Source organism: Ambystoma mexicanum, chromosome 5q (assembly GCF_040938575.1).
Source record: "Ambystoma mexicanum isolate Mex_15411 chromosome 5q, UKY_AmexF1_1, whole genome shotgun sequence".
NCBI lineage: Eukaryota > Metazoa > Chordata > Amphibia > Caudata > Ambystomatidae > Ambystoma > Ambystoma mexicanum.
Genome location: NC_090933.1, coordinates 1,037,786,441 through 1,037,930,619, shown reverse-complemented (window position 1 = coordinate 1,037,930,619; position 144,179 = coordinate 1,037,786,441). Strand labels below are relative to the sequence as shown.

Sequence of the window (144,179 nt, the reverse complement as noted above, 5' to 3'; positions counted from 1 at the left end):
AGTCCTACCCCACAAACGCTCCAATGGGATGGGGAGAACATTCCCAGTTTTAGCAGCACAAAAATGGAATAACCTCCCACTACGGCTCAGACTTGAGCCCAACTATGTAATTTTTAGAAAATAATCTGAAAACACTCCTTTTTAATGGAGTGGAGGACTTTTTAGGCTAGCAAGCTGCTTATTTAGGTAGGGTTTAATTGGCCCGTATTACATATTTGTACTGATTGTGTTCTTGTTTTGCACCCTGATGCCTGCAGGCTTTCGGGGCAGTATAAACCTATAAAGAAATATACAGGCTTGGACATAAGCCATGTTCTTGGAGCGAATGGAGAGACGATATTGCCTTTGGAGCAGGCAGCAGGCCAGTTTGTCAGAGGATGTGCCTGGGGCCTGCCAATTCTGCTCAGCAACTCTGCACTTGCGTTTCAGAGCGGCCAAGTCAGAGTCATACCAAGAGTTGCACTTAAAGGCAGGCTTCATGCAGGTCCTCATGAATGAGGCAAGAATGTCCAGTGTGTTGGAGATGGAGAGATGGAGGTTAGCAATTAATGCGTCAGAATGAGAGTCAAAAGCAAGGGTGGGAGGAGGAATGAAGGTGATGGAAAGAACAAGTTACTTACCAACTGGTAACGTTCTTTCGATTGGATGTTCCTCCAACGTATTCCTCATCTTAGATGTATTCCATCCAGCGTTGCTGCTCTTCGGAAAAAAAAAATATTTCGGCAGAGGGCACCGTGCGTCGATGTCGTCGAGTCGATGGTCCCTCGAAGGCCTCCGTCAAGGGTGACGTCATCGGGTATATAAGTAGCACGCGCGGCACCCGTTGGCCTCAGTTCTGTTTTTCCCCTTTTTATCTTTGATCTTGTACTGTGTAGATTGTGCTGGCAGACCGGTATCAGCCTTGCGGGATTTGAGATGGCAATAACCCGGAAAAATCTACATAGGGGTAGGCTGGGAGGGCGATGAGGAATACGTTGGAGGAACATCCAATCGAAAGAATATTACCAGTTGGTAAGTAACTTGTTCTTCTAGTGGATTGTGTCCTCCAAAGTATTCCTCATCTTAGATTGACTCCCAAAGCAGTATTTTGTATAATTTCTCTGGAGGAGGGGTCAGATTTTTTCAATGCCCTTAGATGGCAGAATAAAGCACTGCTTTCCCAAAAGTCAGTTCCTTAGACTGGGAAGCATCCAGGCTATAGAATTTCGAAAAGGTGTGTAGTGAAGACCAAGTTTCTGCTTCACAAATGGACCTTATTGGAACACCTCTTTGAAGGGCTGCCGAGGAGGTGATGCCTCTGGTGGAATGAGCCCTTAACCACTGGTGGGTCTTATTGTGCTAGTCTGTAGCATTCTGAAATGCAAAGCACGATCCAGCGTGAAATTGTCTGTTTTGTCACCGATTGACCCACTTTCCTTCCTGTGTAACCTATAAACAGCTGGTTGTCCACCCTAAGCTTTTACATCTCTAGACCTTCTAGACTTAAAGCTGTTTTTGGATCCAACCTGTGTAATCTTTCCTTCTCCTTAGAAGGATGGGGTGGAGGATACAATGCGGGTAAAAATGTTCTGACTTAAATAAAAATCAGATATTGCTTTCGGTAAAAATGATGATTTAACTCTCAACACAACTCTGTCCTTATGGAACACATTATAGGGTGGCCCAGAAGACAGTGCCTGCAATTCGCTCACTCTTCTTGCAGATGTTAAAGCAACTAAGAAGGCAGTTTTCCATGTTAGTAATCTTAATGGACACGTGTGCATAGGCTCAAAAGGAGCACATATTAAGAATTTTAAGACTAAATTGAGATCTCAAATCGGTACTTGAAATGGGTGAGGAGGAAACACATTAGTGAGTCGTTTTAAGAATTGTATTATCAAAGGAATTTTGAAGTAGGAGCATTCATCCGATGAGCGCTTGAAAATGGAAAGCAATGCAAGGTAACCTTTTATTGTTCCAATATGCAGACCTCTATGTGCTAGGGTCAGAAGGAAAGATAGTACTTCCGGAATAGAACATAGAAAAGGATCAACATTCTTTTCTCTGCACCAGTTGCAAAACCTTTTCCAATGGCAACGGTATAGAGACTTTGTTGCTGGCCTTCTTGCCGAAAGCAACACCTGCATAACATCATCTGGAAGGTTCCAATCCCTGTATGTCAGCCTTTCAGATACCAAGCATGAAGGTTGAGCGTTTTGACCTCTGGATGGAGAACCTGACCCTCCATTTGAGAGAGAAGGTTCTCTCCCTGAGGAAGACGTACTGGAGGACAGATCGGCATGTCTAGAAGGTCCGGGTACCACGTTCCCCTGGCCCAATCCGGGGCAATTAGGACCATGCAGCTCCCGAAGTGTCTCAGCCTCCTGATGACCTGAGGAATGACGGGAATCGGAGGGAATGCATACAATAGTGGGAAATTCCACTCCACCACGAACGCGTCCCTCAAGGCTCCTCTCGGGGGAAATTCCCTTGAGCAATACCTTTCGCATTTTCGGTTGATACCGGTTGCAAATAGGTCTACTTGAGGGGCTCCCTAAAGGGTGAAGATCTCTTGAATGACTTCCTGAGCCAGTTCCCATTCGTGGGACACTGTGCTCTGCCTGCTCAGACCATCTGCCGTTATATTCTCTTCCCTGGCTAGATGAATTGCTGTTAAAGAGATTCCCTCCTGAATTGCCCAATACCAGAGCTGCATTGCCTCTCTGCACAGAGGTAGTGACCCCACACCTCTTTTGTTTAGGTAATGCATGGCCACTGTGTTGTCCATCATTATCAGGACATTCTTTCCCCTGACAGATGGCAGGAAGGCCTTCAGCGCTAAAAGGTTGATGTGTAGTTTGGACTCCGATGGAGACCAACGACCGTTCATTGTCAAATCGTTGGCATGAGCTCCCCAACCCATGAGTCAGGTGTCCGTCACTACTGTGATCTCCGGCCACAGTTGCCAAAAAGGTTCTCCTTTTAGGATGTTCTCTGTACAGGTCCACCATAGAAGATCTTGTTGGACCTTGTTCGGAATCTGAAGAAGATCCGTCATTTGACCTGAGAATTGAGACCACTGAGTCTTTAGAGCCCATTGAAGGGATCTCATCCTCAAGCGTGCCTCTGGCACCAGGAAGATGCAGGATGCCATGAGGCCGAGCAACCTTAAAAAGTCGTAAGCCTGGAGATTTTGGGCATTTTGGAATTTGGAAACCATATGAAGAATGTCTTGAGCCCTCGACTTGGGAGGCGAGCTCTTTTCCAAGGATGTGTCTAATACAGCTCCTATGTACTGAAGCTGTTGGGAAGGTGTCATTTGCGACTTCTTGAAATTGAGGGAGAAGCCTAGTCTGTGGAGATAGTGGCAGGTGACTTTCAGATAATCCAGTGCTTGCTCGGCAGAACGTGCCCTGATCAACCAATCGTCCAGGTAGGGGTAGACATGAATCCCCCCTCTCCTGAGGTGCGCTGTCACCACTACCATTAACTTGGTGAAGACCCTCGGGGTGGAGGTCAATCCGAATGGCAGGATTCGAAACTGATAGTGTGAGTCGCCAACTATGAACCTCAGGTATTTTCTGTGCTTGAGATGAATCGGCACATGAAAATAAACATCCTGGAGGTCCAATGACACCAAACAGTCCTGAATTTGAAGGGCCTGAAGGATCTGAGAAAGGGTAACCATCTTGAACTTGTCCTTCCTGAGGAACTTGTTCAAGTTTCTTAAGTACAAAATGGGTCTCAGTCCTCCGTCTTTTTTGGGGATAAAAAAATACGGGGAGTACCATCACTTGTTCCTCTCCGCTGCAGGTACTGGTTCTATAGCACCTTTCTCCAGTAGGGCTACAACTTCCTGCTGTAGGAGCAGGTTCGAAGACTTCAACGGGTGTCTCCCTGGTGGATTGCTTTGAGGTTGCATTAGGAAAGAAAGGCAGTAGCCTTGGGCTATTATTTCTAGAGCGCAAACATCTGAAGTAATGGCTCGCCATTCTTGCAGATGCTGTGACAGCCTGCCTCCTACAGGTGTTTTGTGATGCAAGTCCTCAAAGTGGTTTTGTGGCGGTTGTTGCAGCCACTGATGGCAGAGAGGCTGCAGCTGGAGCTGGCTTTGCACGTTTTACTCGCCCTCCGCGAGTGGCCTTTTTCTGGCCCCTTTGACTGGCCATTCCTCTCGCCTTTCCATATGAGGAGTAGTAACGATAGGATCGTCCCCTCCATGATTGTCCTTGCAGACGAAAAGGCTGAGGTTGCATAATAGCAGCTCCTAAAGATTTGGCAGCTGCTTTTGAGGTCTGCAACATCTCAAGGCTCTCGTCAGCCTTGTTGCCAAAAAGGTGAGACCCGTCAAAACCCAACTTCCGTAACCACGCAAATCTGCGCATTACCGTGCTAGTGCTCATGGACCTGCTTACACTATCCGCAGTGTCCAATCCAGATTGAAGGGATTCCTGCATGGCTTCCTTTCCATCTCCAACGATGGCTAGGAACCCTTCCCTTTCTTCCCCTTCTGGTATGTGCTCGGCCGCCATTGCGAGGCACTCCCACAGAGTGTATGAAAATGTTGCCAAGGCACATGTGGAGTTGGCCGATTTTAAAGCCATACTCCCCGCTAAAAATACCTTCCATGCCCAGCCATCCACACGCTGATCGTCCCTGTCTGGAGGGATAGAAAGGTACGCAAGTTTGTTAGAATGACCAGACCAGACTCTCGGGAGTTGGATGTTTTGACAGATAGCCAGGGTCGCTACTGGCCGGGTGGTATTTTGTAGGTGAGGGATTTATTTACCGGAAGAATAGAATCCGGAGTTTCCCAATTCTTGGCCACCCTATTTTGCAAAGCTACATGAAAGGGTAGTACTGGGTCTTCGGTGGGACCATGTTCCAATATATCTGTTAAATCATCCTGGATGAATTGGGCTGGTGGTCTAGCCCATCCCAAGTAATCTACTAACTTCATCATTAATTGACGGTATGATGGACTGGCATGCTCTCCTGGTTCTGGTCTGCCAAAGTCATTCTCAGGAGATGTGTCAATGCCACTTGCATTGTGTAAAGATTCCACCAAATACCTCATTCTGCTTTCTTCTGAGATCAAGCATTCTGGGGCATTTGGGGTGCCATATTCTAGCCCAAAAGGTACATTTTCCTCATCAGATCTCTCCTGTTCCTCAAAAATTGAGGTCAGGGACTTGAAAAACTCCTTCCTGGGGAGAGGCTTGAAACCCTTCTCTGGGAGAGGAGGAAGAGGTGTATTACAGGGCTCTGAGGATATTACAGGTTTTGTAACCTTATCCTTCTCTTTTTCTGGCTTTCCTGGCTTGGCTGGAGCCTTTGGCGCTGAGGGCTTTGGCGTTGACATCGATATGGGGCGTCGACGACGACATAGTGGTCGTCGACAGGGTCTGCTTCGAGGACGTCGAGGTAGTCTTCAAAGATTTTCCCTTTGAGGTGTGATGGGTCTCGGACGGCGTTGGTGACCTCGAACAGTCGGCTCGACTCGAGCGTCCTGGAAGGTTCCCTATCCTTCCTTTTTCGATCACCCGGGCTTGAGGGCGCGCGAGTGTCGGAGCGATGACGCTCCCGGCCGGCTTCCGAAGAAGGCGCGGACCGAGGCTTCGGTTTCTCAAACACCTCCATCATTTTGACCCTGAATGCTTCCCACTCTTCGGAAGACGAGTGTTTCGTGGGGCATTTCATCCTTTTCGGAGACTCGTCTGACGACGAGGTGGAGGGAGACCTGTGGCGTTGTTTCTTCGATTTTTTTGACAAAGACGGCGAGCGATGGGAATCGCTTCGGGACCTAGATCGATGCCTTTCGCGGTGAGGAGATTTTTCCTCACGGGATCTCGACTCGACGCTAGAGGCTTTACGATCGGTTTTTTGGCCTACCAGTAGCTTTCCTCTCCTTTCTCGCAAGGCCTTCCCCGTCATCGCCTGACACTTCGTACTGGCCTCCATGTCGTGGCCTTCTCCGAGGCACCACAAACACTCTCGGTGCGGGTCCGTGATCGACATTTTTGAGCCGCATGACTTGCACTTTTTGAATCCCAATCTCGTGGTCGGCGTCGATGACGAGGACATATTTCGTTTGTATTATATATTATTCTTCACAGAACTCGAGGCGCGCCGAATGTCCGAAGCAACGTATACTGCAGAAAAACGAAACTGAGGCAAACGGGCACCGTGCATGCTACTTATATACCTGATGACGTCACCCTCGACTCGACGACATCGAAGCACGGCGCCCTCTGCCGGGAAAATTCCGACGAGCAGCAAAGCTGGATGGAATACATCTAAGATGAGGAATACGTTGGAGGACACAATCCACTCGAAATGTAGGTACTGACTAGGGGTGTACCAAAATTCGACTTCGAGTAGGTATTTGGCCGAATTCCGGCTGAAAATTAAGTATTCGGCTTCAGCAGAATACCTAATTGAACTCCTACTCGAAGCCAAAGTTACACTACACCCCAAGTATTCTAACATTTAAATTGCAGGTTCATTGCCGGTTTACTGTTCCTTGCTGTGGGAATGCTTGCAACAGCGCACTTTGACCACTAGATGGCATTCACGGCTCACTCCTAACCTGGTTGCCGTTTCCAGTCCCGGCAATCATGTCCTCTTGTGATGGGATAACCACTGCCCAGCTGCCTCTGAGGTCCATGTTAGCCCACTGAAGTTGCTGTCACTGCGTGTGCTGCTGCAGAAAGAAAAGCAAGAATAGATGACTCAAGTCACAAAATTGTAGCTGTTAAAATAGTCCAAGGTCCCACCTAGAATTCCAGAAAGCCTCCATCAAATTGTATATAGCACCAGCCTTGCGACAGGCAGCAGGTGAGCGCTTTACAGAGAGCCCTTTTAGCACTACAACCGTCTGAGCCATGAGTCCTTGGAACACAGGGATAAACAAAGCCAGGCTGGCGCTCGCCCAGTGCTAAGAGCTGCAGCCCGTAACCACGAGATCAGAGGAAGACAGGCAGCTTTGACTCGGCTCACTTCTCCCTCAAGATGACTCTCACGCACACCTGCACCAGCCACATTGCCCCCGAGCAAACAGACAGGTATCAGGGGTTTTGACCCATGTTCGAGTTATTATGGTGCAATATTTGGGGCTGTGGGCTCAGAAAATCCAAGATGGCCGAAAAAGCCCACATTGCGCCAGAATCCAGGACAACCGTGCAGTTTTTGCGCACACCAAAATGGTCGCCTAACCTGCCACCCACCAGTGCGAGCGTGATGGGCCAGAAGCGCCATGAGTGAAACGTGGTGCCAAAGGAAAAAAACAGCAGTGCCTGTTAGCTCAGAAAGCGCTTTGAAATCACCTTTGTTTCTCTGAAATGCAAGCTAAAAATGGCTATTTTAAACATTGCAAGATATTCAAAAATCTCACTGAACACCAGCAGACATTTGGCAGAATGTAGTCTTGTGTGCATCCAAAATCTGGAAAGATGAAGAGCCCAAAACAAAACTGGCTGAGCTGTGGATGTCAGCAGCTCAACTGAAATTGGATTTAAAACCACTAAAATCGAAATGTTTGAAATAAATGAGTGACCTACTTTGAGTGTCACATAGGTTGCAACTGTTTAAATGTCATAGTTTTGACCTTAGAATCAGCGTTCTAGCTGCATGCGTAAAAATTGTAAGTTTGATTTGAATGAAGAAAACTGGAACAAAAGTGACATTTGGCTGAAGCCTGGCTTGAAGAGATTGAATTCTTCCCGGCAACTACCCCCGACAGGAGTTGAAACTTGCTCAGCCACTGCATTTGCAGGCCTGGCTGCTTCTGCTGTTCCCACTAAAAGGAGATTACACCTCTCTGATTGAATCAGGGCCGGAGCACCTGGGAGCAGGGAAACAGAACAATGAGCCTTCCTTGGCTCAGGCAAATGTTAAATTAGGGGGGGGGGTCGTAAATGGCTTCCTCTTGGGAGAAACTGGGAGGAGCAGTGCCTCTGTGAGCAACTTGAGTTGGAGGGAGTGGATAAACCAGAAATTCCACCATGTGCTTTGGGAAACCTCACCCCTCTGGGCCAGAGCATAATTTTAAAAAGATGGATAATTCATAGTACGGACTTGTCAAAATTATATAATTAATATCATTATTCTTGTGATTTTTCTGTGCACATTTTAAGAGGTGTTAGGACTCTGTGGTATGTTCGGGGGGGTAGTAGCGGAAAATAAGGTATTACTTCGAATGTCTGTATGTTAAAAATCTGACACTATCATCTGATGCCCATATTCCTTGTGCATGTTTGTGTACATTCTGGAAAACTTTAGAGGTTGTGTTCTTGATGAAAAGGGCAGAATTCTGTCATAAGTGGACACGACATCTTACAAAGACAGGGATCGGATGGTTTGGTGCTACAGAAAATATGTTAACTGGACATATATTAGAAAAATGGTACATAGATAAATATGTATTTGGATCAAAAATAGATTTGTGTGAAAATTGACAAGGGGAGTGTTCTTTCTGTATGCCATAAAATTAATGCCTGATGACACTCCATTCCTTCCCCCAATCAAGGGAGAGAGGAGAGCTTGGCCAATGATAAATTGTGAGGGGCAGGCTTAGTTATGCCCACGCACACACCCATTTTCAAAACACATAAAAAGAGACTGCTTTGGACAGGCGACCCATTCACTTTCCATTTTCTTGCGAAGCATTTTGCCGGACCAGACAATATCCAGAAGGGCCATCTCCAGAACTTAGAATCCAGACTTCAGAACTTTTTCAGCAGGCCTCAAAATGTTTTGCAAATTATTCAAACAGCCGGGCTGAGCTGTTTGATTCTGGCTAGAACCCTGTGCCAGTACCCAGAAAGCAGTGCTGTATCCAGAATCCACTTGATCCAGACCAGCAGAACCAGAGACCAGACCGCTGTGAAGTGCAGAGCAGAGCTCACCCAGAGAGCTGTGACTTCAGAACCACCCGCCAGGAGTCCAGTCCAAACCTGATCAGACCTTAATGGCCTATTTCAAATTTATAGTGTGAGTACTCAGCTAGAACTGTGCCAGAACCAATCTCTTAGTCTAAAATAATCTGATTCAAACCATTTTAACGTGTCCAGAACTGCATCATAGAATCGTGTGTCCCTTCTCCGATTTTAAACCTGTAAAAGTGGCATTTTGCCTTTTTGAATCATTATTTCATTTCTGAAAAACCACCTTCATAAAATCGTCCGTATCTTTGGAATCGTAGGTGCTAGGAACGAGATTTAACTTTCATTTGAAAACTAAGATTCTAATCTTTCCAACAAGCCTTAAAGTTTCTATTCCTTATAGTTATTCCGTAATCGCGGTCGACGCATTCGGAAAAATTAGCTCCTGTCAAAGATAGCTTGAACTACTAAAATTCGTTTTCAACCTGCTTATCCCTCATTGAGCATCGCAAGTGTGACTTGAACTAATCTTAAATAGCTATCACCTACCCTGAACCTCATACAGGGAATTAAAATCATTTTTAGCATATTTGACTTCATTGCCACCACATTTAAAAGGATTGCCTGCTTTAAAATCATACCTGTTTTCCTCCAAGCTCGCTGGGGGGGAACTGGAACTTTGTATTGCATTTTGTTTGTATTCCTGAAAATTGTGTGCTCTCCTTCCATCTCCTTATATTGCATGGGGGGGGAATTGCCACAAGGGGAAAAGGGAACATTATCTCTTGTGAAACCCTATCAGTTTAGTTCTGGACTGCATTCTTTCCATCATTGTTTTTCCTTGAAACCGTAAAAGCATTCTCAGTTACCTTTTCCTTCCTATACCAACTCCTAAGTCATTAAAGAAGCGTACAATTGTAATATTATCCATTGTTGATCACTGTCATATTCTTAAGTGTGATATCAAAGATTAATTTATTATAAAAGTGTGATATATATATTGTTTAATTTTTCCAATAAATCTTTTAAATTGCAAAACACACCTACTTCTTGGCTCAGTGAGGTCAGGGGGATTCAAAGAGAGGGGCGTTATATAAGGGTTTATCATGCAGAGTATAACTTGTCATAAAAATATATAAATAAGGGCTTCCCTTGGGCATCCCAGACGAGGCACTGACTTAGGGGGATTGCTGAATTGAAGTCACTTAACAGATTGGGGGCTCGAGCCGGGGATTCTGGATTAGATCTATCACTTGTGCAGATTAATACGGCGTGCTAACTGACAGGATACACAATCCTGTTGGATCACCACGCCGTATTACACTGTAAAAACACCCCTCAAAGGAACGCTCTAAGGAAACAGTCTGTTTTGCAAAATAAAATACAAACTTCTGTAAGTCAGGAAGGAAATCAATTTCCAGAATGACGACCTTGGTAGATATCAAAATAGCCAGAGAACACCTCTTACATAAGCTATTGGTGAGAGGTGATTGGGCTCATCAGGACCAGGCGGTCTGGTTGCAGGCAATCACATCCCAGATCACTGAAACAGGGTCAGACATATGGAGAGATCAGGGTCCATTACATGTGGCCCTGAGTGAACTATATATGGCCCCTAAAGCCAAAGATGAGCATGACAAGATTGTCAGGATAGCGGCATATTTATATATGGGAGCCATACAGGACAAATGTGCTGAAGGCCAAGATCTGGCAAATAGGCAACTGGTGGCATTAGAGAAGGCCCAATCTGACCTGGCCTCTTCTTAGCAGAGGCTGCAGAGGAGCCAGGAGTCAGAAAATGATAGTAGGCAGTATATCATTAAAATAAAAGAGGATATGGGTATCCAGCAACAGGAAAAGTCTGACCAGGATACCAGATTTCTGGCCTTGCAGAAGGAGTACCAAGAAGGTTTGGATGCCCTACTGCAGAGCCAGGAAAAGCTGGAGCAACAACTGGACTTCAATAGGGCATGCGCAGAGCAGGTAGTCACCCTGCAAAGCCACCTAGATAGGGAGAAGACAGAGTGCAATAAATTCTAAAAGACCTGGATACCCAGACAGAATTTGAGGAAGAGCGACAGAAAGCTGGTGCCTTCCAAAGGCAAAGGGACGACCTGGCGGCACAGATGCAGGCTCTTAGTCAGAAAAGGGACACCTTAGGCCAGGAAGTCTGCAAATTAAAAAAAAAAATGAAGAAAATCACCTGGCCCTCCAGGGGCTGGGTGACCTCCAAAAAGAGAACCAGAACTTGTTAGAGCACACCAGGAGGGTGGAAGATGCTCTGGAAAGAAAGGAGCAGGCCAGTAGGGATGGGACTCCGGAGGTAACCCTCCTACAGCAAAGACTGGTCCAGTACTCCAGGATCAATCAGGAGGCGCAGAGAGAAAATGAGGCTCTCGGTCAGCACAATGATAGGCTCCAGCAACAGGTAGCCATGCAGGAGAGACTGATAGAGTCTAGTAAGGCCTTAACTGAGGAACTGAAAGCGCAGGCTCTTGCATTGCAACAGGGAGCAGGGACTGACAGAGATGAAGTTCGCTGGGAAAGGGAAACACCCGAGCATAACATTAGGAGCCCTAGTACCAGAGGCCTTCATCTCTCCCAGTCCTTGGACTCTGCCACCCCCATGTCCCCTGGCGCACATGAGCACAGGGCCACAGGGATGGCAGATTACTATCCAGCCAAAAGTATGGGAGCTCATAGGCCAGTGCCACCCAGGAATCGATGGGCGGGCATCCGGGTATGGGTACCTAAGTACAGTGCAATTTAGTGGGGAACCCCAGGAGAGTAGGCCCACTAAGGGCATCCTGAAAACCTCTGCCCAGTTAGGTCAGCAGGGGTGGGGGGGGTACCCATCAAATCCTGGCAGCAAGGAGGAATCTGAAGACTCCTCTGAACGTCACAGGACACAGGAGACCAGGTCCCCACATTCTGCAACCCATTCCCAGGCTCACAGAATACGGGAAAACCTGGAAGATCAGACGGGCACCTCTGGGAGCCGTGCTTCTGAGTCAGAGGATGAATGGACCAGGGTTACCCGAACCAAAAAGGCCAATAAGGCAAAACGGGCCTTGCTTAAGGACCCCTTCAAACAGGTTAAGGCAATAAAGAGTGTCATCACCCCTTATCACAAGAATGCCAAGTATTCTGTTTGGGAACACTTGGAGCTTTATGAGCAAATGGAGACTTTCCATTTGAAAGACGGCAGTAGCTGCATTCAGTATGTAAAATGGACATTCTCCCCAGAATACTCCAGTTTCTTTGCGGGGCTGGAGGACCAAAATCATTCAAGATGGTCCACCTACAGGGTGGCCATCTTGAAACATTTTTCTGTTCACAGAAATCCCCAAGAGGCTCGCAAGGCATCCTACAATTTGCAATGTGGGGAGGATCAGGCCCCACAAGAATGTGTGCAGGAGTTAAAGCGTGCTTTTGCGCAGACTACAAAAAGGGTACGCACGGACAGTAAAGAATTTGTTAATACGTTTTTCCATGCCTTACCCAAATACATAATGACCCAGCTCGTGATGGACTTTCACAAGAAAAGATCTTTAGACTGCGTCATTGAGAAAGCCATCCGCATCTATGAGGTGCAGAAACTGGTGGAAAATAAGAATCAGCCCAAAACCCCCAAAACCAACAGCACCCCTGCTGCTGCCAAGGTGGCAGAGGTAAAGGTTGCCCCCGTTTTAGATTTGGAGATGGGGGGGCCTAAAAACCTGCCTGCACCGAATAATTCACAGCCCAGAAGGCCCTCGGGCTAGTCACAGACAGGGAGTCAAGGAGGTAATCCCACAAATGGGGTCCCTCACTCCCCTGACTATGTAAGTCCCCGCTACAAGGGAAACCGACCCATCCTGTGTTATGTGTGGACTCCTCCAGCCCAAGGGGGGGATCCAGCCAAGCACCTGACCCAGGGAACTTCCCTCATAACTTCCCACAGGAGGGCAGAAATTCTCAAAATCCTGGGCAGAACTTGTTCCCCAGGTATCCACCCAACTTCCAGCCCCAAAATCATCCATCCTTCTTTCCCCACTTCCCTGAGCCCAGACCACCTAATCCGGGAGAGGTGATGCCAAGGGTGGAGGGGTACCCAAATCTTTCCAACCCGGGGTACTACTAGAGAAGGGAAAGCTACCCTTCCCGGGATCAGCCCATGGGAGAAAATAGAACCCTGTATCAGCCTGAGCGGGTTTCCCAACTTGAGCGCCAGGTCCAGAATATAGCACAGGAGCTGGGTCGCATGCTGAGGGCTCAGCAGAACCCTCAGATGAGCATGCCAGCACAGAATGCCCCAAACTCTGGACCTGGTGCTCCAGAACAATGACGGGGGCAGCACCCCGATAATCCACCGGTTCCAAGGGAGGAGGCACAAGGGGAAGGGGGGTGTAAAGCCTGGGAGGAAGCTTCCTTCCCCACTTGTAAACAGCCCCTGGAAACCCCGGAACCGGAAACAAAATCTCCTACCTCTGAAAGTCTGCCACCCAAGGAGCAGAGAGGAGGTAGGAGAAACAAAGGACCCAAACAGACCCATTTTGTGGAGGAGGTACAGGTCCTGCAATCTGAGGAAGAGGTATCCTCAGAGGATCCTGGGAAAAGGATCTTCTCCTTCAGAGATGGGGGAACTCCTCCCAAGGAAAAATGGGTCCCAAGGGATTCCAATCCAAACTGGGTAGATGTGGGGATTGAGCTGTCGCCGCCCATCATTCTATCCCAGAACCAACAATACCGAAAACCCCTGGTTCAAACCCATCCTGGTGACTGTCTCCAAAAAGGGGGGGGCACCCCAGACCTGGAACCAGGGGAACCCAAAACCGCATCCATAGACTGGGTAGATGTGGGGATTGAGCTGTCGCCACCTATTATTCTATCCCAGAACCAACAATACCGAAAACCCATGGTTCAAACCCATCCTGGTGACTGTCTCCAAAAAGGGGGGGGCGGCAGAGAACCGGAAACAGGGGAACCCAAAACCTCATCCATAGACTGGGTAGATGTGGGGATTGAGCTGTCGCCACCTATTATTCTATCCCAGAACCAACAATACCGAAAACCCTTGGTTCAAACCCATCCTGGTGACTGCCTCCAAAAAGGGGGGGGGCGGCCCAGAACCGGAACCAGGGGAACCCAAAACCATATCCAGTTGCCAACTTTTTCTTTCAGATTACCGAGACTCTCCAAAGAATTTTGCCCAAATCTCTTCTCGCTCAATGTCCAAAAACAAAGAATTAGCCCACCAGTTGTCCAAAAATGTGCATTATCTCTGCCACCTTGAGGAGAAGGAGGGAAGATACTATGCCCCGGTACAAGTACAGGGGCAGGGTACAATTTTGGCACTGGTGGACACTGGATCCCAAGCTACCCTTTTGTCCAAAAGGGCCTTTGATGAACTAAATGCAGGAAGGGGGGAGAATTACCGAATTCCCCTCACCTCTCTTCCTGGACAACTTCAGAACTTTTACGGGAAGGAAATTCCCGTTGAGGGGACTGCAGATTTGGACATCAAAATTGGGCGACACAAGGTGAAACACCTGGTCATAGTAGTGACTCCAGAAGGCACCCCTTGTTTACTAGGGAATGACCTCCTGAGAAGGTTGTCACCCCTAATAGATTGCGTAACCAAGATCCTCTGGACCCAGACTAGCCGACCAATAAAATTAAAACAGAGTGTCAACCATGTTAGTTTAAACGGCACCTGCCACATGGTTGAAAAAAAATCTGACCAAGTAGAATTCCACTGCCAGAATAACCAAATTCCAGATGTGACAGTAATAGCAGTAGGACAACAGACTGGTGATTGGGGGTCCTCTCTATTTCTGAAAATCAACCTTCCTTCCAGTTTAAGGTGGTATTCCACACTGGAAGGAAACACTCTGAAATTCTTTACTAATCCACAATCAGAAACTCACACTCCTGTAGTCCAGAAAGATGTGAAATCAGCTCAGAGCCTGGCTGATGTTCAGCAAATTGGAGAGCAGTTGTTCATCCCCGTTCAGTTAAATGAAGGGAAGGACTCTGTTATCGCCCGAGTGTGTGTGAACAACGGTAAGAGCTTCATCAGCGAAGCCATGTTCCGCCAACTCCAAAAAGATCCAGCCATTCCGACATTCAAACTGAAAGACAAATGGAAAATGGATCTGGAAACACCCAATTCCAAACATCTCCTGCCAAGCAGGTGTATGCTCAAAATCTCCATTGGCAACAAGAGCATAGTCCATAATTGTTGGGTTGTGGAAGACGTCACCGCCGCCTTTTACTTAGGCAGTGACATTCTGAATCGCTTTGCCATTAGTTTGGACCTAATAAACTTCAAAGCTTGGTCCCGATTAGTGGATAATCCCATGGGCTTTGATGATCCAGAAAAAGCATTTAGGTCAGCTCAATTGCTACCATATGCAGTTGAAATTCAGATTAAAGAGGAAGTCACCATCCCAGAAAGGACCTGACAATTCTCCCTGGAAGTGAAAGTTAAAAGAGGACAAAAATTGAAAAACCCTGATGCTTATATTCATCTAAATGCTTCTCTCCAACAGCAAGGGTTGGGGGTAAACCCAACACCATTAGTGAACATAGAACATGACACCATTCCAATAGAGGTGGATAACAGCGACTTAAAGAGTATTACTCTAGCCGCAGGCACCATTATTGGAATGGCGGTTGATGACCAACATTTCTCCATTGATTTAGGAAATGAACGGTTAGGACCAATCCCCAAGGACTGTTTTGACAGTGACAGTGATGGCAATACAACACCAGACAGGATCTTTACCCGGCATGGGGGGAAATTCATGGTGTACACTTCTTGCCCTTATGGTAAGGAAGATGTGTCTTGTGACTTCAGAGGGGATGAGGTGATTTTCCAGGTCCATGAGGGCTGCCTTTCCCACCTGAAGCCTCCGGTCCAAATCAGCACTCTGACCAGGGACTTCTCCAGCCAGCTGGAGGAGGCCGCTGAGATAGCAAAACCAGAAGTCTTTCCAGGCTTCAGGCAGATGGTGGAAGAGAGAGTCAACCTAGCTGATGCCTGCGTGACTCTGGAACAGAAGCAAAAGTTGAAACAAGTTTTCTTGGATTTCCAAGATCTCTTTGCGGTAGACTCATATGACTGTGGTCGCACCGACATCCACACAACAACAATTCCCACAGACCCTGGCATGACTCCAGTGTTTGTGAAGCAATATCGTTTTCCTCTCGCATCCATGGAGTCCCTTACTGAAATAATTAAGAACCTTGAGTCCCGGGGGATAATCCGTCCAGTACACAGCACCTTCAATAATCCGGTGCTGGGAATATTGAAGCCAAACGGCTAGTGGAGACTCTGCGCCGACCTTAGGGAGCTCAACAAACGGGTCCATACTTCCCGATGGCCTCTGCCTTACATTGACCAAGGGATGGCCCAGATTCAGGGGTCACAGGTATGCACTGCAATAGACCTGACCAATGGATACTGGACCGTGCCCGTCAGTAGGGAGGACCAATACAAACTGGCTTTTACCTTTGGGGGCCAGCAGTACACATGGACCCGGACTCCGTTCGGATACCTCAACTCCGGCAATGAGTTCAACATTTTCCTACACAAGGCCATGCCCGACCTGGGTGCAAGGGGTAACTTGGCTTATGTAGATGATGTCCTCATCAAAAGTTCATCTGTGGAGGAACATATAGCGGAGATCCGTTATGTTCTGACACAGTTGAGGGCCGCCGGAGCCAAACTTTCCTTTCAGAAAGCACAGTGGTGTAGAACCCGTGTTAATTTCTTGGGGCATGAGATTACTCCTCAGGGTCTCTGTCCCCAAGAAAAGAAAGTGGAAGCACTTCAGAAACTGAAAGACCCCACAACTCTGTGGGAACTAAGGAGTCTCCTTGGACTGACTAATTACAGCAGAAAGTTCATTGAGGGGTACGCAGAGATCACCAGACCCCTGATTCATCTCTTGAAGGGGGGGTCAAGTGGGAATGGGGTCCAGAACAATCCGAGGCATTAAGACAGCTCAAAAGAAGCCTCTCACAAGTGCCCTGCCTAGCTTACCCTCTCAGAAACGAGGAGTTTTTCCTGGAGACCGGGTTCTCGAATACGTGCTTGATGGCAGTATTATACCAAAAGCATGACAAGGTCAATAAAGTAATCTCCTATGCGAGCAAAACTTTATCCTATGTGGAAGAAAAATTCAACGATTGTGAGAAGGCACTCCTGGCAACGGTGTGGGCATTGAAGAATTACCGCCCGTTCATCCAGGGGGAAAACATCATAGTGGAGACTCAAAACCAGCCTTTGCAATACCTCCAAAGTGACAGAATCCGGTCCGGAAATCTGAGTAATTCCCGAATTACTTCCTGGATTCTGTCAATGCAAGGCTTTCCTGTGGAGGTCAGATATGGCCAAAACAAGAAGAGTCCCCTCGTGCAAGCTCTGGCTGACTTGCACGATTGTGCCAGAGAAAACTGTCTCGAGGACAAAAGTCTAAAAATCAAGGACAACATGGAGGCATACCTTAATTCCCCACACAAAGTCTTTGAAGAGGACAAGTGTGAGGGAATGCCCACTGTCTACATGGATGGATGCTCTTACCATGTTGACAACAACGGGGAAAAAGAACTGGTGGCCGGCGTAGGGAATGCATGGGTGAAGGAGTCCCTAGAACCCTCCGCTGGGTACAAAATTGGTCCCCGAAGTAGTCAGGTGGCAGAATTGATGGCTGTGTATCAAGCCATCCTCACTGCTGTCCAACATCAACTCGACGAACTGGTCATAATCACAGATTCAGATTATGTACGGAACGGGTTTGTGGAGCACCTGGTTAATTGGAAAACCAGAGGCATGTTATGTGCTAATAACAAACCCCTGAAACATGGGAAGTTAATCCAAAATATTGATGATCTGGTCACATCGAATGGGATGACCATCTACTAGAAAAAGATTAAGGGTCATTCCAAAGTAGAGGGACCAGACAAAACTGGAAATCACTTAGCTGATCAGCTGGCCAAAACCGGGGCCATCCAAGGTGATCTAATAGAGATTGCGTCCCTGTTGGGGGAAATCCAGGTCACTGCCGTCACTAGGTCCCAGACAAATGCTCACAACGATCTTTCAACTGCACAATGGAGTAAGGAGACCCCTGATGCTGATTTAATTACGTCTCAGAAGGGGGATCCAATAATTGGTAAGTTTTACCAACACATTGAGGACCCTGAGAACTTTCCCTTGATGGATACCGATTTCATTGGGAAAGAGGACCTTAGAGTGTTGATGAAATGTCCAAAGATGTTCCAAATCCAAGACGGTTTGTTGGTAAGGAAATCCCAATCTAGCCATGATCAGTGGGTGGTTCCTACCTCATTCCGAAGCCTGATGTTAAGTCACGCCCATGATGCGGCCACCGCCGGTCATATGGGGTTTCATACAACTCTTGAGATCTTAAGAGAGGTTGCTTACTGGCCACACATGGGGCAGGACCTCGACCAATACTTGAAGGGGTGTCTGGTGTGTGCACAATTTCAGCCATCATCCCTCACACACCGTGCGCCTCTCCAAAAGAGGGGGATGACACTGCCATGGTCAGATTTGCAAATCGAAATCGTAGGTCCTGTGATTCGCTCCTCTAGGGGAAACAAGTACATGTTGACGGTCACATGCTTGTTTACCAAGTGGGTGGAATGTCTCCCGGCCCCAAACTGCAAGGCAGAAACAGTAGCTGCCCTGATGATTAACCACATCTTTTCCCCTTTTGGTCTACCTCAAAGGATTGAGTCAGACAGGGGTAGCCACTTCACCAGCGAGGTAATGACAAAGATGTGGGAGATGCTGGGGTGAAAAGGAAGCTACATATTGCTTACCGGACAGCCTCTTCTGGTACAGTGGAGAGATACAACCGAACCAGTGTGAGCATCTTAAAAAAGTTTGTGGCAGATTCTGGGCCAAGTTGGGATATCCGATTACCTCTGGTCCTAATGGCCATCAGATCTACCCCTTCATCTGCAACTAAAATGTCACCATTTGAGCTGATGACTGGATGCAAGATGGTGCTTCCCCAGCATTTGCTCTACAGGACCCAAGAGCAGACATTGATAAATGCCTCCACAACTCATGAGTATGTGGAGAATTTAAGGAAACTCCTCAAACATGCTTTTGCCTATGCTCAGCGGAATCTAGAAAGATCAGCTGATAGCATGAAGACCCATTATGATTTGAAAACTACCATGAAAGAGTACAATGTAGGAGACCGGATATATCTATATAATTTCCAAAGAAACCAGGCCAAACAGCGAAAATGTTTGCCTACATGGAAGGGACCTTTTGAAATTATATACAAGATCTCCCCAGTTGCCTACAAGATCCGAATCCCCAAAGGTAGTTTTGCAGAAGGGGAAGACAAGTGGGTCTATATAAATCAGCTTAAGTGTTGCCATCCCAGCCACACTCTGCAGCAACTGGATGAGTCCTCTGCAATACCAGAGGGGGCCGCTACAGACTAATTCAGTACCAACCCTAAAATATCCCACATATAGTCTCTAAAATATTATGATTCTTGAATGAAAATGTGTTCTGATTATATCTTGTTTTTTTAAAATAAGAAAGTAAATGTCTATTGATTTATAAAATGTATATGCCGCCCCACTATATCAATAGTGGGGGAGAAATGTCGATGAATAGGTATTGCCGCTTTGCTTCGTCATCCTAGGAGAAAGAAAACCTGGAGACTGACCACGGAAGACGACCTGGGGACCGGGAGCAAAGATTCGTGGGGCCCGGGGTACCGCCCAATACTCCCATCAGGACCGGCGAGGAGAACCGATCGATCCACCCTGATGGAGGAAAAGATGCTGAACTTTTGTCATCTGCGGAATCGGAAGAAGATGATGCGGACATCCCAGCGCGTGGATCAAAACATCCTTTGCAACCGACTCCCCCTCGACTCGAAATCAAAGCGCAGTCGGGCGGGGGGGCTTGTCAGGGGTTTTGACCCATGTTCGAGTTATTATGCTGCAACATTTGGGGCAGTGTGCTCAGAAAATCCAAGATGGCCGAAAAAGCCCACATTGCGCCAGAATCCAGGAAAACCGCACAGTTTTTGCGCACACCAAAATGGTTGCCTAACCTGCCAACCACCAGTGCGAGCGTGATGGGCCACAAGCGCCATGAGTGAAACGTGGTGCCAAAGGAAAAAAAACAGCAGTGCCCGTTAGCTCAGAAAGTGCTTTGAAATCACCTTTGTTTCTCTGAAATGCAAGCTAAAAATGCCTATTTTAAACATTGCAAGATATTCAAAAATCTCACTGAACACCAGCAGACATTTGGCAGAATGTAGTCTTGTGTGCATACACAATCTGGAAAGATGAAGAGCCCAAAACAAAGTCTATAACAAAACTGGCTGAGCTGTGGATGTCAGCAGCTTAACTGAAATTGGATTTAAAACCACTAAAATCGAAATGTTTGAAATAAATGATTGACCTACTTTGAGTGTCACATAAGTTGCAACTGTTTAAATGTCATAGTTTTGAACTTAGAATCAGCGTGCTAGCTGCATGTGTAAAAATTGTAAGTTTGATTTGAATGAAGAAAACTGGAACAAAAGTGACATTTGGCTGAAGCCTGGCTTGAAGAGATTGAATTCTGCCCGGCAACTACCCCCGACAGGAGTTGAAACTTGCTCAGCCACTGCATTCGCAGGCCTGGCTGCCTTCTGCTGTTCCCACCAAAAGGAGATTACACCTCTCTGATTGAATCAGGGGCGGAGCACCTGGGATCAGGGAAACCGAACAATGAGCCTTCCTTGGCTCAGGCAAATGTTAAAATGGGGGGGGGGTCGTAAATGGCTTCCTCTTGGGAGAAACTGGGAGGAGCAGTGCCTCTGTGAGCAAATTGAGTTGGAGGAAGTGGATAAACCAGAAATTCCACCATGTGCTTTGGGAAACCACACCCCTCTCGGCCACAGCATCATTTTTAAAAGATGGATAATTCATAGTACGGACTTGTCAAAATTATATAATTAATATCATTATTCTTGTGATTTTTCTGTGTATATTTTAAGAGGCGTTAGGACTCTGTGGTATGTTCTGGGGGGAAGTAGCGGAAAATAAGGTATTACTCCGAATGTCTGTATGTTAAAAATCTGACACTTTATCATCTGATGCCCATATTCCTTGTGCATGTTTGTGTAAATTCTGGAAAAGTTTAGAGGTTGTGTTCTTGATGAAAAGGGCAGAATTCTGTCATAAGTGGACACAACATCTTACAAAGACAGGGATCGGATGGTTTGGTGCTACAGAAAATATGGTAACTGGACATATAATATAAGAAAAATGGTACTTAGATAAATATGTATTTGGATCAAAAATATATTTGTGTGCAAATTGACAAGGGGAGTGTTCTTTCTGTATGCCATAAAATTAATGCCTGATGACACTCTATTCCTTCCCCCAATCAAGGGAGAGAGGAGAGCTTGGCAAATGATAAGTTGTCAGGGGCAGGTTTAGTTATGCCCACGCACACACCCATTTTCAAAACACATAAAAATAGACTGCTTTGGACAGGCAACACATTCACTTTCGACTTTCTTGCGAAGCATTTTGCCGGACCAGACAATATCCAGAAAGACCATCTCCAGAATTTAGAATCCAGACTTCAGAACTTTTTCAGCAGGCCTCAAAATCTTTTGCAAATTATTCAAACAGCCGGGCTGAGCTGTTTGATTCTGGCTAGAACCCTAAGCCAGTACCCAGAAAGCAGTGCTGTATCCAGAATCCACTTGATCCAGACCAGCAGAACCAGAGACCAGACCGCTGTGAAGTGCAGAGCAGAGCTGACCCAGAGAGCTGTGACTTCAGAACCACCCGCCAGGAGTCCAGTCCAAACCTGATCAGACCTTGACGGCCTATTTCAAATTTATAGTGTGAGTACTCAGCTAGACCTGTGCCAGAACCAATCTCTTAGTCTAAAATAATCTGATTCAAACCATTGTAACCTTTCCAGAACTGCATCATAGAATCCTGTGTCCCTTCTCCGATTCTAAACCTGTAAAAGTGGCATTTTGCCATTTTGAATCATTATTTCATTTCTGAAAAACTACCTTCATAAATGGTCCGTATCTTTGGAATCGTAGGTGCTAGGAACAAGATTTAACTTTCATTTGAAAGCTAAGATTCTAATCTTTCCAACATGCTGACTTTCTATTCCTTATAGTTTTTCCGTAATCGCGCTCGACGCATTCAGAAAAATTGCCGCGAATTGAAAAATTTGATCCTGTTAAAGATAGTCTGTTGCTTGAACTGCTAAAATTCATTTTCAACCTGCTAATCCCTCATTGAGCATCGCAAGTGTGACTTGAACTAATCTTAAATAGCTATCACCTACCCTGAACCTCCTATAGGGAATTAAAAGCATTTTTACCATATTTTACTTCATTGCCACCACATTTAAAAGGATTTGCCTGCTTTAAAATCATGCCTGTTTTCCTCTAAGCTCGCTGGGGGGATCTGGAACTTTGTATTGCATTTTGTTTGTATTCCTGAAAATTGTGTGCTCTCCTTCCATCTCCTTATATTGCATAGGGGGGGGGGGTATTGCCACAAGGGGAAAAGGGAACATATTATCTCTTGTGAAACCCTATCAGATTAGTTCTGTACTGCATTCTTTCCATCATTGTTTTTCCTTGAAACCATGAAAGCATTCTCAGTTACCTTTTCCTTCCTATACCAACTCCTAAGTCATTAAATAAGCGTACAATTGTAATATTATCCATTGTTGATCACTGTCATATTCTTAAGTGTGATATCAAATATTAATTTATTATAAAAGTGTGATGATATATATATATATATATATATATCTCGTTTTTTTCCAATAAATCTTTTAAATTGCAAAACACACCTACTTCTTGGCTCAGTGAGGTCAAGGGGATTCAAAGAGAGGGCCGTTATATAAGGGTTTATGATCCAGAGTATAACTTGTCATAAAAATATATAAATAAGGGCTTCCCTTGGGCGTCCCAGACGAGGCACTGACTTAGTGGGATTGCTGAATTGAAGTCACTTAACACAGGTACGTGAACGTTTTGTATAAAGCACGTGAGGCATTCCAGGCATGAGGATGGGCTGTCACTGCTGTAAGGTGAGCGAGAGAAAGAACATGCTGCAAAAAATGCAAACAAGTCGTTACCAGGCCCGCCCCATCCCCATCCCCATCCTCTCCCTGAAGAAAGGCAGAATATGTGAAGAGCAGCCACTGTTATGTAGTCCGGGCGTGAATCCCCACAGCTTCTGTTGTCTGCGACACCCTGGAATGCGGGCAATGGGGGTTCGGAGTGGGTGGTCATTCAGATGCAAATCATGGCATTTTCCTCAGAGCCCGTGCTGAGCCCAGTCACTTCATAATTATTTAATGATGGGTTCCAGTGACAGACTGAGGCTGTGTTTGTATTGAAACTTATCAGCAACAACACGTGGAGGGAGGGCTGTTTATTGTGCAAAGAGGAGGTGTAAGATGGATGAAAGGAGGGATTACCACAGAGAGAGAACGTCTGTCAGTAGATCAAACGGAAGGAAGGCTGCAAGCAGTGCTGGGCTTCTCTGGGAGGGTGCAGACCGGTTAGGTTTTAACTGTCCCTTTCTGGCGGCCTATTAAAAAAAGTCATGGGGGTGGTAAGGGACTGATCCCTGCAGCCTTGGAACATTCAGATCAGCTAAGTACAAGGAGGAGTAAAGGGGGGGGTAAGTGCAAGGGGCAAGTGTGCGGCAAAACAAAGGGGGCTGGCAGAGCACTGAATGCAGCACCCTCTCCCTCCTCCCCGCTCTACCACTAGCAGTGCCCATAATGTCTCCTTCAGGTCCCTCCACTTCCAATGCTTAGTTACAGCTATGCTCTATTTATAAGCATGTCCTTCACTGAAGTCCTGTTAAAACAAGCATTGGCAAAGCAACAGTTTTGTCTTGTATGCATATCTTGACACATTTCCAGTAGTAAACCACTATTCGGCTGACTATTCGGTATCGGCCGAATAATTCGGTCAACTACTCGGTATTCGGCCGGATAGTACATTTGCTATTTGGTACACCCCTAGTACTGACACACGCTTCATCAGTCGAATGACTGAGAAGGGGACTGGCAGTACGGGTGGAGGCATCACTGGGGGGCGAGGAAGCTCCAGATGGGAGGAGAGGCGAGAGGGGTCAGACCAGGAGAGAGAGGTAGTTAGAGAGTTGGAGAGGATGATGTCTGCTGGGATGTGAGCATCCAAGGTGTGAACAGCAGAGTGGGTCGGGCCGGAGGGAAGAATTGTGAGTTCGAGTATGAGAGTTTGTGCTAAAGGACAAAGGCTGCATCAGAAGAGTCTAGATGAATATTAAAGTTGACAGGAGAGAAAGGTTGAGGGAGGAGGTCAGGAGAAAGGAGAAGTCAGCCCATTCAGAGAGGAAAAGGGAGGTAGGTCCAGGGAGCCTATAGATAGAGGCAAAGGTGAGGGAGGGGGTAGGAGAGACACCCAGTCAAAAGACGAGGCATTCAAAGGAAGAATAAGATTGAGTGGGAATGATAGCAGGAATCCAATTAGGGAAGACAAGGGAAACTCCACATACAGACCGATTAATCCTGAGCTGGGAGAGGATCTTGCAGCCTTCAGGAAGGAGAGTTTCAAAAGCAGTGGCAGCGCTGGCATTGAACCATGTCTTGGTGAGAGGGAGGACATCGAGGTCAAAGTCTTTCAGGAGGTGACAGCTGTCAAGAGGAGTGCTTCACAGCAGAGAGAGAATTGAGGGTTGCTAAGTGAAGCTGGTAGCCACCTTTAAAAGGTTTTCCGAGGTGGGTATAGGGACATGGGTACACCCATCGGTGGGGGTGGAGAGGCCCAAGGGGTGGCAGTAGGTGGGTGGCAGGGGAGGATGTTAATGAGAGATGGGAGACGCCTGACCAGCAGGAGGAGGTCGGTCTGAGCCCTGGGCCATATTGGTGCCATTTTGGTAGACATGGAAGAAGTTACCTAACTCCAGTATGTGTCTGGCATGGATTCACATGCTCATGAATATTCCCAGTCAGGCTGGGAATCCTCATTGAAGAAAAAAATCAGTTTTGTTTCTGAACTGTCTTTCTACTATTAACCAATCACTGGTCTCTGGGTCATTCTGCCCCCAGCCAATGACTGCCCTCTACCTAAGTCCCTCCTCTGGCAGCCATCTTCAGATTTGGTATCACGTAAAATGGCAGTAGGCCCAAGAGAAGAGCCTCAGAGGGGTAGGCAGGCGAGTTCGCATGTGAATCCATGGCAGACGCAGGCTGGAGAGCAACAGTTACAGGTAAGTAACTTGTTCCTTCTCCAGCATGGGGTCTGACATGGATTCACATGCTCATGAATACATAGCAGTACACACATGCACACCCACAACCATGGGAGGTGGCAAGGCTCAAGATTAAGCATTTTAACAACTCAACATTAAGCATCTCTTACCTCCTCACCAGGCTCACCTTCAAGAGAACAGGTTGCGCAGCACTGCCTGGCCGACTCTGGGCTCCTCCCTGGAATCCCAGTCAAGGCAGTATAATCTCAGGAAGGTGTGCGTTGACCTCCACGTAGCAGCCCTGCAGATGTCCAGCAGGGGCACACCAGACAGGAACGCCGTAGTAGCTGTGATCGCACTGGTTGAATGGGCTCTCGGATGTCCAGGCAATGGTCGGTTTGCCAACCGGTGATAGTGCATGATGCAGCCAGAGAGCTATCTGGAAATGGAAGCCTTCGAGAGGGCCTTCCCTTGGTTCACAGGTCCAAAGTTCACAAACAGCAGTGATGTCTTCTGAAAACCCTTTGTGCGGTCCGCATAGAACTTCAGCGCTCTAGCCACATCCAGCGAGTGCAAAGTCCTCTCAGCCGGCGACAGGAAAAAAACAGGTAGCACCAAGGGCTCGTTGAGATGGAAGTCCGACGGCACCTTGGGCATGAAAGAGGAGTGCATCCTCAGCACTACCCTCGTCTCGTGGAATGTCAGATATGGAAGCTTACAGGAGAGGGCCTGGATCTCTCCCACTCATCGTGCGGAGGTGATGGCCACAAGAAAAGCTGGCTTCCACGATAGGAACTTCAGCGGTGCCGAATGCAGAGGCTCGAATGGCGGACCCATGAGCCTGGTCAGCACCACATTGAGCTCCCACGCCGGGGCCGGAGCCTTCACCGACGGGAACGAGCGGATCAGTCCTTTCATGAACTCCTTCACCAGGCGATGCGACAACAGCGCCGACCACCCCGGAGTTCTAGTGTAGCGGGAGATAGCCGCCAGATGGATTTTGATGGAGGCATGTGCCAGCCCCGCCTTAGCCAAGACAAAGTACGGCAGCACTTGGGGGGGCCGTGATCTGTAGGGGGTTGATCTTCTGTGCACGGCACCAGACAGAGAACCTCTCTTCCACTTATGTCCATAGCACATAAGAGTCGAGAATGCCCTGGCCTTTGCAAGAACGTCCTTGCAGTCCGCAAGGATGTCGTAGCCTCCGAACTCTAGTGCTGAAGGAGCGAGGCCTGCAGGTTCAGCGATCCCGGGTCGTGATGTAGGATGGTGCCTCCTTCCCTGGCGAGAAGATCCGTGTCCATCGGCAGTTTGACTGGGGGGGGACGCTGACATGTCCAGAAGGTCCAGAAACCGTATCTGCCTCGGCCACAATAGTGCAATGAGGATCATCCTGCACCAGCGAATAACATCGAAGGGGAACCGATTACTGACACTCGACCCTGTTCCTGGGGCGAACCGGGTCAGGGAAGGCTGAAAACGCAAAGCTGGACGCTGAGCCCCTGGGACCCACAAGATGGCAGCTCCCACCGCGGAATAAGAACGAAGCTACAGAGGCCTAAATTACCTTGCGGAGCGCGCCAACAAAGGACTTTCTCCCACACCGAAGCCGACAGGGCGGGCCAATCGTTCCCCAGCTGCGGAGAAACCACAGGGACTGAAATTCGAGCCGAGCGATACCGGCGCCAAAGGCACTCCGGGGAGCCATCGCCGCGGGAGGAAAGAGACCCGGAGAGAGACGCACTCATGGTGTGGTCGAGCGGAGCTGATGGGAAGATCGTAGAAACACTGGGCGCAGTGTGCCAACATATAACGCAGTAAGTGAGGCGGAAAAGAACCGGATTTGGGGCACGGGTGCGGGTACGTGATGGACCCCACCCCACATGGCCAACCAATAAGCGGGGGCGGCCAACTCGACTCTCGGACTCGCTACCCTCCGCCCAAAGACACAAAAACCATAACGCAAACCAAGAGCCGCAGGGAAGGCCTGCATAGCTTGCGGAACCGGACCCGGCATAAGAGACTGTGGGACCGGGCACCGGGGATGTCTCCCCCACAAAAATAAAACAAAATTGGTTTCGATGGATTCCTTCACGACAGTCAGACCCCAAAGACAATCACAACTAGACCGGGGGACCTCGGAAGTGTCGCTTCAACAAGAAGAGGACCTCAAACACACGCAAGTCCTACAGGCAATAGCGGCCCTCCGCACATCAGTCGGAGGGAAGATAGAGGAGGTGAAATCGGACATACAGCTCATGCGTCAGGACGGCCGAAACCTAACTGAAAGGGTCACAGCGATAGAAACTACCCTGCAAGACGACGTGGAGAGTACCCAAGATCTAAAGATAAAAGTCCAAGACTTGAAACAAAAAGTGGCAAGGCTGGAGGCGCGCTCCGAGGATGCCGAGGGTCGAGCCCGCCGAAATAACATTCGTATACTAGGGGTTCCAGAGGACTTGGAAGGCCCAGTTCCGACAGAATTTATCGAAACATTGCTACAACAGGAAATTGGTCCAGGAAACCTCACCCAAGGGTTCTCTGTTGAAAGAGCCCACAGATCGCTCCAGAAACGCCCCCCACCTGGCTCACAACCGCGCCCAATCATTTCAAAATTTTAAACTTTCACAACCGGGAAACTATATTGCGGTACTCCAGAGAAGGTGGAGAGATCAAGAGGAAAGACTCGACAATAGTCATGTACCCAGATTATACCCCCACAGTGCAACGAGCAAGGAACTCCTTCATCCCAATAAAAGCACAATTACGAAAGCTCAACCTAAAATACATGCTGCTCTACCCGTCGCGCCTCAAAATTCTGTACAAAGGAAGAGCAATATTTCTGGAGACCCCAGCCGCAGCAAACATGTGGCTCGAACATAATAACCTGGCTGATGGCAAGGAGGAACCACCACGGTCAGACTTGGGCTGACTACGCACCCGCCATGCCACGAAGAGCAAAGCGATTCCCCCACACGAATACAGAAAGCAGACAATTATACTACAACTGAGTCCTACTGTGATGTAAGCCAGATCGGATAGGAGCACGGAGGACCACGCGAAATAAAAGAAAGGCGACCCACCCCACCGGAATCTGTGCAGGCAATCCGCCTACACACTAAATGATCCGGAAGGCCAGGAGTGGCCTGGAAGGCTCAGGACCCCCTGAGCACTGCAAGTTGAAAGCAACTGCTAGGGGCAGTTCGTGTTTTTTTTTGTTTGTTTTTTTGTTTGTTTTCCCCATTCACACAATGGGAGTTACTCAAGTTAAAAAGTCTCCAACAGGTGCAATGGGTGGTGCCGGGGAGGACGGGCACGGAGGGAAGTGGCTAAAAAGTGGCAAGCGAACAGACGAGGTTGACGGTTGCTGGAATGAAGCAGCGGAAATCCTATTAACCCACCATGGCAACTAGAATAAAAACAATGACTTGGAACGTGAGGGGCTTGGGAACTTACCTACGCCGGAACAGAATCAAGTCCTACTTGAACAGAAAGGGAGTACAAATAGCACTGTTGCAGGAGACACATTGCATGGCGGAGACTCTGGCCAAATTAGGCGAACATTGGGGAGGACAAGGAATTGGAACCACCTACTCCAAAGATGCCAGGAGTATACACCTGGATTCACCCCCAACTCCCATTCCATTTTATTAAGTGTGAGATAGAGCCTGAGGGCAGGTTTGCGATACTGTGGGGCCGACTAGAACAGAAAGAGGTATGTATAGTGAACTCCTATCTTCCCAACACTAATATTCCGGCACATCTGAACTCAATGTATCCCAAAATCACCCCATACAGGCACGGCATCTTTTTTTGGGCAGTGGACTTCAACTGTGTACACGATCCCAACCTTGATAGGTCCCAGCCCCACCCGAAAGGTCCCTCAGCAGCCACGGTAGCCCTATCCCTATTAATAGACGGACTAGATCTTGCTGACACGTGGAGGGAGCAGCACCCCAACGTCCGAGGATACTCGTACTTCTCCTCCCCACATGACCTTCATACGAGGTTAGATTACGTTTTCATTAGCAAAGAACACCTGTCACAAATAGACAGTGCACAACACCTAGGGAGAACCATCTCAGACCACTCGCCACTTCTAGTAGAATGGAACCACGCTGGCCCTAGACCCCTTATCCCTATTTGGAGAATGACGATTGACGCCCTGGGTGATCTGGCATTCAGGGAGGAGCTGCACGACCTTATAGACAACTTTATAGAGGTAAATCCCGGAAGTGTCGACCACCTGAGCACGATGTGGGACGCCCAAAAAGTAGTGACAAGGGGGGGAAACTATAACAAAAGTGGGAGGTATTAGAAAACAGCTGCGAGGCGAACTAGACCAGTGGGAGCAAGAGATAGAGCAATTTGAGGCCACCCCGGTAAGCACTCACCAGAGAGAGGACACCCTCAAAGCACTTAAGAGTTAAATGCACATTGGCATGGGACAGACTAGTTAAGCTAAATTTGACTACACCACCAAGACTAACTGAGCACACACAGAAGCCGACAGGCCGAGTAGAATGCTGGCCTGGCTGTGCAAGAAAGAACACCCCAGGCACACAATCACCAAGATACAGGATGCAGAGGGCAATGAATTCCAAACACACCAAGGCATAAATGACGCCTTCAAGCGTTTTTATGAACACCTATACTCCCATAAGGACCAAGTTCCCCGAGACCAAATCACAGATACATTGGAGGAAATAGGACTCCGCAGACTAACCCCTGAACAGACTGAGGCCCTAGATGCAGACATCACGACCGAAGATATAACAGAGGCGATTAAATCGCTGGCCAACTGCAAGACTCCTAGGACCGATGGGCTACCCGCTGAGTTTTATAAAGCGTACGAGACCTCCCTGACACCTTTATTACATGAGGTTTTTCAAGAAGCATATGAGAGAGGAATATTGCCCGACAGTATGAGAGAGACCCTTTTGATCCCAATCATTAAACCTAAAAAACCTGTTGACGAACGCGGCTCTTACCGCCCAATAGCCATGCTCAATTATGATGTGAAAATACTGACAACGATATTAGCAAAGAGGTTGGCTAGTATCATAGGGGAGATCGTGCACATGGATCAGTGCGTCTTCATACCGAGCCGGAACACGACCATGAACTTATGCAGATTACAACAGGTTATAAACTAAACTGAGGCTAGCACAGAGGCATGTGCACTGCTATCCCTTGAGGCCATTAAGGCATTCGATTCTATATATTCGGAATGGCTCGTGGTGGTTCTAGAAGGTTTCGGCTTTGGCCCAGGGTTCATTAGGTGGATCAAGATATTTTACACAAAACCCAGGGCTAGGGTAAAAACCGGAAAGTATTGTTACGCTCACCTGGTTCCCACAGGGGCGTCGATCGGACCCGGACAGCTGCGGTCTCCACCAACGTGATGCGTAGTGAAGAGATGACAGTCTTGACTGGCCCGCCTAATCTTGTCTGCTGGACTCGTAGAAGTATTCTCCTGCAAGTGGAGAAAGGGATTTAGCCACCCGTGGACTTTAGTGATGGCCCCCCCAACAGTTCTCGTTCTCCCCACTAATCACCTCCGATATTCCCTTTTGGTAACCTCACCTTATGTTTTTAAATGATGAGCTCTCCATCCTGCATGGCATGCAGGGGTGGTAGATACCAGTTACTTCACTGGGTTGAAGGTACTGGAGGAGTTCCGGAGGAATATTGACTCCAGTGTCTATAAAGTTCAAAGAGTTCAATATGTCCGATGTTCACTCTTGTTCCATTCCCTCGTTAGGTTGCAGATGGGTCCAAAAGAATATTGCCTGGAGGCAGCTGATGGCGTTCAGGTAAGAGCCTGTATTACCAAACACTGTCCAGTAAAAGTTGCATGAGTTTAACTTGCTGTTTTCTCTCCCTTTATAGGTGAGGCATAGGAAGATGCGGCAAATTAAAGAATAATACCACCGGTGGTAAAGCAGGTAAGCCTATGGTGGCAAAGAGATTGTCCTTGTTGGTTTTCTCGGCTCACCTTGTTATTCCTTTTGTTTTCTCCCCAGGTGCTGGGTTTCGACGAAGAAAATGATGAAGGCAGCGCCGAGTCGAAAGATGCGGTGGACTGGCGAGTATAACGCGGCGCTGCTGCTGGTGAAGCGACGCGTGCTGAAATAATGTCCTTTCCAGGCTCGGAGCTGTGCTGGGTCCGGAATCAGGTAAGGAATCAAATAATGTCTGATCCAACCTCTTCTCCTTTCTTTGCCTTTTGTCTAGGAGCTCCGGATTCGAGGTGGGTGTGGCAGAAGACTGGATGCTGACTTGCAGACACGGCGAGCGTCACGCTGCTGGATGCAGAATAACGCAAAGCATGGGCTGCTGTTCGGGCGTGGTTTAAATAGCCTGCAAAGTAGTTCCAGGTAAGAAGTTCCCCAGAACCACACCCGAGTGAAAAATAGTGCTTGTAATAAAATAGTCCCATCCAGGCCTCACGTTGGCTTGGACTCATTTGCAGCATGCTCTGCATAAGGTAAGTAAAGTCTATGAGCCTGGCGCCTATGGTGCCAGGACTGAATCCAAACAGCCCCCAGCCGGGGCTGTTGGGGTTTTAATGAGTATATGGATGCCTGCTCCCGGGGCTGATGGACTCGATCCAGATGCCCGGGGGTAGGCATCATGACAAGTATGTATCCGAGGTCTGGGACATATGCAAGGTCACTAGGCAGGGATGTCCACTATCCCCCATGCTTTATGTGCTAGGACTGGAACCTATTACCATCTATTTGCGGAAACAATTCTTCGATGCTGGGATACGCCTGGGGGGAGAGGACCACATCGTCTCACTTTATGCAGACAATGTGCTGCTATGTGTTACGGACCCACACAATAACGTGCCCACAATGCTAGACGTCTTAGACAACTTTACGAAGGTCCCAGGCATACAATTTAGCAGGGCGAAATCCTGCCTCTTCCCTCTAGCTGGCCTCAAGAACAAGAATATTGTAGATTTTCCTTCTGTGGGGATGCAGGGGGAGGTCACCTCGTTTAAATACCTGGGAACACACATAATGCACACCCCCGCACTGATGCACGAACACAACACGAAATCAGCAATCCCCGTCCTAAGAAAATCCATGAACTTCTGGGCAAAAATTCCCCCGTCTATGATGGGCAGAGCCTCAATAATTAAAATGATTGTCCTCCCTAGTTTCCTGTACAGGTTCCAAAATGTACATTACTACATCAATGCTTCCTTTTTTCGCCTGCTAGAAGTGATACTCCGTGATTTCCTATGGGGGAAAAGGAAGACGCAAGATAGCACTCACCACCTTGGTCACCACCTTGGTCCTACCGCGTAGCCAGGAGGGAATTCAACTCCCAAACTTTGAGAAATATTATTTGGCAGCGCAACACAGTTTTGTGACCAAGTAGCTGGCAGACGACACCACATCTGAGACGCCCCTGCTACAACCTTTGGTCTCCCCGATCCATCTCAAGGAACTTATTTGGGCCCCCAGCCACCTGATACGAAATGCCCCCTTCTTGGCTGCCCTAGGGCGAAAGGTATGGCACAGAGCAGAGGCACTCGCCCACGCAAAGCATCACTACTCCCCAGACATACCAATGATCTCAGACCTATGCAGATCCGATATGGACCTGCAACAGCTCAGACGCTGGGAAGAAAAAGGGATATATACGTGGGGAGACCTATACGACGATGGCACCTTTAAGGAATTTGAAACACTACAGGATGAAGCCGGAATCCACACGGGCCAGTTTCTGTGGTATCAAAGGATACAGACTACAGCACGAAACAAGTGGACAACATGGCCGGAGAAACCGGAATCAAACCCTCTGATCACACTATTGTACAGCTTGGGAGAGGGATGGAGACCAGTGTTCCAGATCTATGGCCACTTGAGTGACACCCCCAACCCACGAAGTGCCGATCTGAAAAGAAGATGGGAAACGGACATGGGCCGGGAAATGGCTGATGGAGAATGGGAGAGGGCTCTAGCGTACCGTAAAGCAGTCTCCAGAAACCACAGATTTAGACAAATACAACTGAACCTGTTATTCCGAACATATTTAACCCGATCCAGGCTGGCGAAATTCAATAAATCACCACACTCTGTCTGCACCTGGTGCGGAGAGAATAACGCAGACTTGATTCACATGTTCTGGTCGTGTACCAAAACAGTCCCTGTGGGCCACCGTACAGCTGACAAGCGAAAACGCAGGGTTGACTAGGTACAAGTGGACCCCGGACGAATGCCTTCTGGGAACGTACCCCAGGCCGGCCAAACTTAAACACCTGGCCAAATTAATGGACCTCATGTGCATACTGGCAAAAAGGACCATTGCAATGTCCTGGAAAAAACCCGCAGGACCCCAACAAAAGGTATGGCACAGAGAATTGGAATGTTGGGTACAAGCTGAAACAAAGGCAAGGGAAGACAGTGTTGCCAGGTCCACGGACGCCTCGAGCATGACCCTAACGGCCTGGAAAGAACTCACAGGATCCTTGTTTCCCCCCTCGGATGACAAGCCACCATGAACAAGAACAAACCTATGGAAAACGGATTCACAACCAACATCAAAGGATCCCCGAGAGCAACTAGCCACAACTTCACTCGGTCCTTACAAGTTCAAGTCCCCTCTCCTCCCTCCCCCAAGCTTGCCCAACCCCCCTCTGAATCGACAGACTGCCCTGCCATGTGGGAAGGAGCACTTGGAGACAGTTAAAGTTGAATTGTTAAATTCAAATGTTTTATCACAAAATGCCTATTATCCTCTAACTATGGACAGATTGTATGCCATGCAAATGTAAAAATGATAAATGCCAATAAATAAATTTAAAAATAAACTGCAACGGTGGGAACGCATACAGGAACAGGCTGTCCTAGGGGTAAGAGAACGCATTGTTAATGCTCCCTGGCTGGGGAAACCTGCTGGCGAACCTCTGGCACTTGGTGTTTGTCGCCGTAGCGAACAGATCCATCTGGGGATTGCCCCACCGTTGGACATCCATGCCTGGTGCGAGATGCGCGCGGGTGCCCCACCACCGGATCGCTTGATGGAAACTCTCGTTGAGTGGGATCTTGTCTTCGAAGCTTCCCGCCATCTGCATCCAACGGCATCGAGGAACTCCTGCAGTGGCCGCATCCGCAACCTGCACAGACGCACGAGGGAGATGTACGATGACATCATGCCAAGCAGGGACTTGATGGACCTCACCCTGGCCACTTCCATGGTCAGCAGCCATTGTACCTTGCCCAGGATGGCCTTCGTCCTTTACTCCAACAGTGAGGCCAACAGCGCCACTGTGTCGAGTCTGGCTCCCAGGAACAGGGCATCCTGCGATGGCGCCAAGCGGGACTTCACATGTTTGATCGAGAATCCTAGTTCCGTGAGCAGGCGGAGGGTCTTCGCTGTGTGGTCGACCGCGAGTTCTCTTGACTTTGCTCGGATGAGCCAATCGTCCAGGTAGGGGTATACGTGGACCCCCCGCAGGCGCAGCCATGCCGCCACCAGTGCCAGGCACTTGGTAAAGACCCTTGGAGCCGACTTCAACCTGAAGGGTAGGTCCTTCAACTGGTAGTGCCGCCCTTGGACCACGAACCGCAGGAACTTTCGATGTCCTTTGTGTATGGGGATGTGGAAGTAGGCATCCTTCTTGCAGGATTTCCAGGGCCTCCGCCCTCTTGTGATCATGGAGGGAATCCAGGATAGGGGCGAGCTTGAACCACAACTCCCTATCATAGCAGGCCACAATCACGAGGGCATTGTCCACCTTAATGGTCGTCGCTGCCGACGAGATGACTCGACATCCCATGGAGTCTAGCTTCTTTACCTTGCTGTCCGGCGGGGAAGTGGAGGATAACGCCGTCGCCCCTGCCGCTTGCTTCTTGGCTGCTGCAGGGACTACGGAATCCAGGGTCGGTTGTGCCCTGAGGCACATAGGAGCAGAATCCATGACCTGGAAGGGTTCTTCAGAAGGGACAGTCCTTCGTCCCATATGTCGTCCAACAGCGGGACCGAGAGTACGGTTTTCCTTTCGGCTTCCCGTTGTTGGTAAAGAAATCCCTCTTTCTTTTGTTCCTTGGGGCACAGCTGGAAAAGCTCCGATGCCCTGGCGATCATGGCGTGAACTGAGCCAATTTCGTCTGGGGGGGGAGGCCCGGGCGGGAGGCAACGGGAGATCCATTTCGTCATCACCACCGTCGTCAGTCCCAGTCGTCGCTGTCCCTGTCCCAGTCTCTGTCACGTCCCTCGGAGGAGGGCATGGGGGTGAATGCTGGAAGGGAGGGGGAGGGTGGACTCACCTCTGCTTGCTCGGTGGGCTCCCTGATAGTCCAGGAGCCGCTGGATCATCCGCTGGGGTTAAGGGCAACCTTGTCCTTCTCTCCGTACACAGGGTCTGCAAAGCCATCAAGATTGCTCCTGAATTGTCCTGTGGTGTAGGCATCGGTTGCGACGGGAGTGACGGCTGGGGCATGGGGTCCTCCATTTCCTCCGCAGCTCCTCGTCGGCTCCACCGTTGCTCTCTACGTTCACCTCGTCGGGATCCTTCCCGTAGGCCCTGACCTCCTTGAACTTCTGGTCCAGGATAGCTTTGACACCAGCCAGCTCATCCTCAGAGGTGGTATATGTGTCCGTTAGGGCTACCGTGCCCCCCCTTTTTCTCATCCTCTGGTTTCACGGGGGTCTTCTCGATAGGCTGAAAAGAGGTTTCCCTCCGGAGTGGCAGGTAAACTCTAGGCACAGAAGTCATCTCCACTGGGATAGCCCCCGCAGGCTTTGCCAGGCCCACCACGACTCTTTCAATCGAGGCCTTCACCAGGTGAATCAGGGCCTTCACGACTTTGGGCGTGTCTGAGGCCTTCACCTTAGGGGGAGGGTCACCGCCTCGCCCCCCCTTGGCTTTCTCCGTCGGGATCGACCGAGGCTTCTCCCGAAGCTTATCCGGGTTCTCGGACTTCCTTTTCACCGAGCCAGAGAGTGGATGATGGCGTTGGTGACATCGCGCCCTGCCTGGCAGCCGAGGAGCCCGAACCAATGGCGCCCAGAGCCCGCGGACTCGCAGTGCTTTGCCTTTTGTTGGCCCCCCGTCGCTGGATCGCCCTCAAAGGTCTTAGAAGACCGCTCGGACGACTTCTCACCTGCTGCTGGGCACTTCGCCTCCAGCCAGTCAGCGAGTCGTTTACGACGGTCCTTCATGGTCCAGACGGACATGTTCTTGCAGAACACACAGTCCTCCTCCACGTGCAACTTGTCGGCGTGTAGGCAGTAGAGGCACCGTTCTGCATTCCACATCCTGGGCAGTTCCTAAACAGTTTGGATCGAGTAGGCGTGGAATCTCCTTTGTCCTGGGCCATGTTCGAATTGGGGTAGGCCTCTTCCGGAATCCTTCAAGAAGTGTAATCCGATGAAAATCCGCCCTTGAGGGGCGTAGAAAATTCCGAAATGGGTCCCCATTGATCAGAAGAAGAATCGGTGGAGCTTGAGGCTCGAGTTGACGTAAAAAATAAGAGAAAACTCTTCGAAAAAATGCAATACGCAGTAAAAGATCAAGAGCTAAGCACGAGGACTCCCAACACGTGAACGTGAGGTAATAATCTGAAGATGGCTGACAGAGGAGGGGCTTAGGTAGAGGGCAGTCATTGGCTGGGGGCAGTATGATCCAGAGACCAGTGATTGGTTAATAGTAGAAAGACAGTTCAGAAACGAAACTGAAACTGATCTTTTCTTTACCAAGGATTCCCAGCCTGACGACTGGGAATATTCATGAGCATGTGAATCCATGCCAGACCCTGCGCTGGAGAATAATAATGCACCTGGATGATGAGAAGTATGCCAAGAGAACTTCCCATCTGGTTCCACCATTAATGGGTGAGGAGGAAAACCTGGATAGAATAGATACCATATGGGAGTCCATAAGTCTGGAGAATGGACAGTGAAGAGGATGTCAGTGATAGTCTGTCTGGAGGAAACATTGACATAGGTATCGGCAATGGGTAGGCCAGGGTTGGAGCCCAGGAGAGCTTTCTTAAACTTTTTCCTTTCAGACTTCGTGAGAGAGGTAGTTAAGTGATAGAGTAAACGTTATAGATGATAGGGGAGACAGAGCACCATGAAACAGTGGGGCTAGGTGGGTCAGGAACAGGGACTTCACTGTGCCCGATAGAATTTACAGGTGGCCTAGCAGCCAACAGGAGGTGAATAAGGACCTTTGAGTGGAGTTTAGACAAAGGAACAATTTTGAGACCACCAAGTTGTAAGACAGAAAGTACAGGGAAGTAACAACATTTCGACAGAGCACCAGAATGTAAAACAGCCCTAGATCTAAAATATAGTCCAACTGCAACTTTGAGCAAGGCATCCAATTAAAAACACCCTTTAAGCAGAGCCAGCAAGTAAGAAAGACATTTAGCTTAAGGTTTTACACAGTGCAGTTAAAGGAACTTAGATTTGAGATTCAAAAGTACATGCAAGTCACACCCATATTTGATATTCAAAAGTAAAAGTGAAAAATACCCAGATGTGAAATGTGGTCAAACCGAGACATGAGTAAGGCCAACAGCCTAATTATGAAGGAGCACAGGATGACGTATGCCTATGTTAAATAAGTTAGGTAGTTGTCAGGCATATAGAAAAATGAGGCAGAACAAAGTCCATGGGTTTGAGAATCCCATGAAACCGGAACCCTGATGCTTGAGGCAGAAGCCGAGTGAAGGAACATTAGAGCTCTAGCAAGCTAAATAAAAAACAACAACAATCGAGTGAAACAGGCTGATCAATAGTAAGGCATTCTGGGCTCCCAAAGGAAACAGTGAATGTGCGAGTAATGTGATTCAATCTTTTCAGGAGGTAGATACCAAAGTGAGGGGGCTCGCTTGAGGCACAGAGTAGAAAGGCTTACCAAATTAAGAAGCGCTGGAGGATCCAGAGAAGACGGCAATGTAAGGTAAAACAATGGAAGTCCCTCTGGGCCCTCCAGGACCCGGACAGGCCCAGACAGGGCAAGACCATACCCTTAAAGGTGGCCCTTTGAGGGGGCCAGCGACTGCCTGCCAGCTCCGCGGTCTGCAGGAAGAAAGTGGCTGCCCCAGCCAATCAGGCGCCGCCACTCCGGGACACACAGATCAGCAGGCAATGTTTAAACCACGTCTTAGTAAAATCAATGGCAGCCCCACACAGCATGCAGACGAGATGGAGCGGGCTCAGAGAAAATAAAGAAACTACACAAAACCTTTTTCCAAAATGTGTATCCACTGATTGGGGCAAGATGGCAGAGGATTATGGATTGCTTAGTACATGGCTGTGATGTCATGAGCAAGGGATACACATTTACCTGCCTCTTCTGGGTCTTCTAAAACCCCCACAGGAAGCAGACAAATGCCCAGCACTGTTGGAAAAATGCAATGCACTCATTTCAACCATGCCCCAATTTCAACGGGGCCACCGATTTCAACAAAGAGTGTGCACCAGTTAAAATGATGCAAACGTTGCAGCATATGCTATACGTGTGATTTAGGATGCCAGTACTGATGTGTGGCATTGAGGATAAACTAAAGAGGGGGTTGATTTGGAGGCTTCACATTGCAGCATATGCATCGTCAGATTTGCTTGTAAACTAGTTTTCTTGCAAGGATTAGATTCATAAAAAGCTGAAAATAAAAACACAGAAATTAAAGGGTGATTTGCATGGACTGGCAAAATGTGAGGGACTGGACAAAGGTCCATTGTTTGAGCACAGCAAACGCAGGAAGAAGGGATGGCATGTAACATTTCTTTCTGTGTACAGGAAAGGATAGGCGAAGCTTGCCAAAAGTCAGAGGGGGTGAGATGGTGCTACAAGACTGGAATATTCCTGAAAGTTCTGTCATGTGTTTAGTGACACAAGAAGGCTGGTTCAAGGAAGTGACATCGGCAAAGTAGGTGGGTTTTATGTTCAGCTGCCATATGAACTATAGGTCCTGCGCCGAGTTCTGAGAAAGGCCATATACAGAACTACAAACTGGGAGACAGGTTATTTTTGCTCTTTGCCTGTTGTGGATTGCATTGGGCACTTTTGACTCCAGTGTTTTGCATAAATTTATGATGTGGGTTTTGACGGAGCCTCCTTTGTCTATCGCATTGCTGAGATTTTAAAAGAGCAGGAATTCAGATTTAACAAGCCCCGATTTTGAGCAAAGACCTGAAGCTGTTTTTTTGAACTTTTGAAAAGCTTTTCTCATGTGTGAGAGCCAAGCCGTAGCTCTGTCCTCTGAGCGTAATGCATTGTGCCAAGCCTGGCAGAGGTGTTGAAGACTGTGAGCAGACCCAATATCTGTGAATCTGGCAACTTGACAGGGTTCTGAGCTGCTGTGGTATCCTGAAGAGTTCTAAGCTGGAAGGTTGGAGCAGCTGCCGAGGGGAGCCCAAGCTGCAGGCAGGCCAGTGGTCCTGGGTCGAATAGAGTTTCAATTCAAGTGGAGTATGTATAAATAGGGATCACCAAATAAGTCTTTTGAGGTTTCTTGCAAGGGAATTTTGAGTCGGCCAGGTCAAATTGTCCTCCAAGGTAATTTAATCGTTTTTCACAGTACCCGAAAGACATTGAAGCCATCTTAATCTAAATTGGTTATGGGAATAATTATTTTGTACAAGAGATCCCATTAGTTCGAACATCAGACTAACCTGACATTTGACTAAAAGGTCCAGGGGTAGACAGTTAGTGGGGCTCAGGTATAACTGGTAACTGTCCACATAACCACTGAACTGCATGGTGTATCCCAACTGCATCCCCAATCTATTAATAGTATACATGGGAGAAATGATAAAGGTTTTTAATCCATGGTGCAGGCAGTATTAATGAATACTAAATAGCTTTTAAAACCCAAAGAAAAACTATCAGTGTGAAACTGCATGTTCTTTCTACAACAAAATGCATGGTTGAAGTGATGTCTTGCTGATGGTTTTGAAATATATTGTGCATGTAAATGTCTCATTGTAGTGATGGATTTTTAAGACATGCATATAAAGATGTGAAATTATAGGTTTGCGCAGCAGTCTTTATTGTGTGGCCGATTTAATTCACAAAATTGTAGTGTTGATGTCTGCTATTTCCAGTAAAGTCGGTGTGAAAATCTGGTGTGCCTAGTGCAGTATGAAGTCTAATGAGGCATAGCCAAGAATCCCAAAATAAAGTGTAGTTACAAAAGGTGACAATAAAATAAAACCAATTCCTACAAGTTGGTGAAGAATGTGGGCATAAATTGGCTAAGTGCATGTGTTAGGCGTGGCACTTTATAGTTGTCATGCTGTATTGGTAAACCATCCGAGCGGTGATGTGCATTAAATAAACATTGGCAGACTGCAGACATGGCAGAGGTTGAAATTAGTGACCTCTGTAAATACCTGGAAGCAAAATTTTTGCTTTAGCAATTAGGACATCAGAAATTATCCGAGTTGGTGAGAGCGAATAGTGTCACATATAAATGAACAATGCCCTGGGCAATTGTTTTCAGAGGGGACTGCGCTACACTCATGCTCTTTCACTCAGTAGACCGAATGTCACAGCAAGACTGTTTAGTTCTCCTTGGACCGAAGACATGATTTATTTTGCACAGGCTCATTGATCTGAGAACGATGGATGGTGACGTCAATGCAGGATTTGAATGCGAGTTGGCAGCCACGGTGAAAAAGTGTGTCAATTAGAAGAGAGCCCAGAAAAGGGAAGTTAGTTCACAATTGCGAGCCAAATGTGATGCTTTAATTAGGGAGATTGCGCAAAGAGAGAGGCAAGTGGGGGGAAAGTGAAGGGGACATTGCCCATTTAAAAACAGTTTTAGAAGGTATCCTGACAGACGGAGTGCTTGGTAAGTGGTGTAGGTGCTACGCAAACATCGCAGTCAATCTTCTATGGACCTACAATCCTTAGAAGATGAGGTATTTAGGTTGATGTCTGAAGATGATAGAAAGTTGGAAGTGATTAATATTACCAAATGCAAATTACAGAAATGAATGAGTTAATAGTCAAACTGAGGAAAAAAAACTTTTTATAAAGAAACAGAAGTTATATGTGCAACGACGAGAAATGAAATGACAAAATTCAGATTTTTTTTTTGAAACCCAGAACTGTTCTCTTCACCCTGTGGACAGTTGGGCATTACCGTCACTGAGCCTATGCCAAGCCACAGACTAGGAACTTTGCCAGCTGATGTGCACTCAGTGAGGGCTGGCTACACTCCAATGCTACAGACTGGAATTTTTCTGAAGAGCAGAAAGAGATGGGTTTAAACAAAGTACAGTTTATTCCATTTAAAATCACGAAAAATATTAAGAGGTTAATTAAACTGTTTAGGAAAGATTTGTTGTGTTACTTCGAGGAACATTATCAGTTATCGAACTGTTTTGTACTTTGGACACTCCTAAAACCCAGTATGTCAGGATTTTCCATCTAACAATGGAAGAGAGTTCTGCCAGTTTTATATGGGGCCCGAATGAACAAGAAAAGTTACCATGGGATGATTTTGAGAGGGAGATTAGAAAACACTTCCCTCCATATTGGTCCATTCAGGATGCAAAAAAGGCAGCATAAACTAAGACAGCTCAGCCAGATGAATCACCTCAACAGTACTGACAAAATTTAAAAGGAGCTTTCGCCAGATTTGACATCAGCTGTGATGTAAATTCAGTAGAATTCAAGATCAAGTTATTTTACAGTCTGCAGCAAAATGTGGTGTCTCAGTTCGCCCGTGAATTGAATGGAATTCTATCAAATGGACATGCTTTATGCAATAAAGAATGAACTATCTGAGGGCAAAACTGAATTGAAAAAAAAAGCTTTGTTTTGTTTTTCACTGATGATTGATTTAATACAGATAACTTGATTAATGGAATTAATTAAGTAGTGTGAATGGAGAGAAGCCCCTGCCTTCAAACAACCATAAAGTTTAAGTGAACAACTGTGGTTAGCATGCTCAGTCGGCACAAGTAATATAAATGAATGTCGATTAATATTCTGAATACTTTTATCATCAAATAGGATAGGGTGTATGTTACTAGAATGTCGTTTTTGTGTTGTATAGATCTGCTGAAAGTTAAGAGACCTAATGAAGAAAGAAAAGGTCACATAGTTTCAAGGCTCTTTGTCAAAACTAGCAGAATAAAATGTTATAGGTTAGTCAGCTGCTAGCTGGCACAGGCAATGATCTCAGTGTAAGGCACAAAAGCTGAGATCGTAAAGGCATGGGTTAAATTAAATGTGGAAAAATCATGCAAGGGAAGGGAAATGACATCTTTATGCACTGGTGTGCTTTGAACACAACACAATAACAAAAATACTGTCTCGATTAAATCATGGTTTAAATAAAAATGCAATAGATGTGTACTTTTAGAAATAGTGTACTGTGAAACATATCTGCTATTGAATGAACTGACTGATTTGATAAATTAAATGTTAGATAATATTGGTGAATTTATCTCATCTTTAACATATTGTTTATTGTTGTTTTAGGTGAGTTTTAGGAACTCGCAAGCATTATATATGAAGATGTTCATCCTGAGTTAGCATGATATAGGGGAGGCGGGTCACCTTTATGGAATGGATTAACACATGCCAGAGATGCCATTCCTCTCTACTCGGGATGCAACACAAGTGTAACGCATCCTTGATGGCTTCTTCTGTAGGGCGACCAGTGAGCAGTTGGTTTAAAGCAAAGCCAGAAATTAAATCAAGAAATTGTCAGAAGTTACTTTAGAAAGGCCAATGCAATTGATCTCAGATCTTACAACAAGCAGTTGCACATTTGTCAACATATCCCATTATACAGTACCTACTAAATAAAATCCAACAAATCAATAGATTGGATGAAGTTACTATACAGGAGCCATTGGAAATGAAATGCCACATCAAAAAAGGTATTATTAATAATGGGCAGAGTTGCACCCTATAAAAGGAAAAGGTAATCTAGGAGCGACTGAATTTTGAAAGCATGGATTTGGCACATGAAGGCATAATAGTACCAATGTTTTCTAAAGTATTGGGCCTCATTATGACCCTGCCGGTCTGGAAACAACGGTGGCGTTAAATCCGCTGCCATCGTTGTTTCTGGACCGGCTGATTCAGAGTTCTGCAGGCGGGAGTAACGCCACCCACCTGCAGGCAGAATAGGAACACCAACTCCATCATAAACAGAACCAGTGTTTCCATTGTCCCCATCCCCATGGAGTCCTATGGACTCCATGGAAATGGGGATGGGGATTTATGGAATTCCGCCTCCGGAATTACCGGGTCACCAGGGTTGGAATGCCCTGGTGATTCCGGCAATCACAGAGGTGGAATGGTATTTCGTTTCCGGCAGCAGCCTGCCGGTTTTTCCGGCACGGCTACCGCCGGACTCGTAATGAGGCCCATTGTATCTCTAGGAGGGATTGAATTAGGCTGGGTAAATGTACGAGTTATGCCTCAGCCAGTTCCCCAGGATTACAGAAGCCCATATCAAGTTTACATGAGCCAGTTTAAGTACCTATTGTACATCCTGTTTTTATAACCTAGAAGAACAATATTCCCCGTAGAGGAGACCGTATACATCATATACATCATCTTAATTGTCAGATTCACAGTAGAAGAACATTTTCTTTCATGCAATTTATTTCCTGTAATGGTATGGGTAAGTTTTGGATTTTATTGGCCAATTATTACCTGAAAACCAGAGATAACTCATGGCTGCAAAGTGGTTACTATCACTGAGGCTGTTCAATCTTTCCCCCACTTGCAATGCAAATGCAGGCGATATAGTGTAGGGAGAGCAAATTGGTATGTGCCAAAAAAAGAATTCAAGGAGAACATTCGGGTAGTGTTTTACTTTAACAATAATAAAACAAGAGCAACGCTGGGGGCCATTATTACCTTCTGTGTGCAATTGAACCAATCCACTTTAAGAAAGCAGTCATCCTAACACTACTGAAAAACATAATTGATCCTGCCTTGCCGACCAATTTCCATCATATTTTGCTTCTTCCATTTCCATGTAAAATTCTAGAATACGTAGTCTATTCGCGAGTCGCTTCCTATCTTGACCAACATTATTCTTCTGCAATCACAATCTGGTTTTCGCTATCTCCACTCAATAGAAATAGCTTTGCTGAGCCTATCCAATTTTCTTATTTCATCTCACCACTGTAGGCTTTTTCGTCAATTATCATCGTTCATGATCTTTCAGCTGCCTTCGTTACCGTTGATCAACCTACTCTCAGGTCCAACCTCGGTTCTCTGGATCTGTCCTTCAATGATTTCAATCTTGCGTGTCTGGCCAATCTTGTTCCATTTCTTTGGGCCGGTAAACGCTCCACTACTTTTCCCCTAGTGCACGGTATCCCTCAAGGCTCAGTCCTCAGCTCTCGCCTGTTTTCTCTCTAAACCTCCCCCTTTTCCTCCATTGTCTCCTACTTTAGCTTTTCTTCCCACTTCCGAGCTGTTGACTCCCAGATCTTGGTCTGCTTCTCTTCCTTTTCGGACTGCCTTCATGCAACTGTCTCTTCTTGTCTTCTTGCAATCCAGCCATGAACGCACACCCATTTTCTTTACATCTTAGCTCCTCAAGAACTGAAATTCTGTTCTCTCTTAACAATTGTCAGTATGTTTACGACAGAGACAGATCCTGCCTTCAGCCCACAAAACCCTTCCTTTTTCCACCTGTGCAATTTCTGGTCAGCTCCTTAGATTTCCTGCTCGCTACACATTGTACCTGCCATTTTCAATTGTACAATAAACATAAAGCCTGTCCTTTCCTTACTTTTCATGATAGTAAAATTATTACCACTTTGATGCCTTCTAGTCCTTACTATTGTTCCTCACTTCTTGCTGGTTTTCCAGTCTCTCATATTGCCCCCACAATGCTGTGTGCACTCTGCAGTCTCCCCCCCCTCCCGCACCTCTGTCCTACCCCAACTTCATTCCTTCTCATGGCTTACCATTCATTCTCGCTTAGTGTTCCATTTATGGTCCCATTTGGTCCCTCCAATCTCAAACCCAGTTTCTACTGTCAATCCCCAAGCCACCTTGCGCCCAATCTTGTTTTTTTTCTCTCTGAATATTGACTACGAAAGACTGGAACTCCAGGCCCAGGTTGGTTCCCACATATTCTCTTTACCATTCAAAACTAAAACATTATCTGTTTTCTAACATGTCCTTATTCTTCGTTTACTTAAATTGTTTATTCATAGTTTTGGTACCGACAAATACAAATCCCAAACTATAAAACATAACGCATGCAGAGTTTTACTAAAACCTATGACGTTTAAAGTGCATTCGCTACTTGTATAAAATACACCATTTCTTACTCACGAAAAGCCAATTATTAATCGTGAGTTGGAAATTCACATTTTGAGGCTTACCCCATCATGATGCAATTATGGTGCAATCACACAAGCTGTTAAGATGGTATGTACCTCTGATCCCATGCTGCTCACTTTCACATTTTTGGAATTTTTGTCAACTCTAGCTGCACAAGACACCAGTAGCAGAAAGATAAACAGTCAACTAGTCTTTCAGTATACCAATGTGCTTGTTTACAACACAAAAAAAATCCCTTTCTAGTAATTAACAGCCTAATTCTTTGACTCCCAGAATGCTGCCAAGGAGGGCAACACCATGGGCCTTTTATATCATTAGACACTCCCCATCCCACTTTGGAAAATTCACTCATTTCAATGAATGGCAATTAATTATTGTTAGAATGAGTGGGGCTGTGTGCACATGAAAGCTGTAATCAAAATCAGTTAGCTGACTTTTACTTCAGCTATCTGACATTTTGCTTAAATTTGATCAACCACCTCCTATTGACGTTACTAGCATTAAATAATGTGTTCTTTACAATTGCTAGTATCCTTACGAGAGAGAAAGACTGACCGAGAACCTGCCTTCAAAACGAGGGGATATTCAATAGAATGTTAGCACTAAGGTTTCTTACACAAAATCTTATGACCAGAAGAGGGTGTTTAGTGTAAGGGAGCCCATGCAGAGCACTTGGATAAAGGAATGCATTGCTTCATTAAACAAGGGAAACGTCATAGAATACAAACTACCCAATATATGTAAACAAAAGTGTATACATACAGCCACAACATAATGTGCTACCCAAATCCTCCCCCAAAGAATATAGTCACTGAATCACAGCAGTGCTTTGCAGAATTGTTGATCTTAAAGAATTCACCCATTTTAATGACGTTCGGTTACTGCTCGACTTGTAAAATAAAAAGTGGCGGTTAAATATAGATCATGGCATTACGGCCAATTAATTTAACATTCCAAAATCCTGCAATAAAAGATCAGATACGTTTTCATACTATGTGGCAAATGAAATGTCAGGAGCTCAACTGCCACGGCCTGGTCTCCAAGTACCAAGAGAACCACACAGTTTCCGACAGCATTACATATGCAAACTTTATCTTGGACAGGCAGAGACAAATGTTAGTAAAAAGAAGATAAGTTGTACATCAGTAAAATGGATAAATACTTTGTACAGGTATTAGATGGGTAGTACCAGATTTATAGTTTTAAATTACATTAGATATGTTACTATTCAAAGAAAAATTAACATGCCAACACATCTTAATAGTTAATTGCAGGAGAGAAAATAAATAAAGACCTGCATTTAGTAAATTCCTTTTATTTTGACAGCAAAGTATAAAAAATAGAATCTAATGCTACATTACCGCCATTATTTTTCTTTAAAGTATTAATATACATACATGACAAAAGAAATTAAATGAGTTGGAAGGCAATAAAATGATGTCCGGGTGGTCTAAAAGTGAAGATGTAGCTTCATATCCAAAACACATGTCCTTAGAGACCAATGAACGCACAAACAAATGTGCCAAAAAAAAATTAAAAAAAAAAAAGATTATAAATAACAGTTCAGTTTCTCATGGCAAGCATAGCATTTATATCCCAGATGAGATTCCGCAACTGATCCATAATTTGCTTCAGCTGTTGATTCTTCTGCTTCAACTTCTGCAACAAAAACAAAAGCAATTTGTTAGCAACTGAAAATCGCCAATAAAATAAAACAACCACTCTGTTGAAATAACTTGCAGCACACAATATTACTGCATGGCCAAAGTTGCCAAAGGTCCAGGGTGAAAATTAGCTGGTCAGTTTAGATGTGCATTTTTTGACCAGCATTGTAGAGGGAGTATATGGAATAAATCTGGAATAACCCACCAACCGAGTAGAGTTAAGTACTTATAGTGGTTGCCTCCAGAAAGGTGTTTCCTATAAGGCAAAAACATAGCTTCTTTTTAAAGGGCAAAATGAAGGTTCCAGTCACCCAGCCCCAGGGATTGACACCCCAAGCCAACGATGAGCCCAGTGGCCCAAAAGAAGAACAATCGTCCTTCAGTGGAGTGGGACCCACCATCCAGAGGTAGAATCCACGACGGAGATGTCTCCAGGACAATTGCAGAACCTACACAGATGGCAGACCCCAGCGGCTCAGCAGGCAAACGTGGTCAAAACATCAACAAAAACTAAGACTGAAGAAGGAAAACACTGGTGACGACCAGAGACGATGCAGGCAAGCAGACCTGGTGGGTTTGGAGAGTCCCAACAACTTTCCAGGTGGCAAAATCAAGGCAGTATGCCTTGGCATGAAAGGAACAAGTTCCTTACCTGTAACTGTTGTTCTCCGGCATGGGTCTGGCATGGATTCACATGCTCATGAATATTCCCCGTCAGGCACGGAATCCACGGTATAGAAAAAAAGAAAATCAGTATCAGTTTCGTTTCTGATCTGTCTTTCTTAGTAGTAACCAATCACTGGTCTCTGGGTCATACTACCCTCTCCCTAAGCCCCGCCTCCGGCAGCCAATCTCAGATTTGGTAGCACGTAAAGTGGCAGTATGACCAGAGGGGTAGGCGGGAGGGTTTGCATGTGAATCCATGCCAGACCCATGCTGGAGAACAACAGTTACAGGTCAGTAACTTGTTCCTTCTCCAGCATGGGGTCTAGAATGGATTCACATGCTCATGAATAAGAGAATACATAGCAGTACACACATGTACAACCACGGGAGGTGGCAACAGGCTCAACATTAAGCAATACAATAACTCAACATTAAGCATCTCTTACCTCCTCACCAGGCTCACCTTAAGCGAACAGGTTGCGCAGCACTGCTTGGCCGACCCTGGACTCCTCCCTGGAGTCCCTGGAGTCCCGATCGACGCAGCAGAATCTTGTGAAGGTGTGCGTCGACCTCCACATCGCAGCCCTGCAGATGTCCAGCAGGGGCACACCAGACAGGAACGCCGTGGTAGCAGCGATCGCTCTGGTCGAATGGGCTCTCGGACGGCCGTGACAGTGCATGATGCAGCCGGAGAGCCATCTGGAAATGCAAGTCTTCGAGAGAGCCTTCCCTTGATTCACAGTCCCAAAGTTCACAAACAGCTGTGATGTCTTCCGGAAACTCTTCGTGCGGTCCACGTAGAACTTCAGCGCTCTAGCTACGTCCAGCGAGCTACTTTCAGCCGGCGACGAAGGAGACAGGAAGAAAACTGGCAACACCAAGGGTTCGTTGAGGCGGAAGTCCGACGGCACCTTGGGCATGAAGGAGGGGTGCATCCTCAGCACCAACCTCGTGTCGTGAAACGTCAAGTATGGCGGCTTGCAAGATAGGGCCTGGATCTCTCCCACTCGTCGTGTGGAGGTGATTGCCACGGGAAACGCTGTCTTCCACGACAGAAATTTCAACGGTGCCGAATGCATAGGCTCAAATGGGGCCCCCCCATGAGCCTGGTCAGCACCACGTTGAGCTCCCACGCCGGGGCAGGGGCCTTCACCGGCGGGAATGATCGGAACAATCCTTTCATAAATTCCTTCACCAGTCGATGAGACCACAACGACGCCCGTCCCATAGTTCTGGTGTATCGTGAGATGGCGGCCAGATGTATCTTGATGGAAGCGTGCGCTAGTCCAGCCTTGGCCAATGACAGTAGGTACGGCAATACTTGAGGGGCCATAATCCGCAGAGGGTTAATCTTCTGTGCACGGCACCAGACAGAGAACCTCTTCCATTTATGTCCGTAGCACTTGAGAGTTGAGGACGCCCTGGCCATTGCAAGAACCTCTCTGCAGTCGGCCGGGATGTCGTACCCTCCAAACTCTAGTGCTGCAGGAGCCAGGCCTGCAAGTTCAGCGACTCCCGGTTGTGGTGAAGAACGGCGCCTCCTTCTCTGGAGAGAAGATCTGCGTCCGTCTGCAGCTTGACTGGTATGGACGTTGACAAGTCCAGAAGGTCCGGGAACCAGATCTGTCTCAGCCACGCCGGTGCGACGAGGATCATCCTGCACCGGGACCTCTTGAGCTGGTTGATGAGCCGGAGCAGCAAAGGCAGCGGAGGGAACGCATAAAGAAATAGGCCGTCCCAGGTGAACGAGAAACCATCGCCCATGCTCCTCGGCTGGGGGAACCTGCTGCCGAACCTCCGGCACTTGGAATTCGTCGCCGTCGCGAAGAGATCGATTTGGGGTTCGCCCCATCGTCGGAAGAGTCAATCCACTTGATCCTGGCGTAGTTTGCACTCGTGGCACAAGCGCAGCTCTCTGCTGAGTGAGTCGGCGATCGTGTTTTTTATTCCTGCCAGATGAAGAGGCACCAGAAACATTCCTTGGGCTACGGCCCAATGCCACAGATCATGGGCTTCCTTGGATAGGGCAGGGGATCTGGTTCCGCCCCGCTTCCGGATGTAGAACATCATGGTGGTGTTGTCGGTGAAGATCCTCACCACCTTGCCCTTGAGGGACGGAAGAAAAGACCTGAGGGCCCAGAACACTGCGCGGAGCTCCAAGATGTTGATGTGGAGTGACTTCTCCTCCGGGAGCCAAAGGCCTCTCGCGTGAAGATCTCCGGAATGCGCTCCCCAACCTTCCAGGGAGGCATCCGTCGTCACCGTCACCTGGTGAGCTGGGGTCTGAAAGTCCGTGCCCGCCGACAGATGAGAGCGGGTACCCCACCACCGGATCGCCTAACGAAACGTCTCGTTGAGGGATCCTATCCTCGAAGCTGCCCGTCGACTGGACCCAGCGGGCGTCGAGGAACTCTTGTAACGGGCGCATCCAAAGCCTGCAAAGGCGCACCAGATAAATGCAGGAGGAGATCATCCCGAGGAGGGACTTGATAGATCTTACCCTGGCCATGTCCGTGGCCAGCAGACGCTGCACCTTGCCCAGAATGGTCCTGATCCTTTCCTCCGACGGCGAGGCCAGCCGCGCCACTGTTTCGAGCTTGGCTCCCAGAAACAGGGCGACTTGCGACAGAACCAGGTGGGATTTTGGAAAGTTGATGGAGAATCCCAGGTCCGTGAACAGCTGGACGGTCTTCGCAGTGTGCTCCACGGCGAGCTCCCTTGTCCTTGCCCAGATGAGCCAGTCGTCCAGGTAGGGGTAGACGTGGATCCCCTGTAGACGTAGCCGCGCCGCCACCGGTGCGAGGCACTTGGTGAACACCCTGGATTTAGACTTCAATCCGAACGGGAGGGCCTTGAACTGGTAGTGCCGCCCTTGGACCACGAACCTGAGGGTGTCTTTTTAGAATGGGGATGTGGAAGTACGCATCCTCCAAGTCCAACGACGACAGGAAATCGCCCTCCTCCAGCTGTCCCACCACGTGCTGGAGTGTGACCATCCGGAACTTCTGTGCCTTGATGTACTTGTTCAGTCGTCACAGGTCCAGGATGGGGCGCCATCCTCCCGTCTTTTTTTTACGAGGAAGTACCTTGAGTAAACTCCGGAGCCCCGAAGCCTCTTTGGGACGAGCTCGATGGCACCCTTCTTGAGCATCGCCCTTACTTCCAACATTAGTTGAGGGACGTGATTTTCCTTCCTGGCCATGGGTGGAACGCGAGGGCACCTCTTCTGAAACTCGAGGGCGTGCCCTTGGGCCAGGGCGTCCAGCACCCAACGGTCGGTGTAGGTGGACTCCCACACGCTGACTAACTTCGCCAGCCGGCCTCCCACCGAGGTGCTTCGGCGGGGGCCTGACCCCACGGTCGGTTCAATCTTGTTTGGAGGCCGCCTTGCCTCCTTGACCTCCCTGTCGACGATGACCGGCACCACCTGACTTGCCGCGTCCCCTGTAGGCTTCCTGGGACAAAGATCATGCCGCTTGGCGGTACGTGGAGGAGCCACTGCCGGATCCCTTGGAGGCACCTTGTCTGCTTCCGGAGCTCCGAAAGGACGGCCGTCGTTGTTGGAGCACTCCCAGTGCCCAGGCAGTCTCCGTGTCTGTCTTGATGGCCTGAAGGGACTCATCAACCGCCTTCCCAAACAGGTGGTTCCCGTCGAAGGGCATGTCCAAAACACCTTGGTTTGTACGTCCTGGCTGAAATCCGTCGCCTTGAGCCATCCTCGTCGTCTCAGGCAAAAGCCGTTGCCCAACTGGTGGAAACCGGTGTCGGCGAAGTCCGTTGCCACCGTGATGGCTTGGTCCGAAGCAATCTCACCTTCCTGTAGGATTTCAAGGGACTCAGCCCTTTTGGCATCCGGAAGGAAGTCCAACAGAGGGGCGATTTTGAACCACAACTCCCTGTCGTAGCGGGCTACGATAGCCAGGGCGTTGGCCGCCTTGATAGTCGTCGCTGCGGATGAGATGACCCGTCGTCCCATCGTGTCCAGCTTCCTGCCCTCGCCGTCTGGCGGGGAAGTTGTTGAGGCCGATGCCCCCCCAGCTTTCTTCTTTGCTGCCGCCGAGACGACTTAATCCGGGGTAGGTTGCGCCCGAAGGCACAAGGGGGCAGCGTCGGGGACGCGGTACTTCTTCTCATACCGGTCCCTCTTTGCCAGCGCCGTGGCAGGGTTCTTGAGGAGGGCGAGCCCCTCATCCCAGATGTCATCAAGAAGTGGTACGGCGAGGACCGTGTTCCTTTTAGCCTCGCGCCGTTGGTAAAGGAACCCTTCCTTCTTCTCTTCTGGGCAGAGCTGGAAGAGCTCTGATGCCCTGGAAATCATGGCATGAAAGGATTCAATCTCGTCGGGCGGGCACGCGTCCCGTCGTCGCCTCCGTCGTCATCTGTACCTGTAGTAGCCGTGCCTGTATCATCCCCATGGGAAGTAGACCGGGGGAAAGGCAGAGCAACCCGCAAAGGTGGGAGAGGTGGCGTAGGATGCGTCGTCCTCCTCTTATGCGGTGGACTTTCTGAAGGTCCCGGCTCTGGTTCCCCCGTCGGGTCTGGCTCAGGTACCTCCGTCGGGGGGAGGGGCAACCTTGTCCTTATCTCCGAGCATAAGGACTGAATCGCTGACAAAATGGCCGCCGAAGTGTCCTGCGGCGCCGGAAACAACGGGCGCGAGGGCTCTTGAGGAACCTCGTCGGCGACACAGTCGCTCTCGTCATCGCCCCCCTCCCGATGGGCTCCGCCTCTTCCACGACTTCGATGAGCTCTTCTTCAGAGGTCGTGTCCATATCCATGATGGCCACCTGTCCCTCCCCCACCTTTTCCAAAAAGGACTTTGTGGGGGTTTTCTTAATGGGCCTGAAAGACGACTCCCTCTGTGGTGGCAGGGAGACTCTGGGTCCTGAGGTCACCTCCACTGGCATAACCTCCACAGGCTGAGCCAGGGCCACTGCGACATCCTCAATCAAGGTCTTAGCAGGGTGAATTAAGGCAATTGTCACCTTATGTACGCCTGGGGCCTTCACCTTGGGGGGAGGGTCCGAGCCTCGCTCCCCCTCTGCCAGAATCTTCGAGATCGACCGGGGTCTCTCCAGACGCTTCGCCGGGTTCTCGGACTTCCTCTTACCCAAGCCAGAGCGTTGGCTCGTGGTTGATGGCGCCGGGGAGGATGCGCCCTGCCTGGCAGCCAAGGAGCCCGACTGTTCGGCGCTCCCGGTGCCCGCGGACTCGCGGTGCTTGGCCTTTTGTTGGGTCCCGTCGCCGGGGCGCCCTCACAGGATTTAGAAGACCGCTAGGACTTCCTTCTCACCTGACGGGCTCTTCCCTTCCAGCCAGTTGGCGAGACGGAGGTGGCGATCCTTCATGGTCCGCTCCGACATGTTCCCACAAAACGCACAGTCCTTCTCCGTGTGCGTCTTGTCCTCATGGAGACAGAGGCATAACGAATGCTCGTCCTCCTTGAAAACATTCTGAAGCTGGCATCCAGGGCAGGTCCTGAACAGCTTCCCGGGCGTCGAGCTTCCCTTCTCCTGCGCCATGTCCGGGGTAGGCCTCGGAACTTCTGGAATCCTCCAAAAGCGTAACTCGACGAAATCATCACCCTTGAGGGCCGTAGAAAACTCTGAAACGGAATCCCGTTGAACGGATGTAGAAACGGTGGAGCTTGAGGCTCCATTTAACCGAAAAATGAGAAAAATCTCCTGAAAAAGCGCGAAAACGCAGCAAAAGCTCGAGAGCTACAGCACGAGGACTCCCAACACTTGAACGTGCGGTAAAAATCTGAGGATGGCTGCCTGAGGCGGGGCTTAGGGAGAGGGCAGTCATTGGCTGGGGGCAGTATGACCCAGAGACCAGCGATTGGTTACTACTAAGAAAGACAGATCAGAAACAAAACCGATACTGATTTTTTTTTCTATACCGAGGTTTCCCGGCATGACGACAGGGAATATTGATGAGCATGTGAATCCATGCCAGACCCCATGCTGGAGAACAGGGGTAAAATTCAGTAAAATGGTCCGGAAAACAGCCCGAGGATGGAGGGCCAGGCCTGGCCCCAGCAGATGAGCAGGAACAAAAGCAGGATGATGAAACCTCGGAAAGGGCACCCAGCAGCCAAGGATCCAAACACGGAGCTTTGCCCAGTCTGTTGCACCCAGCCAGTATGGCCAGAATAGCACTTAAAAATTGGGCAATGGCAGGAAAAGCCGGAATATCCTCGAGAAGGTAAACAGACCTGCTTATCCTCCAAATCCAAAAATCCATCCAGTAGCTCCGAGCTCAGGAATAGGGTTTCACCTATATATTCCTTTCCAGCACACAGCCAGTGTAGAAACACCTGCAGCCTCCATTTTACATTTAATATCTTCAAATCCCCCTTGCTTCCACTGTCCCCACCTCCCTCCGCTCGCTCTGCCCGCCCAGAACAGTACAGATAGGCCCACACAGACCCACATGCCCGGAACAGCCATCCAGCCATGGGGGATCACTTGCCATGCTGAAACTCAAGGAATTTCTTTCCAGCGCACATGCTGAGTGGAAACACAAGCAAGTAGGTACCCCTCCCGCCACGCTCCTTTTCTGGGTCTCGCCCTTCTCTCCATGCCTGCTCCTTCCCAGACCGTTTAATTTAAATATTTTTGCCCGCTCCATCAGCTGCATTAATTTATTTAATTCCCCTTCCGCCCACATTTATTTAGTTGTCGCCCGCCTGAATTATTTATATTTCCTCCACCTGCATTTATTTACTTTCCCTCCTGCCCACCCCTAACCTCCATTTTTCATTTAGCATCTTCAAATCCCCTTCTCTCCCCGGTCCTGCCTTCCGCCCTTCCCTCCTCCCGCACAGACCAGTGAGGACAGGCCTGCAGATCCACCTGGATGGAACAGCCATCTTTAGGAACTCCACCAGGGCAGCCTTGCCCAGGCAGCTGGATAAGGGCCACAGCAATGGGAAGCTCCCTTTGGGGCAGCTGCCATTCCCAGTTTGCCCCTGTTCATCCATGGATGCGTGACGGAAAAACCAAAAGCATAGGTAAGGTGGTATGGGCGGAGAGCGCAGTAATTACTGTGCTCTGGTAAAAGCCTTGTGTAGGTTATCCACAATTCTTATAAGAGCAATACATGCGCTAACCTACACAATCCAATAAATGAATAGGTTATCCAATAAATAACATTTGTAAAAATTGTGTAGGGTAGCCCATGTTACACTCGTTAGTCTTACTCATCTTAAAATCCAGTTAACATTGTGTTAAGAGTGAAGGTTGTCGTTTTATCAATGCTAAATAAAGCAGGAAACCTTAGACCTCCAGATAAGTGTTGTACCAGAGCTCTTAACACATTAAAATCTTGTAAATATGATAGCTTTAATCTTTCAATGCGCATCATGTATGCACCAGTTGAAAGCAAAGGGCAGGTGACTTGACAGACACCAGAAGACATCTGATTTGTATCTGCATGGATGAAATAGCTGAAAATGGAGAAGCCCCTGAAAACACATTTTGTCTCTGAGCGGTGTGCACAGTGCATTTAAAAAAAGCAATAGCGAGATAAGGAATTTCCTTCTTTTCAACCTCTGCTGTGTTTTGTCCCCGTTGATTCTCATGGAGAAAACAGAAGCATTATGAACATTTATTCTCTAGCATTTCAGTAACTCAAGATGGAAAACCCGAATTATACAATTGGGAAATAGCCTTTGTATCAAATTATGCTTTGTTCAGTGAAAGCAAGCCTGTATTGCACAAAAGTATTTTTTTAAGAGACCCTGTGCTATGTTCATTAATCATCAAGATGCATGTGTGCAGGTGAAGGTTTTTCACAAATGTAATACATCGGGAAGTGCACTCAGAAGTGTACTGTTCGTTGCAAGCTGTGCTGTTGGACTACTTTACCAAGAGTTGATTGATGCCCCTCCCACTAACCAGGAAGTACTATAATTGCCAGAGGGTTGCGCGCATCGGGAAGTGTACTGTATGCTACAAGCTGTGCTGTTTGACTACGGCACCAAGGTGGACATTTGTGTTTGCAATTGCTTTTTCAAAAGTACCATGGACATTGTATCCGCCTTGGGCTAAAATAACAGCTAGTAATATTGAAACACTTTATAGTTCTTTGTAGTGCCTGTGCCTAATATAGTGCCTTTTTCATTATATTTGTAGAGTTGATTAAGGCCCCTCCAACCAACCAGAAAGTACTATAATTGCCAGAAGTAGCGCGCATCGGGAAGTTCACTCGGAAATGTACTGTTCGCTGGTCGTGCTGAGCCTGTGCCCTTCCCCCCTATAATTATAAGCTATATGTGGCCGTTTTAGCCTCTATTCCGAGAGGGTAACATATCCTTCCCCTATCTTTCTAATACTGAAGCCTCAGGTCAATATATGATCATGTGCGTTATGCCAAGTTGAGCAGTCGACCTGATCTCAAAAAGGGTGGGCAGTGCCATTGCTTCCCTCCTCTGCCCTTCCTCAATCCCTCCCCATGGCCCCTCTCCTGCAATGTTCTTCTGTGTCTCGAATCTCGAAACTGAAGGAAAACCGAGGTAAATATGCTGAATCCAGCGACAGCTGAGAATGGTAGGAGTGCGAAAGTAATGTGCTCTGGAGAGAATAAGAGTGAGAAGTATACAGGAAAAGGCATAATTAATACTAAACCGATAGAGCAAGCACAAACGGATGGTGTGGCTCCACCGTGTGCATATCCATTGCAACATCGCAGGCCTTCCTAAGACAATTGTTGCTAATAGAAAAGAAAAATGACCCCAAGACTTATAACATTTTATTCATAATGTGGAAGTACAAATACCTCTCCACTAACACCACAACAATTAGAATCAGAGGAGGAAGAAATGGCGTTCAAGCGTTAGTAGCGGAACGCAGGGTCTAGTATTAAGCAAAAGTGCTGGCTGGAATGAATGAGCCAGCACTTTTGTTTAATACTACATACATTAATCACTGTATGTTGAATTATTAAGTGGCAGGACACCCTGTGTTCTGTATACTCTATTCTTAAGCCCTCGGTCCTTCCACATAAGGGGTTTCGCTTCAGTTAATTGTTGCTCACTGAATGAATCACTACAATGTGTTGGTACTAAACTTCTAGAAAAGATCCTTAGTCCCTCCGGCTGTGGTACCATTGAGACCGCTATAAACCCTGACCCACACCACCAAAGAATGGACATTGTGCTACCAGCAAAGGCCCTTACCCCCCTCTTACTCCCCAGAAGCTGCGTTTCGGCAGACACACCTGAACACACAGTCACCCTGATTTGAACTTATGTAGCGAGCCCCCTATTGTGTGGCCTAATACTACTAATAATCAAATCACACATGATGTGATGATACACAAAAGTATGCTGGAGATTGGTGATTGTTCTCCACACCCAACATTAGTCCAAAAGGTTACTTAAATACTGTTAGTCCTAATGTATCTACAAGAGATGTAACACTAGTGAACCCTAAACCACAACATTAAGCAACATCAGCCATGCCATCCATATTGTGTGTGCAAGTAAAGCCTAATGAAAATGGAGAAGTTGTGAGCGAGTCTTATATTGATAACACCAAAGATGAAGGATACATTTTGACCTGCGACTTGCCCATAGTATACAAAGTGGATATTACTATATGGGAAGTAATGCTAGCTTTAACTCGACATACATGTCTATTGTACTTGAAAATATGTTAACTACTGTGGTAGAATGCTGTGCCAGATTTGAAAAAAAGAATTTATGTACAGTCCTTACTGTTGCATAAAAGCATCAATAAGGGGAGAAAAATACTCAGACTAGGGAACTGAAACATACATAAAAAATGCAGAAATGGAGAAGGACCCGTTGGCGACAAGCGACTTAGTGGAATATGCATCTTGAGCAACAATAGGGGAAGCTGATAGTAAGGCAGGTAAGCCTGGCGCTGCTGGAGAAAACCTTCACAGTAGAAGTCCTTTGTTGAGTCAGAAAGGTGGCTGGTGACAACAGTCAACACGTCCAGAGAAATGAAGTCAAAAGTCAAGAAAAAAAAAAAGAAAATGAAAAAACATTTTTCAAACGATTATGTATTAAGGCCCCCAGACTGTAAGCAAATTCACGTGTAGCGAATGAACGTGTATTAAGCCTGACAATATGCGAAATAGACACTGGTGTAAGTGATCAGAAATGTGACCAGTATGGAAAAAAAATATGAACCACAAAACATAACTGCTTCAAATCTGTACCAGGGATAAACGCTGTCAAAAAAGTACATTAGCCACAACCAAACCCAGACTAATAAATGACAAATACGTAATTACTTGGTCATACCAACATATGATGTTGATAAAGTAAGTAAACTTAGTAAATAATTTCATATAGCTGCAGTGCGCAAAGTGCGGAAAAAGGGAAAGCAGAGGTCATGTGCTGGCCTTAAGCATGTTGTATTAGACGATGTATTAGAAGATGTAAAGTGTTTGTTTGTTGATACTTCCAAAATATCTAGGTCTATCAGCCTAGAGGGTCAAGGTGATGCAGAAGAAGTGCATGTGATTGATAACACTTGTCCCAGTGGTACCCGTGTTGAAACGCAAGTTGACAGAGTCCTTCAACTACAGTATATCTGTGAGCAAAAATGGCACTTTCCCCTCAATAGAGCAGAGAGTACTTAATAGTGTTGTTCCACTCAGAAGTATTACTACTGATGACATACTGATGGTAGATCAACTAGTAGAATTCAACAAAACCATAAAGAATGTCTGGTTTGCCTCTGATCAAGCTCTTAAATATACTCTGAATTATGATGTTGAATTGTTCCGTCTGTGTTTTAAGTGTGGGACTGCATACATGAATACCCTAAAATATAGTGTGGAAACTAAAATGACATAACAAGAGCAATAAGTGGCAAGTGCCATATCAGAGATCAGACAGGACACTCGCCACGTGTCGACTCTAGCTTGGCCTCTCCCTAAAGGAGTGGTGACAAAAATGAACCGATAAGCCGAAATGACGGTGAGAAGTCCGAGGGCTACTGGCAATGGCTACCTTCAGCTTTTAAAGCGCATTTTGTCCAACCTTGTAGGTAACAACATTAGAGGCTCAAACCATCTGTTGGCCCCTGAAGGACTGTTAGCAAACATTCATCTCTATGTCCTGGTGACTCCACAAGAAACGTGGATGATGGAGATGTGTGAGATTGATGATAGAAGCACTGCTCAGGTATTGGCTACAAAATGACCAAGAGGACAACCTAAAGAAGGCTTATTAGTAACTTTTTGTCACCCATGGCGCATAATTGAATACAGCGAGAATTAAAATGATCCAATTGGTAAAAATATCATGTGATCTATCAGAGTGTACGGAGATGGTACTAATTAACATCTACGATCCACTCAGCCTAGTGTTGAATAAAACTAATGTTATGTTGGTAAACCAACTTATTGGCAAAATCCGACCATACGATACCAGTATGGGTTGAGAGCGTTACCTGAAGGTCTTCCTCTTGCACATAAGTCTGAAGTCTACAATGATACTGAATTTAATAGCCAATGAAAAAGATGGGCTGAAATGTTATTTATGTTTAACTTTAAAATGCTTAATGGGTACTGTGGAGGTGATGGCCAAAAAGCCTTTACCATGATAAGTGGTAAGTCAGCATCTACTTTAGACTATGTATTTGTCAACTCTATGGGCTATGAGATTGGTGGAAGACATGTCTTTAATTATAAGACAAGAAAGTGATCATATGCTACTTTGTGTCAGACTTTTCGACCAATATGATTTTAATGGAAATATATACCTAAACGATGCTGTAAATCATATACAGTGGAACAAAACCAACTTAGACAAAGCTAAGCTTGCTGTAGACCTATCGGCTCTGATCCATTGACTGATTTCATAGCTTTACTATCTAAGATTAAAGACACAACGAAAGTTAGATGACAATTTCAGAGTCTGAGTGAAAGATGGAATGTAAAAACTCATAAGGGCCAAGGATACAATAAGAGAATTTAGGATACCAAAAGATGCCTTTGCAAGGATATTGCTAATCTACTTGCATATCCCAGCATCGAAGGTGATGAGACTGATATAGCTAACAAAATTAAACTGCTAAATAGCCTATCAGAGATGGCTTAGATCTCACAAGTTGAGACGCGAACAGGAAGTATGGATGCGGGTAGCACATTATGCCTTAAATAATCACACTTTGATGGTTGAGTTTTTTGCTGCCGCCTCTAAAATCGAAAATATTGAACGATTCGGGCTAATGGGAAATCTTGCTACTTATTATAGAAAGTGGGTAGAGTAGGTAGAAGAAGGCGGAGATGAGTCTACTGTAGCAATACAAAAGAAAAGAATCAGATACCTCGGAGGATTATAGCAAATAGAATGATATGGTTCAACTTGGATCCAACACCAACAGTGGTCCTTTTCTAGATTATTGGATGGAACGCAGACATGTCCTGTATACATTGATGCCTACCCAAAAGGTAAGGCAATATCTGATATTTAAATGTAATGCATCTAGAGTACTTGAAATCAAAGGAGCTCAAATTGGAATAGAGCGGCATAACCGATTATGTCGTCTATGTGGCGAAATGGAAATGGAATCTTCGAAGCATATCATTCTGCAATGTGAAAGCCTGCCTGCTCTAAGAAATAAGGCAATTAAATCTTACAACACGTTTCCCGTTGAGAACTTAGTCCAATTATGGATTATTCTAATGGAAGGTAATGGTATGAACTCTTTCATCTGATCAAATTTTACCAAACATTTAGGGAAATCTTAGATGCACAGTATTAATGTAGGCGTATCTGTTTTTACTGTTGTCCTGTGAATATTGCCTTCTTGATTTTTACTTAAAGACTTATTTATTCATCTTTGATACCCATTTTAATATGCTAACTTGTAAATATGAATTATCCCCCAGTTTACAAGGTGCATTTTGACCTGTGATAAGAATAGATTATTTTGTTACAAGATATTAAGTCGTTTTTTAAATGTGTATATTGATGTTGTGTGATATATGTTAATATGCTATACACAAAGTCCTTCTTGGCTTTATGTATATTAATAAACAAATTACAAATTAAATACAAATAGATTGTTTGAAGCCAAGCATCTTTGCTACACAACTCTGTATTTTGTTTCCAATGAGCCCCATTCATTTTCAAGTTTAATCATGTTTTGGTTGCCTGCAGCATAATTTTTACACTCTTGCTGAGGCAAATCAGGTTTACTCTTACAATTTAATTTACACCCTTAATTATAAAAACAGTTTGTAAAATATCCCCCTCCCTCAAATCCTTATCTGGGGCACAGAGTATGCAATGTCTAGTTTAAATATCCAAAACAGAACAGGTGACGGATGGAAGGTTTAGAATTAATCTTAACCTCTGGCATTGCTCTGTGCAACCCTTCAGACGATTAATCTTCGCCTGCTACCAGTGGCAGAGCCCTGGCTAAAGGCCGAGAGATTGTCATTACACCAATCACAGGGGCCAGAACCTCTTTCTTATCTTAAAAAATGCAATTAAGACATTCAAAACCGGACTCTCCAGCCAGTGTAAGTGCTGATCCCAAACAAACAAAAACATGGTTACTTTTGTAATTGAAATAGAAACTCAACAAAACAGGTCACTGCAGTATTAATGCAGATAGCCCTTCATGCATGGTACTTTTAAGCACTGTGAATATTAATACCCAAGTAGATAGTCCGTTTACCGACCTCTGTAGCATCTAAAGCTAACTGTTCAGTCAACATTTGACCATGAGATTACATATTTATTTGATTTATTTTGGTTTGTAAAGTGCACTAACAGCCCAAGGGCATTGAGGCGCTGTTGCATGAATGTGTCTTAGTTACAGTCAGGTTATTTGCTCATTTGTTCAGAAATATGAGTTACATGATAGCAGGGAGGGAATGTTCTTTTACCTAGGTGAGGTGTCTGAGAACTCGTTTAGATGAAACAGCATATTTGTTAGTGCTTTCCTGAAGGCTAAGTGTGACTCCATGCTCCTCATGTGAGGTGGCATTGAGTTCCAGTGTTTCGCTGCCAGGAATGGGAAACTGGACCCACCAGCCTGCATTCTCTGTGTTTTGGGATGGAGATCCCGTTAGTCTATGCAGATCTTGTGGGTCTGGCTGAGATAGGTTTGACAATTCTTTGAGCAAGGTAGAATGATGCCAGGTTATGGATGCATGTGTGTCAATGCAAGGGTTTTGAAGACTAGCCTTTCTTTAATAGTGAGCCAATGCACCCGCTTCCTGGTTTCAGAGATATGTTCTCTTTGAGATACCGGTGGCAGCCCTCAGGGCACAATTAAGAAGTTGGTGATGTTTTTTATGGATGTCTCTACAAAGAGGGCTTTGTAATAATCCGGCCGAGATCCAGTTATAGCTCTTGAAATTGTGAGACAGTTCTGTTCGGACAGAAATGGTCTGGCTGCGTTGAGAATTTTACAGTGGTAGGCTGATGTTGACACGATGGCGTTGACCTGCCTGTTCATAGAGTTCATAGTCAAGGTAGACCAAGAGTCTTAACAGCTTCCGATACAACGATCATTTTGTTGTCAATCATGAAGGAGCTGCATTGTTTATCCAGTTTCCTAACGGAGCAGGAGAACCAACTAGTGGGAGCTTGGTTTTTTTCACCATTTAGGCATAACCAGTTTTCTGCCATCCAGGATTGGAGAGTATATGAGCCCTTATCTCTCTGCACTAATGAATCAGAAAATTGGAATACCATTAAGCAGTACTAGTCTCGGTAATGAGGACTTTCATTAATCATCAAAAGATAATTCTGCTATCAACCCTCAAAACACAAGTCATGTTTGCTTTATCTTGTGCCTTAAAAATTAAAATACATGGGGGGGCGCTGTTGCTTGCGACGCTGATGGCCGCCTGAAGGGAGAGCACCAGCTCGTAATACATCCTGTTAAGAAAAAAATCCTGTTCGGGGCCACCTTTTCGCCGACAAACACTTGCTACAAGTGACGGTGGACCTGCGGCACCGCTCAGCCAAACTTCATGCTGTAACGAAGCCCTAGGCTCTGGATATCGGGCTGTATGTTTTCGCCGCGAGTGCGGCAGCGGCTTAACCGGCCCGCGGCTCCACGCGAAATCTGCTAAAGCCCGGAGGCGTGGACTTGGCGGCAGGCCGGAGGGAGGAGGGGCCGCGCTGCGTGCCTTCACTCTGAATGCCTCGCCGGAACATTGTGGGAGCTTCCGGGCGATAGATCCTTCAAGCTCGATCCCCTACCCAGCTACATATTCTGAGACAGACTGGGGGTGATCTATGCCGGAGAGCCTATTTTCCACCGTTTGGCCTTCCGATCCGGCATACGTTGGCCGCTTCAACAGGACCCCCGGACTGCCGCCCGTCTTACTGCCCGGACAGTTGAGCGCTGCGGGCGCATATCCAGGACATTCCCCAGGGGTACGGCTCCGGAGCCCGATCGAGGCTTGTTGGCGTTGCTGGGCCGCTCGCTCCCGCTCATCGGAGCCTGGCTGCTGGGACACGGTGAGAGCCCACGTTATTACTCCTCTGTGGGGTGCATTCTGGCCGTGCTGACGGGCCTGCCCTGCCCCTCCCGGGCACAGCACAAGTTGCTTATAGCCTTGCATGGCGGCCCTGCAGCCAGCCCAGACCAGATGCTTATAATACAGGGGGAATTACTATGATGCCCACACAGCGCCAATAGCTGCAATACGCACCTGGGTGAGGTTGTCTATCGGTTGCTGCGCCTCGAGCCTCTCGAAGGGGCGTTACCCCCCGCGACCTGCCTGTGCATTGATCCTGATCTGAGCCCCTGTAGCCCAGGTGCAGGGAGGCCCGGATATACTAGCCATTTATGTACCACTGTGGTGGCCATGTAGACTCCTTCGCTTGCACAATACGATCTCTTGATGACCTGGTGCGCGGGGGACATGTGATGTGCATGCTGACTTCGCCGCCGACACTGGTTGCAATCACACGTCAGCAGTGCCATACGAATATCAGATTTTGGTAACGTGACACTTGTCGATGCCTGTGTGGCAAACCGGGGTGTGAACCACCTGGGTCTGTGAGTTATATGGTTTGACCCATACCTAATTGCACTGCTGGACTGTCGTGATACCTGCTACGGAACTACCCTCGCTCCTCCCCTTCCTTGGAACCGTATCAACGACCCAATCTACACGCCGGCTGCAGTTGCCTCCACCACACGGGGTATCACTGTATCCCACGCAAAACTCCTGGATCTTAACTCCGCTGGAGGCTAGAGACGGAGACCACAGCCCACTCGACTCAATATATGGGCCGCAACGATAAGAAAGGGATGGGCCCCAAGAAAACTGGTCCAATGGACTCCTTGGCTAGCTCCCAGCCACATGGGTCTATTGAGAAGCCTGCAGAGCCATCGGACGGCCCATCGGAGTCCCCGATGGATGAACGGGTGGACAAACTGCTGTCGATGGTCCAGAGTGGGTTCCTTGCGGTCAACAGTAAGTTGGACGATATAGGGGCGACAATCAGCTCTCTAAAGGCAAGAGTCGATAAGGAGAGCGCACGCACCACCGAGGCGGAGAACAGGATTAGCGCCAACGAGGACTCGATAATACAACACAGTCGTGACATCGCCCAATTGAAGGATGACCTGCGGAAAACGGTGAATAAATGTGAGGATCTCGAATCCCGATCCAGGAGAAAGAACATTCGTCTGGTCGGGGTAGCTGAAACCTTCGGCAAGGGATCCATGGAACGCCAGGTGGAAAACCTTCTGGAATCCCTTTTGGGCCCTGACGCTTTCTCCGACCATTTTCTTGTGGAGCGTGCCCATCGCACCCTGGCCCTCCCCCCACCCAAACCTGGAGCACCAGCCCGCACAATTATCGCCCGTCTCCTCAGTTATAGGGACAGAGACGCTATCCTGAGAATTTCCAGGGAGAAAGGCTCTCTATATTACGAAAATAACAGGATACACATATATCCGGACTTCTACAAATGTGCAAACGTTAAGGAGGTCCTATGAACCAATCAAAAGACAGTTGAGACCACGCCAGATCCCGTACGCGCTTGTCTTTCCGGCTAAAATGCGGATCCAACACGGTGGCAGAGCACATTTTTTTGAGAATCCCACGAAAGCCATGCTGTATGTTGAGGCCTCTATCCCACTCCCCCCGGGGAGTCGGGAGATGAATCGGAATTCACCGCCCCGGCCGGGGGTTGATGCGGGGGACCATGCTGACTATTGGGATTTTCTCTGCGCTGTTTCACCACGTAGTTTGATGGCCTGTTCACGGCGAGGAGGCCCTGGTTGCCATATGCTGAAGTAGGGCCGTGAGCCCCCCACGGTGGTTTGTTTGTTTATTTTATTTGTATAGTGCTCCAGACCCAGGGGTAGAAGGGTGCTTAAGAAGATGGTTACAGCATTGAGAGGTATCTTGTAGTTGCATACTTCATACATACATACATATAATACATATATAACAAAATGGAGTACAGTTTACAGTTTGAATAGCATACAATTATCAATATACAGTTTCCATGTACAGTCTTATACAATACATGAGGCAATTACTGAGCAGGGGTGTGAGGTCGGGTGTTAGTGAAGCTACTCTTTGTTTAGGAGCCAACTGATGACCTGCTTCCTGAAAATCTGGAAGGACTAGATAGTTTTCATGTTGAGAGGTAGGGTGTTCCAGAGTTGGGAGGCAAGTACTGTGAAGCTGGCCCCTCCAGCTCTTTTTAGGCGGAATCTGGGCACTGTCAAGCATAGAGTGTTGGAAGATCTGGTGGTTCTGGTAGAAGGTTTCATGGTAAATTTGTTAGCTAGATATGGTGATGCTAGGTGATTGAGGGACTTGTACGTGAGGCAGATGGTTTTTAAAATCGATTTTCTGCCGTATGGAGCGCCATTTGCAGGCTTTCCTGGTGGTGGAAATATGCTCTCGTCTGGGAATGTTGAGGGCTTCGCACAGAGCGTTATTCTGTAGTACTGGTAGTTTGTCGAGTACGAATTGGTTGGCACCTAGGTACAGGCTGTTGCAGTAGTCCAGTCTGGATTGTATGAGGGCTCTGGTGAGGGTGAGACAGCTGTTGGGTGATAGGAAGGGTCTACTGACCCTAATGAGCTTACCGGTGTAGGCAGAGGCTGAGGCAATCATATTGGTTTGTTTGGAAAGGTTGGTGTTGGCATCCAGATAGAAGCCGAAGGTTTTCACGCATTTGGCAATAGGGATGGTTTGACCATCGATCGTGATGTTATTGTAGCTGGGATTGAGTTTGGTTAGGGTGTTAGGAGAGCCAACGATAAGGAGCTCTGTCTTCTCATCGTTCAGGCAGAGGCCATGTGAGGCCATCCATGCCTGAATGGAGAATATTTTGTTGATCCGGGCGACGTCTGCTTGGTAATCGCCTGTGATGGTGAGGAGCATCTGGGTGTCATCTGCGTAGTTTGTGTAGGTGACACCCAGATGGTCCAGTTGGTCAAATAGAGGCTTTGTAAATATATTGTACAAATTGGGGGATACACAGGATCCCTGTGGGACTCTGCATGTGATGGGGATGGGATCTGCTGCAGATGTTGTTGAGAACACCTTCATGGTTCTGTTTGCCAGGAAGGATTGTATCCATGTGATGGCAGAGGGGGAGAAGTGGGCTGCGGTGGCTAGGTGACTGCAGAGGATTTAGTGGCTGACCAGGTCAAAGGCCGCTGAGAGGTCTAGGAGGAGTAGAATTGCGGCATTGCTTTTATCTTTAATTTCATCAATCTGGCTTTTGAGATCAACAAGGGCAGTTTCTGTTCCCTGTTGAGGTCTGAAGCCAGATTGACGTTAGGGATTTAACGGTATTACGGTATACCGTTAAAGATACCGTGAACCACTTAATTGAACAATAATAACCGTCACATTGTTTATACCGGTATACCGTTCATACCGTTAAGTGTGCTTTTCAATCTGATTAGGAAAGGCTGCAGTAAGCAAGTTCTGCGCAGTCTTGGTCTTGCACTGTTGGATGTGCCATCTGCCTAGAAGTTTCAGTTTGAGCAGTTTTTAATGCCATTCCATAAACCACACATGCCTGACACAAAATCAACATGTTAGCAATAGGAAGAATAAATACAGTGCCAAGAAGAAAAGGGGTTTTCTTTTTTTTATTTACATTTTTTTTTTTAAAGCGCTCACACAGCCCCAGGGCATCGAGGCGCTGTTAAAGAAATTGGTTTTGTTTATTTAGTTGCGTAATTGTTTTTGTCTTAGTTGCGTATTTATAACGCGCTTAAACACCCACAGGTTTCTAAGCGCGGGCCCAGGGATCGAACCTGTGTTGCTTTGTGTCGTCTTGCTTCCAAGGCACGCACGTTGCCGCCGAGCTATCCTCCCGGGACTTTGGGTTGGCGGCTTTGGGGTTTATATATTTATAATGGATAATGTTTTCTAAACATATGACAATGGCGGATTTCCCTGGTTCTATCATTCAATTTACATATAATAAGTCACACTGCGAAATTTAATCATCTCTGTGGGTATTCCCTGCTGCCATACCAAAGGGTAACATGTCCGTGATTACTGAACACCTTTTGGCCCAGAAGTAAACTAAAGGCTGTAACGTAAAGAGAGAGTGCGTGTGCGTGTGTGTATGCGCACAAGCGTATACTACCATCAGACTCCATTGATCTGTGGCATGCAGATTATCAATAGAACATGTTCATCTTCACCAATAGCCAGTGGGGAGCTAAAAGCCTAAATGACCACTTAAGAAAAGCTATTCAGTTTGCTTTGCCAGTCGCAGCAGGGCTCCCCCCCCCTCCTCCTCCTCCTCCTCTCCACACGTGCGTTTGGTGCAAGCAAGGGGTTGCATTTCAGTGGAAAGTATGTTGAAAAGCCCAATCCTGGCCCTGGGTGCATGGTTTTGTTTGTGATGATAAATCTGACAATTTATGACCTTTTAGAAAATATTTGTTAAGATTAGTTAACTCCACCTGCTATACCGCGATAACCATGATATACCGTCATTTGGTAAGAAGGTTATTGTACAGTCATAAAACTAATACCGTGACACCCCTTATTGACGTATTCCTAGTAATTGGTTGGATTCCAGGTATTCCTGAATTTGGATGTAGGCGACTGTCCAGGATTTTTAGGAGGAATGGGACTGTCGTGATGGGCCTGTAGTTGTTGGGTATGGCTGGATCAAGGGATTGTTTTTTTAAAAGTGGGAGAACCCATGATTGTTTTAGGTTGCTGGGTATGGAATTATTGGTGAAGGATAGGTTAATTAGTTTGGTGATGAAGGGGGAAAGCTATCTAGCTGCATCTTTTATGATTTGGGCGGGGAAGCTGTTTCCTTTGCAGTTTGAAGGTTTTAAGGAGGTGATGATTTTTTTAACTTCCGTAGTGGTAACTTTCTTAAACGTGAAGGCCAAACAGGTATGGTTGGGCGTGGATGGGATGGGGTTGGTGATCTTGTTATTGGAGAGTTGTTGGCGCTTGTCCTCAATTTTGGTTTGGAGTCCTGAGATTTTGTTGTTGAGGGCGTTTTGGATGCTAGTGCACCAGGATTTGTCTTGCAAGCAGGTGTCTGGAGGTGGAATAGGGTTTTCTAGTTCCTTTAGAATTTGAAATAATTCTTTGGTGGAGGATCCTGCCTGAGCAATCCTGGTGTTGTATACCTCTTTTCTGGTGCAAATTATCTTGTTTTTGTACAGTGAGGATAGGTTAGTGAGGTTGGATTTATTTTCCGCGGTGGGGTTAGTTTTCCAGGTGTGTTGTGCCTTGGCTTTCTTTTTTCTGAGTGATTTGAGCTCAGGGGTGTGCCACGAGTTCAGATGAGCTTTGGGTTTGTCTTTTCGTAGCTTCAGGGGGGCAACCGTATCCACTGCTCTAGCCACGGAATTATTGAAGGTGTCGACCAGCAGGTTTAAGTCAGCGTTGGCAGGGAGAGCATTGAGGGTGGGTAGGATCAGTGGGAGTAGGGCTTCAGCAGTGATGTTGCATTTACTCCTAGTGGGACAGGCTGGTGCCAGGGGGTATTTATTGGGCAGTATCTGCTTAGTGTTGATCTCAAGAGGAATCATGTGGTGGTCAGTCCATGCCAGAGGTTGGGGCTCCGTGCAGGTTGTATTGCAATTGTAAGTTCCTACCCTGTCTCTGGGGGGGGGGGGCTGAGGGTCTGTATACGAGGTGGGGGGTGGTTGTGGGGGAAGTTTGTAGTTTGGCTGTGAGTATCTCGCAGGATGTGAGTGAGACTGTAGAAGCTAATCTGAGGTCTAGGGAGGCTTTGGAAATGATCGCTACACCTCCACCTCTAGCGTTAGGTCTATCCGCTCTGAGGATAGAGTATTTGTCCGGGATGGCTTACGATAAGTGAGGTCCAGACGCCTCATGAAGCCAAGTTTCTGTTAGGGCTAGGAAGTCCAGGTCGTTGGTAAGGAGGATATCTGCAATTTCTGTGGGGTGGGCGGCCAAGGATCTGACATTGAGTAGGGCACCTTTTAATGGGAGCGGTATGGGCTTATTTGGCGCATTGTGCTTTGTAGTTGTTTGGTGTTAGGTTTGGGGTTGGGCCTAGTATTTGTAGTGGGGAGCCTGGTGCCTAGTCTGTTGTTGCGGGTTGTGAGGGGGGGGGGGGGTTAGGCTGGGGGGCTTGGAATCGGCAGGATGTTTGGGATTCAGTTTATTTTTGTTGGGCATAGTGGTAGGGCTGGGGAGGCTGTGAGTTGTGTTGGCTGGGGGACCTAGGTCCACACGGGAAGTAGAGGGGTGATGGTAAGTGGGAGGGAAGGGGGATGCAGAGGGTAGGAACAGTGTGGGGCAGGGGATGGGGTGGTGTCTAGGGCACCTTAGTTTAGCCAGGCCGTCCTGGTAGGCTATGTAGCTGTTAGTGCTACAGGGTACATTGTCCAGCGTTATGCAGAAAGGGAACATGATTAGGGCAGGCCAGAAGATCATGATCTGGCGACAGCGGTACGTAGTGCTGGAGGCTGATGGCGCTAGTTGTGGCGCTGGCCAAACTGAGGCTGGTAGTGGCTAGTTTGAACTGGGTGCTAGTGGGTAACAAGTAACTGGTCTGAGAGTAATTGCACTTGAGCTAAAGTGCAGCAATTTTCAGTCAGTGAGTGGTGATTTAGGCTAAAGAGCCAAGGGGTAGCCTTTAACTTCAAGATGACACATTTAGCTAGAAAAGCAACCAAATTCAAGGCATAATTGGTCTGAGTGCTCCTTAAAGCACTGTGATAACTTTGGCTGCACAAACATCTAGATTCAAAATGGCACATAGGGTCAGACTACACCTGGATTTCTGAGACACATTTGGCTAGTCAATGCAGAAACACAGTTGGGCTAAATGCAATATAGGGCGCAGGGCACATGAAGGCTAGTAGATGCAAAAAACACAGGTGGGCTAGATGCAATTATAAGCACAGGCGCTTTTAGGCAGATCAGTGTAGCCTTGGTCACGCGAGTACAGCTCACACCCCCAGGAAGCTTTCCAAGTTATGTTTAAAGGGATACATCATCGGGTTGGGGTTGATGATGCGGGTGGGGGCGAAGGGGGGAGGAAAGTAAAGATTTCGCCTGGTGCTAGGCCAGGTATTGTTGGGGAAGTTATAAAGTTTAAAATGAGGGGCTGTTTTTTAGCGGGACACACACAGCATTTAAGAAAATGGCGGTGCATCTTGCAAACGCTTGCTATGATAGGCAATTATGACACAGGCTAAAAGAGGCTTAAATATTAAATTACTTTCCTGGAACATCCGTGGCCTCAACAACCCCATCAAGGCAAGGAAAAGTGCTACCTACATTGCACGCCATGACCCTCACATTCTCCTGGTACAGGAAACACATGCACTGGGGAGTGTTAACACTAAATTCCTCCCACGCTGGGGCCCTCAAATATTTTACGGAATACTCGGCACAGTCCAGAGGGGTTCCGACTCTTATACATCCCAAACTATTTTTCAAATATCACTCTAGCAAGATAGACCCACTGGGAAGATGTGTTGGTGTGGGGGGAGTTAGCGGAACGCCAGATACTACTGGTCAACACGTACGGACCTAATATAGACGACCCAGTATTCTACTGTACAATACTGGACATGATCTCCACATCAAGGGAGGCACAAATAATCTGGGGTGGAGATTTTAATGATACTTGATCAGGCCGTGGATCGCTCTTCAGTCTCCCCCAGGTCTCCGTCCAAGGTGGTGCTAGCCAGTAACCAAATGATGGAACATATTAACATAATTGACGCATGGCGCACGATACATCCGTATGAGAAGAAATTCATTTTCTACTCATCTGTCCATGACTCCCATTAACGTATAGACTATTGGTTCACTAGCTCGTCCCTCTCTGGGTCTATCACTAATTGCGAAATACATCCCTGCACGCTCTCGGACCACTCACTATTAACACTAGATATTACCCTAGAGGACTCCCCACCCCCGGCCACAAGATGGAGGATGCCCTCTGCGATCCTCAGGGATCTCCATGTCTGTGAGGCGCTACATACTGAAATGGAGGAATTCCTGGAACTAAATGTGGGCTCGGTGACCACTTATGCCACCCTATGGGAGGCATTTAAAGTCTGGATCTGAGGTATTATAATGGGTAAGTCCACGGGCAAGCTGAAAGCTGTGAGAAGGGACCTAGATGTGGCTGAAGCCACAATTGATTCGTTGCAGATGGAATATAGCGTCACATTAAATAAGGGAACCCTGTCCAATATGCATGCCGCCCTTAGGGAATTCAATGAGTTAGCCAATAGGGAAGTCTTATACATGGCCGCCCCGGCCAAGGCCCGTAGGTACGGGGAGAGTAATAGAGCGGGGAGCAGCTTCTCAGCCCATGGCCTGCACTCTGGAATGAGCTCCCTGGCTACCTCCGCAAAGAACCATCCTACGGCAGCTTCAGGAAGAAGCTAAAAATGCACCTCTTCAACCAAGACTCCTTGTCCCCCCTCCCCCTGTGTCCGCTCCCTTCTTACTGTAACCAGCGCCCTAATACCCTTGGGCTTGGGGCTCTTATATAAATGCCAAAATAAATAAATAAATGCCCTTTATTATCATCAATGTCAACTGCACCATGTGTGAAAAAAAGATAGTAATATTCCGTGGTTAAGGAAGAGACTGTCTGGCATCAGGAACATTTCTACAATTTTCACTGATTTCCCCAATTGAGTTATGGTATTTTCTGTCAGATGCACATCCCTTGCTTGCAAATCAACCATATCCGAACACTGTCATCAGGCAATCCTGATTGTTCCCATTTACAATGGGCTGTGGCCACCTGTGGTGGTGGTATTCTTATTATAATATTGTGTTGCCACAGTGTTACAGCCCGTATACATGGTCCTTACAGGCTTATTCGCCTTTGTTTCCCCAGCCAGCAGCACTGTTTTGGTAGTAGTCCCCCCCCACCCTTTTTCCCTATTGCCACTTGTTCATGGGGCCTTTGGAGAGGACTTTATGAGCCTGTTTGGAATATAAATCACTAACATGGTGTGTGGGTACAAAGTCATATTTGGAGTGTGAATCAACAGACCAAATCGTCAGAGCCAGATTCAGCCAGTGCTCCTATGTTCTTCCTGGGTCTCTTGGAGCTTCTGAAATGCCCTGTGCTGGGGGTGGGGAGGGGCGGCAGTCACCCTTACATCAGTCAATATGCACACTAGGCCAACCACAACAGCCAATTATTAACGGAAGGGCTAACAACTACAACACTGTATTGTCCGCATTGCATAGGCTCAGCTGCAAGTCAGAACAAATATAAATAAAGCAAGCAAACAAACCGAACTTACTATCATAGTACGGTAGGAATCGGATCAGAGCGAGATACGGAAAGACGATGCCCTAATGTGCAGGCCCAAAGAAGGGTAAGGGAACAATTGACAAATTCACCACAGCCACTATGAAAGTGACAGGAACAGTCATGTCCACAGTACAGGCGTCGCAAGCTACTCCCATCACCCCATCGACAACCATGGACTCACAGGCAGTTTTCGCAGCTATGCAACAAGGCTTCTCAGCTCTTAACGAAAAACTGGACAGAATCACGGCAAACGTGGCAACCATTAAAAATCAACTAGAGAAGGCTACGGACCGCACCACTGAAGACGAGACTCCTATTAGCACTGCAAAACACTAATATCGATGGCAAAGGATCCGAGATCTTTGAAATTGAAATGTGAAGATTTGGAAGCGCCGTCATGACGCAACTACATCTGAATCATAAGTGTCCCAGAGGAAGCATTGAAGGGACCTATGGAGCCTTCTGTTGAAAAACTACTGAGAGACCTGCTGGGCGATCCGGGATGGTAACCCAAGTTTGTCGTGGAACGGGCACATTGAACGACGTCTCCTCGTCCCAGGCCCGAGCATACCCCAGACCCATCATTGAAAGGCTAATGAACTACAGAGACAGATCTTGTGTTGAAAGCGGCAAGGGATGAGCAGGAGCTACGATGGGAGGCCAGCGTTGTCCGCATATTCCGAGATTACACCTTAACAGTAAAGCAGGAGAGGCGCTCTTTCACACGGGTCAAGAAATTGCTGCGCGACCGCTGGGTCCCATATGCTATGCTATACCCTGCACACCAAAACAAGAATTTTCTTCACATTCACAGAAGAGGCGGCAAGTTTTGTAGAGGGTAATATTCCAAAACCCCAGCAGCAGTCCGCAACTGGAACTGAGAACAATCAACAAAACTCACTATCCGCTCCACCACAGGTTGTGGGGGCACTTGAATGAAAGACGATCTCAGATAGTAGACAGCAGATGTTGAGGCCCTTTTTCAATGGTTTATGACATAATATAGTGATGTATGATGGATAGGGGAACCCCCCCCCTGTAAAACATCACAGGTACTACAGATGGCAAAGTATGGAAACACGTCTAGACAGAGACACAATGCACAACCCCTAAAGGAAATATAGGACAATGGCTAAGAGGGACATAGATTGCATCACATTGTTGATCCGGAATGTCTGCGGGCTGGGTTCCCAGATAAAAATGAGGAAAATGATAGCGTACATTAACAGGATGGGCCACAGAACATTCTTCCTGCAAGATACCCACTAATTAGACCACCAAGCAGCGATGACGGCTCCCGGCTTGGGCCCTAAGCGCCGCTACACATCGTACTCATCATGGGCCAGGGGGGTGATGACCTTGATACATAATTCCATTCCCGTCATGCCAGAACACTGAGATCGATCAGGAAGGTCGCTATATTCTGGTACATAGTAAGCTTAGGGAGGAAGAGATGTTGCTCGTGGACGTGTATGGCCCGAATATCAATGACCCGGGGTTCTATTCGGAACTCTTGGCGAAACTGGCTAAATACCCTACAGCGCATGTGATATGTGGCGAGGACATTAACACCATACTAGATGCACAACTAGATAGCACGTCCAACAAACCAAGGGCTCTCACCAACGCTGTTCACATGATACTAACCCACATTACCGATCTGGGATTGCAGGACGTCTGGCGCTCCCTAAAGGGCACGAGACAGGACTACACACACTATTCCTCGGTGCACGATAAGCACGCCAGAATAGATGTTTGGCTCATATCACACGACACCCTGGGGTGGGTTACGGAAACAAAAATACTTCCTAGAACGTTCTCGGACCATTCCCCCGGAACAAATAACTTTAGAAAATCTCTGAGATAAAAATACACAGGACCCCCTGGAGATTCAAAGCCACCCCTCTAGCAGACCAGGTATATAAAACAGCCCTAACCCAACACATTGAAGACTATTTCGAACTCAATAAGGGCTCGGTGAAGTCCCAGGCAATATTGTGGCAAGTCTTTAAGGTGTGCATAAGAGGAATGGCGATCTCAACAGAATTCAGGGTATTGAGAGATATACTTAGGGAATTGCAGCGACGTGAGGGGGAGACCGCTGTATTACAAGGGCAATATATTGAATACCTGTCCCCACAATTGGGCCTAGATATCAAAAATCAGGTGGAAGAATTCAGGAAAGCAGTGGCCATGAAGTCCGCTACTTTGATAGACCTGCTGCAGCCAGACGATATGGAGAACAAGAGCACCCAGGCAGGCTTTTGGCTAGGATGGTGCGGGGTGAACGTGGACCCGCATGCATACCATGTATAACCCATTTGGATGGGGTGGTAATCACAGAGCAGGCACAGATTGAAGAAACCTTCTAGGAGTTTTATAAGCGGCTATATTCTCCCCAAAGCACAGCCACAGACTTAGACATAGATCAATAACTGGCAGAAATACCGACAACGCTTCTGTCTCCAGATGCAAGGGATACGCTTGAAGCCCCAATAACGGTATCAGAGATACTGGAAGCCATCAAGACGCTCCCTAATGGCAAAGTCCCGGGAACAGACGGTCTGGGAGCCGAATTGTATAAGGAGTTTGCAGGGATCCTTGCCCCCAAACTACATACGGTCTGGACGGAAGCGCAAGAAAAGGGTGAACTCCCAGGGACCACCAGAGAAGCTGCCATTATCCTTCTGCTTAAGTCAGGGAAGCTCCCTAAGGAATGCGTCTCGTATAGACCACTGTCGTTGATAAACACTGACGCTAAGATCTTTGCCAAGATTCTGGCGACGCGACTGTCTCCGTTGACGACTTATATGATCCACGAAGACCAAGTGGGCTTTGTAACAGGCAGGTCCACAGCGGCGAATATTCGGCGATCCTGTACACTCGCCACTCTGCTAGAATAAAAATCGGTGCTCTCTCGGTGGTGTTGGAGCTACAGGGAGGTATGCGACAAGGATTCCCACTGTCCCCTCTGCTCTTCGCATTGGTTATAGAACCATTAGCAGACCTAATGAGGGCAAGATATAGTAAACTCGGATTACAGCTAGCGGGTAGAGTAGAGATAATTACATTGTTTGCCAACGACATATTACAATCTAGGTAAGGTTCTGGTGGCATTCCAAACTTTTGGGGAGGTATCAGGCCTCAAATTGAATAGCAACAAGTCTGAAACCTTCCCCCTAACAGACGCAACTACCCGACCCACTGAACTCCATGGTCTCCTTTGGAGCCCAGTCCACATTAAGTATCTAGGGGTATACGTTGCTCGAACAGCATAGCGTTAGAGATCTCTACCGATATCAATGATGGGCAGGCTCGCACTCATCAAAATGATCATTCTACTGAAATTATTTTACTTGTTCAGTACAGTTCCGATATGGCCGGGTAGAGTATTGTTTTTAAAGATTAAGAGCGCATGCACCTCACTGATATGGAATGGACAAGCGAGGCTAGGATGGAGGGAGCTCACTGACCAATACTCTCAAGGGGGGTTATAAGTCCCAGATTTCGAGATGTACTACCTAGCGGCGCAGGTACAGTATGCGGCACAATGGACAACTGCATACCTTGACCCTATCCACACAAGGGTAACCGACCTAATTCAGAAACCAAATAAACTCCCACACAATTAGCAGTGGCGCGTCCCAAACGCTATAACACCACAGACCCAGCGCTTACAACGAGCATGGCCTGGGCCAAAAAATCGGCGATATGCAGGAGTCAAGAGTGCTGTACCACCCAAATATTTGTATTTGTTTTATTTGTATAGCGCCGCCAGGCCCGAAGACAACCGGGCGCATATCTTCTACAGTAATTACAGGAATGACATATAATCAAAATAGTAATAACAATCGTGGCAGAGTTACAGTTAACGTTACAAACATCATATGCATCGACAAGAACAGTAGCGTGCGGGAGCAATACAGAGTCCCAGCAGGCAGTCATGTTGTACACATATTCAAGAGGATAGTTGTTCGTGTGTGGTAGTTAACCTATTCAAACACAAAGCCAAGCTTTGGTTAAGTGAGGGTAGATTTCTAATGATAAGTGGCAAGGTGTTCCAAAGTTGGGCAGCCACGACTGGGAAGCTAACACCTCCAGCTGTTTGGAGCTTGCATCTGGGGATCGTGAGACCTTGAGTTTGGGCGGATCTAAGTGCCCGCAATGGAATGTAATGAGTGAAGCGCGAGGCTAGATAGATGGGGGCCTGATTGTTTACGCATTTGTAAGTAAGGGCCAGTGCTTTCAGAGAAATCCTTTGGGCGACTGAAAGCCAGTGAAGGTTCTTCCTGGTTTCTGAGATGTGAGCTGATCTGGGGATGTTGAGGGCCGCTCTGATGGCACTGTTTTGGGTGATCTGGAGTTTGTTGAGGTTACGCTGGTTGGTGCCTTGGTACATTGCATTACAATAGTCCAATTTGGACATAACCAGAGTCCTAGCCAAGGTGATTCAATTCAGAGTAGTGAGGAATGGGCGACAGGCTGTGATCAACTTGCAAGTGTAAGCCGAGGAGGCAACAACTGCATTGGTTTGTCGGGTAAGGGAGAGTGTGGAGTCTAGGTAGATTCCTAGGATTTTGGTATCTTTGGATACTTTAATGGGATTGCCATCAATATTGAAGGAGCTGAACGATGGGTTCAGTTTGTTAAGTCTCTGTTGTGTACCAAAGACGAAGAGCTCTGTCTTATCATCGTTGAGACACAACTCGTGTTGGGCCATCCAAGCTTGGATGACTTGGTAAATGTCATTCAGGGCTTTGGAGTCAACAATGTAGTCACCAGTGATGGCAATGAGTATCTGAGTGTCATCCGCATAATTAGTGTAGGTGACGCCCAGATAGTCAAGCACATCAAACAACGGTGTGGTGAATACATTGTAGAGTGTGGGGGAAATATGCCGATCTGGGGGGCACACTATATACGAGATCACTACGCACTGGGGAGCCAGGGACATCAACCAATTTGGAGAGCTATACCCTGATAAGAAATGTATATCATGGGACAAAATAAAAGAGAAAGTGGGGGACACGCCAAAACAGAAAATGCACTACATGCGCACTACATGCGCACGAGATCTGCCATTGCACAGGTGTGGGAAACTCTGCCTGATGAATCAGCAATATATCCAGGGTTGGGGTATATGTTTACAGCACGGACAGCTAAAATAACGTCCTCATTGCTATACAAACTAATAATCGAGGCCCGCACACCCATTGTTCATAAAGCAAGGGGGAAGTGGGAATTGGAGCTGGGACTTGCCATTACTGACAAGCACTGGGTACACATATGCAGCCTGACTGAGTATATGTCATGTAATATGCAAAATAAGCTTATACATTGTACATAGACTACATTACACACCGGTTAAGTTAAGACGCTTATATCCTACAGCTGACGCTAACTGTCTAAGATGTGGGAGCAAAGGTGCCGATATCCTGCATATGTTCTGGTCATGCCCAAACCTGAGAGAATATTGGGGAAACGTGTGTAATGCATTAGACGAAATGGCAGACCATCTTATTGAACGATCACCAACGATTTGTCTACTTGGGGCCACGGGGAAAATGAATCCCACTTGGCACTTAACCTGTGGTTACTACTAGCTAAAAGGGCCATATACTCCGGAGATGGAAAAGCAAGGACCCACCCACTAAGAGGCACTGGGATAAGGACATGCTATGGACGAATGATAAGGAAGAAACATTTAGAACTGATGAATGGTGCAATGCAACCCAGAACATTTGGGGCAGATATAAACAATACTGTATGGACCAAGTTGACGATGATGAGGCTACGATTGAATAACGATGTATGATAACATGGGGGGATGCTCTGTTATTTGTACTCAATGTCTAGAAGTGTTTGAAGATGTGCTATACCTGTGTGAATTAAAATAAAATATATATACATTTTTTTTAAAAAAGTACCATCACAATCCAGTTCTGAAACAGAGCAGCATGGAATACATTCCTGGCTTCCTTAAATCACAAAAATCTTGTGAGGCTTGGCAAATTACCTTACCCATTTTTTTTGCCACAGTCCACTTATTTATCTGACAAACGAGAGTGCATAAAACAGATGCGCTATATAAAGACTCACTAATACAATACGGAAAAAACTATGAAACCAGCCTTCTCCTGCTAAGCACCCAATATCTGGAACAGGTAACCAGTGTAGAATGGCCCCCTCCCTCATATACTTCTGGAAGAAGTGAAGATGCTATTCTTCAACAAACATCTTGCCTATTGCTCCCTACCCATCCTAGCTATCTCTGGAAACCCTGCACCCTAGCTGTACTCACAAGGTGCACCCCCTATACACAATGCTCCATTGATTCCCAGCTAGGATTGCAATGAATAAATACCATACTTTCAAATATGGATATAGCGTGTTGATGTGTAGCAATATTTAAGGATTGCACCTGATAAATTCCATACATACTAGTCCAACCCGGTGGAGTATGCTCGTCCAATCATGAGTCTGGGAACATAGGTGGAATTGGTCGGTGGAATTGGTCAGTGACTGTCTATACATCTATCTATTTTTGCTTATAAAGCGCCAAAAGCCGCCAGGCACCCTGGTGCTAAGACAGAAATACAGACTAAGACAGCACTACAAAATAAACACTCTAAGATCCATCCTACGCAAACCAGCTAGTCTTCATAAGTTTCCTGAAAGTAGAAGGATTTTCTTCCTTCCGAAGTAATTCAGGAAGCTTGTTCCAACAGGGAAGGAACAACCAATACCCCAGACTCTCTTAAATCGATTAACCTTCAAGGTACAGGTCTTTGCCGAACGTAGGTTCCTAATAGGGCTGTAGAGCTCCCGTTTCTTTTAGATATTAGGGTGTCGACCCAAAAAGACACTTGTGTCCCAGTGTCAACAACTTAAAAAGGATTCTGGCTGCCACAGAGTCAATGAAGCTTTGTACGGGCGCACAGCTTCATTTTGCACTTTCTGCAATTTATAAATGCAGTCCTTACTGGCTCCCTCTAGCATTAAGTTACAGTAATCGGGTCGCAGTAAAATGATGGGTCGTACCAGCTTAGCACAGTTTTCCCTCGTGACCATGGGACCAACCAATCTCAGGACTCTGAGATAGTAATTAGTATTCCTAACTAAATTGTCCATGTGGGCATCCGCATTAAGCGTGGCATGAAAGCATCTCCTCTAGGTGTAGCCATTTCTTCCTACTGCACCAGTCTTCCTCCACCCCTTACTCTGCCACCAAGGCTTCAAAATGTCTGGCCCTACCCTCCACACTTTACAAGCTTGACCCAGGGCCTCTCCCTCCAGGCAGCCCATCTGCCCTCATCGTCCTTGCAACCATAGGATTAGAAAGGGGATATCGTATAGTAGTGTGGGCACACACACTATGCACAGGGCCCATCTCCTGCCCAAAACACACCCTTTAAAACTATTTGCACCCCAGAGAAGCTCGAGAAGGTGCAAACAGTGATCACCCCTTATTCAGCAGTGTTAGGGCCGGAAACAGCGCTGAGCCCAAGGGCCATACTGAGTGCTGGGCTGGTGGGCCTATTACTGGGGTGATCACTTAAATACTGATCCAGTGCATTATGCATGGCAGCTATTAATGCTGACTTGCAAACTGGTTAACTAGGAAAATTACACTTCAATCTCAGCTTGATTTCACCCGAGGCAACAAAAATCTTAATTACGATTAATGTCCTTTTTAGAACTTCCATTTTAGAGTCACATCAGTCCGCCATCTAATGGTTGGTCCTGAGTACTACAGCTTGTTCAGTTAACTGGTTGTTAGGCTTTGAATGGGGCCATGTATGAAATGCTGAGAGGCAGTATTTGAGAAGGTGACCATTGGTACTTGCGTCCAAGACCAACATTGCAGATCAGGTGGCCATGTCCCGAGCAAAGCAGCCTATGTGTGCTAGTCAAAGTGTCCAATGGGCATGGCCCAGGGATGTGCAATAGGGTTCCAGTGACCACTACATGGCCTAAGTCCATGTCCCGCCAAATTAGCCACTGGACATGGTTGCAGGCTATGGTTTGGCCCACAAAGGGTGCAAAGTAGCCATTGACTGCAGACCAGTGCCAATCACCAACTCAATTACTTGGCAGGATTCATGACCCTTCTGGAAGCTAGGAAGGGTATGTTGTGGCCACTCCAGGAGCTTTACGGGGGAGGTGGGGCTCAGGGAAGGGTTCCTTGGGCCAACAGTTTCTCCCAGATCCCCAATTGGTGAAAATGTGGCTACTGCAACTGGCCACATATCCAATGGCCATTTGGGGGATGGGGGCAGGGGCACAGTTGAAGGTCATGCCCTGGGCACAAGGACAGCAGTCCATAACCAGTGGCCACTCTGAGGTCTAGTGGAGGCGGAAGAGGGGTCAGGCAGGGGCATGGCACCAGGGGTAGCCAGGGCAAGGTTAAAGGCCCTGGCCTGTCAAAGTGGCGGAACAGTTGGGCTGGAGTTGCTCAGTGGGCACTGTTGAGATGTTACTACAATTATGCTCTCCCTCCTTTTGTCTGTGGCACAGAACCCACTCTTTCCCATCCTCTGATCCGTATCCTGCTCCTTTTCCTTATGCAGTCTTGGGTCTCAATATCCCAAGAGGGGGCACAAAAGGCCAACTCTTATAAGGCCAACAAACTCCGACTACTACAGTGGTGATTTTGCTTAGTTTGTAAACTAACATAAACGTTAACATAATTTCTATGGACATAGGATTCTTTCCCTTTTATCTTTTTACTGTGCCCTCCATCAGTTGGGTTGGGCTTATGGTGCATGCAAGTAAAACAAATACAAGATCCAAATGGTTTACTGCAAAGAAATATCTAGTTTAACTTGATTATCCGTTTTAGATCTACAGACTAGGCCTAGATTAGCAAGCACCATTTCTTCTTGGTAGCGTGTGTGTATTGGGTTCAGTATTAAGTGGATTTCTTAGCACTACTCGCCACTAGTTTGCACCCAATTCCATCTATGTCAATGAAGGAGCGTTCTGTGAAAGTATGCAGACATGCCCATGGCCGGCTATGCAAATGTTAGAGTGAAACATTTGCTTGAGAAGAAAAGCATCTCATTACCCGTGTTGCATAGCAGGGTGCAAAATTCTAGGTTGCAAGCTACTAGCCAGCCATGATAAAACACTTGCCACCTCATTTCTATACATACAGACAGCACACCATTTCATACTCTTCAAAAGTCAATTGTCACTAGCCAATGGCTAGTGACGAGTGCACATTTTTTCCCGTGCATATAATTAAGTTTGGTATGCAGCTGCATGTTTGCTAGTTTCTAACATTATGGATACATTGTACTATTCAACGTCTTGCTATCCCTGGTCTCCTGAAAGACTTGCTCTCTAATAGGTTTAGGTCTGTCCATGTAAAACACAACCACTCTGCAGTCACAACACATCAAGTGTATGCAGAAATATGCCCACATAAGATTGCTGTTCCATTAAGTATACCTGCAATTCTGTTGTCTGGTTTGATTTTAAACTTGGAGCATAACTTTGGTGGGAATCTTGGAATTGGCCCAAATACAAACTAAGGCTACCTGACAAATAAAGTGTTCCAAGAAGCCCTTTTGAAAAGGTTTGTAAATCACAAGTATAGCCCTGGTGTTCTTGCCCTAGTGGCCTTTGCACTATCCTTAGCTCCAGGGAAGAACCACTTACCACCTGCACCGCGACAGCCCAGCTGCAAGCAGAGGGGTACAAAGTAACCCATGAATAGTTGTTAACCCTTCCTATTCAAGAAGAGATGGACCAATCCCCGATTGACAGCTGTAAACGCTTCCCATTGGGCATCAGACACCAGGGTAGATTTCTTTAGCCCCAACTGGGGCACCTTTTTATTTTAAACCAAATTATTTAAACAAACCACTACTACTTTGATAAACCTTTTCTCCATCCTTCACCCGGCAGCTCACCCTCCTTGGAGGGGTCATGCAGGACCCCTTAGGGTGAACTGACATACCAGATCCATCCTGCCTATCCTGTGTAATTACATGGGAGTGACTGCTGCAGCTAATTGTAAGGGAAAATGCAGCAAAGGATAACGGCCTAAAATAAAGTGAACAGAGAAAAAGCTTCTCTGAAAGATCGAGAGAAGCACTATTCGTAAAAGTATACTTCCTATTGGAATGCCCATCTCACTTGCTGTCGCGGTGAAAAGAATGCCTGTGAAAAAATGTGCACACCCAACAACATGTTCATTGCATGAATGTGACTTTTGGATTGACAGTTTTCAATGCCTGATTTTACACTTTACACCTGGAATTAGCACACCTCTTCTACTATTGCTTGAATCTCATGGGGAAAAAAACAAGTCTCCGAACTACAGAGTCCATTTACATTCCAAAAGAATTCGGAACTTCTTAAGAGACATATTTAGAGCTGAACATTTCCAATTTATTTAAGACTGTCATTTCCCATTCTCTAAGGAATGAGATCCACTTATTACCCTGGTTATTTGGCTTTTTCTGCAATAGTGAATACGTACCAAAAACATTACACTAAGTAGCAATAGTCTCTTTGTCAGAACAGGAAGCATTTAAATCTCTGTCCACAATTAATAGATCATATCTTGGTCTACCCGCTCATTCAGAGCATAATACATCAATGCATGTGAATGGACAGTTTGTGTACACCCCCAGGTGGGTCATACACATTTAATAGCATCATCTTTCTGCATTCAGTGCCATATTTCAAAGTTAACTCGATTGAGAGCATATTACTATTGCTTACATCTAGAGAAGCAATTTGAGGATCAAGGGTTGATTTTACCCCAGTTATAAGTCGTCCTGAGGGGCTACCTTTCAAGCCTTTCCTGGCTGGTTCTTGAAACAAGCAATATCCATCAACACTGATGGAATCGAACAACTAGGCCTCCTGGAGCATGAAAATATCATGCTCCAGCAGCTTGGACAAGGTGCCTCCATCAGCCAAAATAGGTGAATTCAGTTTTGTATTCCAACTGGAAATGCTTAACAATCACTTATTTATAACATGTAATTTAGGCAAGAAACTCTTCAACCATTCCCATTTAACATTAGGAGATGGTAGAGCGACAATACTTTTTGCAACTGGTAGTCAAGCATTCAAACCCATCATACATTTCGAAGAGGGAAAATCTGAGCAGACCCTCAGTACCGGATGACCCCCCTAACCGGAAGAAACACCAGCAACAACCTGGCCGCCGATCCTATCTACTTATGATGATCCCCACTGCTCCAGCCATGGACAACTACTGCCAAGGTACCCTACCGGCCGATCATATGCACCTGCTACAACGCAAATTCTGCCTAGAGTGGATGAAGAGAGAGAGGACAGAGCTGGAGACAACCGCATGGACCGACTGGACTAAAGGCATTGAACCAAAATCGCCATGCTGGAGGTTGTTAGAGACAACCCAACGCCAGAGCCCCGTTAGACATGAAGCACACGCGCAATTGGACGAGTATGCATCAATCTACACGACGAACACATACAGTTCGATGAGGACGGTGACACATACACACGATCAACACCTTTATTATTTTGTCATTAGACTCGCTATAGCACCGCAGAAATGCAAGAAGCAATGCAGAGCTTGTGTATATGCTTGCAGATCCCTGCCTGCTAGAAGGACGGGAGCACTCAAGGGACCTGACCAAATGTAAAACTACTACTAACCTATGGATACTATGAGAACTCCATGACGAAAGCCAGAGCAGGCCTTAGAGGAATACAGTAGGACACAATGGTCTCAACAAATTCCAACCCGCAAGGTGCTGTGCTAGCAGAATAAACCCTGGTGCGCTCAGCAGGCTGCCAAGGCCACCATGTTGCGAAGCAGCATTCCACATAAAGAGCCAAGGTGACAATCGGTGGCAGCAACGAATATGCCCTGTGAAATACACGTTAATTCGAGGCAATTGAGCATGCAAGAGTGGTCTCCAACCACGTGACCTGGCCGAGCTGAGAGCAAGCCAAGACTCAGAGGCTGGGAACGAGCAGCCGCCTCACGACCAGACAGCGGCTTGCAATATTTTGATTGCCGTCAGACACCTTCTACAATGGGAATGGACCGCTCTCATGGCATTAGCCCTCACACTATTGTAATACGCAGACACATAGTCGCAATTTTCTGGGACATAGTAGACATGTCCTGAGGACAGTTGTCTCGCGGGCTGGGAACAGAGTTTGTCCCAGACTTGGGGGCCTGCAGCCTGGCCAATCAGGACACTGGGTTCTGGGGGTAGATGGTGAGGGTTGCCAACCAATCACTGGTTTTCCTTACTATTTAGAAGCAGCAACTTTCGGGGTTGATCCAAGTACAGCACCTGACACAGCAACGTTCAATAACCAGTTTTCTCTATAGAGTCCTATATTGGACCTACTACTCACGGGCCAATGCTAGGCCTCGATAGGTTTTGGAGGGAGCCTGTCGAGTGACGAAGGTTATTACGTCACAGGTTTATAAAACTGACCTGCGAGCCAGAATGCAGCGAGATGTACCTGAATGTCATTCATGCATATGACTGTGGATTTCGTATAATAAACCACAATAACTCTTTGCTCCTTGTGTGGACCTCGACTTCTTGGGACCAGGGAAGGAGTTAGGGCCTTCCGTGAGCTGGGAGTCCACAGACCCTTGGCACAGCTCTGCTTGCCCCAAAAATTACCCTAACAATTTCGAGCAACAAAGTGGCAGCATTTGGCTCTTTGGGGTCTATGATAGAGCTACAGTTTCCATAGTGCCCAAATGTGATCGATCATTGTGGCAGTTCCTGTAAGGCCACCACGTATTTGTGAAACACAGCCCGGTTTTCCAGTCAGCGTTTGAACAAAGTCGAAGTTGCTTGTATTCAGTATCCTTAGGGTGGGTATCTTTCCCAGTATCTTCAGGAACGCTGACCGATTCAGGTTTTTAGTATCCTTAATGACCTTCACCGGGCAGATTGTAATAATTTTTGGGTCTAATTTTTCTGGTTCAGTACAAGACAAAGTTACTCATGAGGGGTTATTATTAGTTCTTTCACCATTTTGTCTTCTTTTTTTTATCAGTTTTTACAATTACCTCAGCTTCTTTATTTACCAAGGACAGTACTTTTTGGAAGCACTTCCTGTATTTGTAAGTTAGTTACTTCTGCTAAATTAGAGATGTGCACTGACTCATTGTCTTTGACTAACCAGCTTGTTTATGTACCTGCACTTTGCTGTTGCCTTTTTTTTCCTACACAAGTCTCTCCTTTTTTGTTTCTTGGATTTTATGTAGGACAAGACTATAGTTGACCTATGGGGCTCCACTTTACTGGTAACTCCTGGTGGTGGAACCAATGGCAGATTTTTACTGCAAGCCCCTTTGCACACTTTGATGGTGCCTCTCTCTATGAGTTTTAAAGTTAGTAGGTCAGCAGGGAGAGGTTTCTTCCAGTTCTTCTACTACATAAGGGACGCAACGTGGGTCACCTTCATTCACTGTACTACTAACAGCTTCACCAATGCTTCCTTGTATTTTTGCATTCTCCCCCCCATTTATGCTAGCCATGTTCTGCTCATACACATTTGCTGTTTCAGGTCTTCATGGATTCAGCCACATAGTTTTAATGAAATCTTAATGGCAAATTCCAAAGCTTTATTATTTAGATTAGATACAGAGCTAGCTTTGATGGCATTCACAATTTCCGCTGGGCTTACAACGTGGCTGGTTTCTCTTTGGACTTCATCCTCGAAGTTGGGAAATAAATTTGGAGTGGTACACATATGGTGACTATGTCCCATTTGTCGCTGAAGAGACTGCAACTGTGAAGAAAACCGTAAGTGTGGACAGTCGAAGATTGCCTTCTCCTGTACAAAGTATAGCAGAGATGCAAAAGTGAATTATTGTCTATTCTAAGCATGGATCTATTAGGGGAGCAATGTATGTTGTCAAGTTATTTCTAAGCCCCCTTGAGACGGGACTAACGCTACTAGTTTACATTTTAACAACGACTCTCTGGCTTTGTTATCACCCCGAATTAAAAACCCGGTAATTCTCCCACGAGTCAGCCTTCCTGTTTATGCAAGATTGCTGCCTTCAGTTTCAATAATACAAGACATCTGTGTGCCCGTACCTAAGTAAGAACTTGCTTAGTTTAATCATGCATGTCCGTCTTCTTATAAGGCTTAGCTTTCCTCAAGTTATAGGCCTTAATACAATGTATTGCTTTGCCAGGCATATTTCACTAAGAACAGGACTTCTTTAGTGCTTTCTTTCGCTGAATATCTGCCCCACAGCAGTAATCAACCTCCAAGAAAACAGCAATAGTGTGTTTAATTAAAGACGATGGATCAAGTCTTACCAAGCTTGGAGATGGGGAGGCAAGTTACAACAGTAGTCAAAGTTCAAAGCACAGTGAGGAAAGTAAACGCAGAAACCTGTCTTTGGCGTCAAGATCTCCTCCGATCACAAACGTTACACTAACGGACCACAACAGACCACTTGATAACCCACCTGTTACCCGTGCTGCACTGCACGCTATGAATAGGGTTTTAAACTCGTTGCAGCAGAGTCTCTGTAGAGGGCTCCTCCTTTTCAACAGACACAAAGAGCAGACTCCAATAGAATGGCCCACAATAGACCACTTGGAAGTCCACTTTTTGATTCCTGCATCAGACATGTGGCCAGGGAGCAGCAATCTTCTAGGCCTGCCCTGTCTGACTACGGAGTGGGCCATAAGGGAGTATGGCTGTGCTTAATGGTCCTGGTTGGCCCAGCAAGCGTGGCCTGGTGCTGGGCAACCCTGATCTCAACCCAGATTGTACCACTGAGGAATCCTCTCTTCTGTGACTGCCCGGCCTGGCTACTTGTCAGCCCAACATGGTGGCAACCCACATGGGTTCCCAGGCTTCACCGGGCACATAGTCTGGGACTCAAAGGTTTAGCCGAGCTGCTCCACTCACACAGCGTGTGAAGTTCTTCTAGCCAAGGGTGGGGGGGGTGCTAAAGGCCACAGCCCTAAGAGAGCTCACGCTCCAGCCTCCTGCTTTCTCCTCGCTCAATAAAATTGCTAAATTTCCAATGCGACCAGTTTTTTATGCTGGCTTGGAAGGAGGGTTCTAGTCTAATAGGGATGGGGATGGAGTCCCAACGTTTGGCAGCTTGGACTGGGAAACTGGCTCCTCCAGCTGTTTTCTGGTTAAATCTTAGTACCACAAGGTTATGAGATTGCCAGGATCTGGTGGCGTGTGTAGGTTGATGCATGCAGATTTTGTCAGAAAGATATTTAGGGCTGTGTTAGAGACACATTTGTGCGTGATGGCTAAGGTGCGTAGTGTGATTCTGTCACGGATACACGAAATTGACTTTACTTACATTTTCTAAATTTCTAGACCCAACACCCACTATCTTACCATAGGGTGCTGGAGGGGTTACTTAGTATCCCCTTTGTCTAGTTTCTCAAGTAACATTTGTATGTTACCATTTCTACAATTAATGGCTGGTGACAGTTGTTTATTTTTTACTACCATTGTGTTTTTACTACAGGCTGCGTTCGCAGCGGCAGTAAGGCACCCATTCGGTCAGAATGGCCTGGCCTTCTTTTTTCACCATTTCTTGTCGGAAAGATCCTTCTTGAGATTTACTTTGCGCGCCAAACAATGGCCGGCTCCCTTTGTTCGTTTTGCCTTTGGCGGGGTCAGCCACACTTGCTTGCCGGGACTGTATTTGTATCGAAGGAGGCATTCACAAAATTAGTAATGGTAGGGGTGAGGAGCAGAGCACAGATTTTAACTAAATGGGCTGGGAAGTTGTCCCCTTTGCAATTAGAGGATTTTAGTTTTGCGATGGCATTGGTCATTGTGTCTTGGGTCACTGTGGTAAATTGGAATTGCAGGTTCATGTTTCGCTTAGTTTTATTGAGATTGGTTTCATTTTTTTCAGCTATGATTTTTCTTTTAGTAAGGATTTTCTTTTGGAGTAGCTCAATTTTGGAGGCTAACGCATTTTGTATAGTAGTGCACCATTCCTTGCTGGAGTTCGCAGGAGTAGTGACTGGGCTTGGGTTTTCCAATTCCTTGAAAATGGAGAAGAGTTTTTTAGTATTGGAAGTGGAGTTGCTGATACGGGAGTTATTTGCATTGGCTTTGTGGGCGAGAATTGCAGTTTTATAATTTTTGTTGGCAGTTCTGAAAGCGTTTGAGAGTCTGATGTAGGGGAGTTTTTGTTAAGGTGTTCGAGCGCTCTTTTGGTTCGTCTTAGCGCGACTAGTTCCTCATTGAACCAAAAGCTTGTTTGCTTATCTGCACATCGTGTATTGGTTGTTAACGGTGCTACCATGTCAATAGTAGCTGTAAGGCACTTATGGTAGGCCTCTGCCAAAAGGCTGGGGTTATTGCTTGTGATCATGTTAGAAGACAGTGCATCAGTTATAATGGGGGCTAGGTTATCGGCTGTTTGTTTCCGAATATTTCTTGTAATATAGGTATCTATTACTTTGGTCACTCGAGGGCTTGTCTCCTTACTAGTGAAGGAGAAATGTATGATATGGTGGTCAGTCCAGTCAAGGGGTTCAATCGATTCAATCATTATTTTTGAATTAAGCGCAAGTATCCACTCCAAAATACGGCCTTTGATGTGGGTGGGGGCATTCACTAGTTGTATGAAATTCATGTCTTTGAGTGCAGTATATAAGGTGTCTGCTTTAGTATCATGCTCTTCATTGAAGCCTAGGTTGATATCACCATATGGGGTGTTAACAGCAGAGTATGTCTAGTTCCGGGTGGGTATTGCCATTGGGCGATCTGTATATAACTAGGAAGTTAAGAGTGGTTTTCTGATCAGTGGCGAGTTTGACCAAGAGTTCATAGCCTTCTATTTCTTCCATAGGACAGGGTCTAAATTGCAGAGTAGATTTAGCTATTATGGCTACACCACCTCCTTGTCCATTTATTCTGTCGATCCTAATGATATTGTACTCTGGAGGGATGGCCAGAGCTAGTAAGGGTCCAGAAGCTTGATGTAACCAAGTTTCTGTGACTACAAGTAAATCTAACTTTTGATCGATAATGAAGTTGTGGATTTCAATAGCGTGGGCTCCTAGTGAACGGGCGTTGATAAGGGCACCTTTGATGTTACATGATACCTCTATAGGTGGCTCTAGGGTGATGTGGGGAGTCTGATTGTCAATGGCTCTAATAGGGAGTATGGAAGTGGCTCCAAAAGGCTTCTTATATTGTATATTATTGGGCAGAACACAAACTGAGTTATAGTTGAGGTGGGTCACATGGGTACGAGATCTTAGTCTGCGTAATCTGGTGGTACCCAGAATCGGTTATGTGCTCACATCAGCCAGATTATTTAATGCATGTACATGATCAGTCAGAGATGTTGGCTTGTTAGATAGTACGAGCTTCGGGCTTTCCATGGACCTTGGTGTGTTAGTGTTGGCCTGGATAGGCAGAAATTGAGGTATGGTGGGTAAAAAAAAGGTGTGGGACAAGAGATGGGGTGATGCCGTTAGCAGGCTATTCTAGACAATCCATTCTCATGGGTGAGGTAGGAGCTGCCCGAACAGGGTAGTATCTCCGGTACGATACAAAATGGGAACATGGGGAAGAGAAGCACACCGAGCATGGCTGTGTGCTCAGTGGGAGAGCAATTATAGCGGTGCTGTTGTCTGTGGCTTAAAGCTGGCCGCATAAATTGAAGCAAGTATGCTTGTGGCAAGTAGAGGATGGCAGATGATCTAAGATTGAATAAAGCTTTTGAAAGGCGGGGTGAGGGAAACTCAGCCAATGTAACCCCAATTATTTGGTTATGGCAGCGAGCAATGCAAAATTATTAAGAGCACTATGGGTGCGTAATACACTACGTGCTGACTAGATACATCAAGCAACCAATGATTTTGAAAATGCAATGGGTGCGCAAAATAAGGCGTGTTGATTAGGAACCGTACGTCACACCTAAGAGTATATTGCAGGTCTGTTTTACTACTCTATGGCAGTGGTTAAAGTTGGGTACTGGGAATGAGGAAGGTGGTCCTACCTGAGCGTGTTGGTGACTTAGCAGCATGGAGGCGCCGCAAAGCGCGAAAAGGCGTAAACAGGGCCTTGTCTTTCCGGGCCTTTGCTGCACGGGCCGGCTTCGGCCATGTGGGTGCAAACAAATACCGGCTTGTTGCCTAGCAGCGTGATGCTAGCCTATCAAATGATAGTGCGACCATTTCAGGGGCAGGCTGCTTGTTGTACACTATCAACAATGCCTGATGCTGTGGGCGTATCGACAGGGTTTTCCGTTATGTTGTCCACCCCACTCGAACCCTGAGAGTCTGCAAATTCCCCTTCCTCCTCACCTGATGAAGATGAGATGTCCAACTTCTTTCCGCGGGATCGACGAGTGAAAGTCCTCCTCTCCTTGTGTAGATAGGGTCGGCCTCAGGAGGAAGCCACCGCGACCCTTTGGGAACGAATCAGCGGTGACTCCCCGCCGCGACAGACAAGTGAGGCAAGGGGAAAAGCCTTACGGCACAAAAACCCCTTTGGAGTGTAGATATCCGATGCAGCGGAACGAGAGGATACACCAAGACCAGCTGGAATATGGGAGACCGGAATACCGGCGGATAGGGCTCAGTAAAGGCGAGTAGAGAGAATGGCACAAAATGGAATCAAAAAGGGGGGGGGGGCCCGAGAGAGAAAATCAAAGAGGCAAGGCAGGAGAGGAGAAGGGAAGCGAGCAATCCACGCGCCCAAGAGAATCTAACGGGGCGCAGGCAAGAGAGAGAAGAGAAGACAACGGAAAGAGAGAGGTAAGCAGAGGAAAATAGGACAGGAGCGGAACACCGCCAAGCGAGAGAACTGTGGAGCGCTAGCAACGAAGAGGATACAGAAGTTGCAACGCGCCGAGCCGCCAAGCGTAAACAGGGAAGTACACTCGGCAGCGGCCATGATGGAAAGGACTAGACCGCTAACAGCGCTTGGGAGCACAACGTGGCGGCACAGTTGGACGGCCACCATATTTCCACCTCTTCCATAAACGCCAGGAACCTGCGGTTGTGACAGTATGTCCCCCTCGAAGTCGGGTTCCCCCCGGCTTGCTGGGATGTAACCTGTGAAACTGACGTAACAAACGGGGAGCATGTACATGGGACCGAGGTTCCCAGGTATCCTCAGAAGAAGGATAACCTTTCCAATGAATCAGATATTCCAGGCGACCTCTGTGGTAACGAGAATCCCGGATGTGGGAGACCTCGTATTCCTCAGAGGTAGGAGCAGACAAAGTGTGGAGTCTGGGGGTATTCTGTTTTCTGTTCCCTGATACGAAGGGACGTAATTGAGAGGTATGAAATGTCGGATGAATGCGACTAAGATTCTTAGGCAGTCTGAGGCGATAAGCTACTGGATTGATCTTGGATAGGACTTCGAAGGGACCAATAAATCGGGGAGATAGCTTAGAAGGACGTACCCAGCGGGGCAAAAACTTGGTGGATAACATGACCTTGGATCCTCTGTTCCAATCCGGTACAGGTCTCCGGTGTTTATCTGCTTGTAGTTGGTTACGGGCGTTGGCCTTTAGAAGACTTTGGTTGGCGGTGTTATGGGCTTCCTTTAATCTAGAAAGAGAGGTTTCTAAGGATGGTATAGGAGTCTCAGTCCAGAAGGTGGGTACTATAGATTTAGGATGGTACCCATACGTACAAAAAAAAGGGCTGATCCCAAGTGCGCTGTGTACAGAATTGTTATAAGCGAACTCAGCTGTTGGTAAGAGGGAAACCCAGGTATCCTGTTGTTGGTTAATGAAACACCTCAAATACTGCTCAAGGGTCCCATTTAGCCTTTCCGTCTGCCCGTTAGTCTGTGGGTGGAACCCAGAGGACAGGGCCCTTTCGATACCCAACAGTCTGCACAAGGCAGTCCAGAATTTTGAGGTGTATTGGCTCCCACGGTCAGACACGATCTTTCTGGGGAGACCATGCAACCTGAAGACATCTTTCATGAAGACTTCCGCCATAAGGGAGGCGGAAGGTATCCTGGGTAAGGGGGAAAAATGAGCCAACTTTGAGAAGGAGTCTACTGTTACCATGATACAGGTACACCCCTGGGAAACCGGTAGATCTACGATGAAATCTGTAGATATGTGCTTCCAGGGGCCTGAGGGAATCGAGTCTTGTTGAAGCAAGCCAAGGGGACTTCGAGTAGGATGTTTATTTTGCATACAGGTCAGACAGGTCTGGATGTATGCCTGAGTATCGGCTCGCATACCGGGCCAGTAAAAGGATCTCTGCAGTAATTCCAAAGTCCCTCGTAAGCCTCTATGCCCGGCCACCTTCGAGTTGTGACACCACTGGAGAGCTTGTATTCTGAGGTCCTGTGAAGGAAGGATGAGCCTCCCTCGAGTGAAGTACAGACTGTCCCTCTGATCCACCGGAGTCCTCCCCACTTGCAAGAGTGTTTCTTCTGGGGAAAGAGATCTTTCCCTCACTTCTTCCAAGAAAGACGATACAGCGGAAATGATCTTGATATGTGGAAACATGAGCTCTTTCTCGTATCCCAGAGAGGTCTCATCTCTGCGAGATAAGGCGTCAGCAACCTGGTTTTGGGTACCAGGTATGTATGTTATGAAAAAATGGAACTGTGCAAAGAAATGCGCCCATCGGGCTTGTCTGGTGTTATAACACTCTTGTTGATGTAGGATCTGTAGGTTCTTGTGATCAGTACGTATCAGGAACGGATGTAAGCTTCCTTGGAGAAGATGCCTCCATTCTAAACAAGCCAGTTTCATGGTTAAGAGCTCCTTTTCTATGACGGAGTAGTTTAGCTGACTAGGGTTCAAAGTCTTGGAGAAATAGGCGATGGGATGTTCTTGGCCCTGATTTGATTGTAGGAGAACGGCGCCAACCGCACCCACGGAGGCGTCGGTCTCAAGAATAAAGGGAAGCAATTGGTCCGGCTGTCTCAGAATAGGGGCAGAACAGAACCTTCTTTTCAGACAGATGAAACTCTCCTCGGCTTCCCTGGACCATCGAAAGGGCCTGGAGGCTTTCTTTAGTAAGGAGGTGATAGGCAAAGTGAGTCTGGAAAATTCGGGAATAAACTTCCGGTAAAAGTTGGCCAGTCCCAAAAATCTTTGAATCTCCTTGACCGACGAAGGGGAGGGCCAGCCTAGAATAGCTTTGACTTTCTTGGGATCCATGGCGATCCCCTCGCTGGACAAAATAAACCCTAGATAGGAGACGGAGGATTTGGCGAAAGCACACTTTTCCGGCTTGACCAATAAATGATGTCGCTGCAGCCTGTGTAATACTTCCTTCACATGACGAGTATGCTCTTCGGGCTGACGGGAGTAAACCAGAATATCGTCTAAGTAGACAACGGTGTTTTGGCCCAAGAGATCAGAAAATATACGGTCCATAAACCTTTGAAAGATGGAGGGAGCGTTGACCAGTCCGAACGGCATAACCTGATATTCGAACAGCCCATAGGGAGTGCGGAAAGCCGTCTTCCATTCGTCACCAGTCCTGATGCGGAGCAAATGGTAAGCATTGCGTAGGTCGAGTTTAGAAAAAACTACTGAGCCTTGGACGGTCTCCAGGATCTCAGAGATTATGGGCATAGGGTAGCGGTCCTTGATGGTAAGTTGGTTAAGCCCTCGGTAATCGATACAAGGTCTTAGGTCCTTGGAGTCCCTCTTTGGAATGAAGAATAGAGATGCTCCTGCTGGTGATCTGGAAGGTCGGATAAGTCCGTTGGCTAAGTTGTCATCTAAGTAGCGTCTAAGGACTTCCTTTTCCGACAAGGAAAGGGGATACATCCTACAAAACGGAACCAGAGCCAGAGGGACTAAGTCTATCCTACAGTCCTCAGGTCGATGAGGAGGAAGTTCCATGGGTTGTTGGTCTTGGAACACTGTGGCGTACTCCTGAAGACAGCTTGGGATACAATGGATCGTGCTCCTCTCAGGGGCACACCCCATCTTGACGCTTTCGAACAAGGGTCCTGGAAGACACTTCTCCTGGCAGTAAGCAGAATGAAAACTTAGAAGATTGGCCGACCAATCTATGGTAGGGTTGTGTCGTCGGAGCCAACCAATCCCCAAAATGACTGGGAAATGAGCTGCGCGAATGATATCGAAGCTCAGTACTTCAGTATGTTGTTGAATGGATACCCGTACCTCCTCTGTGGTGTGGGTAATGAGGCCGGAGCACAGAGGGGTACCATCTACTCCCTCTACCTTCTGGTCTTCCTTCTTGGCTATCCTGCGAAGGCCTACCTTGTCGGCCCATAGGGTGTCCAGGAAGTTCCCGGCTGCTCCACAATCCAGCAGGGCCAGAGTCTCCATTTCCTTTCCTCTGAACTGAAGCTGGACAGATACCACCACGAGACGTTGGTCGTCCGAGGGTTGGGCAGAAGTAACTGAAAGAGTGACATAGGAACTGGGGAAAGCCCCTCGGTAGTCCGTCCTGCCAACTACCGAGGGCATTCGTTTCCCAGACGTCTGGGGGATACATCTGGCCAGTCTCTCAAGAGGTGTGTGGAGGAGCCACAGTATAGACAAAGGCTGCCCTCTCTTCTCATCTTCCGCTGCCAAGGGCGCTCTGGTTGGTCCTATTTGCATTGCTTTTTTCCGGGTGGATGGACGAGCGGCTTGTGAGGAGGTCGATGGGTGAGTCTCGGGGTAAGAGCTGGAGCTACGGGTCTTTCTCTTTTCATTCCTCCGTTCAGTCAACCGAAAATCTATCCGTACAACAGCCTTTATGAGATCTGAGAAAGAATCGGGGCGAGGGATCCTAGCGAGCTCGTCCTTCAGCTCTTCGCGCAAACCCCTCCTGAAGATGGTGTATTGAGCCTCTTCTTGCCAGCCAGCTTCTGCAGCTAGTCTTTTGAAGGAGGATATGTAAGTGAGTAGGTCAGAACCACCCTGAAGTACATCCAACAGGTCTTCACTAGCCAGGTGAGCGCTCTCAGTGCGAAGAAATGTCTGCTTGAGAGGATCCTTGAATGCTACAAAGTTCTGTAACACTGGGTCGGACTGGGACACCAATGGGGTAGCCCACGCTAGGGCATTACCAGTCAGGTGTGTGATCATAAACCCCACTTTAGCGTGATCGGAGGAAAAGGCGTTCTGTCTGAAGGCGAAATGGATATTACAAGCTTCCAAGAATTCTTTAACTTTTTTCTCTGATCCGTCGAATTTGCCTGACACCAGAGGCAAAGGTGGTAAATCTGTGACTTGATGTTCTCTGGCGGTAACTCTCTGTTGGAGAGCGGTATTTGCCTTCTTAAGGGCTTGAACTTCCAGGTTTAAGTTTTGTACAGCCGCAACCAATTCTTGAAGTTGCTGGGGAGTTGCCATGTCAGTATTTTGGCGTTGCAAGCTATCAACAATGCCTGATGCTGTGGGCGTATCGACAGGGTTTTCCGTTATGTTGTCCACCCCACTCGAACCCTGAGAGTCTGCAAATTCCCCTTCCTCCTCACCTGATGAAGATGAGATGTCCAACTTCTTTCCGCGGGATCGACGAGTGAAAGTCCTCCTCTCCTTGTGTAGATAGGGTCGGCCTCGGGAGGAAGCCACCGCGACCCTTTGGGAACGAATCAGCGGTGACTCCCCCCCGCGACAGACAAGTGCGGCAAGGGGAAAAGCCTTACGGCACAAAAACCCCTTCGGAGTGTAGATATCCGATGCAGCGGAACGAGAGGATACACCAAGACCAGCTGGAATATGGGAGACCGGAATACCGGCGGATAGGGCTCAGTAAAGGCGAGTAGAGAGAACGGCACAAAATGGAATCAAAAAGGGGGGGGGGGGGAGCCCGAGAGAGAAAATCAAAGAGGCAAGGCAAGAGAGGATAAGGGAAGCGAGCAATCCACGCGCCCAAGAGAATCGAACGGGGCGCAGGCAAGAGAGAGAAGAGAAGACAACGGAAAGAGAGAGGTAAGCAGAGGAAAATAGGACAGGAGCGGAACACCGCCAAGCGAGAGAACTGTGGAGCGCTAGCAACGAAGAGGATACAGAAGTTGCAACGCGCCGAGCCGCCAAGCGTAAACAGGGAAGTACACTCGGCAGCGGCCATGATGGAAAGGACTAGACCGCTAACAGCGCTTGGGAGAACAACGTGGCGGCACAGTTGGACGGCCGCCATATTTCCTCCTCTTCCATAAACGCCAGGAACCTGCGGTTGTGACATACACAGCGTGGATGAGCAAAAAGCAAGCTCAAGGTCGTAACTGGAAGATGAACAAACTGATACAATGATATTGATATTTTATACTATCTAATAAATGCTGGTTTATTTATTTAAATTCCTAGATAACGCACCAAAATTCGCCGGAGGCCTATTGGCACACATAAAACAAACAAAACGGTGACATAGAAAGAGAAAAAGTGAGAAGCGTAAATCTGAAAGAAAAAAAAAAAATAGACAGTTAAGCGAAGACTAAGGAGTGTTGAAGAGATGGATCTGATCAGTGAGGTGGAACTCTTAAGGTGAAGAGGTAGAGAGCTCCAAAGAGCAGGGGCAGCGACACAGAAGATGGTTTTGCCAAATTTGACTGAGCAAAAGCGAGGATGACTAAGCCGAGCTTGCTCAGTGGACCCGAGTGATCGACCAGGTGTCATGGATTAATGGTCATATCAATGGTCGTATTAAGACAAGTTGGCTCAGACCAGGCGAATTTAAGCAAGAGACTACAAGTGTGGGGAGTGTATTGAACGCACGAGCAGCCGACAAGGGATTGTAGCCTTGTTGCCAGGAGCGCATGGTCGACCAAGTCAAATGCAGCGAGAGATCCAACAGCATCAAAAGTGCAGGATGGCCACAAGTGATGATGGATCCTCGATTGGATTTTAAATCCAGCATGACAGTTTCAGTGCCATGAAAGGCACGATATCCGGACTGACGAGGCCCAAGCACTGCATTGTTGTCAATACATTTCTGTAACTGAAGATAGGCCACTCGGTCCATGACCTTCAAAAGGAAGGGCATGTTGGTAATAGGGCGATAATATTTTGCAAGAAGGGGTGGGGGGGGGTCCAGATTGGCTTTTTTGAGCAGGGGCGTGATCCATGCCTCCTTGAGGCTTGTTGGTACTTGCCCCTCTATAAAGGACTGATTGATCAGCTTAGTGATCCAGGGAGTAATAGTATCCAGGCATTGTACCAGCAACCTAGATGCACAAGAATCACCTTTACATGAGGTGGGCTTCATTTTTAGTATGATGGAAGTCACTTCGGATACGGTGCAAGGGTTGAAAGAAAAGGAAGGCTTTGTAGTGGGGGCGTTAGGAGTCGTCCCTTGTGACAAGTGAGGGATGGAATCAATAGGTGCACGAGAGAGAATGGTCATGGGCAGTCTTTGTTGACGAAAGTTGTTCAGATAAGTGAACAGATGTAAGAAGGAGAGGTGCAGACTGGGTAACAAAGGCATTAGTGGAAGTCAACGAACTAGCTTCAAGATGTGAGGCTATTTTTGCCGAGAAGGTATCATGGATGGTTTGACACCAGGCGGGATCCTGGGGTGCCTGCACCATTGTCTGAGTGTTAGAGTTACATTCTTGAAGGATGGAAAAAAGTTCCTTGGATCTGGATTTAGCTTGATGAATACGATTGCTGTAATAGGCTGCTTTTGCCTTAATCCAGCAGATTTGAATGTTTTTACTGAGGTTTTAGAAGTGGCAAGCAGATCTGGAGAGGGATGTTTTTGCCATGCATGTTCTGTTGCGCTTCTATGGTGTCTTAATGCCAGGATTTCCTCCTTAAACCAATGTCTGGTGAGGGTTTTTGGTTTGATAAGTCTGATACCAATAGGGACAAGATCTTCCACAATAGAATCCAGTGTATTTTTCAGTTCAGAATTTTTTTCAAATCTTCAAGTTTACACAGATTAACCAATCTGTTAGTGAGTTTGTGGGATAATCTTTCAGGGGTCTAGGTAGAGTGTCAACTCTGGTAGATACAGTGGGGAGAGTGATCATAAATTTAAGCAAAACGTGATCTGACCAGGAGCGTGGTGAGTTAGTGGGGCTGGAGGCTTGAATTTTATGAAACAGAACCCAGACAAGGATGTGACCACCTACATTGGTGGATTCAGTTACCTGCTGACAAAAGCCAATAGAGGATAGAGCAGCAAGCAGTGATTGTGCAGTTTAATCAGAGGGAACATTGGCCCATAAGTTAAAATCGCCCAAAAGAACAAACCGGTCTTTGTTGCTGGTGACACTTAAGTATATGTAATAGTTCTTCAAACAAAGGTAAGTTGCGAGGCGGCCGATAGATAAGAATAACAGTTAGTGTGATGTTACTAGAAATCTTGATTTTAGTGAGAAGAGATTCACATTCATCAGGAGATTCATGTGGGCAGAGGTGGTATTGGAGGTTGTCTCTCAGAAGGAGGGGGACCCCTCCACCTTTGGTAACCTGACGGTCAGCCACAAGTAAAACATATCCTGGGGGGATAGCCAGGGTGGCCTCATTGGAAATGCAGTCACTGAGCCATGACTCAGTGACTGCCATCAGATAGAAGGCAGCTTGCCTGACCAAATCCTCTACCTCGACTCCATGAGACATCAAGGATCGAGTGTTGAGGAGCGCAGTGGATAGAGACTGCATAAGTGGCTTTTTTCTGGTTGGTGATGGAACAGTCGGATCGATCGTTACCATGTGCTTGTGCCCTGCCAAGCGTCCTTTAGGTATGGGGCACATGTTGAAAAAGACAGATACACAGCTCAGAAGCAAAGGATGATAGAGCCCAAAGGTGGGTGTTTACCTGAGTGAACGGTGTGCAAGCTAGAACGAAGTTCGGCAGCCAAAAATGTCCACAATCCGGATGTAAACCGGTGCTAACCGGCCCACGTAACGTGCTGACGAGGTGCTTATAAATGAGGATAAGCTTGGGAATTGTAGTTCAATACAAATACAACTGGATACTGATCAGTTGCGCACTAGCGAAGCGCCAAAGTAATCAAAGGCGAGAACAGCGTGTTAAAAGGAAATCTTAGTAAACAGTACGATATTCTTAACTCGCACTATACCAGAAAAACAATTGGAGGCTATGAAACTGACATTTACTTCAAGGATACTTCTGAGGCAAAGTCAGGTAAGAAGTACAAGGGTAACTGATGGCGTTCTACAATGTGTCACAAATGCCCGTAGTGAACAGACTCACTCAGACACACAGACAGCACTCCAGGAACCGACAACAGGCATACCAGCAAATACCAGTTATACTGCCTTGGCAAGCCCTAGAGGACACAAAGAAGGACCGGACAGCTTTCATTGTATGGTAAAAGCAGTGTAACTTGCAATTTTTTTTTAGAGGATTTAACAATCAATAAAGGATGAGTTGGCAGCACAAATTTAAAGACGTTCAGCATTGTATAGGAAATGCAGAGATCAATTGGCTTGTAAAACAGACGTTTTTCCACGATGAAACCTGTAAAATTACCACACTAAGGTTTTGATTTTAATGGGTCTTTTCAAGCTGTGCATTTCACTACAACTAGTAATATAGAGTTTGAATTCACATGATTTTGCTTTCGAATGCATTACTTTTAAGGGATTGAAAATCAGATTTGTAGACCAGGAGCAAAAAGCGGCCGGCCCTTGAGTATCAGGCCTAACCAGTTAAGCAGGAGCTAGTACATGGAGTGCAGCAAATCTAATTTTGCGCCAGATGCAAAGTCTAAATTCTTTACATTTTATACTATATCTAATTTAATTTGGGTGTATTCTACACACCTACACACCCTACACACACACACACCTACACGCACACACACACACCCACCTACACACACACACACACATTTGTATGGCACCACTTGCCACAGGAGTCAAACGTAACTCTGGGTAGCTGTTGGTTTCACGCTAACCAGGCTCCTCTTGGCTATAACAAGGAGCCGAGTAGCACTGAGCTCTTGGCCAATTCGAACCCTGAATTTTATGTTTGGACCAGTAAACTGTATAGGAAAAAACATACCGTCAAACTGCAGCCTAAACATTACCTTTTTTCCTCAATGTTAGCAATCTAAAGGTTAACCTTCAAAGTTTTTCAAGGTAACTATTACCGATTTATGGATGCCAAGGAAAGGCGTCTTCTCTAGATTGCATTCCATGCACACTTGTCATCTTGGCTGCGTGAAGGAAAAGTCCCATTACTGTTCAACTTCCACATTTTGTAGCACCCTCTGGTGAAGATTGAGACTTCGAAAGCCAAAGCATTGTATGATCTTATTTTCAGTTATACTAATAAAAATGTATCAACACGTTTTTGTAATTTTCAAGCTAAACTGTCAAATCGTTTACACCGTCACCATCCACTCAGTTTATACTAAGCAGCATTTGATGCCAATAGTACCCAATTTTTTTCTTGTCGTAGAGTGGAAAAGAAAAGGCCTGGTTCAGAAGTGATGTTAAGAACAAGCTCCTGAAGAAAGTTCACCACTATTGGGCTGGAGAACTGAAGAATGTGTTTAATTGATTTTGAATAAAACAGCATTTTAAAAGATTTTTCCAACAAATGGTGTACTGGTCACAGTCCTAGAAGCCTATGGATACTGTATTTTATATGTTATATGGTTTGGATGGTCTATATAGACTCGAAAAAACAGGTGCTAGTCCCACCTGAGGGTTTGAAATTATTTAGCTCATCCCGGTATAGGTTGGACGCCACACATCTCTATAGTTGGAGGAGTGACCTGGAGTCTCTTGGTTGTTTAAATTGACAAATTGTATACACCTTCCATGAAAGCATTTACTACTGAGACACTCCATCACATGATTGTAGGTTGTGAGACGTTTCGTAGATATTTGACCATATCAGATTCTGTACATTGACTTAGGCCCAATGGTGTCCTGTGCACCAGAAGATAAACCTCTTTCATTTAACAAAGTGGTAGACGCATGCGTTAGGGCTGTGTGAACCTGGTACCCCCGTTTTTTTCTCCATTTGATCACCACATATAGAGTTAGTTTTGGACTGTCTGGGCAGGGTTTCGCCATCCCTTTTAGAGGGATTGGTACAAACTTTCTGATTTGTTGGCATGTACAGCACAAGTATCAAAACGACTACGGGTAAAGGTAGAGACTATGTTAAGAGATATCCCAGTAATATGCAAATACCACTGCATGGCGCAGTGTTGAGATTATAGAGCATTAGATGGTGAATTCTGCAACATCCTGATGAAAGCACTAACGGCTGGCATTCTAGAGGAATATTTGGTAATTTGTTAAAAGACATTTCCCTTCTGATTCAATACCAGTTTTCGTTTTTATTATGTATGGTCTATACAGAGTAGCAGAATCTCTGCCGCAGGATGTATGGAGCAAAGAATTATTTTCCATAGCATTTTAATTTGTTTTCCCCTTCTTCACAAATGAAATTGGATAGGACTGGTTGGAGGCTGTCCCTCACTCTTTTGAGAGTGCACACAGTTGTCCCTCTAAGGTAAGAGCTTCCAAAAGAGTTAGTGGTGTTCATCAGGGTTGAGAAAATGTAGTAATTCCAAGGGGCTCTGAACGTCCATCGAAAGGACATATCGCCGCATTGTACAGCTTTTTCTTTCATATTTCTCTTTTCCTTTTTCTTAAATGGAGCATAGAGCCCCTCATGGCGCTCTAACTCTCTGCCCCGTCCCAGGTTCCCCTTTTCAACAACCCCTCGCTTTCACCCTATACAAATACTGCAGTAAAATGCAATGAAATGAAATGTCCTGCAGGAAAAGCGATGCAGTGGTTTGCGGGGATTACGAACCAAGGTGTGGAGACAACATTTAGCTTGGAATTACCCTGATGTTAGGGTTTATCAGCTCTCTAGCTACTTCAACCATGGCCCTTTAAGTTGTCCTATGCTTCAAACTTGACAACATGTTTTGGGTATACACTGTGTTCCAAAAACTGAAGGACATATGTATATATAACTTTAGCCTTTTGCAGTACCATTTGAACTGGAACGTTTGTTATCTGTTAATTTGCAGGCATGCAGTTGCTTAAAGTCTGCACCCTAGAGCTAACCGTAGCTAACCGGCCTGCACACCCACTAGTCCACTAAGATATTTTGCTGTACTTCCACCCTCTCCCCTGCTTATACGATGGAAGCATCAGAATTCCTGTGCCTGTAAACATGCCTATGCACGATTGTGGCATTATTCATCCGGAACCTTGGACAGAGTAACAACAGTAATCATCAATGTCCATCAGCCAGATCCAACATGTGATTGAGAGGTAAACTTACATGGAACCTTTATGAAGGCGCGGAAAACTTTGTTTTTAAGTTTTTGCTACTTTAAAATTCAGAGCAGCAGCAAAATGCAGAGCAGAAATCCTCTCATTAACTGCAAACCTTACCCCCAAATTAACCAGTACCATCATACTGTCTGTACCTTATTTTAAATATATACACATGGCAGGGTTCAAAGGCAGGACCTTACCCCTAAGTAACCAGGAGCGAGTACCCAGCACATCGCAAATCTAACTTTAAATTGCTGTCCATTATGTAGGATTGTGTTTAAATGTTGACTACATGTTTCCTACTAGTGCTTCTTTATTGGCATTCTCAAATACTGAAAGTTGATATCACATATGCATGTTTGTATGGCATCAATTGGCCTAGGGAGACAAAAGTAGCTCCTGGTAACTTGTTGCCAATCTAACCAGGCTCTCCTAGGCTAGAAGCAGGAGCTAAATAGCTCCCAGGTGCACCCCTCAATTTCGAACCCTGGCACACATTTCTTTACAGACATGTTTCCTGCACTGAAAAACGTGTGCAGTAAATATTCCACACTGACATCACTGGGCACCATAGTTTATAAATGTTGCATTGGCCTGGTGCTGTGTAGTTTAAACTAAGGATTCTGTATTAAGGCTCCAGTTAGACAACCCTGAAAAGTGGCCTCGAATCCAAACGTCTTGGTATGCTAAGGATTGGTAACTTGAGGACAGAAGGAGATGTCCCAGTATTTTATCTGAAAACATTTTTCAAATCATTAACCAGCGCTTTATGAAGAGACGACAGAGGGGCCATCTCATTTTCCTAAGAATATATGGCTGAAAACAAAGCTATTCGGAGGCTACCAAAATGTTTTTTGAAAATACCTTATTGACTTCTACAATTTCTTTTCTCTCTTCAGTAGCGAAACGAAGATGACTGCTGGCACCACGATCATCATGTTTTGATCCATCCTCTTCAACATATGGAACCAGTTGCTGTAGTTTCAATAAGAATGAAATGTTAGAAGTCCAGAATAAGCATGATGCCTCAACCCGGAATAGACAATTAATTGCACCAGTTTAATCACTGTGCATGGTGCAGCCTGGATTCCAAAACTAGTGCAGTATAAGATAAGAGTGACTGAATAGCAACAGCTGCGCTTTACAATCAGCCCTTACCCATAGGAACGTACCAATTAGTTGTAATTTACCTTGCACAGGGATTTCATAAAAGCACTGAACAGTAACAGCAGAAAATGGCAGGCCATGATGAAAATCAGTGCAACTTAATAAGAGCAATTCAAACGATTACATGTTCTGAAGTATTTAGGGGTTATAGAGTAAACACTCTTTCAGAAGGAAATGGGCAACAAAGGAGAGGATGAAACAAAACAGAGTGAGTTTCAATGGAGTGAAAAGAGAAAAAGAGGCAGCAATGGGAAGAAAGGCGAAACTGACGAGCGGATGGGTAAGGGGTGCATGCAGAGTGGATTGAGAGAGGAGAACTAAGGGGAGTCAGCCCATACAAGTAATCGAAAAGAAGACCGGACATGAAAGCAAAGATAGGCAGGAAACAGGAGCCAGGGAAGAGAAGCAAGGTAGGGGAGATATGAGCAGTAGGTGAAAGAATTTAATTAGAGTTCACTGTAGACTGGTGAGGTGCCAAGATTAAGGTTGGGGATGCCAAAAGAGACAGAGGAGAGCAGCGGCACAGACAGGAGAAAATTAAGGGGAAGGGGTGTTTTGGTTACAGACAAGGAGAAAATTAAGGGGAAGGGGTGTTTTGGTTACAGACAAGGTTATGAGGGGGTGACATTTTTAAACATGGGAACGATGTGTAGAGGTGAGCTTGGAAAGGAATTAGAGGGGGGAGGAACAAAGAATGATATTGTTGTGAGCAGAAAGAAAGCAGAACAAGATTAGTGATGGCTGGGGTGTACACGTGATGGAGCTGGGAAGAAACATGTTTCTGTCAGTTGATCAACTAGAAGATAGAGGATGCAAATGAGGATTTCCAACACTAAAACACTGTCTTCTATTGTCACACTCCTGTGATCCTTGATCCGTCACCATTTACTTTAGGTTGCCCTAAGTGCAATGATTAAGAAAGTGAAACTGGTTTTTCTAACAGCACTGTAATACACCTACTTAGTTGAACCCTTATTATTCCGTACGGAATCGGTTAGTTTTCAAAATACACCTATGAGAGAATACAAGGTTATAGACTTGTTCCACAACTTTGCTTTTCTTGCCCACCTTCACCATATTTGCATGATAGTACCTGCACCTATTCATATCACACAATGCACACATTACTTTATTATACATTTTTTATTTGGTAAAAGTGAAAAACTGTAATAGGTCTTTTGTAATAGTCATTTTTCAGACATTTGCTATTTTTTTTCTTTGCAAAGTTTCTCAAGTTAAGTATATTTGAATCGCAGAACCAAAAACAAAACAAAATCGTTTAAGTGGTTTCTTATGCATACTGTAGACCAAATGGTCTCCAGTTTGAAGTGATCATGGCAAAGGGACACTAGATTTTACAGCGTGGGGCATGAACAAGGTGTGTTGTGTGTTATTTTGTGTAAACCGAAAAGAAAGGTCCAGGTGCATACCTCTATTGGAATGGGATCCAGTCCAGCACAGTTTTCGATACATTTGTCATAAACTAATCTCAGTTTCCTGAAGAGTATGGACAACTGACGGAGATGTTCTTGAAGCTTTCCCAATCGGTCCTGGTACGTTCCTGTGTGGTAGGTGACACCATTTGGCAGCTTGATTTATAAAGAAACAAGAAAGAGAAAACAGGATAAGGATTTCAAACAAGTTCTTAAACTCTTAGAATACAAATCTGAATAGGATACATTATTACAACTATTATTATTATGGTATTATTATTATGGTATTTATTGAGCGCTGAACCTAGCCTAGTATTAAAAATCAAGTGTAAGATAAGCCCATAGTAGCACATTTTAAAGCGATGAAACATAGTCACCAAGACCTGTTCTGGTTCACACTACAGACAGCAAAGATTACTTTCTGCGGTGGTGACCGCGACCTTATGCTACGTACACTTGAGCCAAAATGGATGTCAAAGGAGGTCCGACTGTTTCCATCGAATGGAATTTGTTTTTCAACTATATTTTTTTTAGTTTTCTAACTAAAGTTTCCCCATTTCAGTTGCTACACCTAAACAAATGACACTCTCCGGACTTTTGTACGAAAGTACATTTTGTGTACATGCCTTGTAATTCATGCTTTGGCATTCATGCATTGTTTTCATACATTTCGACAATTGCCATATTCCATACTGTATATAGCAGAATATTGTCCTCAGTTGACTACCATATTTTTCAATCCAAATGCCGTTTTTCAACCCAAACGCCCTATTTCCATCATTTTGCATTCGACTGAAGTGAGCCTCCCTTCAAATGGCACAGTTTTGACTAATGCGCAGTTAGTAACATTAATAGATGTATCAGCACTACCTTCGGTAGTGTACAGTTCATAGATTCCATTCTGTAACCCTAATGGATACATTTTTCTACAGACTGGCACACAAACAGGTGGGTGTGCACTTTTTCAATTTACTAGACTAATGGGTGTTTCCACCCGATCTAATGTGGACTGGACAAAGACAAACCTTTTAGAATCACATACCCAAGTAGTAACCTACATTCAATTAGTCACACAAGTGATACTAAAAGCAGAATTCAACTCATACCAGCGAAACAGCTATTTACGTGCTTACCGCCTGGAGCTTAATAAAGTTTAGCCCTATTGTAATAGAACACTGTTACCTTTTGCGCACACTGATCCCTTGGTAAGTGCAGTGCATCGGATGCCCGGTAAGCCTTGTTCACTTAATTTACAGATTAAGTAATGCACGTCTGTACACCGATCTCTATCCTTACGGGTCACGCCATGCTCCGTGGTCATTTTGGCTAACATGATCAGTAGTATGCACGGTTTTACAGCACTACGCTGTATATAGATCACTCTCTAGATGCGTTCTTCCACGGCTTACACCATGAATTCCAGCCTAAGCGTTAGCACGTCCACTCTAGCATTTTCGCCGCATAGCTGCCATTCCATTTTGACACGTGAATGTCACATTAATGGCAACTCTTCTAGCAAGTCGCCATCTTTTATCTGGTCTCCATTTTGGAAGACACGTTCCCGGGTAGTCGGGCCACACGGCTGCACCCTCCACACTCCCTCTCAGTCACTAGTCGGCCCCAACACCAGCTCTTGCACTTGACCAAGCACTCATGTGGTCTCTCTGACCACAATAGATTATCAGCAGCTCATTCCCTGCGGTTTTCTATTCCACTGCAGTTAAACTATGCAGGATTCACCTCTACACCGCTTCTTGGACCCCAGACAGCCACCTCGCCACAGAGGGTCCATAATGCTGCTAAACCTTGTGTTTTTCAGGCATCTTCTACGCCTTTATGTAAATGTCCCATTCCTGCCTGTACGCAAGACAGCATCCAATCATTTGTTTTCAAGACGCCACCACAGTACTTTAGGTAGGTCACCTTCTACGGACTCCTCTTTATCCTACTTGTCAGGGCTTTGATAATTTTTTAAAAACCACTATTTTTTAACCTTTTAGATGAACAGAGCAATCCACTGTTTCAGCTGTCCACGTCTACAACACTTCTTATTGTCCGGACGACAGTTCGGAACATCAGATAACCCGTGTTACATCGCAAATTTGATCATAATCACCACTCGAACCAGAAACAACTACTAGCTGTGTTGACAGTAATGACATACTGCTAATAGTTCAGCAGTACATGAAATTGCACCATTGTTGTTACTAACCCACACAACGTACAGAATTGATTGCTTTTTCTTGATGTAAAACCAATGGCTCAGCATTTGTTGACCTTTAAAACACAAGTTCTCCATTATGATTAAACTGTTTTATTTTGAACATACTTCTCTGATCTGTTTGTTAGTATATGTTAACCTAGCCTTCTGTAGTCGGTCTGCACCTCCTATGGGTCTATGAAAGGGGTAGCCTTTTGACTCTGTAGTTTGCTTTTCCAGTATCTGTTCACCTTCTAGAGTCCGGCCACCCTGCAACAAAAAAAAAGAGGGTCCATCGCCCCCTATATATATTTCTCTTCCACTTGCACATTAAAAGATACATAGTTACTTCTTACGATCACGCAGTTATAACAGAAGTTTCTTCCTGTGGTTCTACATGCACCGCTGGTCCAAACATATCCATAGAGCTGTGTGAGAGAAAGCAGGGGCACAAGGTCATATGTGTCCGTCTCCTATTTTTTGTTGGGGGGGTATTTTTACTCCCTGCTTTTATTTTTGGGAAGTATTTGCCTATTTTTAGGGAATAAAAGTGGGCGATACACCCCTTATCTGTAGGGCTGGTTGGTCTACTGCATTGATTGCTGTTAAGAGGTGAAGGAGAACCAGAAGGCAAGAATGGCCATCATTGAGGATTTTAAGTGCACTGCAGATCACCTTGATGGTAGCAGTTTCTGTGCTGCATCTGGAAGCCAGATTGGTGGGACTGAAGGAGGCTGCTGGCTTTGAAGGGTTGTAGGAGATGCACGATTACTGCATCTCCTACAAGTGAAGATGGGCGATGGGGCAGTAGTTGCTGTGGTAGTCAAAAGTACAGTGTTGGCATCATGAGAAGCAGGAGGATTGTCTAGTCTTGAGGGTTGACAGAAAGGTGCCTTTGTTAGGGAGCTGTTGATTGTCGGCTAAGGGACGGGGGCTTAAGTCAGAAAGTTAATGACTACGGAGGCAGGGAGGATATCGGCACGTCCAATGTGGCATTGATCGATGCTAGAGCAGCACAAGGTCTTCCATAGGGAGTGATCTGAAAGTTGCCCAAGTAGTTGTGGTTCTTTCTGTGAGACGGGATGTGTAGTGAACTGTCAGTTGTAGCAAAGGGGTCTATGTGTTGGCAGATCATGCTGATATTGAACTAACAACAAAAATTGGCACACTTGTGTAAACCTAGTTTTATAGGATGGAAATCTGACCGATATACAGCATCCGATATGACAAAACACAGCCAACTCCTGGGAGCTCTATTTGACCTTATGTTTATTTGCAAGAGGGTTTCTGAAATTCCTGGCTAATTTAGAGATCACTAGTGGCTTCACCATAATTAAGTAGGGTGTCCAGATGTGGATCCCATGCTCTGTGCGCATAGGGAGAGGCGGGTAGAGCGTACAGATCATACCCACTTAGCCACTAAGGCAGAAACATGCATCTCGGATTGCTGTTTGTACGCCAACTCAAAGGGAATTTGCCTGGCATTTCAAGGTGGACTGCTTTTACGGGCGGAATCAGACGGATATGAAAATGGATATTTCATTCTGCTTTGCCAAAGAAAGCTGCAACGAGAACAGAGATCCTCCATAGTAGGTTGCAGCAGAAACAAGCGGTTTTAGCGTTTGCTAGTTTTCACTCAGCACACATTGTTGACTTATCTTTCAAAAATAGGTACCTTATCTTTCACAAAATCATGAAGGCAAAGAAGAGACTAATTAAAGTGGATGTTGTGCACAACTCAATGTTATTCCAACTAACATTACAGGACGTCTGAAAACAGGAAAATTGAAACTGCCTAGTGTCACATACTTGGTGATACGTTCTCTACAAGATATTGATAATTAACTCTTGGGAGTTAGGAATGTGTGCTGTGTGTAGTGGAGAACTGATGGCAAGTGAGATTGTATGCCCTTCTACTAGGCAATCAAGCTGTTCTGCTGCTCACTAACAAGCCAAGCCCCCCGCCCGCACTCAGCTGTCACACTAGCAATGAGCTCTCTAGCACACCCACGCAGCACACCATAGCACTAAACAGAAATCCACTGTTTATGCATAGTGGTATTGACTACATTACACGAGTAGAAGTATTCCATGGAAACAGCATGCTTCTACCTACGTGCATACATTTCAACGTAGCCATGTACTGTATTGGACATATTCTAAGAAAGCAAGGCATATTGTGCAAACATTCTCTCTCTGGTACAAGACAATCTAACTACTGAAACAAAAACATCAGTCGTGCTATCTCCGCAGGCTGTATTTTGTGTTTGAGATTAGCTGACTGTCCGCCAAGAGACAAGTACTTCGAATAACATCTTCGATGTTCAAAAAAAGGTAGCAGGCGCCCCTCGCCCCTCTCCCGAAAGAACAAAGCAGGATAACCTGTTCAGTGGTTTGTAACCACTTTGAGAGTTCACAGCCATCTGCTTTTTGCTCACTGTACCTTTCACAGATGGGAAATATCCAATTGCATATCAGTCTTTGTCCCCCCCACATGGGCAGTCCAGCACCGAAATGCTATGGCAATTCCCTTGTGAACAAGAGTACCAACAGCAACCCCATACACGTGTTTCAGCCTTGTAGGGCCTCATCAGTGAGGCAAAGCTGTGCCTCTGAGTACAGTGAGCAGGGAGTCTCGTCTGACAGACCCACCAGATCCACCTGGGTGAACCAACTCACGATCCCAAGATACAAACAAGAAAAATATGCCTGCAAGAGCTTCCCAGTCCAAGCCGCCAAAATGTGGAACACTTCCGACATCAGAACTGAGGCAGCATACCTGCCTTTTCGAAATAAACTGGGAATCTGGCCCAGTCGTACAAGAACAATCTCTGCCCTAGAAGCAGATCCAGCCCCCGGGCTCCTCTTTAGCACCCCATAATTTCAAACACGCTACACTGCATTTATGATCGATCCATTGCTAGTGTCAGCGACATGGCAAGCTATATTGTAATTACCTCTACCATTCTACCAATACCCCAAACTGTTTTGTCCAACTTCCCTGTGCCCGTAAGACAACTGTATTGTGAACTGCTCAAACCTGTAACTCTGCGTATGCTCCAACAGCAACCTGCTAAGCATCAGGGCAACCAACTGCAATTTATGTCAACTGTAATGTAATCCATTAACATTGTACTCCAAATGTAACCAATGTAACATATAAACTTCCGTCCGGATACGTTTGGAGCGCCATATAAATAAAGAGATGCATAAAGAAGATTGTTAGGGTGAATCCCAGGAGTTGTTCATCAAGGTAGGCTTAGCCTACACCAATCACTGTGGCCCATTTGGCTTTAAGAGAGGGCTAGGGGCTGGAGCCCCTCTTTTGGCAGATCATCAGAAGACTTCACAAGAAGTAAGAAAGAAGAACTCACCCTTGGACCCTGGCTGAAGGTACAGTCTGTCTTGCATCTTCTGCCAGTGAAGGAGGGCCAGGATATCCAAAGAGGGAAGAAAGATCCCTTCCTCCTGAACTTCTCCCAGGGAACAGAGGGAGAAAGGACCCTCTAGACACTCCAGAACCGGTACACAGTCAGCACACAGCAGTCAGCTTCCCGGACAGGGAGTGCCAAGTATCTGACCCTACAGCCAAGGACAAGGCAGATGCCTGCAACGCACTCCTCAGCATAGGGCCGTCAGCCTTAAAAGGATGGCACAATCCCATTGAAGAAGCTGGGAGAAGTTCCTCGACAGTCATCTACCGCCGTCCGCCTTAAAGAACATTTTCAAGCCAATTGAATTCCTCGATTTGCAACCAAATGCAAAGCTGATTGTTGTCAAACTGCAGTCGATGAAAGAAAGCCGAGACGTCTCGACCTGTGCTTCAGAACCGCCGATCAGCACCAAGATGATTCCTGGCCTTGAGTTACCATGTAGGCCAGCCTGCAACTGTTTGTCAAGCTGCACTCAATTAACCACTTTACCGCCCGATACCCGCAGTCGACTCCTGCCTCAAACTCTGTTACAGAATCCTGCAAGGCACCCTGGAGCGGACTCAACCCTGTCAAGCACCAAGAACATCTACAGCCAAATGTACATTGTGGTTCTGTCCCCCGGGCCTTCCCAAAAGACCTTTAGAGACATTTTAAGACCATTTTTCCCTGTTGTGCTGAAGCCAAGAAACCTTATCAAACTGTCGTGGTTATTAACCATACCGACTACCATAATGCCAGTATCCAGAGTGTATCCCTTTTCCTTTTTTCCAAACCGTCTGTCCTTTGCATTCCTTTACAGGGTGGGTTGTATTTTGTAGTGTTGTTAGACTGTTGTGATTAATAAAGTATTTTTGGATACAACATTGACTAGAGACTCTATCATTGGGTAATAATTGTATTTTTGCTGTGTTGCAACTAACCAATGATCCACGACCTTTAGAGGAGATAAGCTGGCCATTCCATCCACATTACCAAAACTGGACAAGGAGGGGTTTATAATTAGCTTTTTATACCAATCTGTTCCGATCCCTTTTGGTGCATTAGAGGTGTGGGACTAATGGTTTAGAAAACGATATTCACCCCAGGACCTTTGTTTGTTTCTGTTCCTTTTTCCTCTCTCCTCCCATCTGGATAACAGTTGGCTGAGGGAGTCTGAGGTGCCTGTCCTTTGTATGTGGTTGCCCCGGCTTGCTGTTAGTGGTCCATAGGCATCCTGTACAGCAAGCATCTGGTAAGATGCTTTCAGCCTATTCAGCGGTTTTGGCTGTGTTTTTTGTGGGATTTCCCAATCAATTTTTGTGCTGGGAGTGGCTGTCCTTTGTTAGTGGTTTTCCTGCCTTGTTGTTAGTAGTCCATAGGTCCCTGCCTGCTTTTCACTCCCTCTGATTGGCCTGTGTCCTTGATCACATGACCAGAAAACACCCTTGTTCCCTGGCCCTCTCAGGGCAGCCTTTGGCGAAGGACCAGAGGCCAAGGGCAGTTACCTACTGTGCAGCTCCACTACGTGTTAGCCCGTGTTCTCTTGAAGCAGACAACCTACAGCGACTGATAAGGTAAGTATGGTGTGGCAGGTGAGTGCAGCCAATACTGCACTCACGTAAAACCCCACCACTCTTATTACCCAACTATCCTATACCTACTTGCATCAAGCCTAACTGTGTAACTGGCATTTCATTATACTGCCAAAGTTTGAATACAAGTGGTTTTTCATTGCACTGTGGAAACTAAGTAAGTTTTCAATTTAGGTGCATTTTCCCACTACATTGAATTCCCACTGCGGTGTATTCCAAAAGAGTTCAGAATGTTCGATTAGATGGATTGTTGTGGGGAGTAGCAAAAGTGGTGCAGGTTGTATTTTTGGGGGTAGGAAATGTGCTGTATTCATATGTATTTTGGGGGTAGGAAATGTTAAACTTAGATGGATTATCAGAGGAATGGGTCATACCTAGATTGCGAGGGATTGGAAATGTGTTATACTTGTATAGGTTACTGAGGTTGGAAATGTGTTCTACTTATCTATGAAAGACATGCAATGAGTTACACAAAGATGGATTGCTACAGGAACGTGTCACTCTTTGAGAATTGTGAGGTTTAGCACATGTTTGCATTAGAAGGAACAAACAGTGCAGTTTTAATCATGAAGAGGGAATATTCCCCGTCGTCAGGCTGGGAATCCTCGGTACAGAAAAAAATCAGTATCCGTTTTGTTTCTGATCTGTCTTTCGTAGTAGTAACAAATCACTGATCTCTGGGTCATACTGCCCACAGCCAATGACTTCCCTCTCCCTAAGCCCCGCCTCCGGCAGCCATCCTCAGATTTGGTAGCACGTAAAGTGGCAGTATGACCAAGTGAAGAGCCGCAGAGGGGTAGGCGGGAGGGTTCGCATGTGAATCCATGCCAGACCAATGCTGGAGAACAACAGTTACAGGTAAGTAACTTGTTCCTTCTCCAGCATGGGGTCTGGCATGGATTCACATGCTCATGAATATGAGATTACATAGCAGTACTCACATGCACAACCACGGGAGGTGGCAAAAGGCTCAACATTAAGCAATAAATAAACTCAACATTAAGCAACTCTTACCTCCTCACCAGGCCCTTCAGGCGAACAGGTTGAGCAGCACTGCTTGGCCGACCCTGGACTCCTCCCTGGAATCCCAATCGACGCAGTAGAATTTCGTGAAGGTGTGCGTCGACCTCCACGTAGCAGCCCTGCAGATGTCCAGCAGGGCCACACCAGACAAGAACGCCGTGGAAGCAGCGATCGCTCTGGTCGAATGGGCTCTCGGACGGCCAGGCAGCGGTCCGTTTGCCAAACAGTGACAGTGCATGATACAGCCGGAGAGCCATCTGGAAATGGAAGCCTTCGAGAGAGCCTTCCCTTGATTCACAGGCCGAAAGTTCACAAAAAGCTGTGACGTCTTCCAAAAACTCTTTGTGCGGTCCACGTAGAACTTCAGCGCTCTAGCTACATCCAGCGATTGCAAAGTCCTCTCGGCCGGCGACGAAGGCGACGGGAAGAAAACTGGTAACACCAAGGGCTCGTCGAGGTGGAAGTCCGACGGCACCTTGGGCATGAAGGAGGGATGCGTCCTGAGCACCACCCTCGTGTCGTGAAAAGTCAAGTATGGAGGCTTGCAAGATAGGGCCTGAATCTCTCTCACGTGCCGTGCGGAGGTGATGGCCACAAGAAAAGCTGTTTTCCACGATAGGAACTTCAATGGTGGCGTATGCATAGGCTCAAAAGGAGCCCCCACGCCCTAGTCAGCACCACGTTGAGCTCCCACGCCGGGGCTGGGCCTTCACCGGCGGGAACGAGCAGAATAGACCCTTCATAAATTCCTTTACCAGGAGATGAGACCACAAGGACACCTATCCTGTTGTCCTGGTGTATCTTGAGATGGCAGCCAGATGTAGCCTGATGGAGGCGTGAGCTAGTCCAGCCTTGGCCAACGACCATAGGTACGGCAGTACTTGAGGGGCCGTAATCCATAGAGGGTTAATCTTCTGTGCCCGGCACCAGACAGAGAAGCTCTTCCATTTGTGTCCGTAACACTTGAGAGTTGAGGACGCCCTGGCCTTTGCAAGAAGCTCTCTGCAGTCAGCCGGTATATCGTATCCCCCAAACCCTAGTGCTGCAGGAGCCAGGCCTGCAAGTTCAGCAACTTCGGGTCGTGATGAAGAATGGCGCCTTTCTCTGGAGAGAAGATCCGCGTCCACGGGCAGTCTGACTGGTGGGGACGCCGATAAGTCCAGAAGGTCCGGGAACCAGATCTGTCTCGGCCACGCCGGTGCGACGAGGATCATCCTGCACTGGGACCTCTTGAGCTGGTTGACGAGCCGGAGTAGCAGTGGCAACGGTGGGAAAGCATAGAGGAACAGGTTGTCCCAGGGGAAAGAGAAAGCATCACCCATGCTCCTCGGTTGGGGGAACCTGCTGGCGAACCTCTGGCACTTGGAGTTCGTCGCCTTCGCGAAGAGATCGACCTGGGGTCTGCCCCACAGCCTGAAGAGTCGATCCACTTGATCCTGGCGCAGCTCCCACTCGTGGCACGAGCGCAGCTCCCTGCTGAGTGAGTCGGCGATGGTGTTCTTTATCCCTACCAGATGAAAGGGTACCAGAAACATCTCCTGGTCGACGGGCCAGTGCCAAAGATCCTGGGCTTCCTTGGACAGGGCTGGGGATCTGGTTCCACCCTGCTTCCTGATGTAGAACATCATCGTGTTGGTGTTGTCAGTGAAGATCCTCACCAACTTGCCCTTGCGGGACAGAAGAAAAGACCCGAGGGCCCAAAACACTGTGCAGAGCTCCAGAATGTTGATATGAAGCTGTTTTTCCTCCGTGAGTAAAAGGCCTCTCGCGTGGATATCTCCGGTATGCGCTCCCCACCCTTCCAGGGAGGCATCCGTCGTCACCGTTACCTGGTGAGCTGGGGTCTGAAAGTCTGCACCCGTCGTCAGATGAGTGTGGGTGCCCCACCACCGGATCGTTCGTCGGAAGATCTCGTTGAGCGGTATCCTGACCTCGAAGCTGCCCCTCGTCTGGATCCAGCGTGCGTCGAGGAACTCTTGCAGTGGACGCATTTGAAGTCTGCACAGGCGTACCAGATAGATGCAGGAGGACATCATCCCGAGAAGGGATTTGATGGAACTTACCCTGGCTAAGTCCGTGGCTAGCAGGCGTTGCACCTTTCCCAGGATGGCTTTCATCCTTTCGTCGGATGGCGAGGCCAGCCGTGCCACTGTGTCGAGCTTGGCTCCCAGAAACAGGGCGACCTGCGAAGGGACCAGTTGGGATTTGGGGAAGTTGATGGAGAACGCCAGGTCCGTGAGTAGCTGGACGGTCTTCGCTGTGTGTTCTACGGCAAGCTCCCTTGTCCTTGCTCGGATGAGCCAGTCGTCCAGGTAGGGATAGACATGGATCCCTTGCAGGCGTAGCCACGCCGCCACCGGTGCTAGGCACTTGGTGAATACCCTGGGTGCCGACTTAATCCGAACGGGAGGGCCTTGAACTGGTAGTGCCGTCCTTGGACCACGAACCTGAGGAACTTCCGGTGTCCTTTTAGAACGGGGATGTGGAAGTAGGCATCCTCCAAGTCCAACGACGACAGGAAATCGTCCTCCTCCAGCTGTCCCAGCACGTGCTGGAGGGTGACCATCCGGAACTTCTGAACCTTGATATACTTGTTCAGTCGCCGCAGGTCCAGGATGGGACGCCAACCTCCTGTCTTCTTTACGAGAAAGTATCTTGAGTAGACCCCGGAGCCCCGAAGTCTCTTTGGGACGAGCTCGACAGCACCTTTCTTGAGCATCGCCCTTACCTCCAGCAGCAGCTGGGGTATGTGGTTTTCCTTCCTGGCCACGGGTGGCACGTGAGGGCACTTCTTTAGAAACTCGAGGGCGTGCCCCTGGGCCAGGGTTTCCAGCACCCAGCGGTCAGTGGAGATGGACTCCCACACGCTGAAGAACTTCGCCAGCCGGCCTCCCACCGAGGTGCTTCGGTGGGGGGCCTGACGCCACGGTCGGTTCAGTCCTGTTTTGAGGCCGTCTTGCCACCTTGACCTCCCTGGCGACGGCGGCGGGAACCTCCAGACTTACCCCATCCTCTATAGGCCTCCTGCAACGAGGAACGGGCCGCTTGACGGTAGGTAGGGGAGCCGCTGGGAGAACCTTTGGAGGCCCCTTGCTTGCCTCAGGTGTTCCAAAAGGACGGCGGTCGTTGCTGGAGAACTCCCAGGGCCCGGGCTGTCTCCGTGTCTGTTTTGATGGCTTGCAGGGACTCATCGACTGTCTTCCCAAACAGGTTGTTCCCGTTGAAGGGCATGTCCAACACTTTGGCTTGTACGTCCTGGCAGAAATCCGTCACCTTAAGCCATCCGCGCCGATGAGGCAAACACTGTTGCCCAACTGGCGGAAACCGGTGTCAGTGATGTCCGTCGCCACCGTTATGGCGTGGTCTGACGCCACCTCGCCTTCTTGCAAGATTTCCAGGGCTTCTGCCCTCTTGTCGTCCAGCAGGAAATCCAACAAGGGAGCAATTTTATACCAAAGTTCCCTGTCGTAACGGGCAACGATAGCCAGGGCGTTAGCCACCTTAATCGTCGTCGCTGCCGACGTGATAACTCGTCCCATCGCGTCAAGCTTCTATCCCTCGCCGTCTGGTCGTGAAGTCGATGCCGATGCCCCCCCGCCTTCTCCCTGGCCGCCGCCGAGACGACTGAATCCGGGGTCGGCTGTGCTCTAAGGCATAGAGGGGCCGCGTCGGGGGACCCAGTACTTTTTTCGTATTGGTCCCTTTTTGCCGGCGTCGTGGACAGGTTCTTGAGGAGGGAGAGCCCTTTGTCCCAGATGTCATCCAGTAGAGGTACCGCGAGGACCGTCTTCCTCTTGGTCTCTCGACGTTGATAGAGGAACCCCTCCTTCTTTTCTTCGGGGCAGAGCTGGAAAATCTCGGATGCCCTGGAGATCATCGCATGGAAGGATCTCATCTCATCAGGCGGGGAAGCCCGGGGCGGGGGGGGGGACGACGATGGGAGGTCCACCCCACCATCGCCACCCTCGTCGTCCGTGCCCGTCGTGGCCGTGTCCGTGGCCGTGTCATCCCCGTGGACGGGGAGGAGGGTTGAGCAGGCCTCGAGGGTTGGAAGGGTGTAGGAGGATGTGTTCTTCTCCTCTTGGGTGGTGGACTTCCCGACGGGCCTGCCCCTGGCTCCTCCGTCGGGCCTGGCTATGGCTCCTCCGTCGGGGGTAAAGGCAATTCAGTCCTTATTTCAGAGCATAAGGATTGAATTGCCATCAAAATGGCCGCCGAGTTGTCCTGCGGCACTGGCTGCGACGGTTGGTCTGGGGTCCCGTCGGCGCCACCGTCGCTTCCGTCGTCCCCCTCGTCGGGATACCTCTCGATGGGCTGGTCCTCCTCCATGCCCGCGTCGTGGCTCTCAGGGACTTCGACAAGTTCCTCCTCGGAGGTTGTGTCTGAATCCACGACGGCCAATGCGCCCCCCCGCTCTTTATCCACCGGGGGCTTCGTGGGGGTTCTTTCGATGGGCTTGAAAGATGCCTCCCTCCGAGGTGGCAGGGAGACTCTGGGCCCCGAGGCCGCTACCACAGGTGTAACCTCCGCAGGCTGCGCCAGGGTTGCCGCTACCTCCTCGATAGAGGCCTTGGCTGGGTGAATCAAGGCCTTAGTCACCGACTGCGTGCCTGTGGCCTTCACCTTGGGGGAGGGCTCTCTGCCTCGCTCCCCATCAGCCGAAATCTTCGAGATCGACCGGGGCCCTCTCCAGAAGCTTGGCCAGGTTCTCGGATTTCCTCTTACCCAAGCCAGAGCGATGGCTCGTGGTCGATGGCGCCGGGGAGGAAGCGCCCTGCCTGGCAGCCGAGGAGCCAGACCATTCGGTGCTCCCGGTGCCCGCGGTGCTTAGCCTTCCGTTGGGCCCCTGTCGCCGGGGCACCCTCACAGGACGCTCGGATTTCTTCTTTTTCTTCTCACCCGACGGGCTCTTTCCCTCCAGCCAGTTGGCGAGACGAAGATGGCAGTCCCTCATGGTCTGCACCGACAAGTTCCCGCAAAGCGCACAGTCCTCCTCCACGTGCGTTTTCTCCTCGTGAAGACAGTAGAGACATAAGGAATGCTCGTCTTCCTTGAACACGTTCTGTAGCTGGCATCCAGGGCAGGCCCTGAACAGCTTCCCGGGCGTCGAGCTCCCTTTCTCCTGGGCCATGTTCGGGGTAGCTCTCAGAAACTTCTGGAATCCTCCAAAAGCGTGGTTCGACGGAATCTTCACCCTTGAGGGGCGTAGAAACTTCCGAAACGGGTCCCCGTTGATCGGATGTAAAGACGGTGGAGCTTGAATCTCAATTTAACTGAAAAATGAGAAATTCTCTTTGAAAAAGCGCGAAAACCCAGCAGAAGCTCGAGAGCTATAGCACGAGGACTCCCAACCCTTGAACGTGCGGTAAAAATCCGAGGACGGCTGCCAGAGGCGGGGCTTAGGGAGAGAGCAGTCATTGGCTGTGGGCAGTATGACCCAGAGATCAGTGATTAGTTACTACTAGGAAAGACATATCAGAAACGAAAACTGATACTGATTTTTTTTCTGTACCGAGGATTCCCAGTCTGACGACGGGGAATATTCATGAGCATGTGAATCCATGCCAGACCCCATGCTGGAGAACCCGTATGTTCAGTGTGCGCATTACATTGATCTGGGAATGGCCATTTGTGCTGCGCCCATGAGGTTAGCTGCCTCTACACCATAGATCTACGCTGTTAATCCCTTCATTACACTTAAAAGATCCGAACTCAGCCTTGGAATCCTGATATTGGCTGTGGAGCGTACATAGAAACGGAAGATATCTAGTAAGACTATTACAAGTTAGCCTTCCATGGCACCGAAAGAACCCTACTATCCTAAATCCTATGGTAGCCGACTAGTAGATACACGAGGTCAGCCAGTCTATTGTGCTAGGAAGACTTGAGGATAGCCCCCTGGCCCCATCAGCTACGATTCCTAGAAAATGTGATATTGAGAAAAGTGGAAGGATAACATCTAGAAAGGTTAGGGCTGAAGAAAGGCTGAGAACGGAGAGAGGAAAGGGAATACCTCTCCTGACTGCTAGGTTAGCAGAGAGAATAAGGGTGGAGGAATGAGAGAGAGTGAGCCCGGCACCTATTGAAAGGTTGGGGATGAGGGAGTAAGAGGAGCCTATGCCTTTTACCGCTAGGATAGAGGATAGGGTGTGAATAGTAGTAGAGACACAAGAGCAGGAGAAATTGGAAGAAGCGCGGAGGCTAGCGGAGGAAAAGGTAGTGCTGTTACAGCGGCAGAGAAATGAAAACCGGGAACACGTGAATAGACAGGCAAAGGACGTAGAGGAAGGAATGTGGCGGCATGGGCAAGTTCTTGTTAGGTTGGATAAATAGTTTATCAAAGAGGTCAATATAGGTCTGGAGAACAGAAGTTATTGCTATGGGTACAGGATTCGAGCAGGGAGAACGGGAGCCGGCACCATATGGTAGTGCTGAGTATGCTTCCGTGCCTGTAGAAGTGTCAGGGGAAGTGATAACAGGAGTAGGAGATGAAGAGGAAGGATATGTCGAGTAGGGAGAGCTGGTTGTAGCAGCCCAATCTCCCACTCCAGTAGCAGTGTCGGAGGGTATACCGTGGAATTGTAGGATGCGCTGTGTTACTTGCATGGCTGTAGTAAGCAGCAGGGGAGAGATGGAGGAAGCCCCAGTAAAAGCAGGTTCAACTCTTCTGTTGCTCCAGGAGTGTATTCTGACCTGTGGTCACACATGGATCGGACTTATGTGAGAGAGTCAACTGACCACATCTGCACAGGTGTAAACAGGGGAGAAAAATCCTTTACCCCCAAGAGACAGTCACTCATTACACTGGAACAAGTGTTATTGAAGTAAATCCTTTTTTGCTCCCTGGTGCTAAGATGTACCAAGAGTAGGAAAGCCCACAAGGATCTCGGATGTGCCCAGTCCTGTCCGTTACAACCGACCTGGAAGAGAAACCCCAGAAAGGTGTGCAGGTATGTGACCAAACGTTATCATTCATGTCGATACAAGGGCTGCAAAATCTTGCATCAAAGAAGGTCAGTTCCCCTTGTCAGGTAAAACAGTGGATACAGAGGGATTCTCTGGGGCTATCCTGTCGGTTCCTTACAATGGAGGTCTACGTATTAAGGTAGGTACACAAAATGTATCTGCTCCTTTGCAGTATTTCAGATACCCTGGCAAATCTGTTGGGCAGAGTTGGGCAGAGATCTTCTAAGCAAGCACCAAATGTCGATCGCTTTCATGGAGGAAGGTATAGCATGCTTGACTCTAAGCTTGTAACCGGTAAGAGAAGCAGCACGTTTGAATGCATACTGTAGCAACAGCGCAATAAGGGGGTGCCTGTACATTCAATTTCATTATGAGGTAATTTATTTTGAGTTGGGTTCTGGGAATCAGAGGTCAGACATGGCGGGTACTGATTGAGTTTTTGTTTTCGGCTTATTGTGCTGCAGGAGGTAACACCAGGCACCATTGTTACGATTCTCGCAGTAGTCATCAAGAAGAACAGGCATCAATGACGAAGGTGGAGAGTGGCGCCCGTTTTTGTGCATCGATCCAACCTTATTGCAAAGGGACCTCTCTGATGAGCAATGTTTCAAGACACAGGAGAGGTGGTTTTTGAGATTAGGATGGCTTGCCAGATAGCAAAGAGCTAAAGGGAAGCACCACAGACCATGCTCATCGTTAGAAATACATTGTCACATTGGAAGGGGGATTTGGAAAAAGTGCTGAGCCATTTATGGACCAGCACTCCTCAGGATGTGGGGCTGCTAAAAAGTGTTGGAGCAGTGTGGATAAAATTGAAACCTGGTGCAATATTACCACAGGTTAGTGAGTACCCCATGTCCACGGACGAGGGAATTTATGAGACCATTATGGCGTTGTCGAAGCAAGGCATAATACAACCTTTTGTGTCCCCATGTAACACGGCCATCTACCCTGTGAAGAAAGCAAAGGTGTCCAGTTAGAGGATGGTCCAGGATTTGCGCCCCCTCAATATTATTTTGTGCCTCACAGAAACATGTTCATGGTTACAACAAGGAAATTGTCCAGCAATGGATTTGGTTACCCCGGGAGGCTACACATTTCTGGGCAAGAACCGCTTACAGGGCCAGGGGGTGGCTGTTCTAAATCAGCAAGAGCTGGGCCTCTTTGAAGCAAGCATCAAATGTGCCAATAGCAAAGTTTTTCATGCGAAATTATCTCTGACAAACAATACATGTATCCATTTTAGCCTTATTTATCGTCCTCCTACAGATATGCCATGTTTTAATGAAGATCTACTTAATCTTCTAAATCCCCTGGACCACCACAAAACTTCCAACATTCTTTTGGGCGACTTAAACCGTTGGAAGGGAGACGGCCAAGATAAGGAAGCTATAGAGTTGGAGCGTCAGCTAACCAACACTGACTTAAAATGATAAATCATGAGCCGACCCACATAAAGGGACACACCCTTGATTAGGTGGCCACGCGTAACATTCATAGTAGCAGTGTTGTTACTGAACCATGTAACTAGACGAATCATGAAATAAAAGGTTGCAGAAATTACCTTCCTGTAAGCATGGGACCCAATAGAGCACCTCCCACCCCCAAGAAAATTCTATACAGAAATGTAAACAAACTGCCACCAATCTTAATTCCTGTTTGACAGCTATGATGACAAAGTCCTCGGAACTAGATCACCCTTGTCATCTAGCAGAGGTTTATAAACAACATTTATCCATTCTCTTGGAGGACAAAGCTCCACTTAAAACACTAACATTTTGTGACTGCCCATCAAACAGAACTGGTTCTCCCTGGAACTTGACCTTATGAAGAAGGAGAAAAGACAGGTGGAGCGAATATACTGAATATACCCTGGACCAAGTATCTGAACTGGACACCAAGAAGGCTTAGGATTCTCTTTCCAAAGTGTCACCATTGAGGAAATAGAGTACACTTATCAAAATGAGACCTACATCATGTCCAGGAGACTTACTACCATCTAATGTAATCCTAGCTAACAACAGACTTCGCCCCTTTCTTGACAAGATTAATTAACGCATCTATTTGGCATAAAAGTGTACCCAACATCATCAAGGAAGTGGTACTTACAACCCTAATCAAGAAGCCCAGCCTCAAACGTAGAGACCCTGGCATTTCGAGATGCATTACAAACATGCCCTTCCTACTAAAAATCTCAGATAAGGTTGCACCTGGCCAATTACAGGCATCTGCAGAGAAAATTGCAGGGCAAAACTCTGCTTATATAAACGCAGGATAGCTGTACCCTCCCAGCTGTATCCACTGGTTCCGTTGGTAAAACTGGCTACAAGTGCCATTAGTTGGGCGCCTTTCTTTGATGTACTGAAATACATTCCGAGAGTCCCTGCAGGGACTCAAATTGGACTCCCATGTATCTATTTCTGTCTGTGTAATCTTTCTTGATGCCCCTAATTAGAAAGTTAGGTCTCATATCCTTTACATGTTTTGAAGAGGACCATATGCGTTTTTTGTCGATTTATACTCGAATCGTTTGCATCAGCATAGTTACATAAAGCTTTGGCAGATCTCATCAAGCCAGAAAGGGTATGGTCCATAATTACTAGGTCGTCCACATACGCGAGGGACCCAATATGATGTACTTGGATCTTAGATGAACATGCTCTTATTTTACTCAAGCACTGCGGCAAAAAATCCAAAAAGGAGGTTGAAAAGCCAGGGTGCAAAGACACAGCCCTGTTTAACCCCTCTAGGGAAGTTCAAGGCTGTGTCAGGGCGCCCCCGCCATCCAATCTAACCTGGACAGCTGTGTCCTCATGAAAAAGCCTCAGGAAATGAAGCAAAAAAGCAGGACACCCATATCCTTTGAGCTTCTGCCATAATTTTGTTCTTCATTCAGAATCAAATGCTGATTGAAAATCAACAAATAATGCATAGAACACAGGGCTCTTTCTAACCCTGGCACGTGTTGGCAACACGTCCAGGAGTCCTAAGCTACGGGTTGACAAAGAACTGGGTCGAAATCCCAGTTTGAAATCTGTCCAGCAACCACTTTGACTTTAACAAAGTCCATCTTTGTAATTCGTCTAAAATAAGAGGCAAATAATGTACCCGTTATATCCAACATTGCTAACAATCTATAATTTCCCAGGCACGCTTAGTCTCCCTTCTTAAGTACAGGAATCAATATGGATGTTTTCCACGACACTGGAATTTTACCAGTTGCCAGTATTTTCTCAAATAGAAATCCTTAAACACAAGCCCAGATTTCAGAACAATACTGGCAAGTCCATTTGGACCCTGAGATTTTGAAGCTTTTAATTTTCCAAAAATTCTGTACATAATTTCAGACTTCTCAATGGTTAACAGTATTCCCCTGGCGGACTGAGCGCCAGTTAATGTTAATCTTTCAGCGGCCTAGCTTCAATATGATCACACAACTGGGATTCGCTCACCGGATTCAAAGTCAGATCTCTTTTATCACCCTTCGCTTTACCCAGTAACTTTTGATATTTCGGGTGTTCCTGGAGTTCAATACCGCAAGCATTCTTTGCCACTTAACATTTTTGGCAGAGAAACGCCACCAGCGAACACAGCCTCTATATTTATTCTTAATATTTCTTATGGCTTTAATTACTGAAAGATCAGCACACCCACGCTCGTTCTGTCGTAATTAGCCATAGTGCGATCTTCATAAACTATATGTGTGGATTTCTGTAAGGCAACCTTATTAGACAGATTATGGATCCAGTCTTCAATCTCAGCTATTTCCATCCGCCACATCTTGTCATACAATTCTGTACCAGCAATATTAATGTTATAGGTTACCTTGTCCAAATTTTTCATAGACCAGCTGCTTTGGTTACCTGCATGGTTGGCCTCTAAAGCTCCCAGCTTGTGCTGGGTTGCAAATTTGTTAGGCGGTTCAATGGAAGCTGTAATTGTAGCATAGCATGGTCACTCAAATCATTAGGTTTCACTGCCAAGCCTAATGTATATTTTCTTATGTTGGCGTTCACAAAAAAAGCTATCTAATGTAGCTGTCTCCCCACCTCAACCCCCCTGACCACACCCCTGTATAGTTACCCGGAGCGTTGCAGTTCGTTCTACCATTAGGCATATTTAGTTCCCAATCATCCAAGAAACTCACCCATCTGCACCCTGTATGTTAGAAGCCTGTTTAATTGTTGATTTACCTGCAACTCCTGTATATCCTTCAAGGGTCTTAAGACATTTAAAGTGGGCACTGACATCACCCTCTAATATAACGCAATCATCATTGTCACCCTGTATCCATCCCTTCAATAACAGTGTCAAGGCATAAAAATGCCTTCTGTACAGAAACCCGCAGGAGGTGGGGAGGGGTTTATAGATAAATATAAGCAATACTTGTCCTTTTATTCTGGGGAAAAGGCCACCCACGTCAGCCGCTAGAATGTAGTCTTCAAAACCGGAGACTTCATGGGCAACAAATGAGGGTTTAATTCCTATCACAAGACCACAATATGGTCTCCCCATTACCCATTTCTGTGCCTTAGTTTGGATAATGGAATACCTGTTCACGTACATATTGCTGACCATCCAGGTCTCCTGTAACATAAGCACATGGTTAGACGTAACAACCCAAGCGACTCCCCGGAACCCAGAAGGTGTCTAAACCCACCAGTGTTCCAAGAAGTCACCCGAACCACTCAATTTTGCCCCACCAGAAGAGCGGGCAAGGACTCCACCAGCCACTTTAACAGCCTTTGCAGATCTTCCAAATGTCCGTCCACTTTCCCACCTATCTGAGTTTTTGATGTCATTGTTCGACTACCCTGATTCATGGTAAAAATCGTGCAAAGGCAGTTCCAAATCAATTTTGTCAGGGTCCACAACTAGTTGCGAGCCCCGATCATACAACTGCCTATTATAATTGCGAATCATAGTCACTGTTTTGGTAACTTTACAGTGAATGCGATTTGAATTGTTGCATTCAAGGGGTTCAACGAAGTCCAAATCATCTCAAACCAGCACACGCAAGTGGATGAATTTTCCCCTGGATGTTATAGAGTGCTGATCTGTTAAGCCATCTGTTGCTATGTTTTTGGTGAAATCGCTTCACAATCATCACAGTTGTCACCATTTCCAGTGAAGCCTCTTCCACCTTTCTGTTTTCAAAAGAAAGTGGCAGAGTCAGGAGGCTAGCTGTCATCACGGGGGCATTCTGGGGTAGAGCTGTAGTCAATACCCTCTATGCCACCAGCCACCTCAACTTCACAAATGTCCTCTACAACAGCCAATTCCCCCTCCGTATTAACACTCACTCACAGCAACTTCTCCCTATCCAAGAGCCAACTAGTAAAGGTCCCAGATTACTTTAACAGTCTCCTTTTCCCGCGGGTGGTCCTTTTCCAAATTTTCTCAGGAATGTGGTCAGAAAATGTAGGATGATTCTGACATAGAGCTTGAAAGGGTTTCCTGAGGGCGAAATTGTTTGCCGACTAATGTTTTCTTCTGCAGTGCAATGCGCCTCAGTTTGAGGAACAGGTATATTTCAAAACTGCCCGATTGTATTTGTTCAAGTTTCCTTTGAGCCCTACTTTCAATACTGATGAGTGCAGAATCTGTAGCAGCCTGTGACCCTGTCTATTATGAAAAAGATTCTGTATAGGTGCTTCTGAATTGTGGTTTGATGGTGCTTCCGGCTTAAGTGCATTGCTTTTCATGAAATTGTACTGCATAATTTCAACAGGATCTTCATTGCAAACTGAATCGCTACCATGAACAACTGTATTTCAGCGAATGAGTCAGCAGGCTCCGACCGCTCACTTAGTCAGATTGAATATCTGCCTCTCCAAAACAGATTTCCTCAATTTGAATCCCTGAACGCAGGAGGCACTCTTTCATAATTCATTTTTGCGACCACTACCTTTTCCACCGGTTGAGATGTGTTATGAGCCACCGCAGCAATCTAATTTTGGATGGAGTAGCAGATCTCCAGGAGGGAATGGTTATCAACGTTACCTACAGTTTAGCTCTCCTCCATTCTTGCATCGTTGTTAGGAGGAAGAGATTACGTTAGAGGTCACCACAAACTTCTCTGCAATATTGCTTACTTTGCCAGTGGAAGATTGAGGTTCGATTTGAAAAAAGAACTGATCTTTTTGACAGTAATCTTTAAAGCAGGCTCAATTTCATTTATAGACTTATTTGTTGTGCACTCTCTGGTAGTATTTATACCCTTTTGGGACTTATTAGTGTTCAAGGCATGGGGCAGTGGGGGTGCCGTCCCTTTTCGTAAATTATGAATACAAGAATTTGTTTTTGACTTTGAATTCAAAGAAATACCGCCAACCTTCCCCTTAGTTTTATGGAGCCACAGGATTGCAAGTAGTCATTTTAATTAAGAAATAAACACCAAACAGTGTCATCTCACGTGAGATAGTCCTCACTGCAACCATAGCGTCCAGCAGTACTCGCCCAATGTGCGCAGGTGCCTTTGATATAGCATTACCCGGTCCGGAGGCGGTACTATGGCTGGAGCGGCCAATAGATTGAATTAATTCCATCGCCCTCCTACCGAATTGAAGGTAAGGGATAGTTCTCCAGCAGTAGTGGGCACACAAAATATCTTCTTTAATAAAACACAGTGAAGAGAAGTTGGTTCCTTTTGAAACTAAAAAGGTAGCAGGTTAACAGGACAAAAGCATAACAGCACTTGCAATGCCACTTGTCCATGCTAATAGAATTTACACAGCCTGAACTCCTTCCACGTTTGGGACGTTGCACCTGCATGCCTACAAGAAAACATTTTTAAAAAAGAAATAAAAGAGGGGATGGAGGTGGGGGTAGTTCTCAGTAGATGCAAACATGTCACAAGGATCTATTTGTCAATCGGGTAGTTCAATGCCCCGGATGTGGTATCCCCTGAGGGGCAATAGATTATTCTCTGCCCAACCTCCCAGAGCCCATGTTGCCTTCTCGAGAAGTGTGGAACTCTTGTCCTCTTGGCAGTTGATACACACAAGAGTTGCCAATCCTCACGGTAACAGCCAGGCCTTGAATTGAGGAGACAAAACGTCTCAGAGTTCTGAAGAATCCCTTATCCCCTTCCTATTAGACATCATTCTCCTCTAATGACAACAGGCACTGGGTAGCATGTAGACCTTGAAAAGGGCTCCAATCCCCGAACACACACATCCATAGTGAGGGTGATTCATGGCGAATAATTTTGCTGAAACCCCTTCAAAAGATTCCTGGGTTGCAGCCACCACTGAAGCAGTTTCTGAAGGGGGTCTCATTGGTCTGTCAAGCAGTGGCAGGACCCAAATGGAGAGTCCTGCTACTTGTAAAGCTTCTGAACTTCTCGCATGATTGTTTTCCATCTGTCCTCTGGGAGACGTGCAAAGTCTGATCCTCTGTTGAATACAACTATAATGTAGTACAATAGCTGAGTTGGTACCAGATGCAATCTCTTTCATTTTAAGAGAACACACATGCTTGGTAATCATGTTGAGGGTCAGGTTTAGTACCAGGCAGGATCCCCAATGTCTGGGACCATGACAATAGAATAGCACCCCTACCCCTCCTCCTTTAGATAAACTGGACAGATGGATTTTTCAGTGGAGCTCCTGCATCTGAACCAGCAGTGCTTCTTTCACTGTGGATTCCCTGAGAAACAGACTGGTGATACCATCTGTGGAATGGTTGCAAACACTACACTGTATCCCTCCAGAATAATGTCCATCACCCTTTAATCCTTCACATAGCTCTGCCAGTGAAGGAAGAAAAGTGTCAGCCCTCCCTCTCCTGCACAATAAGTGCAGCGTAGTCAGGAATTATAACTCTTTCCAGGTGAGAGCGCCCGTCGGCAAGGAGAAGGATTACTCTGCTTGCACCTGAACACCATGCTTCCACTTTGCATTGCCCCTCTCTCTTAATCTGACATAAAAAAGGCTATTCTTGCTCAGGAACCAGAACGCTTATTCAATTTACGAATGTGGTCCATCACCTATTACAATTCTTCTCCAACAGAAATTCCCCTTTGAAGCAGAGCCACCATCTTTGAGGCATTTCTGTTGTAAAATCACTGTCATTGATATGGTCCCAGGCAGCCATTGAAGTCCTGAGTCATTGCAGATGCTGAGGCTCCCCTTTTAGGGCAGGTTAGATAATTCAACCTAGATATACATGCCTTCACTTAAACCAGAGAACTCTGCTCCTTCCTCCATCTTATCACACAAGGCATAGACGTCAATAAGCACAACCTGAGCTGTATAGAACACGTACATTCATGATGGCATAGAAAACTGAGCCTGTGAAAATGTCTTCTTCATTGAAAAGTCTACTTTCCGTTTGAAGTAAAACAGGTCCGCAGGCACTTTAGGTCATTTGCAGGTAAGATCCTTTATTGCTATAGTTCAGGTTACATCAGGTTACTTCTGAGTAGCCCACTGGCACCCATCACCCAGGCTTCATCCCTCCAACTGCCCAAGTATAGAACCTTCACCCATAACACTCCCTCAAGCATACAACATTCTCACAGCATTCTCTCTTACATCATAAGTTCCATGCATCCACCCAATCGCAATACAACACATCTTGCTTCCTTTCCCGGCTCTCACCACATACCAACCAAGCACTATACAACACTGATTAATGGAATCCCTGAACACAATCCTGCGCCATCTTTCTTTGCCATCTCCTTAAACTCTCTCACAGTGGAGTCCTCTACACCCGGTTTTGTGAACTTCATGCACTCAAGACGAGTCAAATGTTGCAGCCACCTCCTTGCCCAGATATTTTCATGTAGGCTTCTCAGCATCTTACAGCAAGAGGTCAGAAATAGAAAAACCAAGACTTGAATAAGAGGCTCAGCTTTCCCGTCCATCAGATCATTCCTTATCAGCCCCTTAATTCATTATCTGTTGCCACATCCCATTTTCTGTCATCTATGGTGGAAAATTAGTGTCCAAAGAGTCAGACAGTTTCTCTGTGAGCTTCACCATAGCTAAAACGCTGTGCAAGCACTGCTAAGAGCTGAATATTAACTCACTGAGCGTCCCTTTGTAGAACTGTAGCAACTACGTCAACCCTACTGCCATAGGCCTGAGGCTGCACATTAAACATCCCCCAGCCACCCGTCCCAAACACCTAGAAAGATTGCTCATGTGCCCGGTCTCCATGGAGCTCACTCACAGATGTACATTACATAAGGGCCCATAGGTGATACTGCAAAACAGGGTACAGGTCTCCTTCGACCCAAGGAGCAAGCGGGGGTGTGAAGACACCACACCAGGTGCCCCGAGGATGGGCCCATTCATTGCCAACCACCTGCAGGACCAGAACCCAGGGGGAAAGGCACATCTCCTGGTAGCAGAGCGTAGCTCATGTACCTGGAGGATGCCTTGCCCACTGAGCCCTAATGTCTCCAGTACTCTATTACCGCCGCTGGCCAACAGGAGAGGAAGGAGCCTGCTTTGACGTACTACTAAAGCAAAGCAGTCAGGGCACATGTCCAACATGGAGGGAAAAAAGCCCAGAAAGTCTCTCAAGGGAACAATGTCCAGAGGACATTAAGCAAAACAGGACGACCATGGGTAAATGATGGCCTTTTATTGGAGTGGCCAAAGTTAATGGAGGGGTAAAAAGCATCTTAAGGAAAATTTTAGAAGGAAGGCAGCGTGCCTTCAAGTCTAAGTATTGGGATGATGAAGAGGAACATGTAAGTAATAACAATTTTTTTTTAATTGTGTTAATGCCTAGGTCTTCCATTGAAAGTTGAAAATGTGCCAGTATAAAAAGCGGAATAGCTGCCATTCCAGCAGTGGCCTTGTGTTTGAGGAAGGCAAAGGGGAAAACAGGTATAGGAACAAACGGCAAATTAGGAAGAGAATTGTCAAGAATGCAGCAGCCCAGCAGATCAAGACATGTGCGTATTGTTTAAAGTAAGACTGGCAGAAGTGGGCAGTGGATAATAACTCAGTTAAGCACCAAAGTCTAATAAAAATCATTGTGGAAAGGCAGGACAGACTACAACACCCTCTACGTAGAAGTCAACAACAAAACAAGATGTGGAGTACTGTTCGCAAAAGCAACAGAAGAATCCATAACTAAATGGGTCTGGATGTTTGAGACATCAAGCTGAAAGAGGCAGCACAGACATTTCGCTTTGCAGTGTACACTAGTAAAAAAATGAAGGGCATTGCTTAAGCATGAACTTGGAAAGCAAACTGCTTCAAGAAAATCCTTATTTTAGCATGTATTCATTCTGCCCATGTGACACCTAAATGAGGACGCCAAATGAAGCAGAAACATGTCTAGAGTTGCCTGTGGTCTTGTGCAGAAGAGATGGTACCAAGGGGTGGACATTCCCTGGGTGGAAACGAGCTGATTTACATATGATCTTTCCCCTTTCTGTAATGGCTTGGCAGGCTGAAAAACGATTTTCTGGAGGGTTGGTTGCAGGGTTCGAAATTGAGATTTGATGAGCAGGAGCTAAAACCAGTTCCTGGGTGGCATGCATCACCCTGTAGGCAGGAGCTACCGCAGGGGAATCAGGAGCTACCAGAAATGATCCTTTAACTTTTTGTCCAATTTGTATGAACCATGTATATTAGCCGTCTTCAAATTCTTCTTTATTAACATTCTCAAATACTCAAAGTTCATGTCACATTTACCTCTATGGAAGGCACCAGTGTGCCCTAGGAGCCAAAAGGAAGCTCCTGGGAGCAGTTGGTTTCAAGCTAACCAGGCTCTAATGTGCTAGAAGCAGGAGCCCAATCGCTCCCACCTCCCCTAAATTTCGAACTCTGAGATTAATTCTAAGCCTTCCAGTTATCACCTATTTTGCGTTGTCCAAGTCTGGCCCAGGCACACAAAATGTAAAATGGCTAAATAAAAAGTCAGAGAACCTTTCTAAGGGGTTTCTTCACCGCTTAAAGAAAAGGAATGCACAGGTTTGTAGAAGAGAAATGCTTATCACGGCTTGGGAACTGTTATTTAAGCGTATTACAACTGCTTGTGAAATGCTAAGTATTCCACTTTGTCTACGCAAGAGTCAATATCATAGTTGTAGCTCTAGTAGTGCTTTCTAGCCACTAAAGCTAAGCTAAACATACAAGTTCCGTCCCAGCAGTGAATTAAGTGCTGAGATATGGTATACAATGATTATATAGGTTCTTATACCATGCACTCTTGCCACCTGCATAGTTTCTTCGGGATCTGTCAGATCTGTAAAGCAAGGGGGCGGGGTAAGATAGTAGGACTGAGCAGGAGAAAGAGAGCTGTGATGTGCTTTTGACAGCTTCCTTTCAGTGGACACTGTTCACTGAGCGTAGGTGTGTTTTTCGGTTGGTAGCCGCCATGTGCTGTTGGGCAAGGCTACGTGCGATTTGTTTCGCTGTTGTGGTGTAGTGAAGTGCATGCAGCTTGTTGTGCCGAGCTATGGGTTGGGTTTAGTTCATAGTTTGGGAGGTGCATGCAGAAGGCGGAGTTTTTAGCAGGGTTGGTTTGTGGCAGTGCCCTTTCCTACCCACGCTGTTCTGACCGTGGCCCATATCCCTTCCCCTATTGTAAATTTCAGTGTGCAGCAATTTTCACCCCCTCAGTTTCCTCCAAGGGGGGGGGGGGCAGGAGGATACTGTGTGCTCTGCAGTCCATTCATTCCGAGATCAGGACACTCTCTCTCCTGTTTCCAACTTAGGTCTGCTATCAGTGGTCCAGTTAAATCAAACCCATCTCCCGCACCTGTATCCCCTATGACATCTGTAGGGAAGGGTACACAGCCTAGTTCTCAAAAACCACCCCTCCCATTCAGACGCCTCTCTTCTACCCTGAACTCCAGTTGGTCCGGCCTAGTCCCCGCTCCTTCTCAGTTGTGTGTATTTCATGGTGCATGGGTGTTGTTCAATCGTTTTAATCCCGTTCACAGCTGAAGAGCTGGGTTTTTAGAAGTTTTCTGGATTTTAGATGGTCCTTCATATTTCTCTGGGGATGGAGTTCCAAAGTTTTACGGCTAAGTAGGAGAAAGTTGATCCAGCAAGTTTTTTCCATGTGTATGGTTTAGGTTCTAAGGGGATGTCGTTGCTGGATCGGAGTGTTCTAGTCGGCTGGTAGGTCGCGATTTCCTTTTGTATGAATTCCGCAAAGGCCATGGATTACTCTGCTTTTAGCCCATTACAATATGCACACTGTTTTGAAGGCGATTTGTTATTTGACTGAGAGACAATGTAGCATCCTTAGCGCTGGGGTGATGTGGTCCCTTCGTGAGAGTTTGAGGAGTGGTCTGGCAGCTGCGTTTTGTATTCATTGGAGTTTCCTCAGTAAATAGTACGGCATAGTCTATCCTGGACATGAGGGAGATGATGGCCAGTGTTTTGTGGGTGAAGGAGGAGAATGGTAGAATCTTATTGAGTGCGTGCACATGGAAGAAGCATTTCTTAACGATCACGTTTCCTTGCAGTTCTAGGGTTAGCTCGTTGTCCATTAGGATTCCAAGGTTTTTGACAACTTTGCATGGTGTGGGCGGTGTTCCCAGTTCTGTGGGACACGGAATGTACGGGATGTTTCCTTGGTTGTTGGATTTAATCATGATTGCCATCTTGTCCGGGATGATTTTGAGGTGGTTAGTGTTCATCCATTGGTAGAGTTCTTTGAGACATTCTTTTAGCGCTGTGTTCTACTCTTGTACATCACTGATTTTGTAGATGATTTGGGTATCACCTGCGTAGTTGTAGCAAGTAAAGCCGTGTCTTTTGATGAGGTGGATTAGTGGCATCATATAGATGTTGAAGAGGAGCGGGGAGAACGATGATCCTTGAGGTACTCCACAGGGGGTGTCCCACAGTGCAGATTCAATGGTTTTATCCATACCGTTTCTGTTCTTTCAGATAAGAAAGATTTAATCCAGTGATAAACTAGGATTGGACCATTTCATTTGAGAAAGCAGTCATCACGTTTGCTTCTTTTCTCCTGCCCAACCCCTTATGAGATTTAAGTCTGAATGTATAATGGCAAAAGCAAAACTACCCATGATGAAATGCAAGACAAAAACGGGACAGAGGAGATCTCCCAAATGGCATAAGGCATGCATGGAACTGCCTATATAATTGTCCAAACGATTATGGGAACAATTTCAGATTGGTCAAAGGTGTAGACAATTCTTATGAATGAGTCAATGACGATAGTAATGGGTTAAGTAGTGAAACAGTACTTGACCAAGTGGTGGTTACATTGAAACTCTGATGGATCACAAGCCATGGTTAGAAGCATAACAGGTAGCAATGGCAGTTCTTAACCGTCTGAAAAGTATCCACCCATTTCAGTGTAACCATTGCAAAACAAGGCCATCTCATCGAAAAAGTGCACTGTCAGTGCTCCAGATAAGATTTTGAGGTGGGAGTATTTTGCTCTCTATTTTTAAACTTTGAGAGTAAATGTGATTTTAAGAGTAAAAATGACTTTTCTCCTTCGCAAGAGAGTAAAATGTATGCAACATCCACCCGACATGTGAAAAACTGTATGTAAATCATTAGTATGCGGCAGATTTCTTCATTGTGACAGAATACACCTTTGATTAGTTCTGGCCATTTGAGCTCTCCTGTATATATTTAAATGTTGAAATCACTAAAACCTAGCCAATTACATATTAAAGCATACATGAATTCCTATTGTGCGTTTTGAGATTCGATAGCAGAGTTGTCTTTTGATGTTCAATGAAAGTCCTAATTTCCTAGAGCTCTTACTACCTAATGGTATGCCAATGTTATGATACAACAGTGCAGAGAGGCAAGGACTCTATGCTAAATTCTATATTTAATCTAGTGGTCAAATGGTTATTTATATAGCTCTTTTGGCAAAGTGCTGTACATTGAACATATTTATCACAATTACCACCAAACCAAAGTCGGTACTCCTTTATCGACCTCAAAAGGATGAAAGGCTGAGTTGGACTTGCCGGGATTCGAACCCGCAACCCACAGATCACGCAGAGATTGCAGCAACGAGTGCTCAACCGGCTGAGCTATCTTATTGGCTAACATCCTTCAGAGGTTGGTTAACTGAGTATCGACTGAGGTATATGATCACAGTACCTAGATGTATGACGAACCATTTATGAAGCGCTACATAAAGTTAAATACCTAACTGGATTATCAAAGGGACAGGTTTTGCTGAGTTTCTATTTCAATTACCAATGTAACTTTCATTTGTCTGTTTTTGAACAGCACTTGCACTTTCTTGAGAGTCAGGTTTTGGATGTTTTATTTGTAGTCTTGAAGATTTGAGAGGCTAGAACACCTGTGATCAGTGTAATGACAATTACTCACCCTTGAGCAAAGACTCTGCTGCCACTGACCATTTATAGTAATGTACCCCATTGACTGCAAAGTTGAATGGATGTAAACTAGACAGTGCATAGTCATCATTTTACACACTGTTTTTATAATTAGACTGTAAATTAAATTAGAAGTGTAAAAATGATCTGCCTCTACATGATTATGCACACAGCACCGCAACTCTGAAAAATACAATTGTGCAATACTGGTTTGCTTTCACTGGAAAAAAAAGCATAACTTATTAAAAAAAGAAATTCTCAATTGCAACTTAGTTTTCGATCTTATTAATTATACAATCCTAAAATTCTAGGAAAATATAATCTAACCTTTGCACTGCCTTCTGCTCTAAACCGGTGTGTAAATGTACCCAGGAAAATAATAAAGCTTGCCTATTTACAAGATTTTCATGCGTAAAAAGGCCTAGTACTCGCCTTATCTGGAGCCCTGACTGCGCACACATAGGTAAAACGTGAAACCTGCCCAAATCTATACCAACAAAACAAAGAAAAACGCATGTAAAAATTAAATTGAAAATATTTAGAAGATGAAAAGTAAGGGAACAAAGAATGAAGGCAAGACATGGGTTAGTTGGCATGTGGGTGGGTGTGGGGATTCCTCTGTTTCGCAATAAAGAAGTAATAGCAGAAATAAAAGGTTTTTAAAAAAAAGGAAAAATATTGTGTGCGATGGCTTGAGGTGAAATGGCAAAATTAAAAAAACAGGCTTACACTGAAATGGGTGTGTGGAGCTGGGCTTTCAAGCAGAGGTTATTCATCCGTCTGAAAAGTGGGACATATATAAAGTGTAATTAGGCTTTAACCACAAGATTGAGAGGGCTGATCAAATGATAATATCAGGGCATGTCCTTCCCAAATTGGGGAGTTTCCTTGCAAATGTTGTCAATCTGCTGTAGCAGGATCAATCATTAACAGCTGACATGGGCATCCTACAATCATTTCTTTATTTTGCTAATTATAGCAAACAACGACAAATTAAATATAGATTTGCTGCTGATGTTGTTCTAGTGACTTTATTTAAAACATTAGGGGAGGTGATTCAAAAATCAAACAGCCTGATTTGTTCTCCTGCCGTTATCATCGACTATATGTAACACAAAAACAAACTGCTCCTCATATAGACTACGAGGAGCACCGACAAACAGGTGATGCATTAATTGAATATGCTGCCTTAACCACCAGTACCCACCAGCCACCAAGTAGCAATCAGCAGCTGGTTAGGGGACGGAGGTGACCGCCATATCTGCTAATGCGGATACATGCTGGAGCAATTCCACTGTCTATTAGTAATCGGTCCTGAAGAATATGCCATTATCCACAATCTGTCATTGAAACCGGTCGACCCTACAGATCTTGAGCTTCACTCATCACAACGATATCCATAGAATAGATCTAGGATACGTTTAAAACCAGATACACTGATTGGTTGTGAATACTCACTGGTTGTGAATACCACTCCTATGCAGAGGGACATTTTAGGATCCAAGAGTGCCATTTGTCATTGTTTGGAGCTGTCGAGACCAAAGACTGAATAAAATTCAAAAATCCCCTGGCAGGACGTCTCCCACAGATGCAGACAAGACATGTTCTAATAATAAGTCTAGTCTCACTTTCTTCTGGCACTACTTGTTTTTTTTTATCTGAAGTACGATTCAATGAATGTGAAAAGAGGCGATGAGGGGCAGATTTTCTCCTGCTATCCCTATTAGATAGGTGGTGCACGACCGGCCACCTAGGGAAGAGCACCCCACGACAGGGTCAGGATGTGCTTCTTTCAGGGACAGTCTGTATGTTCTATTGGTTTGCCTGTACGTACGAGAATGCTATTCTGAGTTAAATAAAGTCACACCAGTGAACTAGTTGAAGTCACTTAAGCGTTTTACGGTTCACCTTCTAGGCTATGTGCATCACCCACTGTGCTCTGCACAACAAAGGCCCCTAATTCCTACAACACAAGCTCACCCTCTACAGACCCAACAGAAACTTGAGATCAGGTACAGCTCCCCCTTTGGTGATCCCTTTTGCTGAATCAACCAGAATAGGGGGATCCTCATTCTCTGTCCAAGCACCCACAATATGGAACTCTATCCTACTTAGCATCTGCCGCATAGAGGATCACCTCGCCTTCCGGAAGGCTCTTATGACCTGGTTCTTCCCACTTGCGTCTTGACTGACCTAACGTGTCCCTCGGGGGAATCTTTGCACCGTAGGAAGTAGGAAGGAAGGGGGGCCTTGATGAGTCACATGAGGAGACGCCAAGAAAGGGCCGAGTTTGCACAGAAAGGACTCTCATAGAGCTGCACTTCATCAATAGAACAAGTAATCACCCGTGACTCACGGGAACGTAACACACTCATCTCGATGGAAGATATCCATATCCCTGCAAGGGACAGCCACCCACAAACATCTGCAATCAACCGCTATTCGATCTCATATCACACATCACCTCTGCCACTAGAATGCAACTAAGTCCCAGATTAAACGTTTGGTCTAGCTGGACACATAAGCTTCTTCTTCTTCTAAATTACCGAATGCGTGGGCGGACCCATGCAGGCGCTTCCCCATCCAATAGGATGATGTGCACCAACCCACCAATCAACACACAGCCCACATAAACTCACAACTCCTCCCACCGCCCTGTCTGTCTCACAAAATCCAACAACACACTGCTCCTCCTCCTGCCTCTCACCCCGTCACCTCCCAGCAAAGCCTTCCCACTCATCTCAACCACACCCAGCGTAGACAACCGAACCCTCATCAATTCTCTCTCCACAACATGTCTCTCACATCTAAGCAAATAAAAGTCCCACAGTCTCAGGCACCCCACACACTGCACAGTCCCTCGACTCACGCTTCCCCACTCAATGCAGACAGTCATTCAGCCCCACATGCCCTATCCTCAACCGATTCAGCATCACCTCCTTCCCCCTCCTCCATTCCATACTTCCCGCGTCCACCATCACTGACACTTTCCCTCGGACACCAAACATCCACCTGCCCTTCACCCCACTTACCCACCACTCCTGCCACTCATCCATGACCCGTCTCACCACCACAGCCTTCACCTCATCCACACTCAAAGGCAACCTCACATCAACCGTTTCCCTCCTCATACCTTCACCCACCGCCAGATCCACCAACTCATTACCCAAAATGCCACTGTGACTGGGGACCCACGCCAACTCCAAATCCATTCTCCCACGCACACACCGATCAATCTTCCTCCTGATGTCCAAAATCACATCCTTCCTATCACCATCCCCTGCCACGATCGCCTGCAACCCACTTAATGAATCCGAGAACACCACCACCTTCTCATACCTGTTTAACGTGATGGTGGATGGGTTGATTCGGGCTTCAGCGAGAATCTGATGTCAGGTGGATTTCTTCGCAGATGATGGTGTGGTATGGGTAAGAGGGCGGAGTTTGTTGTTGGTGCAGAGTCAGCTGCAAGCTGCGAAAGTGTGAATGGAGTAGTGGTGTGGGAAATGGGGCTTTTCGATGTCTGTGGATAAAAGTGCGAGTATGGTCTTCTCGAGGAGAAGGGTGCAGCAGGAGTTGGACTTGGTTTTGAAAGGTGTGAGGGTAAAGAGCGAAGAAGAGTTTCGGTACTTGGGCGTGATTTTGGATAGGAAGTTGAATTGGAATGTGCCGGTGGATGGTGTGGTGGATAAGTGTAAACGTAGGTTGAATTTGTTGCGGGCGGTGTCTGGGAAAGAGTGGGGTGCGCAGCAGAAGTGTTTACGAATGCTGTATAAGGGGTTGATTTTGAGTGTGATGGATTTTGGATGTCAGGTGGCAGTGGGTTTCACAGCGAGTCAGAAGTTGCGGTTGGATAGGGTGCAGGCGAGGGCATTGAGGGTGTGTTGGGGTGTGATGAGGTCCTCTCCAGTGAATGCGGTGCAGGTGCTTGTGGACACATAAGCAGCCCCTTTGACTCCCATACTCTCCCGATAGCCTTTACAGCACCCAAACCAAGCCAGTTCTACTTGTGTCACTAACAGGGACTTCGACAACCCCACCTACCTTTGAACCCGCTAAAATGCACACCCGCAGTCTGAACTCCTCGGACCAATCTCTCATACCCTGGACTTCGGTCCTCCAAGGGCGTGCATCCAACGGCGCTTTGAGGCCATACAAATTGCAATAGGTGCTAAACAAATGCCATATTACATTTCAGATTCAGAGAACAGCGAGTGATCATCTCACTTTAAACGCCAACAGCTTCATCGATTTTCTTCATACGGACCAATTAATTCCAATCAGAATTTTCATTTTGTTTTTTTTTTTTTTTAAACAGCCAAACTAAAGCAACACTGTCTACATTGACTTGGCTGACTTGTAAACAAAAATAGACCTGGCATAAATAAATGTTAATGTTAAAGGATATTTGTACCGCACACTATCACCACCACCGGAGTCGTCCCCTGGCGCTCTGGCGGATCTGGAAAGGGGGTGAGTGGGGCGAAGTTAGTCGGAACGAGAGGGATAAATGCAAGAGAGCAGTGATGTGCTGTTGGCAGCTTCAGTTCAGTTAACACTGTTCGCTGAGCTTGGGGGTGCTTTCCGGTCGGTAGCTGTCGTGTGCGAAGCTATGTGGGGTTTGTTTTGTTGTTGCAGCGTAGTGAAGTTTCTGCGTTTTTTTATGCTTTAGGGTTGTGGTTGTGTTCGGTTAGTTTGAGAAGTGTATGTAGAGGGGTGAAATTATTAGTGGGTTGGTTATTGGCCTCACTATCTAGAAATGATATGTGCTAAATTTCCACGTTCTTTCTAGATGTGATGCGCAAATATCTCTGCATTTCCATCTACATCCGGCACTGGCTAATATTCACAATCCTGTCTATATATGACGAATGCCAAATTCACTATTATATCCAGATGTGGCACTGGCCCACCTTACAAATCCTGTCTAGAAGCAAATCAACTAAATATGGCATTTTTATTATTCCCAATGCAGTATAGATGTGGCAATGACTAATATTTGCTAGTCTGTCTAGATGTAAACACAATGTGTTCAAATTATCATGCGTTTCAGATTGCAAGGCTGTTGAAGAAAAAAAAATCCACCAGCTGTATTTAAAAGGGGCTGAAGTATTACGCAGTAGAGCTGTAGTGGGTTGCAGGTGGCCCAGAAGCATCAACGGGGAGTTCAAGTGATAGAGGAGCAGGCTCTACGGTTAGAGTAAGGTGGATGCCAGAAAGCACAGTCAGCATTTATGTCATTCAAGACGCAAAAAAAGGCTTCTGTGGCACAACTTTCGCAGGCTCAGGAAGATATTTAGAGCGTCGCACGATCACATGATTAACTTGAAATGTGGATGCCAGGCTTAGAACAAGTTTTATTTCTGCCCCCTTCTCTGTTTCCACCAACCCTCCTTTCACTCCTCCAATCAGACTCCACTTAACCTGCAGAACCCGGTGACACCGTCTCTTTAAAACATGTTACGCTTACTAAGCGTGACTGTTCACTGCTGGAAAGGCACCCGCTACAGCAAGCTGAATGCAAACAAAGGGTCTGAAATGTTGCACTCCTTGTAACAATTACGCAGCCTTTGGACTCTTAGCTTGACAAAAAAAACGGTAAAACATAGATTCACCTGCATGTTTCGCAGCAGCTGGAAGATCTCCATGGTGCGGCACACGATATCCTGCACAGTTTCCTGTCCGATGCGGCAAAGCGATGCTGTGTTAACCTCCCGTGCAGCCGCCGAAGCCTGTTGTGCCCCGGGGAAGGGACCCGCCGACATACCGGCACCAGCCGAAGGCGGTGTAGCCATGCTGCCACTAGCCCCTTTCCATTACGGGAAACACAATCCTACACTGTGGCTCGCATCACGTGACAAGCACGTACCACCGTGAGCGTCGGGACTTCGAATTCCTATTGGCTGAGAGACTGTAAAGAGGCGGCGGCACAGTGGGCTCCTTTATTCTAAACATTTCGGTCCTCTGTATCTTTATGTCCCGAAGATGACTAGTGAACAAGCAGTAGAAAAAGTCAACGGGTCCGGCTTCTTTAATGGGTAGACCAGTTTGTTTATGGATAGATAGAAGTTTGAAAATAAACAAAGAACGTGATTGTATAGAATGGATTGTGGCTGTCATTGTGTATGTATGTATGATATATACTTTATAATGCGCCTATAAATAATTGTTTCAAGGCGCGTCGAGGTGGGGGAGGGAGAGGCGAGGGGGGGCGAGAGGGGCGGGGGACAGATACAACGATCTTACTAGCCCAGGTGACATTGAGATCGCACGCGCAATTGCAGTGGAGAGGGGGGCGCAGTGCTTTAAATGGGTTAAGAAATTGAGAGGGGGGGCTCATTTGGGGGCGTGGCTTGTCCGATGGGCGTGGTCTAAAACTTGAAGGCATGGCCTAAAGAAGACCAGGAAAAAATGAATAGGGGTGGTCCACTTTTTTTCGGACTCCAAATATTTTCAATGTTACAGATTATGTGCAATTTGGAACCAGGCACTGCCAACAGTGTGATTTTGGGAACATCATCTTATCTTTGCACAGCTCCGACCACTGTCATGCTTTATTACCCTGCGCATTCCAGGGCTGGTTTTCTTGCAGACGTACTTATACGCAGCAGGATTTGCGTTCAGAGCGCACTGCTACTGGATGTGCAAGCGATCTGGACCTGAGCAGAAGGAAGGGCAGTTTCCTTCTGGCCACACTGAGAGCCCATGTGTATACCTGGTGTTGTCCCGATTCCTGTTAAATGTTAAAGGTATTTGTACCGCGCACCGTCACCAACGGAATTGGTCCACAGGCGCTCTGGCGGATCTGCAAATGATAAGGTGGGATGGGTTAGTAAGGTGAAGAGGGAGTAGGATAGTGAAAGGAGTGGTGTTCTGTTGGCAGCTTCAGCTTGGTATACACCAGATACTGAGCTTTGGTGCGGATATTGGATCGGTGTCAGTCCGCGTGTGCTGTTGCTCCGGCTTATGTGTTGTTGCAGTGTTTTGAAGTGCGTGCGGCTTGCTGTGCGAGAGATGGTTGTGTGAGTTTTTTGAGTGAGATAAGTATGCAGAGTTTGAGCTTATATTGGTTAGTGGGTTACCTGACCTTTAGCATGCTAACATTCACAGTTCTATCCAGGTGCGGCACCTGTCGACCTCACACCTCTATCTGGATGCGGCGCAGGCCAATGCCTAGGATTCCATCTAGGTGTGAGCATGTCAACATTCGCAGTCCCATCGAAATGCAACGCAGGCCAATATTCACAATTCTGTCTGAGTGTGGACATGCTAACATTCAGAGTCCTATCTAGATGCAACGCAGGCCAATATTCACAATTCTGTCTGAGTTTGGACATGCTAATATTCACAATTCTGTCTGAGTGTAGACATGCTAACATTAAGAGTCCTATCTGTGATTATTTGATAGATTGTGATAGATTCCTGTGGTCACTTCCCGGGATTTAAGGCTGCTAGAGGAAGCATGCCGCCTCACAGGCACGCATACATGTAACACAAGCTCCCTTTGCTTACTCTATCAATTGCATTTAAGTGGTGAATGCTTTTCCTCTAAAATTAGGGCCAGACCTAATATCCTCGGTGATGTGACCTCGTGTGCAACAAAGGTCCGCCAGACAGGTAAGTCAAGTAGTAGTAACTTTTATTGTTAGTTACAGTGAGGTACTACCCTAAGATGGTATGAGCAACACCGGCAACATCCCACCCGGCAAACAAGTTCACCTCAACTGTCAAACATGGAACGTAACTCCGCAATCGCGCACTGCACGTTCTCATTCCACCAGCCCAGCTACACATTTGCCTGCAAAAACATTCCAGAACGTAATACACATTACGACACTCGGCTTCTCGAATAGACAAAATGTTGTGGTTTTGGCACCACTCATCTTTTCCCTTTGCTGCCAAAAATGGGAATGCTTTGAAACAAGCAAACACATGTTAAATGATATATACAAATTGGACACTATCATTGCTATTCTTTCTCTTTTTTCTTTGTTCATACTTGCAATATGCCGCTGAAGTTGGTGGCAAAGCCAGAGAAATGGTGAGAATGCGGCAGCAGGGGGTGGTAATTCTTTCGCTTGGAGGACAGGTTGAGTTTCTGTGCAGCTCTTATGAAGAATGAGTTAATGGGTCAAACATTAACACCGTTTTGTCTCCACTCCTGTTGTGCATGTTACTCTCAGCCCTACACTGTAAAAGGCACAACAGGGAGTGGAGACAAAAGGGTGTTAATGGTGGGATGCTGTGCGTTTCATGAGATGTGACTAACACAAGTGCCAGCCAGCCACAGCTGTGGGCAAACTAGTTTGAGCAAAGCTGTGACTGCCCTGCACTTCTGTCAGTCACAGCTGCCTGACTTGATGATGATGGCAGGCTCATCTCCCATCGCGGCTGCAGGCGTGGCGGGACAGTGACCCGCCGTCAAGTGCTGGGACCGGAGGGCGCTGCACGGCCCCGGCTCAGCCTCACTTTATGGAGACTGATGGGGGCCCAGCCCCGGCAGGCCCGGCCCACATAAAACACTGGGAGGGGGAGAAGTGCAGGGGGTGGGGGAAGCGGGCAGGGCAATGCATAGGATAAACAGTAAAATAAATAAGGACACTAATAAATAAAAAAGTGCGGCCATCTGGTGGCAAGTGCAAGGGTAAGTGCAGACATCAGGTGTTGGGTGCTGGGAGGGGGCTGTAGGGATACAGAACAGTCCCAGAGTGCAAGGGATGCCAGGGGGGGCAGTGCAGGTGTGCAACTGGCGGAGCGGTGACCTGGGCCTAAGATGAGAAGGTAGCCAGGTAACCAGTGCAGTTTCAGGTTCAGCCAGGATATCAGCTTTGGAGAGGAGGAGACCTCATGTGACTGGTGGGTCATGTATTTGGATGTGTAGATGTATTTTGGATGTGATATGGGTTTTATTTGAGTGTGCATAGGGGAAATATGAATATGTGTGATGCGTGTGGTTTGTGGATGGATGGCAGAGATGCCACAGACACTGTTGTGGACTGTACCTGTGGTCACACAGGCCATCCGTATCAGTGCTGGGGCACTCAGCAGACCCAGGTAGTGCAGTGGTCACACAGCATGAACAGTTGCAGGGATCACCCTGATTGCCATGTTCACACGCATGGACAGCAGTTATCAGGGGCTCCCAGGCTAGTAACTGTTCTGTGGTCACACAGCAGTACAGTGGCCTGGGGGCTCCCAGGTTACACACACTGATCTGGGGGCACCACCAAACAATAACCATGTACATTGGGACTCAGTCAGTTACAAACATTAAAACATACACCAACCAGTCTTTATATATTTTGCGGGTGACGGTCGGAGTTGGTGGGCTGCTGGTGGCATGTTGGTATACATGCCAACATGCTCGACCACCTGAGAGGGAGATTTTGAAACAG

The 144,179-nt window shown here is 46.8% G+C and overlaps 1 protein-coding gene across 1 annotated transcript; it reads right to left on the bottom strand.

The window, feature by feature from the left end:
* Nucleotides 1-46,731: 46,731 nt before the first annotated feature.
* Nucleotides 46,732-140,728, bottom strand: MED30 (mediator complex subunit 30). Its single transcript, XM_069621539.1, has 4 exons — nucleotides 140,400-140,728; nucleotides 105,274-105,432; nucleotides 103,541-103,651; nucleotides 46,732-47,091 (listed from the first exon to the last, which is right to left on the bottom strand). The coding sequence occupies exons 1-4, from the start codon at nucleotides 140,577-140,579 to the stop codon at nucleotides 46,996-46,998; spliced, it is 546 nt and encodes a 181-aa protein (XP_069477640.1). The 5' UTR covers nucleotides 140,580-140,728; the 3' UTR covers nucleotides 46,732-46,995.
* Nucleotides 140,729-144,179: the final 3,451 nt, after the last annotated feature.

What these genes read in the sequence shown, in the direction of transcription:
- MED30 (XM_069621539.1), bottom strand. Translation starts at nt 140,579, where the DNA reads ATGGCTACACCGCCTTCGGCTGGTGCCGGTATGTCGGCGGGTCCCTTC. An exon ending in AGCTGCTGCGAAACATGCAG is followed by an intron (nt 105,433 to 140,399) that starts GTGAATCTATGT and finishes TTATAAATCAAG; the next exon opens with CTGCCAAATGGTGTCACCTA. An exon ending in AAATTGTAGAAGTCAATAAG is followed by an intron (nt 47,092 to 103,540) that starts GTATTTTCAAAA and finishes TTTTTGTTGCAG; the next exon opens with AAGTTGAAGCAGAAGAATCA.